The sequence below is a fragment of the Cyphomyrmex costatus genome, unplaced genomic scaffold (genome assembly GCF_001594065.2).
Source record: "Cyphomyrmex costatus isolate MS0001 unplaced genomic scaffold, Ccosl1.0 scaffold164, whole genome shotgun sequence".
In the NCBI taxonomy this organism is placed as follows: domain Eukaryota; kingdom Metazoa; phylum Arthropoda; class Insecta; order Hymenoptera; family Formicidae; genus Cyphomyrmex; species Cyphomyrmex costatus.
In genome coordinates, this window is record NW_017275653.1 from 946818 (window position 1) to 1090996 (window position 144179).

A 144179-nucleotide genomic window follows, 5' to 3' on the forward strand; every position below is an offset into this window, starting at 1 on the left:
ATGAAAAGTAAGTTGAACCACAACATTAAAGTTAATCTGCATTTGTAGAAATGGACATATAAGCAGCGTTCTCGATAAAAAAACGAATATATAAAATACCATAGAATCTGCGGTAACGCGAATGGTACATGGTTGTTCACTCTCTGATCTTGACAGAAAGTAAAGATATTCGCTGGTGTACGTCGGCAACGCGGCAAGGTCACCCCCACTGGCGTAGGTCGCCTCTGTAACTGGGTGCCAGATCAGAACCAACCACCCGCGGATGATTTCGCGTCCTTCGGTGCTTATCAGCGCACCCTGACTCTCGAATGCGACCACGGCGAGCCGGGTATTGTGGAGTGGACCCCCGATGAAAATACCCCTGACACGGTGTATTATCAGGTAATCCGTGTCACAACACGAGAAAAGTATCACAGCGCCCCTAACATCGCAGTGAGAACAAAAATTGTTAATCTGAGTGTGTAGTGATTATTTTATTAGTTCAAATATTTATATGTTTAGCTTAAGAAAATTTTGTAAAAAATTTAAAACATGTTATTTAAATTAACAAATATTTACTTGACAGCCCGTGATCGTTACATTTGGTTGAACAACTAATATTTTGTTGAAACAATTTTTTTTCTCAGTGTGTAAGGATTTGAACCTAATCTCTAAAATTTTTTTAGAGTGAATCTCACTATGAAGAAAATGCAATTTCTTTTAAAAATTGAAAGTTGAGTCATCTTTTTTCAAGACCGCTTCAGTTTTTCACTCTTCAAAATAAAATTTCACTCCAAAGAACTTAGACAGTAAACTTTTCAGCTCTGGTTTTGCATACTAGGCAGTTACTCTACCACTAATTGCGTGAGCCCGATATATTTATCTGATTTTGCACGGTCGAGATACTGCATGTTTTTTGTTTCCAGTGTTTCACGCATCGTTACCTAGGCTGGAAGATCAATGTTCTCGACCGCTGCGACGTCAGCGAGGCGTCACCGGCGGCTAGCGAGAAGCACGAGGTGTACGCGGAACCGGGCCAGAATCATCAGGACCTGGAATACGGCGCTAGTATTTCCGTGCCGAGCAAGGTAACGCCAACGGCGGAGTTCCTTCATCAACAGCATGCCCATCATTCTCATCGCGAATACGGCCACCGTTACCCTCATCATCATTCAACGACTAACAGCAAGTTAAGCGTTTCACATCCTCAGCTACTAACGAACGCCAATAACAATTACGATCGCTTGCAATCATCATCGTCGTCCGAAACCTCATACGAGGTACATCCGAGGGACGCGCATCGCGTTGACGAGGAGATCCTGCCGCAGCAGAAGCAACAGAAGTCGCAGCAACACCGATCGGCCACGATCGTTCATGAATCGCCATCATCTCTTCACGCTGGAACTCATCTCACCGAGCTCGCGCGGGAGATTCAGCATACCGCCACTAACCAGGAATTGTCTAACCTCGTTGCAGATCACCAACGACCATCACTGAGTCATGGGACAAGGTTGCCCTACGTAACAGCGGCCATCAGCAACACCCAACTACCGTTCTCCCGAGCGCCGCATCATTACGCGAGCAATTACCATCACTACGTCCGTCATCAGCTTCCTTCGCCTCCTTCTCGTTATTATCATCAGCTCGAACCACCGAGGACCCAACTGATGATCATCCGCCGACCGATGACATTAACGCGCCATCCGATGTTGCAGACGTTACAGCAGGCCGCCAATATGATAACCACAGGCGCGTTATCGTTGCCATTCCCGTTCTCCTTCGGTTCATCATCCTCGCCGCGGCCGATCCTCATCGAGCGCAAGAAATCCATTTACCGACCACCCATTGCAATAGCAACGCTGAAGACGACGCCGAGGACGATGGCTGACATGGCGTCGCTATCCGAGAAACTCACGGCGAAGATTGACACGAAGCAACGTACGAAATTCGAGGCGAAGGTAGGATCGGATTCGGACTTCACCGAGAATCACTTGGGCCCCCCCTGGAAGCTTTTGAAACCCGCGCGCAACACCGGCTTCGATCCCGATTCCATCGTCATCGAGAGCGGCTTCAAACCGATCATCAGAAATGTCTTCGACAAAGCGCCAGATGTAGCACAGAAGAGGCTCTCGGGAATGTGGCAGGACGGGCCGCTCAGAAAGAACGGGGATTATCGTACGATCGACGAGTTCTCGCCCGTCTTCGTACCGTCGCTACCCGTGACATCGTCCACGATCGACGGCGGCAGGAAGCGGAGGAAAAAGATATCTTCCACGCGTTCTCCACCCCGTTTCGACGATATCGACGATATGGAAATGGCGGCCGATCTCAGACTAGACACCTACTATCTGCCGCCAATCGGGAGGACTAGGTCGGAGGAGTTGCCGTCACCTTCCTCCTCTGGTGTCTTAATCACCTACGACGGTAAGAAGTTGAGGGACCCCACCGGCCTGGCCAGATCCATTTCCGACGCTGAGCATTACACCAAGGGCCGGTTGACCTCGGATATTCTTAGTAGAACACCGCAGTTCGGTAAGTTCCAGGGTGAGCTTCCGCCGCTGATCCCCGGAGAGATGCGTGCAAACGGCTCGAACCCTCTCTCGAGCTATGGGAAGAAGAACCGTCTAGCGGCCGTCGATCTATCGCCGCGTCAACAACTGCCGAAGACGAGCACGAGGCTGAAGCTGGTGGAGAGGTCGAAGAGATCGCCCCTGGACGTCGGTCGCACGATGTCCAGCGTGGACTTTCAGCATGAACATCGAGAACGCGACCGAATTGAAACGGTCAACGGCGGAACACACCTCGGCGATCTCGGATGGGTCGTTCTAATCGCGATTGCACGTCTCGCGATCTGAGAGATCCGGCGACCGACCTCGTGTCCTCCGACGAAGGCACGCCGTATCCTCGACGGGACGTCGGAAGGGATCGAAAGACGTTAATCGTCTTGAGCGCGCCCATGTGGCTCGCGACGACACAGGATCGTTCGGGAATAGTAGACGATATACTCTCCAACTGCGTTAACACCGGGGAAGGCATTACTAACCACTGAGAAAACCGCTGGTTTCCTATACAGTAGTACAATCCACCTGTCAAGCTCGCGTCTCGCATCTCTGGTACTTCGATCCGCCCTCGATCGTGTTCTTTGCGCGGTGATCATTATAGCCGCCGAATACTCATTTACATTCCTTCCATTGATTTGGAACTTTCATTTGCAAGCATTTTTATAATTTAATACTCTTAGCCATTGTTTAAAAGAAGAAATAGTATTTTATACGTTAATCTCTATGCACTCGTTCACTTTCCTGTTCCGATATTAGAGGGCCCGGTTATGTAATTTACATATCAGAATTATAATTATATACAGAGATATTGTATATAATTATTTAAAAAAAAAGATAACATACAAAATATAACGAAAATATATATTAATAAAATATACGATACAGATATACAATACATATAGGTATATACATGCAGAAAATGTAAATTCATTGTAATTAAAAAGATAAACTTGCATTTTCCAGGTTATAGTTTGGATTTTTTACATTTGAATTGCTTTGGACGTTCATGTAATAGTATCTCGTGTTCTCATTGATTGCAAACGCTCTTCTAGGATTTAAAGTTTTAATCTTATCAATTTTAAAGTTTCATAATTTCATGATTTCATAATTTTCAATATCATCAAAATAATACATATATAAATAACTTTAAATTGTTTTTTGAATTTGAAAATTATGAAATCATGGAATTATGAAACCTTAAAATTACTAAGATTAAAATCTTGGATCACGAGGAAAGCGTCTGCAATCAATAAGATTAGAAGATACTAAGTACTGTGTGAATATCCAATGCAATTGAAATGCGTAAAAAATCTAGGTAATAACAAGTTTATCTTTCCTATTGTAATAAATCTACATTTTCTGATATCATGATGTTACGATGCATTACGATAATTGATAATAAAATTGGTAATAAAACAGACGCGTGAAAATCCGATCGAGTTTCCAAAATACCGGCTTAAAACTTGCGCAGGAGGCGTTTGCAGCAACAGGTACTCGTTGAGTTTTGCTGACATATTTTTGTAAATAAGTTAAAATATTTGTTAATAAAGGTAATCTCGACACAGTTGTCTCCAAGTTGTGTGCATTACCCTGCTTCTAAACACAATCCAGAAAATTCGATCTATAGATTCAGAATAATAGCAAACTTCCGATAAACTTTATTACTTGCTTCATTTAAATTAGATTTTAGTACAATTTACAACAAAATTTATGGGTTAATTCTAAGCAGAATCGTAAGACTCGTAACTTAATTGTTTTTGTAAAATTTGTAAGAACTTATGAATAGTATTCTAATTTTATGCTTATGTATCGTAAGACGTACGATTGTTAGTATCTATGACTTCTTGTAAATCTTATGACTAGTAAAAAGTTGTCTGCAAAGATATTATATAAAGGTATAAGTACTTAAAAGTTCTTACAAGTCTTATGAGAATATGTGTTACGATTCTGCTTATAATTTAGATATTAGATTCAGATAAATAACAAAGAATTAAATATTAAAAGAATTTGAATATTGATATATGATACCTTCTTCTAGATAAATTTAACTTAAAGAACGTATAATAAAATGCCGTTTTCGTTAAATACATTTTTTAAATAATTTTTCAGAATTTTTTTGTTATGATATATTTTATCGTAGATTTGATGATACCTTATATAAGATGAGACAGATTCACAAATACGATATTAAGCAATGTTTTATTGTATACAATAAAAAACAAGTCTTACAAAACGATCAACACGCACAACTAGTGTGTACACAATGTTAATATTACAGTATACGAGAAAAACCGATAAAAGCCACTTGCCATGAATAATAATAAAAAAAAAAGGATAATTTGTACGACCTGTAACTATGCTAATTTTCATTTATTATCTATTGCACGTAAATTTACGACAATTTTCGTGTTTTTACGGGACGTAAGGATTTTAATACATTTCATCTATAAGAAGAAACAGTAGAAAATTCTACAAATATAAATATTACTATTCAAAGTTTCATTAATTTGACTGCTGCAAAAATATGAGCATAAAACACACACATACATCCATGTCCGCAAGCATCTGTTGCATGTTTAGCGTTGACGAGCATAAAATGTATATTCCGTAATTTTGCGTAATTATGTAATTGCTACGTCTATACTGGTAATACCTCTTTTCGCGAGAGAATGATTTTAAATTAGCAATCTCTATCGACTAAAGTTTCAAACCAGTTACCATTAGGATATTGCATTATCAGACGACAAAACAATGATGCCACAAGTAATTATAATAATTTCTTCAATTATTATATTAAAGATTTTCTACAATTTCCTGATTCGTTAAAAAAGATTTCATGATCATTTTACCTAACAAGTAGCTATAAAAGAAAAGATATTCTTCAAACAAACAAGATATAAAATAAAAAGCAGCTTTATATTACACTATATAGTATATTTTAAAAAATCCGGTTTAAAGCGTATTTTACAATACTTTTTCAACTGATGGAATAATGACGTGTAAAAAAATCTGATTCTATTTTGAGTCTTAAAAAATATGTAAAAGTAATGAATGCAATTTTTCGTTGTCGACATGACAATCTGGTGTTGTATACAACGTCGGTGACTGATCCAAAACTTTTAAGAGGTATGTATATACGGATGTAATTCGTGTCAAACAACCAAACGGTAAAACACTTTAAACGCGGAGAAATTATTATTCTTAATAACATGATTAGCAACGCATATATATTTACACATGTTTATACATATTACAGGATATGCTATATCATCATTAATTATACAAGTCTAATAATAAGACAGGTTTGAACACTCGGTTAATTATTTTTCTACGCTTTTATAATGTACAGATTTTTATACACCCCCCGTCATAATATCTCGGTGATAATATTTATCCTTATAAATGATCGATAGGTTCTTCTATATATATATATATAGAGCATTGTAGATTGCTACTTCTCTATTGCATATGTGCGACGGTCGATTAATTCCAAGTTTTATCGCGTATACTGTAATTCGATTAGATGCCTTTTTTATCATTAGATATGTTTATACTGCATCTTCAAAAATATCGACAGAAAAGTAGATTCTAATTAATGGACATTACATCTTTGTTTAAATTTTCACTTATAAAAGTACTATAAAGAATATTAAAATATCTTATAATAGATGTGTTATAATATATTAAATATCACTTCCTTTAGAGGAAAAATTGAATATAAGATACATAATATATTATGGAAAAAATTGATCAGGGAAAAACATTCTTTCAAACGTATTCTTACAGAGGTGCAGTATATATAGTTTTAAATTTGATTTAATAATCTTCACATCTCCTTTAAAAAATGCCATAATTTTTGGCGCTCTTTTATCAGACACGTTATATGTCAATTTAATATAATATAATTGTCAAAAAAATCTTTATTTATTATAATCTCTCTCTCTCTCTTAACGCATGTTTCCGACAGGCAGCAATGTCAGACAAGTATTATGCGTAAAAAAGAAATAAGAAAGGATGTTCCGCATTTTCTACTATTTTATTAAATGAAAAATTCTAACGACTTAATAAAGTTACAAAAACTTTAATGTATTGCTAATTCATAAAAATATGATTGAAAAATTTATTACAAATTTAGACATAATGTAAGGCATAATATTTGCAACACAATCAGTCGTTGTATTTTTCATATCAGTGCACACACACACACACACACACACACACACACACACACACACACACACACGCGCGCGCGCGCGCGCGCGCGCGCATATGTATACACACATATATATATATGTATACCCAGTATACATTTTTTAATCACAAATGGCACTTATTTGATTAAAAATTTGTTCTAAAGGAAATAAATAGTTTCCTGATAAATTGTGCGTCAGACGAGTAGACAAGAAAATTTTATATTATTCTTTCCTATAAAAGAAGTGAAAAACAATCAGTATCTCTATAATATATTGTATAACAAATAAAAAAAATTTTTATGTATTTTTTTATCAATTAAAGATAGCTAATATAAATATTCATTATATACATTGAATACCTATATTTTACTTGTCTTTACCATACATTACATTCTTATAAGTACTTCTCGGAATAATTAGTTTTCTGAATAATAAATAAAAATAGTTAATGTTATTAAATAAGGAGAAAATAGATTTTTTGAAAAAATTTTTAACTGATATATACTTTTATGTCCGCTACATTTTCTGAAGACATAAGATGTCCTAAATTGGTAGATAGACGAGTTTCTGTGCAATTTACTAATAAAATTAAAAAAAAAAGCTAGATATTTTTTTATGGAAATACAAAAACATATTTAAAGAATTCACGTGATATCTATAAACAAAGCATATTTAAAGAATTCATGTGATATCTATAAACAAACTAAAATTAAAGTTTATTGATCCAGAGAAATTTTTCTCTACGGGATAATTTTTATTAAATAATCATTTTTTATACATAAAAATGATCTATATTGAGATATTAGCACAAACTCAATTACTCAAATCATGATTTATATTATTATATGTACATTAATGATATAGTTGATGTCTTTGCAAATGAAGCTTTTGATATTTTACGCTTTATATTTGTAGATTAACATATGTCATAATGTAGATAAGCGCGTGCATTCAAGTTTTTAAACAAAATTGTTCAAAACAATGTGTCATAAAACAAATTGTTTACAAGTCGAATAAATTTATAGGATTGGTAAATGTATTCCATCGTGTTTTACGCGAAAAGATAAAATCGTCATAAATAAAGGTAAATACTTTTACCTTTTGTTCGAAAGACTGAAAGAATATATATTATGAAAGAAGTAAACCTGATATAAAATAATAATACCGAAAGATTGATCACATTGCTAACATGAGCATAAGGACATAATTAATAAGTTTTTGTCCATTTTCATCGTCATTATCATGTTTAATTTTAATAAGCGATGAAATTTCATAATTGTTCATTTAATTCAAACGTTCTATCATGTATACGTATGAATGTCACGAATTATACCAATATGTAATTAGAACATAGTGGCCACTTGTCCTTTTTTTTGAATCCTAAATGTAAAATAAATATCGCGAAACTTTATCTTTTCTTACGATAGAAAGTATAATTAAGTAGTAGAAAATGTGGAACCGTATATATATCTATACATGTGTGTATCACTATGTTAATATAATATATTAAATAACATTCATTAAAAAGGTATATATCATATATATATACTATATATATATATATCTATATATATCAAGTAAAAATATAATCGATGTAATTTTATATATATATAATCATATAAATTATATAATATTAACAAAAAGATTTTCACACACATTGCATAGTCAGCGTGATCTTGTACAAAGCGACAAAATATATCTGTCTACCAAGAGACCGATTAATGAAAAATAACAAGATATCTAAAGTAATTATCCATTTAGCTAAACTACCGGCTGGTGCCAGACAATCTTGCCGCTGAGGCAGCCGGATACGAGCAGATAGTGTTTAGGTGAGAATTTTGTGCTAACAACAATATCGGAATGACCAATGTGTGTCGCTAATTCGTGAAGCTGCACGGACTCGTTGGCAGGTGGAACGCAATTAGATAGCTCGGTGCAGTCACTCGAGAATGCTAGTAATCGTACCCCATAACCAAATGGCGAACATATCAATCTACCATCAGCCGAGAAGCACAGTTCCTTGATATAACCGGAACCGACATTGGGTTCCTCGATGTAATGCGTCAACCTAGGCGTATTCTGGTGAATCTTGTGATTCCTCGGTATCGCATACATAGTTTGCAGATTTTGCCGATTCTGCAAATTCTGCACCCGATTACGATCACCGATTATCACGACCGTGTGAGACGATCGAGGAACGCTCACGCCGTTGTTCGATCTAGGGAGCCAGTCTCTCCTTTCAGCACCAGGATAAAATTGTCTCTCTCGCTCCCTGCGAAGTCTGGTTTCTCTGATTGCTACAAGTGCCTCCCATACATCAGTTGAACTCACATGCAGTTCTACATTACCACTGGTGAAATTGTCGATCATATTACGTCGCCGCAAGTCATTGAGCTGAGAGTGTGGTCTGGGAGATCTGTATTCCCGCGCATCCCTTTCAAGAGCAGACACATCATATGGCGAGCTGTCGTTATCATCTACGTTCTGGTCTTCTGATCTATCGTCGTCATGAATCGCATTTACTCTCGAATCGGCGGCGGCGCTTGTACTTGAACTGACCTCAACCATGTCGAAATTCGTTCTCATCGCGTTTCTATCCGGGCGCGGACTTCTCGATTGGGAACGTAAATTTCTGCGCGCTGTTACCTGCCAGCTTGTTCTCGACGATCTAATTGATGACGGCGCGGCGTCCATGGACACGCGGACAGATGAATCAAACGAATTTGATCTTACATCCGATACGTCGTGTACTATCCGGGCTCGATTTCCATTCTCTATCACAAAGGAAGACGTCATACCCGAACGCGACGCTTGCGACTGAGGAAATTCCTCAAATTCCTCTACGTTTAGACTCGTTAGCCGGCCCTCTTCTACCTCATTGACTTGTTCCATATTGCTGGATGCCTGGCGTTCTTGTATATCGTGAATACAAGTCCACTATAGAATAAAACTTATCAGCAGATAGTTGATAATGCAATGCACGATTTAACAAGCAGAAACAAACCTCCGACTTTTCTCCACTGCTGACGTTTCGGGACAAAGCGCACCATCCTTGGGGGTGAACTTGTAAACTGGATATTACCTCAGCGTCGTCGCCTATAGGAAAATCGGTAAGAAACTCTACTCTATTATGAGTACGAGTATGAGCAAAGAGATGCGTGTAAGATGCTGCGATTGGTATGGTAGTTTGAGATAACTGCATTAGTCTATACATATTTGGCTGCAAAAATAAAATAATAAGAACGACTGAAGGTCATCAAGTTAACAAGCATTAAAGCGTAATTGGAGAAATAACAAATACCTTGAATCCTACCAAATCCTGACTTAGCGTACTAAGTTTAAGATTATGTATTACAATGAGATATCCTGAAGTAGTGCATATTAACATTTTGCTAGTATCGGGAGTAAGTCTTGTTCGCATTAGTCCATTTGTATGAAACACACGATTGTACACAAAACTATTTTCCGTAAAGCTGTAAGGTATTACAAAATACATGATTAATTATACAATATGGATGTTACATGAATTAAATTACAGCAATTAAATATCTTACCTATTAATGTCCCAAGTATATATGCTACCATCAAATCCACTGGTCAATAATAAGCTATCACTCGGACTGTACTCTATGTTTTTAACCCAATTTGAGTGTCCCTGAAGAATTCTTATCCTTTGCTTTAAGTTCCTGGCGTCCCATAGAGCAACTGTACTATCGTCCGAACAAGTCGCAAACATACGCTGATCCAAGAACCTAATTGACAACAATGAGTTTATTTATTTATTTTTTTTTTTTAGTTAAACTTCTTACACAGTTTACCTCTTTTCTTTTTTCTTCAACATGAAGAATGAAAAAAAAAAGATGAATCATGTAGGAAGTTTAGTGAATAAGAACACATATAATATTCGTCTCTATTATTAATTTTTTTCTTCCAACTTTAAAGAATATCCAATGAGAATTGTCTAACCTTACGCAATTGACGCAGTCACTGTGAGCATTATCTATCGCATGTATCAATTTCCTACATAATGGGTCAAACATTAAAATACTTTTCTTCTCACATGCTGCCAACAAAAGGGACCTGCAATATTGATCAAACGTAAGACCAAGCGGTTCTAATCTGGAGGTCCTGATAGACATGACTCTGCAGTCACTACTAACCCATCTGGCGAGTATTCTAAATTGAATACACCGCCGTGTCTTGCGGCAGTCAGATTATCTCCGTGGTCCCATGAAGTAATGGGTTGAATAGAGGAGTAGAGAGTCTTGTGAAAGTCATCGCTGTGACCCAGCGGGAACCTCACACCCAGCTCGCGTTGCCTTAACCAAAGACTGTTCGGCGTCTGCTTGATTCTTATCTTCGGCATCTCTCAGCCAGGTGTTGACCTCAGCCGCATTCAATCGAACGTGTCAGCCGGCTTACTCTGGTGACGATCGGTGGATTGCGCGACCGGATGAACGAGGATGCGAATCCGGGACCAAAACGCGCTCCAACCAGAACTCGGACAATTTGTCAGGTCCTTCGACTTTCCGTTTCTTTTTCCCTTCGCGATTAAAGTGGATTAAAGCGTTCAGTCGGCACCTTTTCCACACCTCGTAGCAAACTCGCGGTGTCCCATGAGGAAAATCGAAAACTCCAACAAACGGTTCAAGGTTCAACGGATGACTAGGTTAGGTGCGAAACGCTACGCGCGATGTTACACGTGACTTACCGCGGGTATCGCCGCACGATATTCAAGGGTCGCAACACGATCACAGCGTAACGCGAAAACAGCGGCGGGCGATCCGGTTGCCCACGTCGTGGTGTTTGACAGATAAAGTATTCCGACAGAGTTCAAATCAATTTTAAAAATCTGACATAACACAGACCAGCGCCATCTTTGCTGCTGATCGTTGGCATCGCTGTCTGTCATCATATCGACATCCAACATCGACACATATCGATATCTGTAATCGACATCAGTTGATCGTCATCGCGACGAGTGCGAGTCGCATGATTGAAAACATCAAGAACGTAAATGCATATTCTGGAAAGAGGAAGAGAAAGTGTGTGTGCGATAATGCGAAACGTAATTAAGGAAAAAGGTACATCTCTTCGCACGTGCTTTCTGTTCCTTAAGTATGCCTTTTTCTTTTGTTTTTCACCTAAATTAAAATCTAAAGCTATATATATATTATACATTCCAAACATTCGAAAAGTTTACTCGATATAATAAATATAAAAAACTTATATATATTCTCATGAAATATAAAATACAAAACATTTTTATATGTTTCGCTAAAATACAAGATACAATTGTCTTACAAATATACTGTGTGTTCTTCAACTAAAAGTATTTCACAAACACATGCTCAGCGTATAAAATTATAATACATAACATATATCAAAATAAAAATCACAGAATGTAGAACGTTAAATTCTATTCTGAAATTTAATACAAAATTATGTATAATATGGATATAAATGATATATAAATTGTGTCTAATAACTCTTTTATGTTTAACTCTATATATACTTGCCCAGATAACACAATAATGGTTAAAAATGCATTTAAAACGTACATTGGACGTTTTGGACATATTAAAAACATCCAGATTAAATCCATGGATATTTTAAACACGTTTTAAAAAAACATCACATGTTGGACTTCTTAAAAACGTCCATCTTAAGACGCAATGGATTAAAACTAGACTAAATTAATATATTAAACAAATTTAGACACAATCCAGATTGTACGTTGGAAACAATATATTCCAAACTCTTTTATCACTGCGAGCAGCAAGCTATTGTTGCTCGACTTTTGCCGCTTGCTGCGTGCTGTGTCTGACCTATAAGCTTTAATTCAGTAAATTTTCGCATTTACAAGTCCATGGACCAGATTGAAACCAAAGTCTAGATGTCCAATGGATTTCCTGTGCAGTCTGGGTGCATAATTAACGATCTTATTTAGCGATACAATTTCACATTGTTCTTATTTATAGTTGCGGTATTTAAATGCCCACAATGAGTCTAGTCAGTCATATGATGTAATGATTATGTGCATTTGTAACGTAAATCTAAAACAATATAATTATGTATCATGGCTGTTTCATGCGAAGAATACGGAGTTCCCTATTCTTCGTCTGATATAACATCCACGTCGAACTTTAGGCCAGTCCCGCGTAAATGTTCCTCCGTCCATTTGTCGAATCGTCGAGCGAGATCCTTTGACATGTAATTCGTCCAATCGCCGACTTTACCCTTCCTGATAAATTTGAAATTTGGATCAGTCTTCGTCTCCTCCTTATCTAATAGTAGTTGTACGTTCACTGAAGGATTCGCTGCCATTTTAGAAAATTTCAGATGTTCGCACAATCCGGTAACCTGCTCGTCCGTCACGTTTTTGCCTAAAAATTTCGCTGTCTTCTTAATTGCTGTCATCTGATCCTGCAAAGCACAATGCGTAATTCAACAAGAGAAATCAAATAAAGATTTATTTCGAAAACCAATTGTTTTACCCGTTTCATTTCTTCATACGTGAGAAATAATATGTTAGCTTGATCTCTCGACTTCCAGAAAGGCAGGATATGATCCCAAAACGGAGAAAACGGCACTAAACAAACGTTATTTCTGTCACTCAACTTTTAATTTCAATGTCAATTTTGATATTTTAGCGTCATTTTATCCAGACAGCACAGAATATTTATGATAAATATTTGTAACTATTCATTTTTTTTTTGAAATGTTACATAAATATTTTATATATATTTTATATAAAGTTTTATTTGAAATATTATTAAAATATAGACTAAATATTTTATGTAATATTTATGATAAATATAAATAAATATTTCCAATAAATATTTTTTACTTAAATTATAATATCTTATTAAGATATTTACAAATATTTTGTAATATATATTTTATATATAAATTTTGTATGTTGTCTGGATTTAAAAACAAATTTGAAAGACATACAATAAAATACATTCAAAAGTTTATGCAACAAAAGTTTGTCGAAAACGTACACATAAATTTTTAAAAAGTATTTTTGGAGAGCTTATTAAATTGTGACGATTAACATATCCTGACTCAATAAATTAAACATACCACTATCACGCAGCATTAATTCTGCAAAATCGTCGAAGCTTCCATTCATACCGTGGAATACTTTGCAATAATAATAATAACTGACGCAGACGTCTTTTGGATTTCTCGTGATATAAATTACCTGCAAAAAGATAAATCGATGTAAAAGAAAATAATATAGCTCTTCACATACGCGTTGCATTATCACCTTTGGTTTTTTCTCGTGAAATTGCCGCGGTAATAAGTCCCAAGGTAAATGAGTTTTAATGTATCGTGGTCTTGGCATCTTTGATATATTTTCGACGGAATCACCCAAATCTTTAAACCATTCGTCATACTTCCCGTTAACCATGATAACCGAACCTCTGCCGAAGGAAGACATTTAGAGAGTGATAAAAGATACTAAAGTAGTAATCTATTATTATACTGTCATATATAATATTAAAAAAATATTGTACAATATTCTTAAAATATTATTGTATAATAACTTATTTTAATTTTTTAATAATATTTATATATATCGTTCTAGAAATATTTTGCGCCTATTGGATAACGTCTGCTTATTATCTGGGTAATGCAATTTTTCTTGCAATTTTACAAAATATTGTTTCAACTCGAATCTAATACTTACTCGAGCGTAGGACTTCGCTTTAATATGATTGTGCGGGCTTCTTCGTAATCAAAGTCGTGCCCGATGCACCATGACATTTCTTGTGCCCAGTGACTTCCTGAAAGTCAATCAAGAAGTAATTTAATACTTAATCTATATATCCGCGTTAACGAAGAAATTTGTTTGGTCAGAAGTCACTCTAATTATACGTAAAATCTTTTTCATTTCAGATATAAAAGCCAGCTTATTTTTTTTATTATTACACAACCATGAAATTTATTTAGAATTATTTATTAAATTGTGTTATTAAAATTTTTACCAGTTCGAGGAAACGAGATCATCCAGACGTCGTCCTCGTATACCGGCATGTCACGTATTTTCTGCGCGTAAAAGATAATTTTTGGCGGCAGCAAGCAGCAACTGGGTTGCACCTTTACGAGACTCGGCTTCAATCCAAATACCTCGTCTAATTTTTCCGCCGTCTCGTCATCCATAGTCGAGAACACGATCGACTTTTTAGCCACTGCAAAAAAAGAACCAATTCAGTACAAAAATGAGTGATTTAAAAAGATTTGCTGTGACAATTGAGACGATTCTATATCTGACTGTCACTTTTATTCCTTATTCACAATAAAATATGCAATAATAAGGAAAAGTTAATGTGATCCACTATTAGTTATTCGTGTGTAATTAATGTATTAAATAAATCAGGGTTTAAACGCGTTTGTATCTATATTTAATACACATTAATTACTCACGAATAACTAGTGGTGGTTCACATTGGCTTTTCCTTATTATTCTATATTTTATTGTTAGTTTATCTGTGGAGCTTTTTATTTATATCTTAATTTATTTGTTATTCCTTACTATTTATATCCTTCAGATACCAATATGCGCAAATTTAACGCGAATTCAAATATGGACTTCACACACTCGGATGTTGTTGCACATGCGACTTGCAGAGAAATGAGTGTACCACCCATGATGACCCACTGTCGGCTGGGATACTTTTTACCGGTTCTATTCCTTTTTCCTGTTTACGATGACTTTCGTACTTTCATATTTGCCATGTAAATAAAATGGTCAGTTTTGTTTATATAGCGTGCATTTATGATCGTGAAGTATATATCTCAGGATCGCAAATACTAGTGTAGCACACTGAGAAAAAAAAAATCCAAATTCAAAAGAATATTTTTTTGAAAGTAAGATTTTTTTTTCTCAGTGTGCACATATACATGTTTGTATAGTCTCTTTATCCATGATTACAGAAAAACATTTTTTTAACATATTTTTTTAATATTGTGTGCTGAAGCACGAATTATAGTTTGTATTAAAAAAAATTCAGGATAGAATTTTGTTTATAAGTTTATCTGCATTTCAAAAAGTAATACAAAAAAAATATTGATAAATTAGAAACTTATCCAATTATATACATATCCGCGAAAATACACGATACATAATATAATTTTGCAAATAAAATTTTACATTAATTTAAAGAATTTTTTAGGTATTTAAAGTGGACTTAATGCATATTATTTATTCTTTTTTTAATGTCTTCCTTTTTTCTAATATACCGCAAAGATGATTTCTTATCAAGTAATAACCGACGAAGAATTATTATGGTAGGAAGTGTAGGTAAAGTGTGAATAGTATTGTGCATGTTTAAATTATTTTGCGACGTTATTAACTTTCTCGTCGAGTAAAGATTTCACTTTCGGAGAAAGTCACTCAACTGCATTCTTATCAGGAATCGATTACACATTGAATGCATTCTGTGCTGTGGTCAAAAATGCAAACTTTTAACAACGAAAATAAAACCCTAAACATAACGCGATACAACAGCGATAACGATGGGAATGACAGGTGATAAGCATAACTATTAGAACAGATGAATTTAACATACCGGGAAATACATGGTGAGAGAAATCCGGAATTTTTATGGGTTTCTTTCAATATGCAGGAATATATATATATATATATTCAATACAGATCGAAACACAGAATAGACAATAGCAATAAAATTTCGGCCGATGAATTGGAATTCAATAGCGTATATACCGTATTTATAAAATATTTACAATAATATTTGTAAATATTTTTGTGGTACGTTTATAATATTATGAAATATTTATTTAATGTTATAGTAAATAATATAAAAATGTTTAATGAAATACATTATAATATACTAATCCAAATAAAAGTTAAAAATGTTTATATTTATCATAAATTATTACATATTCTATGCTGTCTGAATCATTACTGTATCTACTAAAAGTCGTAGTGATCGTAGGGCCTTAAGTATAGTAGAAAATTAACCAATCACAATTGAGAAAAATCCTTTATTATGATTAATTGATTATAGTCAATTTTCTATATGACTTAAAATCCTACGATTTTCTATTGTACACCACGCAAATGTCTATTTTATTGCTGTTTTTATCCTTATATTGCTATGCATTGTGTTTAGATCTAAACTCGAGCTGCTTCTTTTGCTTAGCAAAAGAAATAAAGGCCAATCGAGAAGATACGACGATACGAGAGGCTCAAAAAGTCGAGTCAAATGCGCGCGAAAACTACGCTTTGCAGACCACGTGACCTCCCCCCACCCATTTCAATCACGTGGTTTATTGATTGATCTGTGATTTACGAGTGTGCTGAGTGTGCTTTGGAGCACTTTGGAGTTTGGGTCATCGATGCATACGAGTTGAACGCTCCTGTTTACGTACGAGTGACCGTATATGACATGGGTAAGTCTGTTCATCGCAAAGTCCATCCCGGAGGTTGACGCGACCGTCGAATGCAACAATCGCGCGTCTTCGGTTCGTCGCACAACCTTGGAGGTTATATCCCGTCTGTCTACACGCACAGCTGTTCGTGCGTATGACTTTTCTCATTCATTGACGTGTGCATTTACAAATGCTTACATGCTGTGTGTGCTCGCAATTTTGTATCCTTGAATTTTCGTAAAAGTCTCAACGAGCGTACAATCTCGAGAGAAAGAAGGATCGCAGAAATGTACGACCGTTGCTTTTCACGCGCTCGAGAAGCAACCTTGAAAGAATGAGAGTTCGTAAGTGCGTGTCTCCATTCATTTTTACTCACGTAAGATTTTTTTTTTTTCGTGCTTTCTCTCGTTCTCGAATTTTTGGCCGTACCAATTTTCTCAATTTCCCATTAAATTGGTGAAGATTATGTTGCCACACTTTTTGGAATCTTGTCTTTTATCTCTGAATGGATCTAATACGGGATGCTTTCCATTCAGTGACACAAGTCGACAAATGTCATTCTGTCTTTCCTGAGTTCATTCAATGAGTAACAAAGATAGAACGACACTTGTCTTTATTTGTATCATTAAATGGAAAGCATAGCCAGTCCCTTATTTGTATAATAAGTAAGATCAGTGGTCTTTGTAATAGCAGGAACGTGTATTGAAATTACTTAGTTGTTTGAATGCAGACTCAATGTGCTTATGTTGTAATGTGTGGTTGTACGGGAGTGTCTCCATTGTGTTGAATCCATAGGTTTGCTAAGCCCAAAAAATTATGCAAATCAACACATTATTACAAATTGAAATGAACGAGCTGTAAAGTTCTTTGTTGTTTCAACAAGCTTTATGCTATTTTCAGAAAATAATTTATTTGTTTTTCGTAGTTGAAATTTTGATTTTTCTCTTCTCACTAATGTGCCTAACTATATTAATTTTAAGTATAGAAGAAATAACATTGTACAAAGAACAGACTTAATAGTATGTTTATATTAATTGACATATAATTATTCTCCAATGTTACTTCGAAATATGTTTTATTTATAAACTGAAATTCCCTTCAGGTCTGTAAATCAAAAGGAGCGGTGCTGTAGTTTAAACCGCTTTGGGAAGCGGGCAATGTGGCTTCGCAATAATAATTACTGGAACTTTTCCATGGATCAGATATTTCATGATCTTATTCACGAATGTAAATATGTGGCACCAGGAGCGCAACTCACTTACACCTTGAGAAATCGTTTAGAGAAGTATAAAAAAGAAGTGCGGAAGGATATTGTGTCTCGTGAGAAAGAAGGTTGTGCCGCATTGTTTATCGCCTGCAAAAGAGGTCACGTAGAGATTGTCGAGTATCTCATAAAAAAATGTGACGCAGACATCGAACAAAGAGGAAGATACGAAGTACCGGACGACAGGTCTGTTCACTGTGTCACTCCGCTATGGTGTGCCGCAGTATCGGGAAATTTGGAAGTTATAAAATGCCTTATATCCCATGGAGCTGATGTCAATGCAGTCTCTGATTCTGGATCTACTCCTGTTAGATCTGCATGCTTTATGACACATATGGGTAACAAATTATATATTATTCATTTAGAATACAATAGAAAGAAAATAGAATATATAGATAATGTATTAGATATCTTGTAAAAACATGTTTTATGAAGTGGATAGAAGTGTGTTGTTTTTATACATATAAATTATATATTTCTTATCAGACTATTGACAAAAAAAATTGTAAAATTAGAGAATTGTTAAATTAGAGAAGTTTAAAAGAAAAGATAATAATTTTATTCTAATTTTACAACGTATATGTGATTCTTTATCTACTTGTGTCTTTTCAATTAAAATAAAGCAATGCCTGCATAATTTTTCGCGCTCAAAGTATTAAAGGTAGATATTTTACAATAAGAGCAACATATATTTGTGATTAAATTAAAAATTATTTAAAGATCAAGTGGTTGAGTTAAAAATAAAAATAAGAAGAAGGAGCATATACCACACGCTGGTTAAAAGTAGCGAAAATTTCGTATATTTAATACTACTAAATTTACATAATTATAATAAACGTTTCGGTCATTAATGTGACCATCTTCAGTATAAAAAAATTTATAATTTAATTCCCTAATATATTTTAAATGAAACTAAGTGCTAGAGCACAACTTTTCGCATGTTTGTCAATTATTCTATACTATAAGATATTCAACAGTTATAATTTGTCAAAATATAAAAGTCAATTCGCAATAAAATGGTGTCAAAATTAAAAAGTGATTCGCATAACGTAACAGTATACAATATAATTTTCTTCATGTCCTTACAATTCAGATGATGAGTTTGTTAAAACGTGTGGTATATGCTCCTTCTTCTTATTTTTATGATTAAATTAAATTAGAATATATGTATATATATGATTATATGTAGGTCTAGGTCAGGTCTACTTTTAGACTCTTTGCAAGTGCTGCAATCTGTGCTAATTACTCTGTGAAGTTTTTATTAAAAGAATCAAATATATGTATATAATTATAATAACACATACATATAATTAAATGTATGTCTTTGCTTTTTATTAAATACATTTTTTATAATATAACAATAATAAATCTTATAATAAAGTTCTCAATATTTTAAAAAATAATATATTCAAATATAACGTGCAAATGAGAGCTATTATATGATTCTTATTAATGTGTTTTTGATTCAATTTTTAATTATTACCCCTGTACATTATCGACGTTTCGACTGTTTTTTCAGCATCTTCAAGATAATAAATACAAAAATTTAAAAAAATTATTTTATAATATAATCTAATCTTAGTTATAAATATGATTATTTGTATTTAGATAACACAAGTTGTCTGGATTAACAGAACGACTTTAAACATGTAGATAACATGTATTTTTCAGACATTGTCTCTTATTTAGTGGAAAATGGGGCCGATATATTAAAAGCGAATTATAACGGTGGAACGTGTTTGATAAATTCTGTACAAAGTGTGGAATTATGTACTTTTTTGTTGGAACATGGTGCGGATGTAAATGCCACTGACATTCAGAACAAAACCGCCTTGCATTATGCTATACAAGAGCACAGACTTCAAACTACCAAATTGCTCTTGGAACATAATGCAGATCCTTATCTTAGATCTCGTTATAATGATGATGCCCTCCAAATTGCTTGCCTTAAAGGAGCCATTCAGATATTTGACTATTTAGGTGAGATGATTTAATGTAATATTGGAACATCTATTTGTTTTATATTTCTCTCATATTGTTTGATGATATATATATATAACATTTATGTATAATTTAGTGGAAAACATATCGTACTCTGCGGAAAGATTAGCAGACGCAAACGAACTGATGGGATCTACATTTTTTCACGATCACAATGACACACAAATGGCATTGCAATATTGGAGGTCAGCGATGATCCTCAGAATGATTAACTCGGATGACGGAATGCCTTTACCAAAGAGACCTAAATTATTAAAACGCGAAGCTTATAAAAATGCTACGGAGTTTTCGAATTTGGATGAGTTAAACGCTATCTCGCTTGATTTAGATGCAATAAGAATACAAAGTCTGCTAATATGCGAAAGGATATTAGGTCCGCATCACAAGGATACCCTCTTCCGGCTGATGTTTAGAGGTGCATCGTATGCAGATGCCTTAAGGTAGATATTTTTATTTCTTAAACTATTTTATATTATATTTATATTGTATATTTTTTTATCATAAGAGGTTTTCTTTTCTAGATATCAGAATTGTATAGATCTGTGGCGTCGTGCACTAGAAATAAGGGTAGAAAAGGATTCGGTATGTAAAACATGTTAATTTTGTTTATATATGATAGTTATAGATAACGTGATTTTTTTCCATCACTGTATGTAAAAAATTTACACATTTTAACGATATTTTTGTAGATCTTATATGCGGATACCTGCTTTACAGCACAAGCTCTTGTAAGACTTATGGTAGATCTAAATGAGAAAGCGTTAGAAGTCATGGATCGTAATCGAGAAAAGCAGGAACCGCGATTTTGGGATGTAGTAGCGATATTTAAATTACTTTCTAGCCAATTGATCGAAGCTAGAGAGTTACTGGAGGTATACATGATTTGCATATACATATATATAATTTACAGAGAATTTTGTGTATTACATTGTGATATATTATTGCCGTACAATTAATTATACAAATGTGAATGTATTATAGAAGCGTCCTGTATATAAGAGACAAAGAGATAGTTATGAACGCATCCTGAAGTGTGTGACGCATCTTATTTACCTGTTAGTAGAAACGGCGAGTTCTGATGAGGAGAAAACTCTAATGCACGAACTAGTCCGTGGTTTAGTGAAACAAAATCCAAGAACTGTTTATACAGAGGACACACTTCTCCATCTTTGCGTTTCTAATTTAAATACAATTAATTCTAGTTATCTTACTTCTGTTGACGATATGCATGTAAGTATAAATCTTCAGTTATTTATTAATTAATATTCTATAATTAAAAAGTTATTGTTCTCTCGATACTTATTGATGGAAAAATCTTTTATAAATTAGATACATGAAGGAAATACATATATGTACATATATAATAATACAAGTATATGGTATATATTTTCAGACAATCTTCCCACGTTTAGATGTTGTTAAATTACTCTTAGATTGTGGAGCATATGTTGATGCTAGAAATATAATGCGATCAACACCTTTACATGTAGCGAGTAACCCATGTAACTTTCACAATCCTGTAAGTATTTTTCTTTATACATATATTCTTTATATATTGCAGAATTTTATATAAATCAAACTTGACGATTAACAACAAGAATTTATATTTGTAACAGCTGATAAAATTATTGTTGGATTATGGCGCGCATTTGGATACACCAAATAGGGCAGGAGATACACCAGCGCGATTGATATCCTCTAATCCACTAAATAGCATCAACCTCCTTAATTATACTAGCCTTCAATGTCAAGCCGCGCAAGCTGTTTGTAAATATGGAATTCGTAGTACGGAACTACCTATTACGTTACGTTATTTTCTAGAACTTCATAGAGAATATGATACTGATAATAATATTTTCAAATAACTTGAATTTTTATTAAGAACAATCTTGTATTTTGTTATAATTCCAACATATACGACAATATCAAAGGTTTTTATGTAATAGCACTAACGAGATACTATTAAAGACCATCAATCCTGAGCAAATTTTTGTTCGTATCAAATGGGTCCAAAGATAATTCTAGAGTGTTATCATTATCGACTATTGATATAAATTTGCGATTATTAATATAAATTTGGCTAATACATGATAAAAGTCATGACATTTTATTATAAATGCTCCATGAATAATATGCATACTTGAAATATCATTTTTTACATGTTGCTGCAAAATTATATTTTCGCTAAATTATCCTGTTTAATAATAAACATTTGGACGATAAAATAAAAATCACAATTTTAAATAAACAAGTACTATTGAGTTATAAATACATGTATATTAATAAATCATAAAATTAGTAATTAGATTTCGCTCGTTCTTTATAATGCAAAATATAAAAAACGGCGGTCTAAATTGAGCGGTAATAAGATTTGTTTTATATAAAATAAATTTATAGTTTACAATGTTAATATAACAGTAAGCCACATATTGTACACTATAAATTTATTTTATATAAAAAAAATCTTATTACCGCTCAATTTAAACCGTCATTTCTTTTATACATAAAATTAGTATTATATTATCAGTTTTTTATTTTTTATTACAGTTTCTTATTTTTCATTACAGTTTCTTATTAATCATTTACATATTAACAGTGATGCGAACTCTCGTAAGAATGTCGATTTTTAATAGTATCTCGTCGGTGGTAATAATAAACAACAGTATATATTAATTACAATTAGTTAAAGGGATGTCGGAGCTGTGCCTTCATTACTGATAAAGTTAATATTTTTTAACGTTTTTGTTTTTGTCCAATTTTTTCGTAGCAGTTTCACAAAATAATGCCTTTTCCACGATTAAAGTATACATGCTAATGTATCTTGGTGTATTTCGCCTCAATATAGCACACAACACTAAAAGTGAAAATGTATAGACAAATCTGTAATTTTTTATTTTTTTCAGCTTTAGGTACGAAATATACAGCGCCAGATACATTAGCATGTATATTTTAATTGTAAAAAGGAGTTGTTAAGCCTCAAACACAATGCGAGAGAACAGCAATAGTGACAGAAATAATACGATTTTACATTTGGTAATACTTGCACTTAACAAAATCAGACGAATACGTAAAGATGCTCCTGTTTTCAGACATTTTATTACACAATTTTCACATTCACACAAAAACAGGGTATTCAATTTTTTCGAACAAATTATACCACACCATGTCGCTTAGACCGTAAGATTATACTTTCATCTCTATGATATTGTAACATCGATAAGAAGGATCCGAAATGTTCGATATTATTTTTATATTATTTTATATTTCTTATATATTTTATATTTTTATGTTGTATTAACATTGTAAACTAGAAATTTGTTTTATAAAAAAAGTCTTATTACTGCTCGATTTAAACCGTTTTTTCTTTATACTTTGCATTGCAAAAAACGAGCGAAATCTAATTAATATGATTTTAATTTATCAGAAACTGTGTATTCCAATTTCAATGTATCCGATTTCTGATGAGTTGAAATTATTATTATTCCTATCGCTATCGTTGTTTCCTCACATTGTGTCTGGGGTTTTAGAATGCAGCTGAAAAGGAATAAGAAACTTTATCCTACCAGAAATCCGATACATCGGAATACATAGTTTCTAATAGGTTGAAATTTCGTATTCCTTATTCCTAATTTCTTATTTCTTCTATTGTGGCTGTATTCATATACCGTGAAACTGTTACGAAAAAATAAATTGAATAAGAATGAAAACATCAAAAACTAGTCTTATTAATAATACAGGCTGCTCTAGCATCCCTTTAATGCAGATTATAACATTATAGAAAAAAACGTAATGTAATATTGTGAAATGAAATAATGTCAAAATTAGTGTGCCCGATGAATACAAAAATTTGTAACTGGGCTACAAATTGTATATTTATTCAAAATGTTCACGTTAAAAAAAATGTAATCATATATTTATTTAAAATTTTGAGTTTTCAAAAATATTCACAAAAAACTATGATTATTTAACGAGTATTCCTATTTATTCAAAATATTCAAGCAAAATATAAACTGATAAAAAAAACTCCGATAAGCAATTATTATCCCTTAACTATAAACGGAACTTTGATGATTTTAAGTAAAAATAAATAAATTTTATTTATGTTTGTCGTTGTAATATTCAGATTTGATGAGAAAGAAAAACTTAGAAATTTTGAAAAATATTTTTGAAAGCAATATATTTTTTTATTTATAAATATCTAATTGATATGACATATAATTTTACATAAGTCGCAAATGAAGGTTTGAGATAACTTATAATTTTTAATTGAGATAAGATATTACTTTTATCTTCAATTTATTCAGCTATATACCGTGTCATGTCATTAATCTGCCAGCTAGCATCACTAATGGAGGATCACTCTGTCGCTTTCTTCGTTTTTATAGACTTCTATTTTCTCTTGCAAGCTATGTACAAAAAATACAGAGTAGAAATGAATAACAAAAATATTCGTAATCATATTTAAAAAATATTCAATCAAATGGAATGAAAAAGTATTTATTCGTTTCTTGATGAATAAAAAAGAAGTGTATTTGAATAGATATTTACATTCATTTTTATATATTTATTCGAATATTATGTGTATTTATCGGGCACACTAGTCAAAATTTTAATTATATATGAAGAAAGTACTATTTTTAGGAACCTCCTGTTAAGTGTGATCTAAATTGAAAATATCGCGCATGCAGTTCAAGACATCAAAGTGAAAAGACTGAATGTGAAGAAAGAATGCTTGTATAAAAAAACTAATTTTCTCGACGAAATACTTTACAATACGTAAAATATCGTTTTTAATACTTCTGTACAGCGATTCGCGTAATCTAATTAAATATTAAGAATTCGTGCAATCTTAGATAGCCATTCTTAAATATTACAAGGTATTACTTAAGAGAATTCTACATTCAAAATTGTTAGGCATATTATAAAAAAAATACTCTGCGCAGCAGAAAAGATAGACGTTAGCGGCAATATGTTAAATTTTTTTAATTTATTGAAATTTTAATTTAATATATTTTTTATATTTTAAAGAAGGAGTATTATATTAATTTTTTTTTCAAAAATATCGTAAATGGTGTTTTTTATGATATGTATTTGTCTAATGGAAATATAATTCCATTTTGATTTTTGGAATATCATCTATAATAGTTCTACTGTTTAAGTTGTTTTTTAATTGATATAAAAACTGTAGTAGAGTGCCTTTATATTCTACATTTTGTATTATATATTTTATATTTAATGTTACTAAATATTTTTTATAATTCAGATGTTGATATTTGATGAACCTGATGAAGCATCTTGTTAAATATTAAGCATTTTCTTTTTATCTTATATTTTTAATTCAAATTTAGATTTTCTTTTTCTATTTACAAATTGGCTGCGTTAAGCAAAACAACAGTTTTGTAACCGTTTACGAAGCAAAAACTTTTTTTTTTGCTTCGATGTTAAATAACTTAATGAAAAAAAATCGTACAGAGGTCACTAAAAAATCAAATTAAAAGGTAAAGATTCACTCTTTCGAAGAAAGTTATAAATCGCATTTGTGCGCAATTTTTAATTTGCGCCGTAAAATCTCACAAATTTCGTAAAATAATTTGAAATTTGTATCTTCATTTATGTTTGTATAACTTTATAAAATATTAGTAAGATCATTTTTTAAATAGCGACCTGAAAGTAGAGATTTCAAGCTATATTATAAAATGTTTTTTTTAAACATCTTGATGCGATAATTTTTGACGAAGCTATTCTATCTTGAGATTTGTTTTTTTTTGTAAGGTGAAACAGATGATCCTTTAATTTTATTGAGTAGTGTATTATATAGTTAAGACATAAATTATTTAAATTTGATAATTACATTATGTCGCAAATTGTTAGATTATTCCATTCGGAAAACTCATCTTTTCTGTGATAATGACAAGTTCGCCGTCTTTGCTATGCAAGAGTTCCGGCCAGTAAAGTTAACTTCGCATTCGTCATTTCTTTTAATCTAATCTATAAAAATCCTGATGCGATAACTATAATGTTAAAGTAAAACTAGCGCCAAAACTGCGGAGAGTATAACTGAGAATTATACAGTAGAAGAGTTATTTATTTGTCAACATCTGAATTTTAATTAAGGCTTTTACTTACTAATTTATTTTTTCATATATGTAATTTAAGTCTTTCTAAGTTTCGTTTTAAATTTGTTTGTTATTATCTATAATGTAAAGATTTATAAAAATAATATATTGATAATAAATATATATATAAGAGTAATCTTAAAATTAATGCACAATTATAGAAACTGATAGAGCTGATGTTTCAAAATTGACTGCCTGTACTGAAAATCTATAGTACACGTAACGTAAACTTTGGTTTAGTATCCAAATAGTATTTGGAATCAGCCTAAAAAAAAAGATTTTACTCTAGATCACGTGAAAAATTTGTTTTTCGTGTGTTTCAGCGCTTTATTTAGGAGCATAAAGATGACGGATATGTCACAAAAGATATCAATACAAATAAACAGCGAGATTTATCAATATGTTTTGTATAAGAATTTGTAAATTTTACACTATCGAACATAGTGATTATATCATGTGAGGCTATCACAAATGTTTTGTTTAAAAATGAGAGAGAGAGATAAGATATGATTTATTATAATATAATTATATAATATATGAGCGAGAATATAAAATTAATAACATATGCGTTATAAATACACAGTTGAAGTAAACGTCACTTTCTTATATCCCAATACGATTGGTATTAGCAAAACTTTTGTAAAGCGATTTTAAAAAAAGATTTTAATTGTTACAATTGGCACTTTATTTAAGCATATAAATACTTATTAGAAATATACTCACATCGATTTTCTCGTTTGATAATGAATATAACGCATTGCAAATGTAATGTAAGTTGTCTTTTATATGCTCACGATATCCTACTGAACTAATTAATGGTATATGAAATAAAAAAATGATTGCAACAATTTGAGGTTGTTTAACATCCTTTTATATAAATATATTTTTTATCTAGTTTCTTTTTTCATGATATAAATCAATATTTCTTTTAATATTATTTAAATATAATATAAATGTTAATGTTTTATTTTACATAGAGAGAGTGAAATAAAGAGAGCATATAAAATTGATCCTATATATTAAATCCTGTACATCTGCAGAGAATGAAAAATTTATATGAACTATTGAATTAGTTTCTTAATTTTTTAATAAAACCAACGTATACAATGATTTACTTAGTATTTTTGTGATGCATCATCGATATGTACACGTTGAAACAAAAGAATTAGTAATTCATAGAAATAATTTAACACATTCTTACGTAAATTATTTAAATAAATTGCAGAAAAACATTTGGTAATAGAAAAATTTTTTTCTGCTACAATCTTCAACTTTATAAAAATAGACTATGAAATACAGTCACAATTGCAATAAGTAATGATAATTTATGTATGATTGCACCGTTCTTCGTGTAAGAATCGACTACGTGAATCTTCCAGCCCATATTTGGATGCGTGAAGGAGTGATAATAAACCAGATCGGGCCATGATGAGTTTGGACTTATTACTAAAGTACCGCCTTCTCCTGATTCGCAGACTTGCACGAGCGTTCTGTTGAATTTTTTAAATGATGGGAAATTATCATCCAGTCTTCTGTCTCGACCGTTGTGCTTGCTTAAGCAAAGCGGCCCAACCGCGGTCGGTCGCGGTCGGCCTCTTCTAGTCAGTTCAACGCCAGCCAATACCCTGATCTTACTTTGCGCAAGATCACTGAGCGTATCATATCCTCCGTGAGGTTCATCGGTTATTATTAACGGATGATAAAGATCCGCGCTGTGTGGATTATTTCCACCGTGAACACGAAAATTGTACGTCAAGCCTCGTCGTAAATATAACTCTGGTATCAATGCGCCTTCGATATACCAAGCAAGACCTACCGATGATTTACCTGTGATTCCTTGATATCCTCGTTTCCCTCCGGAGGGCCCGATGGTTGCTTTGAAAGTTCTAACACTTCTGTCGAATATTTCTGTTTTTTGCCAAGGTTCTCTTGGGAAGATTTTGCGATTATGCTCTGTGAAATCGATGCACGTATTCTCGGGCTCCTTACGACTCAACTCGAGTATCACATCGCTTCTTGGATATACATCATGGAAACTCGGTTCGTTATTAGTTTTATCGAGCCTGCCCAAGGCCCACACCACGTACGCCGGTTTATCCGTGGGAAAATCTTTGTCTCCGACATCGGATGAAATAAGTGTACGTCGGTAGGTAATAATATTGATGTCATCCTCTCTCACCGCGGTGTAAAGCTGATTGCTGTCTAAACCACCGAGAAGCTCGTCTCTGCAAACTCCTTTGTACTGGCCCAAAACTTTTCCACATGGCGCCTTTGCTGTAATATTGTAATCCGTAGCGTATCCTCGTGTATCGTCCATGTACGCGATAGCCACATCTGCACCTTCCATTTGACTGGAGGTCTCGGAACCGGATAAACCAAACGCCATGTATTCGTCTTTGGCGACTTGACCTGATAATTGAATAGTGATCTGCGGACCGAAGATCTCCCAGGCGATCTGATATCGCTTGTGCAGCTGGACGCAATTCGGAAGAGACTGGGTTTGCTTGAGAACTTTTATCAATGACGGCGGTACATTGAGTCCATTGGGTATAATGACGGAACCGTAATTAGACTTAGTTTTTACGTCGTAAACACTCAGCCAATCTATGTTAAAAACAGTTTTATCGCCTGGTAGCTCCAATATGATATCTTCATTATTATATGACCTAAGAGAATCCAAGCTAGAAAGAGAAATACATTCTTTTACACATACTTCTCGATAACTTTAATTACATTGTGAGATATTTATGATAGGTTACAAATAAATTGATTTATTCGCGTTAATAGCACATTTTATAAGTTTATTTTATTCCTCTTACTATCCATATTCATCGGGTACTTTCTGGCCTTTGCTGGATGGTTGCGGGCCAAGACCGACCCAAAAGTACGTGTCCACACCTTGTCCGTCGTAGGTGAATTGTGGGATGCTGATAGTTTTCGCGTCCAGGATCACAATGGGTTCTGACGAGACATTGTGAGATCTTTTCGACAGTTGTGATATTTTTTGAGGCGTGGGTGGGTCAAACTCTTCCGGAATATAGACATCGCCGAAGGTGTTCTATAATTATAGAATTTTTAATTAAAAATATTTCAAATCATCAGACTCCATCTATGGACTTAACAAATCCTCGTTCTTAAAACTTTATCTTATATATATTATTTTTATTTATTGTATTCTATTAGATATTTAATAATATTGAATAAAATAATAGATACTGTACACGAAATTTTAATACATCGGTCATAAAATTTGTATTACCTGGCTCACTAAATCGTACACTGCGAACCATTTGATGTCCGTTATTTTTTTATTATCCGGCAAGATCAGTGTAAAATCCTTGTTAAAATAGCGGTCCAATATATTTGTTCTGAAAGAACACGCGTATACTCAAGATGCAATTTTGTACGTAATCTTAAAATCTTTTAGTTTTTCTTTTTAAATTAATGGAAAGAAATATAGCTTACTTGCCCCACTCATCAGGGACGATAAATCCTTGCGGACCTGGTCTATTTGATGCGCCTGCCCAAAAAAATGTATCGGCCCCATTACCATCGTAATTGAAAGACGTCAGCAGTAAAGTGTATTGATCCACAGCATAGACATCGCCAGAAACTTGGTGATGATACGAATTTAACTTTCCTAGATATTTTCCCTTGTATTTTTCCTCATGATCTTCTTGTGCATAAGCTGCCAACATTATTTGAAATATTTATTCATTTACCCAGAAAGCACAGAATATTTATAATAAATATTTATTACTATTTAATTTTTGAAATGTTATATAAATATATTTTATACTATTATATATATAAAGCTTTATATTCAAAATATTATTAAAACGTAGACTAAAAATATCTTATGTAATATTTATGATAAATATAAATATTTTTAATAAATTCTTTTTTACTTTGATTAGGTATAATGTCATTAAGTGTATAATATTTTCATAGCATTTACTGTAACATATACAATAAATATTTCATAATAGTTGTAACAAATGTTTATGATCTGTATACAATCTAAGACCACAAAAATTTTATATATATAACATATTTTATATATAATTATATATAATTATACTTATATGAAATTTTTCTCAGGGATAACAAATAAAATATAATTGTTTAATATTGTAATATTACTTTTGGCTTATGTTTTTTCACAAATTTAAATGTTTATAAAAGTTCATAAAAATTGTAAAAAATAATTCTTTGAAAAAGATTTTGAAATAAATTTGTTCCAAATAATTCAATAGCTTTAATTTCAGATTTTTCCGCGCACATAGAACCGTATTCGTCGGAAACATCGATGCCGGGTAAAGCGATATGTCTCCGGATTTCAATTTTTTCCCGAGACTTAGTCGATCTCCTTTTTCACAAATACGTATTTTCTATAATATGCGTCACAATTATACTGCCGGTAATTACCGTAAGAAAAAAACAAGCATCCTAGAAGTGTCACAAGGGCTCTTGTTCCCTTCTTTCTCACGACACCTGCCATCGCTTCATTTTCCTTCCAAGTACTCCAAAGCGTGTCGTTGACTTCTTATCGGGATCCACGAGAATGCCAATAGCGAGAAGCTGATGAAATCAACAGATGATCGGGATACTACGTACAATCGTGGTGATTCATTGATCATAATCGGACGAGTCGGACTAAATCCTTGGATGAGCGATCCGACGTGGTCGTTACCAGTCGTTTACACGTGCGATAACGGAGGGTGCAGAACTGCGTGTATCACGGTGAATTCACTGGACGCCAGGCTGATCCCCGTCGTCTCTCGCGGCGGAAACGAGCGGAAACGCGACTAGAAAGCCAAATCGGCCTTCGTGGGACGCGGTTCCACGCACAACCGCTACGGCTGCACATTCCCCGAGAGAAAGTACAGCTACGCGGGGAACCAATCGACAATGGAAGAACGAATTCGTTCCGTGGTTGCGGTCATTATCGTGTTATTCACCGGAATCCAGTTCGCGAGGACGACAGACTGAGCGAGTCCTTCGATAAAACTGGTTTCTCTTAAACAAAAAACAACAAAATGCAATTGCACACATCTTCGTAAAATCTCTCACGATATTCAAAATACGCGAATCTTTTCTCTGATTTTCTTCGAAACATTCGAAATAGTCGAGAAAGCGGAAAGTTTCTTTTAGCTGCGTTACGTTGCGCTTTTCGCGCTTATTATTGAAATGAAATAAAAATTATGAAGAATTTAGTGAACAACAGTTTCAAAAAATCCAAAAAATAGAAGTATCCCTCGCGGGCATGAAGTTTTAATTCGTAAGCCTCTCCTTTATATAAACGCGTTATTTTAATTCAATATTAAAGAACAATTGAAAATGTATCGAGTAAATATCTGGTTTAAAGAATTCACACATTTCTGGATTAAATCACTCGAATCTGTTTTAATTTTTTTTCTATTGTAAGCACAATAGGCGTTAGATTGAGTCGCGTTAAGCGTAATATATTCTATATGGTCAATAAAGTTTTATATGTATATATTTAAGCCTATTCTACAGTGTACTCTTTTTTTGTTTTTCATTTTTTACTTTTTTTCTCTCTTTACGGCCGTTTTATCGACAATTGTGTGTTTCTTATTCTTTTCGAAGTTCATTAACTTTTATCTCGAGCGATAGAAAAACGGAATAAAAAGTAAAAAGACGAGATGTGAAAAATAACAAAAGGAGAAAGAAAGAGAGAGAGAGAGAGAGAGAGAGAGAGAGAGAGAGAGAGAGAGAGAGAGAGAAAGAAGAAATAGAAAACAAAAAGGGGACATTGTAGAATGAGCTTTAAAAGGTCGAATAAAGCGTTCCTCTTTCCCTTGAAAAAATATATATATATATATTTGAAGAATTTCTTACCACGTTTTATTTCATATGTAATAAAAAAATGCTATACTACAAGATTCAGGTACTACGTATACGTTGAATTATGTTTCTTATTCATTTTAAAGCATTAATTTTTTATGATCGATGGTATGTTTCAATGATATAATTTCGCTAAATGAAAATATTTTGTTATACTATGTGTATATTAAATATATATTACATATTGCTCTGTGTGTGTGTGTGTGTGTGTGTGTGTGTGTGGCACGTGCGCGCATGTATATGTGTGTGTCGGATAAATATGAATTATTACCGCTATGTTTCTATACGGTATAACTTCACTAAATTCAATTTCTGATGCTACAAGATCATAGTGTAAAAAATTTTAACGTAATTCAATTATTGTCGAACATGGCTAAGAATCGTGACTATATTTGTATTTAAATACGAAGTCAAAAGAATTATACTAATATTAATCTAATTTCACATTTATAAGAAATAGAAATTGAAACGGACAGATCATTGTTCTAAAGAATATGTTTTTGTATCTATGATATGTATAATGTGTACAAAACACGTACAGAGAGATTCAATATCCTTTTGTACTATTTAGTCATGTCGTCAAGTTAACGATATACGCGAGTAACGTTTGTGTGTTACGTAAAACAAATCAGATCTTTCATTATTTGTAATACTATGCGATATAATGATAAATAGGTCATAAATCCGAGTCTTATTATGCAATTTTACTAAAAAAAAGAAAACACATTATTGTAATACAAATTTTAACGCAACTACTAGAGATAATACAATTAAAGTATGAAACGTATCTTCTTTTTTTTTTTTCAAAAAATAAAACATTCTAAAACTTTCTCACTTAAGAATAGGTGTTTTTAAAAATTAACATGTAACTTTAAGAACTATCTCTTAGATTTTGTTAAAATTTGCTTATTTTGTTTTCATCTTAATTACTTAAAATCTAAGTTTGTAGTTCATTCTTGTAAATCATTATTATATATATATATATTAACAGTTTTATGATAAAGCTGTTTAAATCTAAAATGCAACTGAAAAAGCATTTGATAATAGAAAAATAAAAAAGTTTACATTTAAAAAATGAATTCGAAAAATTTATAAAATTTTATAAAAATTACACTAGGTATATTTAAAATTACATTATTTATTTGGGCAATTTTACAGATATCTAATTTATTCGTAAGTGCAAAATGCAATATGTATATTTTATTTATTCTTCTAAAAACTTCTAAAATAAACAATAACGAATAGTACAATATAATTTATCAATTATTATTTCTTTTGAAATAAAAATTTGACAATATTTTTTTATAAAATAAAATTCTTGTCAAATTCTTATATAATATGTTATGTATTACAAGTGTATTTTGTTAATATGTAAATTCTAATCCTGCTACAAGAATGATAGTAAAAAATTTTTGATAAAATCTGTGAGATAGCTCTTATGACATGTATCGCTCATATTTACGAAAATGAAACAGCATTCTACAAGTAGGTGCTAATACTACACATTAGATATAACGCTAACACTTTGAGATAAATCTACTTGGCCCCTCAATACTTTTTGTTGTAGTCTCTTGCAAAAGATTTTTGCCATAAGCTTATTCCGACGTGCTTCCTCTTGTCGTTCTTGTTGTCGCCGTTTAAATCGCACTTCATTCAGTCGGAGATATCGTTTACGTGATCTCTCCTTCATCTCCTCATCGGTAATCTTTCGCTGCGTGTAAACTGCAATAAAATATTTACGAAAAATTAAAATGGCTCAAAAATTGAAATGATCAGAGCTATAATTTGTAATTTTTTTTAAGTATAAAAAAATATAAATTATTAGCAACACAAAGTTTTCTGTAAAACAGTTATATGACTAGACAACAATTAGAAAATAAGGATCCTAAATGGTCAAGCTAGATCTTTAGTGCTGAAATAATTCTGTGAATTTGTATACTATACATGTATGTAGTTATAAAATTACTTATTTTCGGTCGTTCTGAATGAACCCAGCGTACTTGGGTGCGATCCATTTCATGCTGTAAATACTTTGAAACATTTGATTGATCAATTCGTAAAATTCTTTCTTCTGACTGATCAACGAAGCTTTTGCAGCATTAAATGGATCACATCCAAGTAGACTGGGTTCGTTCGGAGTGACTCCGAGCAGCTCCCGAAAGACAAAACGAACAATACTATTTATAAGTAATTTTACCTGTTGGCTTTCGTATTGGCGCAGATTTAATAACGTTGGACATACTAGCTATCGCCAATAACTGTATTCGCTTTTCTTTTCTCAATTCACGCAATTGGCATATTTCCGACAAATACTGTCGGCGTGTTTCCGCATTGCCCACAAATTCAGGATTATTCCTAGATAAATAATCCTAAAATAGGTTTAATGTTATTAATAAAAACTGTGTGTAATGTACAGCATTATCTATCCTTTTTCAACTAAATAATTTTAATTCGGAATATTGACATGGTAAATAAAGATTATTTCAAGTAATTAAATTTAATATCCAAATATCTCATTTATTAAAATAAATCAAATTTTTACCTGTAATGTACTCGTTTGATGAAGACCCTTGCTGGCGTTATTTCTTTTCATAATATCGCAAGGGCAGCCATCAGATTTTGCTATATTTGACGGTTGTTTGAAGACTTTTGGCATATCTGAGATTTCATTTTTCGAGGCATTTGCTTTTGTAAACGATAATTCATACGCGACAGCTTTGGGATACGCTTGACGACAACTACATTTTTTAGTATTTTGATACATGGCACCACACATGCGGCAATGTTTGTAATTTCTCTCAGTCTCATTAATACTGGTATCGTCCACGTAATTTGGTTTGGATATGTAACTCTTGCACGCTTTCCCTTTGACAACGTCTTTCGCTTGATTATTACTACAGGAGCAAGCCTCACCACAATTGCATTTTAAGTTACTTTGTACTTTACGTTGTTGATTCACGTCGCTATTCTGCGAACTGTCAGAGTAAATTTGTGCCTGCGGTTGACGCTCTCCTATCTTTAAGTAACAGTCAAAACGGCGCAAGCCATTATTGTCGATTTTATCGTTCGTATAACATTCGCACAGTGTTTCTGTGGTTCCCGAATTATGGCATGTAGCACAATCTTTTGTGCAATTACAAATCTTTCCCGTGTCGCTCTGTTCGCTGTAATTTAGCGCGCGCATTCTATTCTGGCTTTCCGCGTTGTAGTTTTGTCGAGATTTTCCAATGACAATCCTTCTACCCGCGTCATTAGCAGAGACGTCACACTCGCAAGCATTTCCACAGGTTTGTTCTATCTCTGAAATGTTATCGTGAGTACAGGAAGGATTCTTTTGACATACACTGCAAACGGTATTATTAACATCTATAACAGGCTTTTGTTTGAAACACAATGGACATGTCGTAAATGATCGTTTGTAATATTCAGTCCGTTTAGCTTTAACGATGTTCGTACCGCCCTTGTTATCAACTGTGGACGGATAAACGCTATGTGCACAATTACATTTTGATTTTGACGCATTGATTTGATTCTTAGTCTCTTTCTGTTTTGGCTGGACGCTGCTACTTTGCGACGTACGATGATGAACCGACTCTGTTGCGCTGTTATCGCTCACATAATTCGTTTGTGTCTGCTGCGAGACGGCTGGTACGTCTTCTGGATGACCCTTTCGTGATCTGATCAAAGCAGTTTCGGATGAACTCTGTTTACATCGTGCGCACGTCTGTTGTACAATCGAAGTGGAGTGCGTTTGACACGACTGATCTCTGCACTTGGTACCGTTTTGATAATGCGCACATGGCTTTTGAGGATTCGCATTGTATATGTCGGACTCTGCCGTCACCGATGTTGATGATGTTTCTCGAGATAACGTCTGCACGCCGACTGTGAGATGCTTCGTTGCGGATCTCCGCGTTCTGCCGGTAGACACGATCTCCCCGCCGGTCTTAGAATAAGCACTGGTCACGCCTATGGCGGTTTGCGTGCAACTATTGCGTTTCATGATCTTCTGGACCATATTATCGCCAGCGGCTTCACACGCCGCCAAATTGCAGTGAGACGACCATGGTTCGTTAACGGAATCTTCCCGCAAATCAGACACATTCCTGAAAATGAAATTAAACTGCGTTAAATTGTAGAAATTACAGTCACTACATTATAATATTAATATTCGGTTCTTATATTTAAAACTTTTAAGTACAATCTTAAGATATCATAAACCAATTACAAGGTCATATTAGCATCTTAATCCTAGCCATATATACTGAAGTTCCAGCGCAATTTGCTAAATCAAGATTTTTTTCGCGTTTCTAAACTTTTTTTTTCTTTGAATCTATATATCTTAAAACTTCTTGATTCTATCAATTTTTATGTGTTACGGACTTGTTCTTTAATCAATTCTTCATCGAGATTGAAAAAAAATTAATTGAAATATATCCATTTTTACGGAAGTTACGGTAACAAATATGAATGAGGTCTCAGGAACCTGAATCTGTATATCAAGAGTACAAAAAACAAGTGTGTATAGTTAGAGTTAAGATGGTTTTAAAATAAAAAGCAACTGTAAATATCGGCTTAGTTAGTACAATACAATTATTACAATATACTATAAACAAATATGAGTTACCTCTGCATGGCATCCGCGTGTTGTTCCCGCCTAAGTATCGCTGTCTGCTTTGACTTGAGATTAGCCGATTTAGATTTTCTTGGTGAGGATTTTGGTCTTTCCAATCGCCTGGGTTGTTCCAGCAATCTAGCAAATCGAGTGAAATCCAAATTTAAAAATATAGAGTACACAAAAAAGGAGTTTGCTAAAACGGAAAAGTTAGAAAACAGTAGGAGCAATACATACTTTTTTAAATTACAGAGATGGCTAATCTCGTTTGTAATCCAAATAAGTTGGTTCCTTTTCTCCATCTCGGCGTAATTAACGAGCTTGGAATCACCGGATTCGGACATGCTGCACTTCTTCAATTCAAATTGCCTTTCAGACGACGTCGTTGGTAATCTCCAGTCGGTATTATTATCCGTGTTATTGTTGGACTCGACTGGCGTTCTTCTGTTATTCACGACGGCGTCCAGTAAGATCCTGTTGTGATCTGGTGGTATACTGTTCGTCGTGGTCGACTCTCTATGCGGTAATTTGCAGTTCTCCTTGAAACAAAATATATCGTTTACCTTAGCGTTCTTATGATTACGTTGAGGCACAAAGCATTCGGAACTCTCGCTCTTATCGGGATCCGTTGGTGTATTGCTAGTCTGCTGACAGTCATCCGTTCTCAGTCCTAATCGCGCTTTCCTTCCGTCCATTTCCGTTCGATCTGTATGTCGGTCGAACTTGTCGCTGTTACTACTCTCTAACGCGACTTCCTTTATGACGTCGCTGGTAGTCCCCATCGACTTCTGCATGGACACGTCCTTCTTCTGCAGGTTCCACTCATCCGAGGACTCAGTGGTGCTATGCTTGTTCGTCAGGGCCTGAAGCAGTTCGGCCCGGTATACCTTGTTCCTGGCATCGTCCGGATTCCAGGGAACGTTATCCTCCAAATTATGTTCTATCTTGTCATCTGTATACTTCGCAGTTACGAGTCGCTTAATCACATGCTGTATCAGTCTTTTCTTAACCTGCTTGTCGCATTTGTTAGCGTCGACGAGACTCTTCAAGATGTTAACGCTTCTCTCCAGATCTCGAACCAAGCTGTCCGAATCTCCCCAGAGCTTATCGTTGACACTGGAACTGCTGTTTGGCAATGTCGAGTTTGACCTACCGGTGTCCGAGGAAACGCGACTGTCCCTTTCGTTTGGAACGTTCGCGTATGTATGCCCCGGAAAATACTCGAAACTATTGGCTCTCCCGGATACGTTTTCCGTCTCGTCGGGTTGCGGTGTCGCCGAGGTGGATGCATTCTGCGAGATGTCCGAGCTATTTTGACGTTTCTGGCTCTCCTTCGTGTCCGCGCTGACCTCGGCGTCGCCTGTCGAACGTGAAACGTCGCATTTTCTTGGATTTTTAACTTTATATGTACCTTTAGACCTTTTCAAAATAGAATGTATCGCCGTTTGCAGATTAGGCTCCTTCTCCACTGTCGACGGTTTCGCCTCTTCGAGATCCGAAACCTGCACGCCAATGGATTCCTGAGTGCACACATCAGGACTTGTTTGTATCACCTTGTCGCAAGTGGCGGGTTTATTCACTACAGTAGAGATGGAGGACGTGGAATTAAAGATTAGAGGAAATACAGTTTTTCTCTCTTTAGCATGTAGATTTACTTCGCTCTGGCTCCTCTTCAACGAACATTTTGATGATAACGGGGGGGATATTACGTTCATCGAGATGCTCTTCTTCAATGGCGAACTCGATGGACGAATGACTTCCTTGCGTTTATTTACAATCCTTTTCTCCACCGTCGAATGTTTCGCTAATGGAACTTTAAACGCCGACGTGGGCGTGTCGTGTATCTCCAATCTGGTAGGCCTTACTACAGCTTTCAATTGCACTGAGTCACTTGGAACGCATCGCTCTTGCGACTTTATGTCATCTCCCGTTATAATGCCTGGCAAATGACTCTTTACAATAGGTGTTATCTCTATCTCGCTCTCTGATCCCGAAATATTTCCAATTAATGGCGTGGAGTTCGCGTCAGGAACCGTGGACGCTTTTGAACCACTCTGCGTCGTCGCGTTCTTCCCGGATTGCATTCCGGATTCAGTAGTACCCTCTGGGTCTAACCGTAAGGCAGCGGAGCATCCTCGTGCTAGAGCCATACGTTCTATAGTGCTTAACTTTTTATCGTCTTGCTTATTATGAGCGTGTGAATTAAAGTAACCAACGTCTGCGCCGCTGTCCCACTCCAGTGGCTTATAGGATGCTACACTGGAGGTCGGAGATGACTGCTTTCTCTCATTCGCCTCTGGAAACTTCTCCTGACTCTCGTTTCTCTCCTCGTGTATCGTCTCAGGTGTAACACGCTTGAGATCAGGCGATGGTGTCTGGATATCTGTCAATGGTTGAATATACCTGGACGAGGACTGATCCAGAGGATGATCCGTGTTCGAGGACTGCCCGATCAACGGGGGTCTTATCCACTTGCGCCTTTCTTTCGGCGCGCAGGGCTTTAAATTGTACTCCTCTCCGACGCAGCCCTGCCTGCTGGAGGTATCCACTTGGGTGTTCAATTCGTACAAGCTGTAATAATACTTAATAGCCTCCTGTGGAGTATTTGACACAGGTAGCGAGAAATACTGATCCAAATTCGGATCTCGGGAATACTTGCGATAATATTCCATTACCTGCGCGGAGAGGCTCTTCTTGCCGGATAGGTGCGACCTGAACTTGGACGGGTCGACCGGCGGCGGCGGCGGCGAGTGGCACGAGGCCGAGGCGTCGTCGCATCTTTCGCGCGCCGGCGTCAAACGCGCCGACTCGTCCGGATTGTCCAAGTCCCTCAGACGACGGCCCTCGCAGCTGGATTCCGAGTCGTATTCCATACTAACTGCCTATGATACATTCTCTCGCACTCTCGGCCTTTCATCTCCGCGGGTATCGCCCGCGCGTTCAATCGTTCTGTAAACTCTCGCTGCTTGGCGTACGTGGCGAGCGACGGTCGAACGAAAACATTTCTAGCCCGCCGTAATACCCATAAAACGCCTCAGCGTCTATCATCAACAAAAACTTGTAGGTTATGATGCGGATCTGCGCGTCACTTCGTGCTTCGAATATCCACGTTGAGTTAGCAGTTCTCAGCGATTTCGTGACTTTTTCCGCGACGCAATGTTCGCTTGGTACGTCCGCTTTGCTACGCACTGCGTAATCTAAGATCCAAGTGATGACAGTTACAATTATTTACGTTACAACCACTGTTCAAATCAAATTCTTGTTTACATCACTCCTGTCCATCTATACACCGTAATCGGATGAGTTTTTGAACGCAACTCCATATTTCTTTAAATTCCCGCTCGATTACTGGATGGAAGAGAATAGTTTTGCGAACGCATTGTCATCACTTATCGTGTATTTGACGATACAGACGAACAGACTTCTTAACAGGACCGGCAGAATTGTTTACTGCGATGTTTCGAAAACACGAGGTTTCTGGAGATTGAGAGAAACATATGACGGAATGTTGGTCGCAGAGTCAGTCATAAGGACAATTATTTAATTCGTTCTCATCAGATTCTTGGCATTTTTTTTGGAGATCTCTGGTAATCTCAGGCATAAGTCTAAAAATTTCGCAATACTTTAACCGTGCGAAGCTTATTTTGTTTTTACGTCACGAAAACCGCGTGACGGAACGCGGTGCGACGTCGTCGGGTGTGCAAATTCCTATTCCTGTAGGAACTCGGACCCAAGCTTGAGATGCTGCCCATTCGACAGATCCTACGTTTTGGTGCACGTGTAGTACGCACTGGACATGCAGCATGTCATGTTGCAGTTTCATCCAAACCGAGCAATATCGGAGCACTCCGTCACGTGCGGCTCACTCACGAGGACAGTAGCACTCGCACAGAATTGGGCAAATTAGAGGGGAAATTGAGGCTGATGTTTACGTGCAAGAAATGTCAAACGAGAACAAGCAAGCTGATATCAAAGTTGGCGTACAATAAAGGAGTGGTGATAGTGAGATGCGAAGGTTGCAAGAACAATCACCTCATTGCCGATAATTTAGGATGGTTCTCAGAAATAAGTAAAAAAACGAACATCGAAAAAATCATGGAACTGAAGGGGGAAACTGTTCGAAAGATAATGAATGACGTAGATGGCTATTATGAGGCTGTTTCGAAAGAGGAGTTCAAGTCACAGAACAAGAATGATAGTGAGACAGAACCAGATGACGAATGCTCTGATAAAATTAAAATAACTGAGAAATCACAGAGAAGCTGAAACTCCTTTTGAATACTAATCCTTATCTTCCAAACAAAAGTAGAATAATAAGTGTATGCAAGTATAAAATGTTCTGTTATAAATTTATTACAGAATTTGTACGTTTATAATATGTAACATTAATGAATACAGCCACAAAATGTATGTAAGTTTTAAAAATGCTGAAAAAATCATATTAATTTAATTTAGTTTAATACGAAAGTATTGTTGCACTGGTTGGAACATCATTTTAAAACAACAAAATTCATCTGTAGATTCAAATTTACTGATATTTTCTGTTTTGTTTTTTACATTACTGGTATATTCGAAAAACAAAAGAAATAGAAGATGTACACATAAGAATCAATCTTACGCATATATATAGCTTTTTAAATATACTTATCTGTTAAAAATAGTCTAACAATACTTGTTCTAAAAATAATTTTTATCTTACATGTCTGTTCAATATATTTTAGAATTTATTGATTGGCGCAGTTCTTATGAATAATTATTTATTTATATATATATATATATATTAATCGATATTTCAATCAATGGTAGACCATTTGTTTGGCACAAAGGACATATTATTACAAATGGCTTCTTAACAAATTCTTAACATCATTGTGGTATTTTATATACTTTTTTTTAAAAAGACTACAAATAGAAAAAAATATATAAAATTAGGTATTTATTCTTATTTATATCATTATTGTATATGACTTGTAGTCATTAATTTAAGCATAATGAATAATAGTGGTTTCTATCGTATAAATGAACAGCCCATTTGCTTCGTAGATATTTGTAATGTATGATACATACTAGGTATGTATATACTAGGTATACACCATTTCATTTGATAAAAATTTGTACTTTTAACATTTTGGATCTTTTCAAATCCACAATATAATAATTTTGATAGAATTAATACCTATATTATAAGAGAGACAAATGATCGATTCGATCGCCGATAAAAACACTAATATTCATTATACATATACAATATATGTATATAAAATTGAGGCAGCATATAATATTAAATATCTAAAGTTTATCCAATTGTGATGATCTGTTAATTCACTGTTTAAACGAATCAAATTTATAACATGCCTGTATAGAAAATAAACGTGTTTTTGAATTGTTCAGAGATATAATAATAAACATGAATTATCTATATATATAATAATAGAGTAGAGTAAGAACAATAACAGTGATATAGTTGAGAGTAAATAATAGAAATAATAGCAATAAAAAATTATAATTGTAATATATGTAATAATAAATTTCTAAGTACACCAATACATATATTCAATATCAAAAGACGCGTTTGCACATTTATAATGATTTAGTATCATTTTGGCATCAATTAAAACATTTTTGTTTCTATAAGGCACTGTACAGGTATTTTGATAAATCAGTCGAATGTAGTTAAATAAAATACTAATCACTTTGAGCTTTCCTAATCAATAATATAGAATATGTATATTTCATACAAAGGTACGAATGTTTATGGAATTTTTGAACGTTTATACTTTTCTAGATATCTCGTATCTATAAGAGAAATTAAGACTAGTCTCTAAAAATAATGTAAAAAGAATAAAAATATGGGACAAATGTGACAATGCGAAAATAATGAAATTATTTTTATCATTTTGCAACGCGTGCCAATCATTTTATAAAGCAAGAGAAATACTTTTATTCTAACCACACACGGTATAGACTAGCATATTTTTCATATCCTTACAAATATGTAATTACAAAGAGATAAGAATTTTGTGTAGAAACGAATTTTTGTGGCATGGTCGTCGTATTTTGAAAGGATACTCGAATATATGGGTATTTTATACCCTTTTTGGTTTCGATACAATTGCATATTCGCTGTTGTTGAAAACTTTATGCTGTGGACCACCCGCGGTACCCGTGGAAGCTGTGTCGGAAAGATCCGGCTTCTTCCGAATAATTCCATAACCGAGATGGCTGTCGTCGGCTAGCCTGATACCGGACATATCTTCGACGAGCTCGTAATTAGACCACGCCGGATTAACAAGATTAGAACTTTCCCCGTGGGAGATGTTGGAATGTATGCTTTGCGAGGAATTCGTATACTTGTACGCAGACTTCTGACTAAGTTTCGTCGCGGACCCAAAGTGTTCTAATTTGTCGTAATCCGACTCGTCTGTCTTGGCGACACTTTGTATCACCGATGGCGTGATGATTGCGTTATCGCCGCATTTACTTTTGCACGAATTTTGGAATGCATCCTGATTCCGTATCGGCATCATGACTTCATACTGCAAATCGTCGTTATCGTTCTCCTTATCTCTCTCGCCAGGTAGACTTGAGTTTACTCTTTCCGTATGATGTACGCTATCGATACCGTGCGTTTTCCAAGCGTCATTCCTAATTTCCACTATATCGTACGAGTGCTTCTCCTCGTTCTCGCGCATAACACTGTTGATACTCTTGTGAGATAATTCCGGGGAATTACCTTGGCTTATAGTTCTATATTCTCCGCATGTAGGCAAATCTAGGAATTCCGTCGAGTCGAGACATTTTTTCTCGAGCAGATTAGGAAAAACGTATTTTCGTGGTGGTTTGGCAGGCTTGGACTTATTTATCGATCTGCTCGATGAGATTGTAGAATCCATACTCGACGACGAAGTCACGGGCTTCTGAGAACTTTGCGTAGAAAAATCTATATCGATCAAATTGCTAGAATTGTTTGAAGAGGGTGGTAAAGCCGCTCTAGAGCCAGGCTCCATAGATAGAGCTGCCTGGAATTGGGTGTCGTTGCATTCTACGTTTGGATTATTTTCCTCGTCCAGCAATTTCTTCATGGACTTCATTTTGGCATACATACATCGGAAGATCTCCTGTTGGCTACCATGCTCCAGACGGAAGGATCCCTCGCCGGACTCACATTTTCTCCCAGCCTCGAAGATGAACTTTCCATCTCTATATCCGTATCTCCTGATATACCTGTATGGCCATGTGAATAGAACAATGTCACCGTCCATCAACTTCATGTCCACGGCAGCAACAACCAAAGTATAGTTTCTCGTTTCCAGTCCACACCGCTTAGACGCATCCGTTTCTACAACTTTCACGGAAAAAACACCCTCTCCACTAGTGCAATACAGATCGTTATTTTCTTCTATTTGATTCGACACACTGTCCTTGAATGCGACTAATTGGAACGCTGTGATCCAGTGAGTCATCTCAATTTCCGAGTAACAGCCAAAATAGTGTATTCCTGATTTAGTCACTACCTGTGTATGATATGGACACATGAAAAACTATCGTTTTAGAGACAGTTTGCAGGGAAAAATTGGTTTAGACAGAGAAGCGACACAGAAACGAATTCAAGGGCAGAATAAATACGTACGGTAAAGACATGCGACTGATTGCTGGGTGCAATTTTTATACAGGCATCCAACGTGATGATACGTGGAGAGTGGGACTGCATTATCGCTTCTTCCTGATTGTCATAGATCTCGACGCGTTTGATCCCGTAGTTACTCGTTCTGAAAAGCTGACAAAACCTCTTGTGCCAGGTTTTCTGAAACAAATGGATGTGTATGTTCGCTTGAAATCCTGTTATATAAATGTATACGGAATAAACATATTTTATCGACTCTCTGAATTCTCCAGAATAGAATCTTCACTCTAAAGAGTGAAAACTGAGCCGGTTTTGAAAAAGAGTGGCTCAATTTTCAATCTTTAAGAATTAAGGATTGTCCCATCTTTCACTAAATTTCAGCTCACTGTCTTACTAACTCTTACTAATTCTAATTCTCAGTTTAATTTGCTTTTTATTTCTCTCTAGCTTCAAAAATTAGAAAAAGATAGAGTAAATCGAAGCGGGATTAAAGTCAATCTACATTAACAGAATATTAGAGAGAATATTGAAGTTGAGAAGAGCTAACTGAATAATTACTGAGCTAAATAATGCAAGTGCGACAGAATATATTTGTAATAATTTCTTCTATATCTATATTTGTTATCACTTCTTGTTTTGTTACTGTTTTGTGTATTACTTATACTCGGTTTATATTAAAGTTACCTATGATCTCATGGTCTCAGTGAAGCTGCTACAATTGTTATTATTAATGTAAAATGCAATTCGCTGCATATTTTAAATGACCGTTTAAAGGGTGTGTTGGCATGTGGCGTGCGTGTGTACCTGTTGCAGGTCAAGCAGCGGAAGAGAAGCGCGAAAAAAAAAAAGGGAAGAGAGCGGGAGGGGAAAGGAGGGAGGGAAACAGCCGTTCACGGACGGTGCGCCGCGATATCGCGTATCGCGTTAAACGTGGTGCATCCCACGGAGGTTTATCTCTGTCGCGAATATACCAACCTTGAGCTGGCCTAGCATTCCCTGCGGCGGTAGCAGCAGTATCCCCTGCATGAGAGGCTCCTCGGGCTCCATCGCTGGCGATATCGAACATCGGCACGGGTCGGCGCGATGATGCACGATGACGGGTCGCCTCCTCGTGGTCGCGGGCGAAAACCCTTTGTTCCGTCCGCTGGGAAAACACGCTCGCAGCGGGGAAAAAGGGGAGATGAGAGCCGCGCGAGACGAGCGAGCGATCCTTTACTTCGACTTTCACTCCGATCTGCCCGTCTCCGCTCCTCGTCGTCGCTCTCCCCCGGGATACTTCCCCGGGTGTCTCACGCGATCCTCTCGCCTCTTCGTACGCGCGATCTGACAGCTACTGGTACAGTCAGCCCATGGTAACGCAGGACGCTTGACATTTCATGCCAGGCCGGGGAGAGAAAGAGAGAGACAGAGAGAGAGAGAGGAGGAGATGAGATATTATAACACTTCTCGCCAATGTGTGACTACCGCGTATATGTTCTGTGACTACCGCGAACGCGAACGAGAGAATTGGAGAGAATCGTCAGACCAGCCAGTAGATGCAGGACAAGTACTCCGTAAATCCGTATATGCCGATACCGCGCTGTATACGTACGACGCGTATGACGTTTCGCGTATAACGCACAGGGCGACATATGCGCTACGCACCGCGCCGTACGCGTAGCGTACTAGAGCGTGCTTCCCAAACACCCAATTCGTCGCGGGCGGACACGTCTGCGATGGTCTGCTGCGATTGACCGTCGTCCGCACCAACGCGCGGCGGAATAGCACACCGGACTGCACGCGCGCACGCATGATGTCGTTCGAATCGCTGTCCTCAGCGCGGCCGGCGCGGCAGCGTACTCCCGAGCGCAGTATTTACCGTATTTACAACTATAAATATGTAATAAAATTATATAACATATGTTGGAGAAAAAGTCCTTTTTATACACATATAATATAAAGGACCCTTCCGCACGCAATCCACCACGATTATATCATTAACAAAGTTTCAGCTTCAAAGAATCTGAACAATTCGTTTTAATTGCGGCATGATTTTTAACGAAGTTATGAGTAATCAATATCAGAATGTTCCTTTATACTTAACTCGCGAATAGGAACAAAAATCGTAGGAACATTTTTGGAAAACAATTTTGTAGGGAAAGTTGAAAGCTTTCACGATAGGCGCATCGATTAAAAAAATTTTTCTCATAAAATGCACAAAGAATTTAAATAAAAAATATATAGGTTTTTAATTCTTCTGCAATAAAGTTTTTCCATCGTTTTTTCGATTCTATACTTCGGTTCTTTATTCCTGATGCGTAGGCATTTATAATAGAACGCAGACAATGGATGGTTCTTATCACATGCTAACATCGAACGGAGAGAAGTGGTAGACCGCAACGCATTTATAACTTTTCCGTCTCGCCTTTTGCCTTCCGCCTAGAGATATCGAGTAATTACAGATAATATATAATAAAATTGAATAATAAAAAACTCATTTAATCTCTCTTGAATGACTTTTCATTAACATATTCTACTTTTTACGTAGTGCTTTCGCAGCGTTTAAAATTAATTCTGGAAGAGACCAATATGAAATTTTCAAGTCCTTAAACATTTTATTACTATTTTATAAGTATTATTTTATATGTATTATTAATTCTACAGATATTTTTCTTTTATATTGTGAAAGAAATGTTAAATAAGAAATTCTATTTGCTTAAAAAAAGTAATACAAACCGACGAGAAGGTGATTAATATATTATAATGGCACTTTTAATGAAGATTCTTCATCGAAATCTCAAGAAAAATGATCACAAATTTTTCCGTTTGATGTCAAATAATCAGATTTATGCATTTTCACAGTTTTTACCTTGCAAATTTATTTTACGCAAAAACAGTCTTTATCCTTATAGAATAACATTATCTGCAGTTATATTTAAAAAATATGTACATATAGTCAAAAGAGTCAATTTAATATTGTTACGAAATTATCACGAAAATTATCAAGAAAAATAATAATCGAAATCACCTACTGAAAAGGTACATGATATTTCTATCATAAGCTGCAGTACTGCGATGCAATTACTTTTCAGATAATATCACAATACAATATAGTATCTGAAATCTATATTAATTACTACTAAATTAATTACTACAACGTATTGTTAAATAAAACAATGTCTAGTTCGCGAGAAACTCCTTCTATCTTAACACAATCTGAAATAACCATAGAGATGATAATTTTTATCCTGTGGCTATAGTATTTCCGGGTCAAGGAAACATTGAATATTTGACGCATCTTATTTCCCCGTGATGATGATTTTCCAATTCAGTCTAGTTCATGTAGGCCAATGATGCATTTCGTTCCAAGACTTCCAAGCTGTGATGAGATTCGATCGTTCCGCGATAAGTTATTAAAGGAATCGACCTTTTCCTTGATTCGTGATACAAACTACGGAGCCAACGCGTGCTCAGTTTACGATTGCGTTTCGACCAGGCTTGACGAAGTTCCGGTTATATAATGTGATAATAATGAATTGTAAAAGTAATAAACTTATATATTATTAAACAATGTCCTCGCTTATATATCGACCGGTTGGCGCGACAGGCTTCAATACGATCTGTCGATGGATATGATTCCCGTCTTCTTCCTCGCGTGGATCTTAAATTCGGGTGATGCTTTCAATGACTTCCCGTCGCTGATATCCTCTAATGCCTCGATGGGTATGGAAAACTCTCTTCTTCCTTTTTTATATTTTATATCATTTTTTATATCGACACTTTAATATTATATGTTTTAATAAAATATTCTTTGAATCTTGCAGCGGTCGTTATCGACAAGGCTTTCTTCGATAATAAAGCCGAGTATCGCGACATAGTAAAAAATATTTACAATTTTATCACAGCAATTACGAGAGAAGACATTCATATGGCTGATATTGATGTACACGTCTTTCGAGGAACGAAGATACAGAATCTTCGAGGTAAGTAACGAAAATACATTGGATAAATATTTCAATATTATTACAATTATAACGCTGTCTGCTTCAGCTTTGTTATACTGTGTGAGTTATGTGAGTTATACATCTAAAATATTATGAAATATTTATAATATATTTAGCAATATTTAATATATATTTAATAAGAATACGGTACAAACAGTATAGGAATTGTAGGATCATTACACACGAAATTCTTAAACACTATATTTACAAAAACAACTCATGGGCATACCCAGCTCAATACAATTCTTATAATTTTAATAAAAATGAAAATATTATAAAACTATTTTAACTAAAAAATATTCTAACTAAAAAAAAAGTATAGTAAATTTTCTGAGACATGCAAAAATGTAAATTAATTAACACAAAATTGTTAATTTTAACATTTTTGTATATATGTGTGTGTGTGTGTGTGTGTGTGTGTGTGTGTGTGCCTTTGAAGGTCCACTATACATCTTTTAGTAAAAATTAGTATTTTATTTTTTACTGTGCATTTTTTTTATTAAAAAATAATGGAAAAAGAATAATGAAAAAAGAAAGCCGGCTATGCCGAAAAGGAGTTTAAAGGTTAAATGTTTAAATCAGCTTGTCCATAAATCCAAATCAATTAAGTTAAAAAATTTTATTTATATTTAATACACACGAAGATTTTACGGTGCTTTTATCCGTGGCCTCTTGTTATCAAATGTGGAGCCTTCACGATGCAGCTCGTAAAGAGGATCTCATACATTTAGCAATAACAGGTATGTACATAAAAAGAGACTTTTAGGAAAACTGTACATGAAAATTCCTCTTTTATTCATTAAGATAAGAATAAACTTATTAAGCGTTGAATCGCGCAATTGTGTAGTTGGTGACTAACCCGCCAGGTATTTGCAAATATCGTTATCTTGTTCTTCTTAATTTTGTTATCTACCGTCATCCGTCAAATTGCATCGTGTTACGTCAACGTGATACAGTTTGTCTCATTAATTTCGAATGAGACATATACACAGATTGTCTAAAAATAAACTAAACTTTTGCTCTAGAAATGCAGGTACTAGTTGCGCCACTCAGTTATAACGAGCAGAATTCAACATTTTGAACATTTTATTATCGATCGTGCATTTAAATCGGTTCATAACCATTCTTTGCGTAGCGCGTAATCGTTCTTTCGTGAAAAACCGCGATGGAGCAACAAACGCTGTTCTTCAATTTTTGGCTCAAGAAGGCATTGTCGTGATCATCCGCTTTATTCGCCTGATGACTCCCTGTGATTATTTTCTGTTCCCGAAACTTAAAATGCCAATAAAAGAGACTCGTTACAAGGACATTTCCAAGATTGAGGCCACCGTGACCGCAGTACTGAATGAGGTGCCAAAACAAGAACTGAAAAAAGTCTTTTGAAACGCTCATTACTCGTTCTGAACGTTGTATTGCTGCAGAGAGAGCTTGTTTCGAATAAAAAAACGTATTTATAAAAATACTTCTTTTGATTTTTTTCTAGAGCAAAAGTTCGGTTTTTTTTAAACAACCTATGTACATATATATTCGTAGAAATTTTGATGCTGTGCTTCATTACATCGCTAGACTATGTTAAATAGCGAATACAAGTTGTGGTGTATTGTTGATAAAGTCATGAAATATGGTATGTTTTATTTTATTTACTTAAAGATCAGGACTGTCCACGGCTTCCTGATTCGGAGGGTGTGAGTATCCCCTTAATATTGCCAGGCAAAGAATTATCTCAGATCTTCTTCGATATAAGAGCGGTCGACGCTTTGCTCTGGAACAATGTCAACATACTGCACGACGATACTTTCGGTGATGCAATTTAAGCATTAATTGTTTATTTTTCTATCCCATTTTAATCTCCCTTTACATTAATTCTCGGCATCTTCACTAATAAATATACGAAAATAAATTATAAAAATACGTTTTAATTTATGACAACTTATAGATAGGGACACGATCGGCAGAGTCACAAAAGCATTGTCGATCTCATTGCCAAACAAGAAATTTAACCTGGTCTCCAGAGCGTTATTTACTTTTAAGCACGATGATTCTGAACGTAACAGAAGGTACCACATAAAAGACATGCTTCAAAGCTTCCACGTAGAACAATTGGGAAAATGCTTTCTGGTAATCGTCACGATAGACACAGCGGCTGATGTCATGGAAGTTGTAAGATGAATAAAAGCTTTATTTATATTTCGCACTAATTCAAAGTTAGAAATATTATGGTAGTTCATAATTTATTAAGCCCTTGACTAATTTGGCTATAAAATTGATTTTCTAGTATAAATCTTAAAAATGTATCATTGCGCTTTACGTTAAATGCGAGGAATCTTGTTAATTATGAACACACCTCAGACCTCACTTCTATTCTGAGTTTCTCGAGTTTAATTGTAAATTTTACATATTTAGACAAAGTCTTTAAATATGGCCCTACCCGACAGCCAGTGGTTCTATGTCATCACTGATAGTGTAGTACGAAATTCTACAAATATTACCAGCTTCGTCAATTTATTGACCGAAGGCAGCAATGTAGCTTTTATTTATAATGTGACAGACAGCGATACACATTGCAATGTAATGTATTATAATTATTTTTTAATTGTATGTTCAATAACTTTAACTATAATACATGAGATAAACATATATGTAAAAGGACCCTTCTTTCCGACTCACCATTTGTTGCGAATTTTTAGTTGCAATTATATCAATCGATACTGCAAAATTTCAACTTTAAGAATCTGTTTTTTTTTTAAATTGCGGTATGATGATTTTTAACTGCGTTATGATCGAGCAATTAAAATCAGAATGCTCCTTTACTTAACTCGCGAATAATTCAGGAACAAAAAATCATAGGAACATTTTTAAAAAAGGATTTTATAGGAAAAGCTTCAAGCACTTTTACGATAGATAATCGAAAATTTTTGCAAATTATTTTTAGGCATGTGAAAGATTCACAAAATGAAAAGACAATTTTTCATTTTTCGTAACTCGTAATTTTTATTAATATGTAAAAATTATCAAATTCACAGAAATTTAAGAAATACAGTTTTTTTTGCAAAATCCTCTTTTATAATTAAATTTTATTTATTTTTAACGAAGATTATAAAATAAAGGTTCTTTTACGTATATTATATGTGAAAAGACTTTTTTCCCGATCCAATATTTTGAAGAAAAAAAATGAAATTTTTTAGGTCAGTTTAAAATGTCATATCCAAGAGTTGATTATGGCTTTGGGTAACGGTTTAAAAATGTCGTTGATGACTGAAGTAGAATTATACAGTCATATGACCGATGAGGAGTTTGAACTCGTCCGATTAAACAAGCAGGAAAGACGTCAGGAAGTTCTCAAAAGTATTAAAGTTCGGATCTTTGGTTGTATGTTTGATGTCATTCGAATTGATGATGTAGAAGTGATATCTCGGAACTGTTTGACAATCCGCACTGTTATTTTTTACACACACAATCAGATTGATTAAATTTCTAAGAATTAAATTTCTCTGTTCTTTTTTTATTAATCTTGTAGTGTTGTTAGATATAAGATTTAAGAATTTTTTTCTGAAAAATTTGCCTTGTTAATCTTCGCGATCGAGAAATCGCATCTATATCATCCTTTTTAACGGAAGTTCTACACATATTCTATTTTCTACAGATAAAGCTAATCGAGGATACTTTCTCTACGGACGGCGTTTGTAGTAAATGTCTGTTTTGGCGATTCGCTTCGGCCATAACATGGGGAAACTTCTTTGTTCACGGCAAAAACGTCGCGCACTTGATCGAATCGGGAACGTGGATGCCCGTTCTAGGTGCCAATTTTACAGACGTTCTTTTTCCGCACGTAGTGCACGGCTTCCGAGGGATCAGAGTACCGATCGCTACGTATCACGTAAGTAAAGATCTCTTTAATTCTCTGCCCTCAACAAAGGACACCCATACGCTATAGAGCGTCAAATAATAACTGATAATTGAATAATAAATAACGTGCCAATCAACGAGGTAAATCCTTGGTGTTTTTTGTTTAGTTGGTTTGAATTTGGAGAGTCCGTAACAAGATTACATTTAAACCAGTTTAATTCTCTACATAATTATATGTTCGTTGGGACATTAATTCCGTCCTTTTACACAGAATCCGCCGTGGCAAACTATCTCGTTGTCTAACTCTGGCGAAAAGGAATATGGAGGACTCCTTTTTGACGTTGTAAAATATCTGGGGAAAAAACTGAACTTCACTTATACCGTGCTCAGCCCGATGGCCAATCAGACCGTCCAGTTCACTCATAACGAGACTGTAGCCAATGTGGTAAAGCTATGCGTATAACAAAGTTTAAGTTTCATCAAATGCTGATAACATCAACAAAACATTTATTTTTTAAATAATAAAAAAAATCTGAAGTATTATTGTATTATATAAACTACTTACGTAAAACTTCATTTTACGTAGGATCTTCGTTCTAAAGATTATTCAATTGATGCACAGCATTAATTTCATTTTTCAATAATTTCTCGATACTATAAGTGTTTGAAATGTTAGGTGTTAATGTCGACAACGAGAGAAATGCCATCGCAGATAATAGATATGATCCAGGAGAAAAAGGTCCTTCTTGCAGCCTGCGCGTACACCGTGAATGATCGCGGAAAGGAACATATCAATTTTACCTTGCCGATTTTTATGCAGTCGTATAGCTTCCTAACTGCAAAACCGGGCCAACTTTCCAGAGCGTTGTTGTTCACGGAGCCCTTTACTAAAGAGGTAAAATATGTACCTCTGTGTGCCGCAGCAGTTTACGTTTCTAGAAATTGTAGTTTATGTAATTACATTTTATGTATTATGTTATACATATAATAGGATAACATTGTATTTTCACAATGTATTTGTTGCAACGCCTTCAAGCGGGCTAGTTTTGCTTGCAGACATGGGCCTGCCTGGCAGCATCCATTATGATAATGGGCCCGATCTTGTACCTGATTCACAAGTACAGTCCAAGCAGCACGAAGACATCGGGACTCAACTCCTCCTGGCAATGCGTATGGTACGTTTACGGAGCCCTTCTTCAGCAAGGTATAGGCATCCACTTGTTTCTGGAAGTGCTACTTTTATTTCGCTATTATTTTATATGGTGTTTCAGATTAAAACATTTCTTTACAACATTTTTATTCTTACATTTTCTCATTATATTATGAAATATTTTATTTTTTCAAATTACTAGCTTCTTGATGTTTTTGTTGAAGAAAATTCGTTTCATTTATGCTTATTTTTATACAAAAACGAAATCGTACGTTCCTTTCTGGAGGACACATACAAGGGTGTTTACGAATGATTTTAGGAGGAATGTACTTACCCCATTCCGATAGCGCTCGCCTGTTGGTTGGTGTCTGGTGGTTGGTTGTGATGGTCTTGGTAGCAACCTATTCCGGAAGCTTGGTCGCGTTCCTAACATTCCCAAATACGGACACTGCCATGCTGACCATAGATGATCTCATCGCTCATAAAAGTAAATTAACCTGGGGCTTTCCTAATGGCAGCTTTTTAGAGGAGTATCTAAAGAATTCCGATGAAGAAAAGTATCATATTCTTTTGAAGCGAGCTGTAATTCATAATGCGACGCAGCAAGTTGAAATGATTGAGCAAATAAAGGCAGGCAAGCACGTGTTAATTGACTGGAGGAGCACATTGAGGTAATTTCGTAATATACAAACAATCGGTATTTTTTAAAATAAACTTTTGTTTATAAAATAAAACTTTTCTTCAGAAATCTTGTATATAAATCTCTAAATCTTTAGCTTATAAAACGCTATAATTATTTTCTTGAAGAATTTCGTGATAAATGAAGATAGGGTCTTTTAAATATTTCACCCTGTATATATACCGAACGTATAGAATGAATTAGTCCGTCCGATAGGAATGACGATAACGATACATTACCTGAGCAGATTCTTGATGAGAAGTGACCTGTTATTAAATAAGGGATGCGCCTTTTCTTTGAGCACTGATCAATTTATGGACGAGCCCATAGCGATGATTATTGCAAAAGATAGTCCTTACACAAAGATTATCAACGCTGAGTAAGCTAATTAATTTGTCTTATTATACATTAATCTCACAACAGTATTAAAATATTCATACGCTGTTGTAGTAGTTTATCATTATCAATTTTTCTCTAACTTTCTCTAATTTTTTTAATGATATGGAACGCTTTATAATTTTGCATGTTATCTTCTTTGTATTCATTCCAATTTTATATGTACCTACTGCTGAATCAAATACAGTTTCTTAATGATATGTAAATTACACGTCAATTCCATTGGATTTATCATAAAGTTCCATCTTTGCTATCGATTGATCGTCACTTTCTGACTGTCGTAATTCGGTAATAATCCCATCCGCGGGTATCTGCTATTTTGTCAAAGCTAATTATTAACTGAATAAGTGAATAAGCTTTGCTATTCAGGTTACACCGCATGCACGAGTCTGGATTAATGAACAAGTGGATAGCGGAGCAAATACCGGTGAAAGACAAATGTTCGGACAGCTTCTCCAATCAGGCCGTAGAAGAACGCAAAGTAAACGTCACGGATATGCAGGGCATATTTTTTGTGCTTTTCATGGGTAATGTGTCTTTTTTTCTGCGTGCGATACCGCCGTTCGGAGAGTATAACAATAACACCTCGTAGGAGTAAAAGCAATTCCTCGTTGTTATACTTTTTCCAGGTGTGACCGGATCGATATTTCTTCTATGCTGCGAGTTTTGCTGCCATAAACGACAAGTGTCAAAGCGGCGTAAATTGATTCAACCTTTTGTCTCTTGAATCGGACACAGCCGAGGATAGATGATAGATTAAACGCTTCTATACTTCTCGCGAAATAGTTTCACGGCTAGAACATCTGCATGCGCAATTAGACTTTATCGTTGCTTATTATCTAGTGTTAATTGCAGGGACCATTCTCGCTTAAGTATAGAGCGACTCCTCGAGCTACATGTAACGACTGTTTAATTGTAAATTATGTACTTAGACGACACAGATTCTTTGACAGTTACTTATTTTACAGTTAAAGTAAACTTTAGAAAGTTCTTTGCAAATTGATGTAAAGTAGTATACGTTTTTACGCTACAAGTTTTATCCTTGAGACAAAACCAATTATTTAGATGTGATTACGCAGTATAGAACCAACTAAAAAAAATGATTCTTTTATTGTATAAAAAAGAGTATTCTCTATCATTATATTTATTAAAGTAATTACTTAGATGTCGGATAAACATTAGTTTTATGTGTAAATTACTGCTTTAAATAACATTCTGTCTCTCTCTCTCTCTCTCTCTTTGCAATAAAAACAAAAAAATCCTAAAAATAGCAGATGATTCCTTTATTATTACGATTACATTGATCGATCCATCTTTTGTTGTAACCGAACTATTAAAACTGACTAGAATGAATTGCACATCAATTATCGTCAAGTTTGGGTTGAATTGTTCCGATTCAATGTGCTTTTAGAAACGTTCGATGAGTACCGTGGGCAGAGATATATAAGAAAAACGATTTTGCTGAAATATCTAAAAGTTCAGTTTGTCAGATCTAAACATATAGTTGCATTATGAAAATTAATATGTAGGACATTCAAACTGATTGCTAGAATGTCGAAATTTTTTTCAGCATTGCTCATCACGCTTGAGTTTCCTATATAATTATTTTAATGATACGACAAAATTATTTTCAGATTTGTATCTGATGGCTTTTTTAGATACTTCAACAAAATCGTTCTTTCGGTGTGTAGACGAGGATACACAGTATATACGTGACTCTGCGCCAAACTCCCCGGTTTTGATGCCGGTAATAATCCGCTTCGCTAGCGAAATCGGGATGCAGTGGAAGAGGAAACAAAAAAATGAGAAAGAACGCACGCGAAGACATTGTGCTTAGCGTGCGCAGGATAATGATCCGTGTCTCGTACCATTGTTGGCTCGCGCGTCAGATCCTGGATTCTGGATTGCGCATTCAGCAGCCGTCCGCGGCGCGCAGTAAAAGTCACCGCGATATTACGTAATGCCTCATTCGCGGAGATCCTCCTACTTGGATCAGTCGAAAGCAGATCCTCGCCGCGCCTTCACTGTACTCCTTCGTGCGGCCGCCGCCGATCGCCACTACCGTTATCACGCGCGATAATATCCGCATATTTTCGAATATTTGTGGCCGGCACGGATAGACGTGCGATCGTTGCCGATCGACGAAGAGAGGAATTTTCGAGGCTCGTTCGATTAGTGTATTACGAACCATATTACGAACGGAGTCGGTGCACCAACGAGTGACACGCGAAATAGTATAAAAAAAACATACACGAAAGCGCGACATATCTATTTTTAATTAATTATATCACCGATTTTTTATTAGTTAATTTAATTTTGAAATTTAATATATGGTTTTCACTTTATTAATTATAAATGATATTTCAATTAATTAAGTAAAGCGATTAATTTCCCGTAAGTAACGTTTCTTCGAACTTTCTTTAGTTTCAATCAATAATGTTTGAATTTTACATGAGCGATGTTAAAAATGTAGTCAGATAGATGTTCCAATGATTCGACATGTACCTATCAGACACTTACATAAAGGTTATTATTAATCTCAAATACTTTTTAAAATATAATATTATAATTTAACTGTAATCTTTAATTAAATTATAATATTGTAATTAAAAAAAAATCGTTTGAGATTAATAATAATAATAATTGTTATGTAAAAATGTTATTGGGTTATTGGGACGTTTATCTCAATATGATCAAATAATATGAATCCTGAAGAAGTTTATTTACGTCATCACAATATCCTTCGGCCACTGATATACTTACTTCAATGGACTCGTAATATCTTTGTCATTGAATCGTGAATAGAGCACGCACACGCACACATTTCACGTTCCGCAATGGTACTCGAGATCATAATCGTAAGCACAGATGATGCAGCGACATACTTAAGATCCCCTTCTTGTCGAAACGCTGGGAGATAGAAGCCTCTAAAAGAATAGCGACGAAGAGCGGCAGGAAAAGGAATTGACGGCTTGGAGGGAAGCTATGTGCGCAATTTAACGGGGATTACGACCTTAGCCACTTAAGAAGTCGCGGTGGTAATCGGCGGTCTTCGAACGGGCCCCCTCAAGAGCGGGCCTTGAGCGGGCCTCGCGCGCCTCGGACGGGCCCCTTAAGCGGGTCTTAATCGAACCACGGGCCCCGACGAGCTAGGCGGCTAGCGTATCTGATCCGCGCGTTCCGACGTGAGCCAGTCCCGACGTAGAGCGCGGACGACTAAGGCTAATCCTAGCATTAGAACCGGCTGGATTTCGTCGCGGACTCCGTCTCCGGCTCGACGACACGATCGGGAACATCGAGAAGGAAGCAGCGGAAACAATGGGAAAGCCACTGCATCTGATCGTAATATTGCAGCGTACGTAAGGACGTTTCGATTACTTTGCGATTTGAATCAGTAGAGGATTAAGCCGGGAAAGCGATTGTTGTCATCAGCTTGAACATTGAAGCCTCTTTGCGCAACTAAAGCGAAACAAATTAATATGAATAAATCAAAATATTTAATTTAATTTTTTCGATATGAATACAAAAAGAGAAAGTAGAGATAGAGTTGTATCACAGATTTCCAGAAGAGCCATCTCAAGATATGATTGCAGTTCGTGAAGAAACTGACAGTGTTATTCGTGGGAAGACTTCAATTTCAAAGAAACAGATGATATGTACTAACGCGTCAAATCACGCAATGTTATGAATTTTAAAGTTTCCCACTGATGTTATGTTGCAGCAGTATCGTCCGCGTTCGCTTATAGGTACGACCCTTGGTATCGCGCGGACACGCAACGTCCAGTTGACGTGATCACCGATGTCGTCAACGAGCTCGGGGTGAGAATCCTTCAGCAATATTTGACGCGTGGAAACGTCGCGTTCTCGCCAACGGGGGTCGCCTTCGTATTAGCGGCGCTCTATGAAGGATCCGCGGGTAGAGGAGGTCAACAAATCGCCGAGGCCATAGGCCTGCCAGCCAACCGGGATGTTACCAGGATCGGTTTCAGAGATATTCATCGACGATTACGAGTAAGATTCTTGAACTAATAATATATGTATATTCAAGTAGAGAGAAAGCGAAGATGCAAAAAGTGCAAGCAACAAGATCAATATGTACGGTGATCATATTTTCTTAAAGAAAATAAAGAACAAATCTGAAAATTTTAGGGCTTTATTTCTACATGTTTTTAAATCAATTTCTGACTGTCGAGGATCTGTGCATTATAAAATTTAGGACAATAATAGTAGGACAAAATTGAATTTTCAAGAAACAAATAAATGTAAAGGACAGCTATCTGAAATAAAGGACTTTTACAATAAAGGACATACGGTTACTGTACCAATATTTAGGTAACGTCGCGAAGACATCCTGGATATTTTTTTTAGATATTTTTTAGACTCTTTTTGACAAATAATTATTAATCTAATTGTATGATTTGGCATATTTCTGTCGACATTTAAATGTTCATCTCTGAAAAACAAAATTGATAATTAAATACTTAGAAGCTAAATAAATTATTTCCGTGTTCAGATCTATTATGAGAATGTCGATGTTTCGTGAATATTGCAGTTCACTTCATTAGAGCGAGGAGTCCGATATTAAAAAAAATTGATAATTATATAAAAATAAGATTAGAATATATAGTTATAAATGATCAGAGAATTACACACATCAAATTTTTTTACATTGATGTTGATTTCAAGAGCTACCTTAACGCCGACGGCTTCCTAGGCGGTTTGACGCTAAGCAGAGAAAATACCAGACTCCGTCCCGAGTATGAAGACATTCTGAGATTTTACGGCTTCGATCTATCGAGTATTGAGCAAGAAGCGAACGTTACCGTTAGCATGGAAGACTCATCAGGTATAACTGAACTTCCGACATCCACGATCGGCTCAAGCATGCCATCAACAGAGATGGCAAACGCTGAGAATGTGCCGGACATGACGACGACAACATCAACGGGTGCAATCACGACGCTTCCTCCGGCTGGTGCGGAAACAACAGTCGTTCCATCGACCGCAGCGGGAGTTACTCAGCAAACTGTCACGATGGCACCGACGGGTGCAACCGACGTACAATCGACATTGGCTCCGGTCACCAGCACCGGAACAGTTATCCAAAATACGTCACCGACGCAATCGACAAATTCCTTAACGGCGGTTACTTCCGGCGAAAGTGTTCAGTCGACACCATCCGCTGGTGCGGAAACTGTCGCGGGTTCGCCGAATACGATTACTCCGATAGTAAACACGGACAGTCGAATGATTCCGACTACAACTGACGTGGTCACCGTCGCGGATAATCAGGGTCAGCAAACTTCCCCAACAATCACCGCCGGCGATACTGCAACGAGTGCTAGCGTTTCTAACGAGAGCGTTCGGCCATCGACAGGCGCCGGAATGACAACAGCAGCTGTGACTGCAGATGCTGATGTGGCGGTATCGATGAGTACTGATGCTTCAACTTTCACTATGAATACTGAGGTGCCAATGACACTAAATACGTTGAGTTCGGACTCGCCGGCTACAATCGTCATGGATCCAAGTACTGACGCATTGGTAGCCGCGAGTTCAGTCGTCGTCAACATGACGCCCGCTAATACAACTGTTCGCAACGCGACCTTGAGTACAGTTACCATGAATTCGTTAACTACTGTGGTACCAGCGATATTGAATAACGCGAACGTGACTATCTCGAGTCCCGTTACCGAAACGACGGTGGTGAACGGCGTTATTTCGCAATCGAATACCGAGATATCGACGGATACTCCGATCGAGAATACTTCAGGAACTGCGAATAACCTCGCAATGACGACGATAACTAATATAGACGGTGCTGTCGCAGTCAATTCTCTAACGACCGTGGTAGCGCCTGTTTCAGCAACAAACGCAGACAATCCTGCTGAAAATAACTTCGCGGTCGTGAATTCTACGATGAGTTCTACAGATAATCCAACGGCCGCACCTCTTGTGGATGAAAATACAATTTCGAATCGAAAGAAGAAAGATATAATTAATCTGATAGATAGTATAATTAACAGCAATACCGTTAAAGGTGACTCACGGGACAGAGCGCCGAATCTTCGTAAACGCAAAGCGAGAAGCCTACGCGGATACTTCTCCAGCTATCCAGGTACGTTTAGTCAATGAATATCTTTTTCGAATAAATGTTGCTCGTATTACGAATTAAAAGAGCTACGAGTTAAATCTTTCTCTTTAGTGAAAAAATTTTGTCAAAATTAGTTTACGTTTTGGAACACTTTTCAGCGAAATTTTAGCGATTTTTAGCTGAAAACTTTATAATATTTTCAGCAAAATTTCAGATTAATTTCAGCAATTTTTCTGTATGTTAATTAAAAAAATTTACTTTTAGTGCAACTTTAGTAAATTTTTAGCAATTTCGCTGAGATGTTCTAAAACATGGAATAATTCCAGCAAAATATTTTCACATCATTTTAATTAGTTCTGTAGGAAAATTTCAATATTAAATTATTTTTATAGCAATTGCTATAAATTATGTAATTACATTTATACCAAATCATTATAGTATTAAACGTTTTGTTAAGAAAAAAAAATAATATAAAATTACATTGCATCTATATAAGATTAATAAGAAAGAATTCTTTCCACAAATAGAAATTGCTAAATAACTGATGGAATTCGATCTTTTTTTTTTTTTTTACAGACGAAGGTATTTGGATGCAAAATCTAGAAATTTGGAAGTCGTATAATACAGTAAATCCGAGTGAATCCTCCATAGGGGATTCATCAGCGGAGATGTCGTTTTTGGTGAACGGTTGCGATGTTTCCTCGGTATCAGCTTCGAGATATATCGCCGTGTTGCCCTTCGCGTATTTCCCATCATTGCAAGCAGTCGCGCTCGAATTTCCTTTGGACGTAAGTCTGTGTGAAAGTTCAATATGATTTATTAATCCATTTTTTTCAAAACTTGTTGGAATTAATTTATTTATTGATTTATTAATCTTTAATTAAAAATTTTTCTAAATCTTAAAAATCATAGTTGTTGGATCTTATGTTGAATCTTAGAAATTAGACATAAATTTTTCTAAAGTAACTTGGACTACAACCGAGCAATGCAAAGAATCTCTTATTTTCTTAATATTCAAGGATCCACGATACAACATTATACTTTTCATGCCGACTGACAAAACGGACACGCTTCGACTGGCGAGGGATCTTAGCGGAAAGTCATTGAGATTGTTGAGGAAGCGATTACAGCCTACTTGGGTCAGGGCCACTATACCTTCGTTCATGCTGCGTGGTTTCGTCACATTGACGTCATTTTTGCAAAGGGTAAGTGGATAACACGTCCTCTTTGACGTCAATGTCCGATCAATGCCAAATGTAGACATGGAATAGAAAAATATACTCCGGATTTACAGTCAACCGCGCATGAAGGTGTCAAGTAGTTCTCCACAGTTTTTACAGTTTCCCGTTTTTGCAGACTTTTTTATCTCAAGGATTCATTAATATAATAATGAGAAGCTTACATATGTAGAGACCTGAAATAATTACGTAACATCAACTAATATAACTTACGTATCTTTGCTTACTCGTTTTCCGAATTATTTCGAATGATTTTCCTAAGGCATCTTATACAATCTTGAATATGACAAAAAGACATTGTTTCGACGTTTCGTGAGTACGGAAAGTCGAGATTGAGGAAGGACGAATCAGGATTATTATCGACACCTGTGCGTGACTGATGTATATTTGCCTCGATATTTGCGTAATCTCTCCAAGATTTTCCTTTATTTGCCTGTTCCCTTCGTAGCTGGGTATCCTGGATGTGTTCGAGCCAAGAGTAGCCGATTTATCGCCCATGACATCCGATCTCGGTGTATACGCTAGAGACGTGCAACAGAGTATAGGGGTCAATATAAGAAATTATATGAAACCCGACCGGACCCATTCTCGTGAGTCGTCTAATGTCGTTCCACCTCGAAGGGACTATTATCGATATCTACCGCCAGGTTCTTTTTACTCTCTTACGCTTTTCATGCACTGTCGCACTCTCCTTTCAATTACCCCATAACGGTAATCGTTTCCACGCGTGTAATTGCATTCCTTGCTCTTTAATGCGGACATCCTGAATTTAAGAGTCCAATTTATACAACTTTACGCGTTACATGTATAATCATTAGCATCTGCGGTATTCCTTCATTTCTTAAATATATATTTCACCCTTTTTTTCGCTTCTCCTGCCGCTTGTAAATTGCTTCCTTCTATCCTTAAGTGTATAATAACGTAATATAGCGCTGTCAGTACGAGTCAAACGTCCTAGTATCCGTTCGTCGATAAAATGCACGAGTTCATTTTGATTTTTTACTTTTTATATATTTAACATTATCGGATATATATATTTTACACATTACATCTTATTATTATTCATTACTTTGCCACGTTCTCCATTCTCGATACTACATCTTTCACGTGATTGTATTAAGTATTGCCTGACAATTTGATACGAGTAATCAACTTGATTCCCTAGAATTAATCCATCTTAGGTATAGCATTCGAAATTAGTGAGCGTTCCGATACGTCTCGAGCGCTCGGTTAATCAAACGTTATTGGCACTGAATGGCGTTTAGGTGATTTAATTTATCGTGGAAGAGAGAAACAAACAACGAGAGGCGGAATAGCTCCGCCGTGTCGGAGATAATGTTCGAAGAAATAATTACGTTGACGCAATATCCGGTATTAACGAGTGAAATTACGAAGTTTCACGCTCGCGGCTCGAGTATCCTCCAGAAACATAATTTGCGCACATAATTTGCAAACGACGGCGGCGACAATGTTTCCCTCTACGCGTAATAAACACGCGTCTCTAACGACGGCCGGCTATTAAGTGCTACTGCTGCCACTCATTGTCAGTCGTTTCTTCACTTTCTTTTCTCTCTTTTGCGCTTCCGCTTGTTCCGTCGTTGCTTTTTCTCACGTTCCGCTGAATCTTCATTACTTAACGCCGACCGTGCGTCGTTAACGATGACCGTTGCTTCGAAAACACTTATCAAAGATTTTCAAAATTACTCGACAATCTTTTCTTTGTTTAAGATTGAGAAATGATCGGAAACAAATGTCTAGTAATAGCTAAATTACATCTTTACGATAATTGTATGGGTATAAGTCATTATCTCCTCAATGTATCGTTAAATTACAAATTAATTTAGCAGATAATTCAGCTAAACGCTTTTTTTTTTTTAACGCATCCATGAATTCTACGTAATTTACAGGATTTAATCTTGGAAAATTATGACGTGTAGCCGCGAGATGTAAATGGACCGTATCTGCGAAAATACGAGTTTCGAGGACGAATAGCTAAGCAATATTTATTTTCACGCCACTAGGCCTCAAGCAAAACTATCGATTACTGTTGGAAATATTCTCAGTATTGTTGTTCAGTTCACTGAATTTAATTGCTGATATCCTGCTCAGATCCGTAAAGGAAGTCAATAAAAGACCTTGCGCCATCACTTTTTACATTCACCGAGGATTCCTGAATCGCTGTGGTGTTGCAGCGTTTCTATATTATTTTTCGGTTACTTTTGTTGCGCATACATTGATTTTCAAATAAATACAAATTATATGATACAATGATAAAATATTTATAAGATGTGGGATTATTATGATTTATACTTGGAGAGAGTTTCAATTTTCTATAAAACATTATTGAACTGTATCTATTCAGTTTCTTTAACGGAATTCTTTGTTTGACATATAGTTAAAATGATAGTTAAATAAACCTTGTATCAAACTAATAATAATAGTCATGTAATAAAATTAAATTATGTTTTTACTGCACTATAGTTACTTATTTCCGTTGTTTGTGATATTACGTTCTTTTCATATAAAAACTAACTGTCGTAAAAATACGGTGAGAAGTTTTGTCAACTCAGTGAAAGGAAGGACGCATCCGAAGTCAATGAACTGGACATCTGGAAATCTAAAGATTGATCTGCGTCAATCTGCAATGCATCTGCCACTCGTTTAAGAGATAAGAAATTAAAATGCTGTTTAAACTAAAACGGATTCTGAAATGCAAATTACTATTAACAATTTTTATTTGATCTTAGAGTAAAGCATAATAACCTTTTGTCTTCTAAATATTTTATCATTCTATCATATAATTCGCATTTATTTGAAAATCAATATATACACGACAAAAATAAAATTGTTTTCTTATACATAATACATACTATTTTATTTAAATCTAAGAGTGAATTTATGCTTTGACAGAAAAGCAAAAAGCAGAAACGCAGCAGCCGATCAAAACTTGCGCTGGTAGAAAACAGTAGAAAAAGCCGAAATCAGCGATTACCAGTGCGAGTTCTAATTGGTTGCGGCTTTTCTGCTTTCTGCTTTTCTAGACTTGAACTCATCAAAAAACTGTGTTCTGCAAGTGCTTTAAAAAAATCTTGTGATCATAAAAAGGATTGTAACAACGTATATATAGTTTCTCTTCTAATGTACAAAAAATTCAGCCTTATTTCCTTGCAAAAACTCCCTAAACACATTAACTCCAAACCTCTTATATTTTTCCATCGTAATTTAAACGTCTTCCTAATTCCTCTGCACTAAGTAGAATAGCACAAAGTATTATGCTTTGTATTATGCGCGGCTAAACTGCTGCATTTTTGCGCGCACCAAAATTTGCAAAAGAATTTTAAACTATAAATTAAATTGTGTAAATATTTTTTTTGCAAATTTGTCATTGCTAAATAATGTTATCGCTTTGGAAAGTACGTGATTTTTCGTTTCGTCTTTTACAATATGTAATGTGCATATTACAAAAAATATTAAAAATATTTTTAAATATTATTAAATATTATCATTAAAAACATTTTTAATATTTTCTGTGACTAAAATAATTCTTCGTAAAAGTTTGTAAGATAATTATGAATTTTTTTTAGGTAATGGTCTATTCGAAAGAGCCGGACCCGAACCCTTTACAGCTTTGCATCCCTTCCTTTATTTCATCGTCGACACCGAGACTTCAGTGAGTTTAATCGCCGGTCGAGTGGACGATCCGCTTAATTCGAGAATATTATAGGAATATGATTTAGATTACTAAGGTTTAAATAAACACTCGTTTATTTGACGACACTTATAAATAATTCCATAATGTGGACTTCTCCTATTAGCTCGCACACAATTATTATCAAGTACACGCAGTAGTTAATATTGTGCTCTGTACAAATTCCTATTTGTAAATAAAGAAATATTAAAGATAAAAAAGTAGCAGTGAGCATAACTTGAAATGTGTAGGATTGAGCATTTGGAAGATTATTTCAAGCTGTCTCACGCTAAAGAGCGAAGGGCAAACTTTTTATACATCTTGCTATTCAATAAAAGCAGATACTTACATAGTTTGTTTCGAAAACTACGAGAATCGAAACTGCAATTATTATGAAAAAATTCATATTTTTCATTGATTTTCTTTAGCCCTTTTGCCCAAGTTACCGGATCGACAGTATCTGGTTTATCATTAAAACTGATATTACGACAATGGATATGTAATTTACAAATTTACGATTCTTTCGTAATTTTTTCAGTGTGTGTGTGTGTGTGTGTGTGTGTTTTGTGTATCGTATTTTATATTCGGATCAAAGTGGCAAGAATGATAACAATGTGTCTTCGAAATCTATCGGACTACTCATTTGATCTTTTTATTACACAATTGAGACTTCCCTTGTTTATTTAGTCTTAATCTAGCAAATATATTATTTCCTTACGTACTTTTATGTATAAATACAGTTCAGTGTGCTGCTACAATGCACGATATTTCACATACGTCACTAATATATATGTATGTTCGATAACTCCCGGCGATGATCTTGTTTCACTTCTAGTGCCGGATATATTTTTTTCATATACATATAGCAACCAGGATCTTTACTCTGTGAGCGGCAGTGTAAATGCAAATAAATAAATGCAAACGATATAGTAGTCGTATTTTCAATTCGCGTGAAAATTCTAGAGTAATGTCTTTTGATATCGCACGAGACGACACTGCGAATCGCTTATTTGCGCGATAAATTTCGTCCGAGTTCGAGAGTCGCCTTATGTCATCTCCCTGCGTTCGTCGTCGAGTACATCAGGTTACGTTCTTCAAAATCCATGGTACAAACTTCGATATTCGCGTGCAGACGCCCGGTAAGTTAGCCTCCGCGCAACCGATGCCCCAGGATATGATACCAGCGAGGAAGTACCTGCCATCCTTGCCGCGCACCTGGAGAGGTCCTCCGGAATCGCCCTGTACGATGTAAGAACGTAAAAGTCTCTCAGTAAAAATTTAGAACGTGAACAACTAGTAGTTAGGTTTAAGTACTCTTACGCACGTACCTGGCACGAATCCTGCCCACCAGTCTCGTAACCGGCGCAGAGGAAAATATCCGGTATGAACTCGTGTCTACCGGCCCTCAAGAACATTGACTTGCACCTGTCATTGCTCACTATCGGCACGGAGACCTTGAAAGAGAGAATAATAAAAGTCGGAGAAATCCGAACGCGTGTACATCACCAAAGATGGTATTAATCGTCAAAACGCGATAATTACTTCCTGCAACACCGAGGGCAACGTTCCACCCTCGCTCAATCTTCCCCAGCCGGTGACTGTCGCGTTCTCTCCGATCAGGAGGTCGTCCGTGGCCGGTAGGCAGATAGGTGAGATGTGTGCGGCAAACGTCAAGGAACTTTCAAGGCGCACCAGCGCGAGATCGTACTCGTACGTGAAGAAGTTATACTTGGGATGCACCACTTTCTTGGCGACCCCGCGTTCCACGTAGGGCAGTCGCTCCTGTACCGACGAGAAGTCGTACTCGCCGACTCGTATCCGGATTTGCGACGTCAGCAAACTGAAACGGAGAAGACGCATTTGACGGTGCACGTCGCAACTGAAGGACGATGGGAAATAACGTAGCGTACTCACTCGTCGACGCAATGGCCCGCGGTGGCGATCCAATTCTCGTTGAGCACCGCCCCGCCGCAACGGTGAGTACTCGAAAAACCGAAGAAGGAGGTCCTACGTACGGACACCTGCCAGGGCCATCGGCCGAACGACGCGTCCTTGCCGCCGACAATCCTCGTTTCCGGCCGCGGGAATAACGGTGGCACGCCGCACTGCATGTTCTTGCTCTCGTCAGCGGCCGCGACCGTCATCACCGAACCCGTTCCCTTCTCGCTTGCCGTGGCCACTTCGGTGGTCGACAATCCTTGCGTCGTAGTGACGCTCGTGGCACTCGTGCTGCTCGCGCTGGTCGTGCTGCTCATGGTCGTCATCGTTGCCGTCGTGCTCGTCGGACTGATCGTACCGCTGGCGGAGGACGACAACGTGGACGGTGTCGTGCTTTGCATTGTGGTTTTCTTCGTGGGCCGTGGCCTAGTTGAAGTCTCCAAGTGGGACGTCGTTATGTAGTGCGCCGAACCCAAGGGCTTCTGATACTCGGTGTTCTGCCACAGAATGGAAAACATCAGGGGACCAATAGTTAACGTTAACAATGTTATAGATGGGATTCAATTGTTTTTTCTAAAATTTTAACGATGTATTTATTAATACTTTTATAAATAAGTATCAATTGATAATGTAAGAATAAGTATAAATATATTAATATTTCCCATAATCGGGAGAAATCTTATGTTTAATAATAATTTTTACGAATTTTATATAGTTCGTCTTTACGCTTTCGACTTTATGCGTTCATGATTTAAACATGAGAACAAGAGGAAAGAATAATTATGGCAGCGTTAATTAATTAATTCCTATCAAGGAGAGAAAACATCTGTATACCTGTTGCGACTCGGTTGGCTTTAGGCTCGGTCGCGGAGGAAAGTTTTCGGGGCCATTCTGAAGAAGATTGGGACTGTCGGTCCAGTGAGGTTTCAAGGACGGTCTAGGTGGTGTCCAGCTGTTCGACCAGTAATGAGAACTCGTACCTACAGACGGAATTCGTACGATTTCCGGCACAGTAATCGCGGTTATCGGTTTGGATGACGAAGACGATGACGAAGACGATGACGACGACGATGAAAGCGAGGAGAATGATGTTGGCAAGGATGAGGACAACGATGACGGTTTCTGTTTTGTGACAAATGCCGGTTCCGTAGTTACTTGCCAGTGAGAGGTTTGTGGCACGGATCCGGCTGCGCTAGAATGAAAGATAAATTTTAAGTTGGGCTCGCGCGATACACAATACACGTAAATAAACGACTGATATACTAATAATACAAATACATTTACTTTACTCGCGATAATAAAGATATAATGCTACAAATATTTTGTATCATAATACATGTAAAAGAAACTATTGAAGTAGAAACGATAGATTTGCATATGTATATATTGTGATTTGAATCAGACAACTTGAAAACTAGTTGCATACCTGGTGGAAGGCTGTTTGGCATACATCGGCCTGACGGTCGATGTCGTCGACGTCTTCGTGGATAGTACCCAGTTGGGCCTCGAGATAAAATTCGGTCTATGATCTGGCTGACCGCTTACTGGTCGATAAGTGGTCGTTTTGATTGAAAAATACGGTTTAGAGAAGTCCGTCGACGATGGTTTTGACTGTGCTGGCTTGGTCGCCCAGTGCGGCCGTTCAGTGTGCACGAAATTCAAGCCCGGATGCGTCTCTTTCCCCGTTTCCTGGCGGAAAATCGATATTCCATTAAACTCGCTGCTTACATCGTGCCTAAAAGAACTTTTTTAGCTGCGATGTAAATATTTCCTTAACTACATGACTGCATAAAGTCAAAGGAATATTTTTATTAAATTTTTATCACATAAATATTAATCTTAGTATTCCTAATTTGTTAATAAATAGAATGTATAATTTTGACAATAATTAGACAAGACAGTTTTAATTACTTCTATCTTCACATAATTTTATTATGATTTAAATAATTTCTCAAAATAGGTGCCTGACTGATCCAAGGAAAGTGAACTCTCGACGACAAGAGAAGGAATGTTATACAAGAAATCCTTTTAAAGTTATCTCGCTGAATCACGAGTTATAATCATAGAATCATCATGAGAGTTACAATAATAAATTTCTTTCCTTACGCTTTCAATGACGGAATTGACATTCGGTCGATTTATCGTTTCCTGCACACTGAGATCAACATCTTCAGTCTTCCCATCGTCCGGTCTCGACTCAAAGGGCCTTTGATTGCCCGGTTTACCCGGTTTGCCCTGTTTGTTGGGCTTGCTCAAAAGGCCACTTGAATCAACATCATCATCGGCGTGCTCCTTCCCTGGCAAGCGTACTATTAAAGTGTTGTGTGTCTCCAGCTTGTCCTTGAAACCTGGTTGGCTTAGAATGGACGATGGATTGTCACTCGGCGTTCCATCGTCCGGCCTCGTCTTGTGATGATGAGAATGACCCGGGTGATGACCCGGTCTCTTTGTTTCCTGCGGTCTTCCTTCCGCCCACGTGTTCGTAGACGCGGAGGACACCGCGGGGGTTTGCAATATGTCGACGTCGTGCTCGGATGTTGGTTTGGCGTGCGGCCTTTTCTGCAAAGGCCTTCCGACACCGTGCGAATATGCAGGTTTCATCGGTCTAGTCGAGCCTCCGGAGCTGTGAGATCCCGAGAAATGATGGAGATTCGGTTTCGCGGTGGTTGACGCTGTCAAGGAGAATCCCAAGAGGGAAGTTGACGTCAATCTGATGGTCTCGTTCCCGGTTGGCTCCGCCAACAGTAAACCTGGCCTGAGCGTACTCGTCGTACCGTCGTGTTGCTGCTGGTGCTGCTGCTGGTGCTGGTGCTGCTGATGATGATGATGAGGATGATGAAACGTGCCTATCGTGTTCACCGTCGTGTTGTGAACGCAGCAACTGCCGAACATGAAGGTATCCACGCACACACCCACGTGCGTCCCCTCGGACTTGATGCACTCCCACACAAACATGCACGTGCCTTCCTTGCTCTCGGAACCGGGCACTTTACAGGGTTTCGGAGTGATTTTGTAACCTGCGTGAGAGACGGAAAAGAGATCGACTATTTCAGAATTCTCATCTTTTTACGACCGCTGGAGTCTTGAAACCTTGGTCTACGTCGGTATTAAACAACGCGAGCCGACAAAAGACGAATATCTCATTTACTTCCTGCGTGCGTTCTTCGTTAAACGTAACTGACTTTAATCTCACGTCTCCATTACATACGTATCTCACGTCAGAGTCCGAAGTCCGACAGCGCTGTAACGTTAAATGCGCGATGAAAGCACGCTAACGTCGATCATACTGTCTCGGTGAATTTAACAACTTATAATTTCGTGAGAGACCGGTGTTTCTATGCACGCCCTCCGAAAAATCGGGCGATACCTGCCCCGAGTAACGAGATTACATGTATCGAGCTTGACGGGCGTACTAAAGGATGATGTTGCGTGACATCATGTCGCACGATAAAGCACGATAGGTCATATCATGCTCGACAATTAGACTGTCTTATACATGTTATACATGAGGTCTACCTTGCCGTCAAGTTCGGTGAAAGTGTACCACTTGTCGAAGCACGCGTGAGAGATCGTGTAAAAAAAAATGAAACTTAATAACTGGAAGGAGTACGTAGACCTGGGCCGAGTCATTAACCGAGTCATGGTAAGACTCGGGTAACGTAAATTACGACCGCGGCGATGTAGGAGCTTCACGCAGTCGCTTTCACCGCTAGAAACACGATCGTGTCAGCCTGTATCGCGACTGCATTACGTTATAAAGGAGAAGAGTCCACATTAGGAAAGAAGATTTTATTGCACGGGCTGCCTTTGAACGTACTCGAATCGCTATTCGAGAATCGATCGTTTATATCGTTCGACATTCGCCAGTCACACATAAATCTCAGTCAGAAAAGTTATAAATTGTGCGAGTTAAGTTAATATCGTATCGTTATGTAGTATATTATAATTTATCGTCGATTATTCTGCGCTTGAGAAATTGTCGCGTATAAAGCGTGATGTCCGACTTGATTCGAGCAAAGTATTTCCTTATTCCGATATACGAACGTCTATATAGAAACCGCGTCTTTGTTGGCGAAGCTCACAGCTGATTGCACGAGTCAATTATCTGAGAGCAGGAAAAAAAAAATAGATAAAGAAGCTTCTCCCTTCGGTCGGGAATTCGTCGAAACAAAAAGAAAGTAGCACCTTCTTTCGCTTTTCTTTTCTCACGCTCGTGCACGACCGACTGCACCTTGACCGAGTTCTCCTTCCAATTAAGCGTTATACATTTAAGGAGAATCTTCGGGCGGGAGAAGGATACCTCAAAGGGAGGGCGAGTGCGAGATGAAGACAGGGAGAAATGCGAGAAAAGAGGAGGAACGGCAGGTGCATTCGGCCGCTCGAAAGTACGTAAGGAAGAGACGACGCGCGCGAGGGAGACGAGGGGTGGTGGGTGCAGTCCGCGGCACCGATCGAAAAAGACGTACTACGGGGAGTATCATCCGCGCGGCGGATGACCGAAACGGCGGCGGCGCGTTGAAATCACCAAAAGGAATATTACTGACTGTGACCTCGATTCAGCGTACTGAGAGACCTGGCGATGCCCGACCACCAGAGAATCGTGGCCACGTAACCGATCCACCGCATCCTGATCCCTGAAAACAAAAACGATATCGTTATATTCGGTTAGGCCGACCTATCGTCCGGATGGCTACTTATCATCGTCGCGGCACGTGTCAATTTAGAGCAGGCGCTTCTCCCCGAGGACGTGTAAATCTCGGGGAGTCACGCGAGCCGCGCCGCGCCGACGGTGCTGTTAACAGCCGCGCTCTACTACGTCGATCGCAGCAGACAGGCGATATAAATTTTGTAATTCTATATATTAACAGCTTGTCAGCAGCATGCGAGCATCTACGCTCACTCTTTCGTCGCGTCCATTGTCTATTGTCTGCCACGTCTACGCTCCTTTCTAGTTCACTTTCCCGTTGCACGCTTCTCATATTAACCCTTTCAGAGACGTATCTAATCTCACAACCGCGCGCTTTTCTCTCTCTCTCTCTCTCTTTCTCAGTGAAACTTCAAATAAGTAAATCGTTACGAGCGTATCTCAAAGATCACGCAACTAAGTAAGTATCGTAATTTCTTACATATCTTCTAAATGGCCGTAATTCATATAATATAACTACTTCTGAGAGAAGCATTGGGTACTTGCTTTCGATGATGTATCTCTTTGCAAGCGACGAGATGAAAAAAAGAAGATAAGAAGTAACAGGATAAAATATAATTTACATGTTCAATAATTAGTACTAACAAATATTTGATCCAAGATCGGGAAAGATTTAATATTTTTTATGTAATTTATATTTAAATCGACAAATTTGGAGTAAGAATAAAAATATCTTTCTATATTTAGTAAGTTCCATCTTAAATTTCAGATTCAATATAGATCTGATGTAAATAGAAGAATTAAAAATAGATTCAACAAGAGAGCTTTGGATTTATTTTCACCTCATCTTTCAATTTTAATGAAGCGGTACCATTTCCCGTTTGCGGGCATCAAACGGTTTTTGTAATTATACTCGTACACACAATATAAAGAGCTTTCGCTAAGTCGTTTAATTTAAAATTTATGATTTGACGCTACAATTGGATAGAACCTGTGGATCGGCAGATATACTGCCGGCACGTGCATCCTATAAACCATCAGGACGTTCCAAGGATCGCGAAAGAATTTGCGATTTCTAGTCGATCGTTTTGCTGGCAACGATCCAAGATCGACGACGGTATCTCGACGACGCGACAGGTGCATCTGACGCACACTAAAACACATTGACAGGAGCAAAAAAGATACCCTGGACCGACTTGTCACCGAATTCTGGCCCAGCATTCCAGGTCATCGACGCAGCATTCCCTCGCTTTCGAATGCTCGATCGAGGATACCATCGTCTTGGAACTGTCTCGTCATCGTCATTGAAATTATCTTCACCGATGCTACGCGTTTCAAATATTCCTCGCAATTTTTTTTCACAAGTCTATTTAATGGACGTGTAAAAGACTTTTGAAAATTTGAAATATCTATTCCCGTATTTGTTGCAATTATTCCATAGCATACGCTGTCTTTGTCGTTTCTGCATCTTCTTTAGGAGATATTTTTTGAATCGATATTCCTCTCTATATAAAATTCGATTCTCTGTAACCTCCTTGAAATCGGAGTATGACAAATAGGAGTTGCGCCAAGAATACGACTTCATTGGACGCATCGCATCTTGCACAACCTTTACGGATATAAAAATCCCGGATATGGGCGTCTTGGGTAACTTTCTCGATATCTAGAGAAAACTGATGTACAAATTGGATCCATTCCGACAAATGGATATGTCTCTTTTCCTGCTACAGAATTTACATTTGTACTCCGCGTTCTTACATACATATAGATAAAGTATAAAATGTAAAAATTTGCCTCTCTTATTCACAGATAGACTTTCAATAAATATTTAAGTAACTATTCTAAATACAAAGATTGGCAGCTGCAATAATTCAGATGGTCGATTGGCTGCTGCAACCAATTAAAAATACTATGCCCTATTCAGCCAATCTTTTTTTTCAGTGTAGCAACTGAAGTATACGTCAAATTGTTTGGTCATTAATATTGTACATGTTGTTACGGTACACTTTGTTTACTTAAACTCCTTCCTTTATAGATAGTTTTCACGATTTTATAACATCATGACGTTATCTACAAATGATTACTTGCGTTGAAATTTCAGAAACTCAAACGGGTTGGCGTTTATTTAACATAAAGCTTCTCATTTTCTTTTTCTCTCAAGTAGTGTTATATTTAAATAGAGGAACTATGTACACGCGCGTGTTAGAATTAATATCCGGCTTTTCTATGTAAACGGCTGTTGTAAAATCGGGTTGTGCAAAGTCTACTTCTACATGCTTGAGACAGTGTTTGCGCCGGAGGCCGCTCTGGGACAAGGTCAAGAAGCAGAATATAGAACTGTCGCTGGCTGGCCGCGACTTCTCTCGCAGCACCGGTAGCTGCGGTCGCTGCCACTTGAGGCAGAACATGTACCAAGGACGAGCAAGAAGAAGCGCCGGATGACCCAGTGATCGCGGATTTCAAATCGTGTTTATCGATCTTCTCATGACCGCCTGCGAGTTGTGTAGAGGAGCTGCTCTGTCGATAGCGGATTTACCCATTAGCTGCAATAAGCGTTCGCCTGAGAGCTCGCGTGTTAAACGGGCTTCGCAGAAGGAAACGCGAATTAATATTCATAATGATCAAATCTCTCGGATCGCTTGGTATTTTTGCACCTGGATAGTTACGCTCGAATAATGTTGTACGAAGTACGTGTACAACGGTGCCATAAGATTATGCTGCTGGTAAATGAGTCTCTCAATCTGCCGTCGTTAGAGAAACGAATATGAGTATAAACCGGGGGGGGGGGTTTATACCCCCTCCCACGCGTGATTTATATACAGCCGTACCTGCTTTGTTTAATTAAAATATTTGGATACGTGAGACGAGCAGATCCAACACACGCGACCGCTCGATTTTTATATACACGGTCTCGAGTCGTATATTTACTAACGTCGGATTTAAAGGGGAATCAGTCAAGTGCGGGTCCATTAGCATTCACGGTCGTGACTGAATTTCATAATGCCCCAGGATCTCTCCTGCGTTGACTTCCCAGTTCCCAGGCACGTGCCACATCACGCGTGAGATGTGTACATGACTATTTGAAAGAGACACCGTATACCCTATAAGTCTAACGTAACTCTTTATGCTCCTTATATACCTACACAAGCATCAATAAACCGCGAAACAGATGATCTTGATTAAATTTGTTATATATTGCACTTTTAACATTGTTACGGGAGACACTCTACGATCGTCGCAAATTGGTAATAAACAAATTCCAAGGAATACACCAAATCAAGAGAAAGTCAAAATAATTTCACTTAAACGTCATGAAAGTTAAAATAATAATTTTTGTTATAAAATTTTAACTGATTTGCTGACGTTAAGAGTCAGAACGAAGTCATTTTGAGTTTTTGTCGACTTTCGTGTGTTTCTGGTTCATAGCGATTAGTGGTAATAGACCACAATGCAACAAGTGTATCGATCAATAAATGCAAGCTGCTGTTAAATAATAGTTACCAGAGCAACACGATAAATTGTAATGTAATGGCAGTAATATATGACGAACGAGGTCAAAATACAGTAAAAACGATACGAATCCCTATCTCGTGGTAAAAGGCAAGAACGTCTTCATTGTTTATTAGGATTATTTCGCGTATATGCGTTCCTCGAGAAGAGCATTCCGCGGTGATAGTCGCGTTCTCAACGCACGTCACCTACCAAAGAAATATTCCGTAACGACTAGCGGTCATCATAGTTACTCGTCTTCTCTCATTTCTGCTTAATCGTTCTCATCCGACAGCAAATGCATCTGAGATTCTCACGTTCGTAACAAGTTCACGCGACCTATTCACGTTCCGTTTGGCCGCGTGTCTCGCGTTAAAAACAAATGTCTGAAGGAAACTTCATACGCTGGAGGAAGACTGGAGAATTAAAGAGATCGATTTTGTAATACGATTGCGTTCCTCGCGTTGCTCTGCTGCAATTAATTCATCACCTGCATCGACTTGCGTTAATCAAAACTGCAATAATTGCAGAAACTTTCTTGCAATATAATATTAAAAATGCACCATAAAAATTACTTATTTTGTCTGACTTGCATCTGCACAATAATGTTTTTATATTTTATGGCAACTTAAAAAATAATATTAAAGAATGATAACTCAAAATCATTCAATTTTATCTTTTCAGTTACTAATTTAAAATTTTGCACAACTTATATAACAAAGAAATAATTGATTAAAACATACATATATCACAGATAATCATATTAATTTTATGTATACAGAAAAGAAAATAAATGTTTATTTAAATACTGCCAACTAAACATTCACTTACAGTAAATAACTATTTAATTAATAAGAAGAAATAATTGTTAAATCAAATTAACAATTTTTTTTTGACATTATATAAATATATCTTTATATTTAATAGATATTCAATAGACACTTCAAATAAATATTTATTTAAATTTTACGATATTTTTTCTCAGTGTAGAAAAAAAAATATAAACCGTTTTCCCCATTGTGTTACGAAGAATCTTTTATAGATTTTCTCTTGAAACGCAAAGTCTAGTCGCTCCTGATATCGTGGCAGCCTTCTGTGCCAGTGGTGCGATATACACGTATCGCAGTTACTTTATTTTAGCCGTCGCGGGTGAATGATCATCAACGCGACAAAATAAAATCGTGGCAACGAACGGCTAGCACTGATTCAGGAAAATATCTCGCCGGCTTCTCAACGGCGCGTACGCCCTTCCACGTGAATTGAGTTCTCCACACGGTGCTACGATCCTACGTGTAATTTAATTTACGTCTTTCCTGGCGTACGTTCGAGCGGCGATGGCAAGTTTAATGAGCGGGCATAACAGTTCTCGCAGGAAATGGACGATGATTAGGGGAAGTAACAGAAGCGCGCGGTATGCGCTTTGCGGCTTCGCGCCGTAAGAATATTTCGGTCCTTGTTCCGGTGTTGCTATGGAGAAAGGTTTTACAAGTTTCGAGATGATGGGCTGGCACTTCGTTAAGACACAGTTATCTTCATCGATTATCCGCGCTTTGGCGTATAGCAGAGCTGTCGATCGATTCTGTATGTACACGTCGCGATGGTGATCGGCATCGTAACGCATCGAAGTACCCGATGTGTCGAGGAGCGCGTGATGGTGCGCGAATTGGAGCAAATCGGAACGACGAGAAACATACGTGCGCGTCTCTCTTGCTCCACGTGATAAGGCAACAGACACGATCAGCGTGCTGGCTGGCGAATCGATTGCGAGGATCGAACGACCATCAAGGGAATGTTTTGCCTATAAACAACGCACGCGGTACGACGTATGTATATACATACTCGTACATATAGACGAGCAGGTACGACGTTGCTGTACGGTATATTTAATACAAGATAGCGAAGGAATGAGATGTCCTGTCGACGATGCGCCACGTGGGACGTGGGTGGGCCCCGGTCCGACAGGATGCGCTTCCATAATCCAAGGTCTAGGCGTCCCGTTGCACGGAGGAAGCCGAGCGAGAAACGTGGAATGGGGAGCGCCGCCAGTTTGATAAAAGCGTACGAGGAGGAGACGAACGGTCCCGCCGTGCCACGCTTGTATTGCCGGTACCGGTCCAAGTCCTGACGATGCCGGTCAGATTCGATCCAGCTGCGATTCGATCCGACTTTACGCGAAAGAGCAGAATCAGCAGGCTCGATCTTATACGGCAATCGATGTATCGACCGCCCCGGAAGTCAGTACAGAGTTTGGTGCGAGATTAGATTTTGGAGAGAGTTAAAATTAACAATTTTTTTTAGGATTCATTTTGAATATGTCAGAAATGTATTTAAAATGAAAATGTGTTTCTTATTCTTGCACTAGATTTTTAAGTTCCAAAAGTATACAGGTACTTCAGCTACAGAAAACAAATCTAATGCGAACCAAGTATGAGTACTTGAGTCCACTCGGACGATCTCTCATTGAGGACTTTGCTGACGACGATAAGAAGACTCTCGTCGTAAGCGATGCAGAAGGTATTTGTAAACAAGCCCCATTTGGACTAAAAGGAGAAATTCGCTGCGCCGTCGCGACGACCGTAACTCAGTCCGTCGAATGACGGAGGACGCTGAGCAAGTATTCCGGAAGTGTGACAACGGTAATGGATAACTGGAAATCGTGCGCCATCGACACTATACGTACCTAACACGCGGTCTCGGAGATAGCCGAGAATATCGCGGCTACCGTACCGTCCGAAGTCACGTTCGGCATCGTGACGGTATTTGAACGACCACTAGATAGATCATAGCAACTGCACATAGAGATCACAGCAGCCGTTTACGCTTTAACGCCTCTTGATCGCGGATGCCCGTAATACAACTCTGCGCACTTGATATGGACACCGCGAGTTTTGATCAGCTTTGGAGAAACCTGATCACAATCGTCTGATGTTACGGTGAATAAAAGAGCCGCGTTTAATGAATCCTAATTTAATCCGATGTCTATTAGTGGCAGGTGTAACTTTGCGAATGTATTCGCGATATTAGTATGGCACGCTATATATAGTACCGCAAGATTAATTATAATTGTAACGATCGCAGCTATCAAAGTAGCAACACCATCTCGTTTACAAGATATAAATCGATATTCATAGTTAGTTCTTGTTTTAAAGCTGTCTTAAGTAATGTTTTAATATGGTGCTAATATGATTTTGTGATTGATTTATGATATTTTAAGACTTAAGATGATAATTTAAATATACACTGAGAAAAAAAATATTAATTTCAAAAACACGTTTCTTTGCTCGTATTTAACAATGGATTAATAAAACTTTTTTTTAAATTAAGATATTTTCGTTAATGCAAAAAAATAATTCTTTTATAAACATTTCAAAAGAATAATTCTTTTTTTTTTCTTTTCAGTATAAGAATGAAATATGAAGATCGGTCATGTTGTTAGTACCAAATTATTTTTTTCATCTTGTTAGTTTAACAAAAAGCAATTGTACACATTACATAAGCGTATTAATTACTCGATCTAATCTAAAAGTATGTCTGTTAATTGTTGTAATTCGTATCGAGCTATATAAATTTTCTGGACCACCTGGATCGCTCTCGGACCGGGTTGGTCCGCTGGATTTGGAAGTCCACGGAGTCCTGGTAATCACTTCATCCGCGCTCACTTCGGATCAACGTATCCTCGTGACTCATCTCGTACCCCACACAACGACAACCACGAGTTTCCGACGGCATAATCGCACGGGGAAACCACCATCGTGATTCACCGTGATTCACGACGTGGATCAGGGTGGACGAATTCCTTCGGCGTTGCACGAGGACCGGAACTGATTCACCGCGAAAGCTCAGCTCTTCATCCTGGCAGAACCGATCGAGCACTCGAAAGAGATTTCTAGCGTGGTGTGGAGGATGAAACTGTGCGGATTCAAACGATGGTCCGACGTTTCGAATGAGATTCGATCCCTGTGTCAGGACCGGACGGATCGATTAATGGACCTCGAGATGCTCGGTCATCAGCGTTGCGTTCCAACGAATAGTTATCGATCGTTTGACCGCATCGTGTTAGATTAGAAACGCACGATTCAATTGTAAAAAAAAAAAATTCTGCGGTAACACTGAACCCTACAATATCCCGACATGGACAGCCGTCGCTTCATCAGGAAACCATTGTCCGCCGGTCAATTCCGCTTACGTGCATTATTTTGCATCACAGCTGATTTCTCAAAATGACTTTGCGCACTCATTAAATACATCAATAGGTATACATTTTTGATTCTTCGAGTGACGAGAAGGTCGGACGTAGTAGGTCCGTTCAATAAATTCAAGTTTGGGGAAAAATGTAACGCGGGCGTGTGTGACGACAGATCGACGAATATAAGCGAATGTAAAAGGGATAGGAAGTTCGATCGCACGCGCGTGATGCTAGAATAGAATAGCGGTTGTCGAAACCGAACGGTTGAGGTTTACCCGTGACGGACGCCGGGCTTGTACTGAACGGCTTAACCGGTATACACAACCACTGACCGTCATCATCGCAGCCATCACCGGTCTCTCCCTCTCGTTCTTTCTCTCTACTCCTGTTTTTCTTTCCCTCCTCGCTGTTCACCGTCTCTTCTTCCCGCCGCCGTGCCAACCGCCGCGTCTTCGTCCACCGCTAACTATTATCGCCACCGTCACTCGACCTTCTTCCAGCGTGTATATCTCTCACGGCGATATATCGTCTTCGGGGTATTCAAAGTTACGTGGTGAAAATCGACCGCGAACGCGCGTGAAAACGCATGAGGTTTGGACGATAATGGATAGGCTAATGGAAAACCAGATATAGCGGGACTTCCGATATCGCGAGATGCGCCAAGGTCCGGCATCTCGAAGGAGGAAGGGTAGTAAGAGCTTCTATGTTACTTTCAGCTTCCGCTTCGCTACCGTTATGCCATCGCCGAGGGGAAAGGGATTGTTTTCGCTATTATGATAGTTACAGCCCGATATACCATGTACCATAGCTAAGCACAGCATGTCGCGTGACTCGTTCGACTTTTCACGTGGCTATTTTCTTCGACATATTAACGTGTCGCATTTCTCTAACATCCTTCAAGTGGAATCTAACTCCGAAGAGTAAAATCTCACTCTTAAAGATTGATTTCACTCCAAGGATTTTAGAAATGCTATTCGTTTCTCTTGCATTTCGATAATATTGTAAAAAATAAGCATTAACGGCTGTAATAATAAGAAAAACGCCTATATGAGACATATATATGTATGCAGAGAAGCCTCGTTCTGTTCTCAATATATGTATTTTTTCTTGGAATGAAATGAAGAAGAAATTGAGAAATCAAATAAGAGCGATTACAAGCGTGATTGTTAATGAAGATCGTCGACCACAATTCTTTTTTAATACACCCGGCCTCTAAAACTTTTAAAGTGAATCTCACTCCGAAGAGTGAAATCTCATTCTTTGAGATTGAAAATGGAGCCACTCTATTTCGAGACTGGTTCCAGTGTGCGATTCCACTTCAAAGAATTTAGAGAGTATTCATCCATGCATTTTTATATGTTAATTAATCGCAAGCAATTCGAAGAATTTGATAAGACCGCAACTAACTACAAGTTTCGAAAGCGCGCGTAGAATACCGTACGTCAGAGATCACAATAATGTAGGGGAATGTGAGACCGATTTCGGAAACGCGGACACACGAGACATCAGTTTCTCTCCGTCCCATCCGTAGAAACTTAAGCTGCGGCGGGAAACGAGAATGCGGCACGAGACACGACGGACGATCAATGCGGATGAGACAACGATCTAGAAGAGGATGATGATGGAATTGAGAAACCAAGTAAGAGCGATTACACGCGTGACCGTCAATGAAGATTGTATACGATAATTCGTCGTTAATCTGTCGCTGCGAACGAACGTGTGCGGTCACGTACGCCGGTAGCGTTATTCAAACCGAGAGAGAGAGAGAGAGAGAGAGAGAGGGAGCGGGAGAAAGAGAGCAATAAGACTTCCGTAGAATGGGATTCGAAAATTGCCCGGCAATTTTATCAATTGCAACGCAGCATCTCTCTCTCTCACTCTCTCTATGCGTCTAAAGAACTATCTCGACGAAAGTTTGATACCTCGCTGTTTGATAGCTGCTATTATTACGAAGATAACACTCGATCAATTATTTTCGTAAATTATCATGCGGTAAGAATACACTGAGAAAAGAGCTCGATAATAGTTGCCAAATGTGGCTATGTGAAGTTGGTCCTCCCACTATTGAAAATCTAAAAATGACCATTACCATTCGTTTGGTGGTCGTTTGGTGGTGTTTGATAGTCCATTCCGGACGTTTGGTAGTTAAAGATATAATGAGAAATGTCAAAAAAAGAAGAACGCGCGTGAAGTTAGCCCCCCCATATCTAAAACTCGGCTTTGCAGACTGCAAATGGAATAATGGCTGTAAGCATTCGTTTGGTGGTCGCTTACTGACGTTTGGTAGTCCATTCCCGATAATTGGTGATCGAAATTATAGCCGGAAATATTAAAAAAAGGATATAAGCGTGTGAAGTTAGCCCCCCCATTTTTAAAACTCGGCTTTGCAGAATGCAAATACAATAATGGCTGTAAGCATTCGCTTGGTGGTGGTTTACTGACGATATATCCTTTTTTTGATATTTCCGGCTATAATTTCGACTACCAATCGTCGGGAATGGACTACCAAACGTCAGTAAGCGACCACCAAACAAATGCTTACGGTCATTATTGCATTTGTAGTCTGCAAAGCCGAGTTTTAGAAATGGGGGGGCTAACTTCACGCGCGTTCTTCTTTTTTTCACATTTCTCATTATATCTTTGACTACCAAACGTCCGGAATGGACTACCAAACACCACCAAACGACCACCAAACGAATGGTCATGGTCATTTTTAAATTTGCAATAGTGGGGGGGCCAACTTCACATAACCGCCAAATGTGTTGAATAAAATAATTTCAATCAAATGTTCAGTTAATAACCAAAAATAATTTTATTACATTTTTCTAAATATTTAGTAATTATTATCAAACGGTGGAAAGGGGGGGGGGAGGGTACAGTATTATATTTGTTATAATTCTTAGTAAATACTTAGAAAAGTGAAATTATGTGTCGTTACTTTAACTAAACATTTGATCGAAATTATTTGACTCAACACTTGGTAACTATTACCACTTTTTGTTAGTTTAGAATATATAAATTGTAGAAGAGACGTTAATCACGACTGATCAGATATTAACAATGCTCATTGAAATGAATATTGAAATAGATTTAGCAGGTCGAAGCAACTTTGGAGATTCACATCGCTAACGTAACATTACCGAAAACGAGAATCGCGGACGGTATCGGAGTTGAACTTCCGCCAAAAAGGAGAATCGTGAAAACTTTCAGTAGCTGTTAATCTTCGGGCAACGTTCAGTACCCTCGATTACCGCGTCGATTACCGCGTCATGGCGTAGATAGCATACCGACAGAAATTCCTTTAAACTAGTGCGAGATAGGAACTGTCGACTTATCAGAACAATATCGCGTACGTCACATCTGAAGGTCAAGGCTTAGTTTGCTTTTCTAATGCGACAGCATATAATACGAATTTAATACCTCAAAGATAAACTGTCAAACGTTATTGAGAGATAGAATCTTCCTGAGATAAAATTTCTCAATTGTTTTGCAAGCGATAAAATTTCTGCGTCGTGCTCTATCGTTGTCACACGCACGGTGTATCGCGATTCAATTTTACGCGGGCGTAAAACGACCGCGAATCGCGTATTTTAGTTAGGTCCTGTTGACGGTCACCAACGGTGTCTCGCATGGCACAAACGGAAAGTTCAGGTCACCGATGCCCGCTGTGGCATGTGTGAACGTGTTAAACAAGTTTACCTCCCTCGTGCTCCTTTTTGTAACGCGTTTCGTAACGCGCTTTCGTATAAACGCGATACAAAAATACCTTTCTTTTTTCTCTATCCCATCTTTGTACCAATGTGCGATCGTTTAATTTCGCGAATTGTTCTTTTTTCTTTTTTCTTTTTTCTTTTTTTTTTTTTCCAAATAATCGTGGTAAACGGTGAAATTATACGAGGCGTACAAAGTGGCGGGGTATTGGCGAGCAGGGGGTAACGCGCTGACGGTCGGTTAATGAGCCAATTGTAATTGTTCGAATTTTCGATCGACCGATACCCGTTTGTAGGCTGATCCGCTCGTGTAAGCACAGAGGCAACACCAGTCGAGCGTAAGTACAGATTAGCGGTAACTCTCTCGGACGCACGGCGCGCCGTGGCGCGGAGCAATAGCCGTGTCCCATTCAGGTAAAGGCCAGTTTACACGCGGTTTCCTCACTCCTATCTTGCATTAAGCGCAGACGAGCCGGAATAAGCGAGGAAGAGCGAGTGGAACAAGTGGCGGCTGGTACTCACATTTTCTTTCGGGACAGCAAGAAACGTTTTATACCCACGCTGAATCGGTTCCCGGCAGGAATAAACATCTTAACGCGCGTGACCGATTCTGTAAAATTTATACTTCGGTTTGATCAACACGGAAGAAACTCTAGTAAATTATATTCCGAGAAAGAACGCCTGGAATGAATTGTAGTTCAGGAATTGCATTTCGTAACAGAACGGAATTATAAATTCATGCATCGAGTACCGGTTCTGTACTTTGATATATGGTTTTGTTCTCTAAATTCTACAATAAATTTAACACGTGTATTATTCTATATTACAATTATGTAAAGTTCGCTTGGTTTGTGCCTTCCTTTCTTTTGTGCAAAGAGAAATAGACTGTATGATAAGGGAGAGATTTTCTATATAACCGTTTATTTCCAGATTATTTCTTCATCGATAGCCATTCGAGAAAAATATAAAAGCACAAGATATTGGTAAATGATGGCGTTATTGACCGTGGAGTAATTTCCGTAGTGAATCGATCGCAACTCAATGGACCTAAATGACTGTAGCGAACTGCCGCTATGCCCTAGAGAAACGTCTTAGTCTCGATGCCAGTCATCAGTGCCAAAGCATACGTCGCGATTGAGAGAATCGGAGAACGATCTGGAGGAAGGATGCGAGTAAGACGCAGCAATAAGATGATTAATCCCTCTTCTATCGGCTGACACGAACCCAACACTCTAATGACACGGCCAATGTATAATACTTTTAGTTCATTTCCCATCCTCTTGCTCCTGGTTGGAGTACCGTACGGAGGCTCGTGATTAGTGACTGAACCCTTTTCGAATGTATTCAATCATACATATTACATATAACTACAGTAATCACGCGAAGACGACTGCTAAAGGAAACATCATATTCTCTTCGGGGCGCGGAGAACATTCTAATCTTATGGTATTAATACACACAGATCTGTATGTATACCTTTACGAATAAACGTTGGAAAAATTTCGCATTCACGTACGCGATTCCGACGCACACGTTACACAGGTACTTACACGTTCACCTGCGCGATCGAAATGAGAATACTTTTTGCGGTAATTATTAGCAGAGATCAGTAAACTAAATAGAATAATTGCGACGTATCGAAATCTCTTGATTGGCGCAGTGATCTTCCCGGAAATTCCTCACGATACACGCGGTCGTTTTTATATAGTGGTGACTAGAGCGAGAGAGCTGCGGAGAGTGAGTAAGGTAATCGATCGAAATTTCAATGAGCGGGCTAAGGCGGCCTCGTCAACGTAAACCTGTCATTAATGCTGGGCATGGAAGGGGGACCGGTCCATGCATCAATGTGTCCAAGTGTGATTACGGTCCTGGTAGCGAAAGCTGGGCGCTATCGTGAATGGAATCTTATTCTTATTATTATGTGGGCAGGGTGCGGAGCACTCTCTGCAGCGCATTCGATATAGCCTCGTTGCCCTCGCTACTTATACGGTACGAATTTTTCAAGGGTGTGCCGTCTAATCGATTCAAAGTGATATACATATAATGGGAACCGGTCGAAATCGTTTTTTCGTTAATCTTTTACGTGGCCCGGCGAGGTGAATATTTGCGACGTCGTGATTAGCGTGTAATGAGACGTTTGTCATACTGTTTCTCGGAAAGTATCCATCGGTTTTCTTTTCAACGTGGAAACGCGTATCACGATATATGTATACTGAGAGTGCGAGAGATACAAGGGAAAAAAAAAAACAGCTTCGAGTCCAGGCTCCAGTAAATGAAACGTGAATTTGACTTAACACTGCGTAATATCTGCTTAATATTCATTTAATCGACTGACGGCCGTCGTAAAGAAAGTAGGATGGTTAGGCGCGTAAGATGGTACGAACGTTTAGATGGTACGAGAATTTATGTAGCCTGCGGGAGTAGGCGAGGGTCGAGGATGACATACAATTTATAATATAATAGAGGACTCAATTTTTTAACCTCGACCCATGTCTAAACAATGCTATCGCCATCTCGCTATGCTGTTAACATTCAAACGTGTAAACTTTGAGATTTTAAAGTGAACTCAACATTTTTCTATTAGATTGGTAAACTCTTATTTGCTACTCGATACAAAACCTTTATCTGTTGGTATACTTGTGTTTAAAGTTTATTTGTTTATTTCAAGTATTAATTAATTAGTACTAATGTGAACAATTCAATTATATTTCTTCATTCATAATCACTTGGGATAATCTGTAATCTATATTTATATACGATATTGCCAACTCAGTTGACATTTCGAGTGGAACGTTTAAATCTTTAAATCCAGCCCAGTTGGCACTCTCGGAGTCCAAAGGGTTAATATACTGTTAATACCGCGATGCGCGACGCGGACGTGACACGTTGCGTCTTATCCACATCTCTATCGAATTACAGTCGGCGAGAAACTTTAATTATGAAACGGCTGTCACACTATTAGTATATATTCACACATTATATAATACACGTAACACCGAGTGGAACACAAATACATATAATACTAAAGTTGTTCCTGCAAATCCGAAAGCATCGAATTCTTTTCGCACAAAGTGCCGAAAGTCCCCTAATTGTGGATAAATATGTATAATAATAATCTCTGGATAATAATAAAGCAGAATACATACAGAATGAGTCATAAATCTGTTTCGAAATTTCGTGAGCGTGTTTCAGGATAAAAAGAAAAAAATTTTAATATTTCTGTAAATCATTAGATCATAAAAAATGTCGAAACAATGAAGAGAAAGTACATAATGACTTTATTTAGAAGTTAGATATAGTATTTCTTTTTCGCTTACAAGAGATGCTCAAAGCATCCTACCATTTTTCACACATGCTTGAGCAAGAATCTGATATGATACTCGGTTATTATTTCAAATTTATTTACGTTCGATAACGAAGCATTTACGACTTAATGTTCGCAAGGAACATTTGAAATTTCAAAACTCACCCTGTACATATGCAATTGTGAATGTCGATGAACTTGAACGCACTATTCATCGAAATAGTTGTAATGTATATGTTTCTATTTTAATAACAGAAATCTTCCATCTTAAATAAACCATGTATAATATCGATATATTAAACTTGATAGCCTGATAGGAAGTTGATGTAATAACAGGAATTTTCTGTCTTAAATAAAGCGCGCGCGTATAATATCGATATACTGAACTGATAGAAAGATTACATCGACGTGTGTGACAAAGTGAAGAGTGATCGCGTTGGATGCTTTAAGGCTGAAAAGCCGCGTATCGTGTTATTATTGTACAAGTGGCAATTCGAGTTGCGTCACTCCGTGTCGTCGCGTCGTCGCCTTACGCTCGGCAAATAGGCGCGATTCCTTCCGTGTTCGATTTTAATTAATCGCAGCACGTAATCGGAATAATTAATTAGGCGCTTTCCACGCTCAACTGCGAAAGTCGGTATTAGCTCGCAGTTAAACCGCGCGCTGGGTCTGTTAAGTCTCTGGCAGGCAGCTGGATCGGAAACTGTGCCTGCTATGCGCCAGGAATACGAGCGCGGTAAGTCGTTTACCGTTACCGTTAATCGATGTCTCCGAGCATTACGTTTTACTCTTACTAATCCTCAACGAAAGTCCACGAAGAGCCGGCGGTATGCACGGCGATATAAACGCTCGACCGTGTCGGCAATTACGGGTCCGCGTCTTTTACCGTCGAGTCAGTATTTCACGTTTCAAGAACCGCACCGGCCGCCCCAACGTTACGGGGAGATGCAGTTATTGCTCGCGGACGAACAAGGATCTATGTCACATCGAGAAAAGAGACTTCGAGGATTTGGGCGACTATAAATTATACCGGTGGCCCCGAAAGCCGGATAACACGGGTCCGCACTTCGCGCGGCTGTCTTTATAGCGCGACATAAAGAATATATTTCGCTATTGTGGTCCGATAACATTGTAATTTATTCCGTAGAAAGTTCAGTGTAAGTTAAAAATTAAGGTCATGTACTTTTAAACATAGTCTAATTGTCATCGTGTTGCGCGATCGATATTGTCCTCGAAAAATTTTATCGTTAGAAAATGCTCTTGTCTTTGATAATCTGATAATGTGTGTGTTCATAGAAATAAATAGAAGTTATCTATCTAACTCTGACAGAAATTCATTTTATTACATAGAATTATTTACGTAATCGTAAAGTGACGCATGAATACACAGGAATTATCAAACCACATATCAGTACAGTTTCGTGAACATAAATTTATACAAAAATATTATAAATTTTATAAAAATATTGATTTAACTTTTATAATAAAACTTATATAAATTGTACACGAAATAAATGTAAAATGTCCTACAATAAATATATTTTTATAAAAACAAAAATGCAAAATAAAATAGCACTAATATTAGATTAATGTCTATTTCCACCAATGTAAATTAACTTTAATCTTGCCTCAACTAACTTTTTATCTTTTTCTGATTCTTAAAACTGTGAAAGAAGGTGAAGAATAAATTAAACTGAGATTAAAGTTAATTTACATTGGTAAAAACAAGTATAAAAAACATAAATTGATTAATAATTACATCGATCATATCTTCAATTTTTTTAAATGTTCGTAATGCGCGAAATAAATATGTAATCTGGGAATTTTCTATACTTCTCGTTGCTTATTTATTTCACATTTTTACCACATACCAGATACTATTTATATTTAGTAATAAGAAAAAAGTTAATGAAATATAATTTAAGTAACTGTGTGTAGGCACGCATTAATCAACTCTCCTATTTGCAGAAAATTCATTTATACATATAGATATATGAATTTATTACGTAATATTACACATATATAAACGTATGCTATTAAAAATTTTAGAGAGTGAAAGCTCATTCTTATGCCTGCTTCCATCAATGTAATTTAATTTTAATCTCGAATCTATTAACTTTTTATCTTTTCCAGTTCTAAGTAGAATAATGCCTAAATTCTAAGCAGAATCGTGAGGTTCGTAACATATTCTCGTAAGACTTATAAGAACTTTTAAGTGCTTCAATCTTAACATAAGATCTTTACGGACAGCTTTTTACTAGTCATAAAATTTACAAGAAATCATAGATATTTTCTAACAATCGTAAGTCTTACGATACATACGCATAACATTAGAATACTGTAGTTAACAAATTACGAGTCTTACGATTTTATTTAGAATTAATCCATAAATTAACCCATAATTAGATCATTTATATTGGTAGAAATGGACATTACAGATTGAAAATTAGGTCAATATTTTTCAAGACTCAATTTTCTTTAGAGCGAAATTCCACCTCAAAGAGTTTAGATTAATATTTGATATATAAGATTAAGATTTGCTTAATATTTTTTAATAGACTGTCCCAACAGTCTACAAAACTCAATCACAGTCACAATCCGTTTATCGGTTACTGCTTTCAAACGCAAGAAAGTAACCCGTGTGAAGCTGGTTACCGATTAAAAAATCGATTTTTTTCTTCATGCATTCGTGAGCAAACGATGAGCAAACGAATGCATCAAGAAAAAAATCGATTTTTTAATATTGGAGGGCCAGCTTCACACGGGTATCTGACACGAGAGAAAATAGGTCTGTTCGTGTTGCTCGAAGTCCTGAAAATTATTTTCACTTAAAAAGAAATGAATATATGTATATTTTTTAGACATTAGAGAGAGAGAGAGAGAGAGAGAGAGAGAGAGAGAGAGAGAGAGAAAGCGAAGGTACCAGCAAAAGTACAAGCAACGTGAACAGACCTAATTTGCAGTATTTATCTTAACTCTCGCTATACACACTGCAGTTCTAGAAACTCCAGTTTGTCAAATCGAGATTTTTTTGAATCTCTGAACTTTTTTTCTTGAAATCTATGTACCTCGAAGCTCCCTAGTTCTGTCGACTTTTACACACCGTGGACTCGTTCCTTAATCGATTCTCCATTGATAAAAAAAATTAATCAAATATGTTCATTTTTACGAAAGTTACGGTAACAAATATATAGATGAGGTCTCAAGGAGCCGCGAGTGCGTAAATTGACGGTCCAAAAAAACTGTGCATAGTTGAGGAATGTTACGAGAGACTGTGATAACGGATTAGCTGACAAAACAACCGCTTCCGTGTTTCGCGACGTTCGGTGTGTCTACGTCACGCGGTCACCTTGCTACCATTCGCGTGGCGACGCTCAAGCGAGCCGCTCCCGCAACATTTACCTCTCGACACACGATCAGGACAAGTGTTGGGAGGAAACTCGATAATTCTCCGCGGACACTTGGCGATTATAGGAGCGCGCGGCTAATTAACTCCCACGATTAATGTCTCGCGACCATATCGAAGCGACGGCCGTTTATTAAGGTAGATATTCCGCGCGATTTAAATGGAAATCGACACGATAAGTGACGGGAATTACGAATTATCGTTTCATCGCGATGTTTCACAACGCTTACTCTTCGAGGCTTTCGATCATTTTACCGATTTTGTAATCCAATACAATTTACTTAACTGTGTTCGAATTAGAACTTATTATTTTAATTATTATTAATTTGAATTAAAATTTAAATTATGTATACAATATAAATAACGTGCACACCTTTGAAGAATCACGGAAATTGAGGTAATTTAAAGAACGAAAAGTCACGATACATTTTGACTATTTATGTAATACATTTTGTATATTTCTCGCAAAGATTATGCGCTCAAAAAATGTACTACTCGTGAAAATATCTGAATTTTAATTACATATTTTCAAACGATTCAACATGCTCTTAACTTTTAGTACATACGATAATTTTTCGGTCGTTTACTACGAACAATAGTTACTTTTAGACGTATACAAAAATTAAGAAGAGCAGGAAAAAGTATGAAAAGGTATTTGTATTTCTGTCGGTACAAAAGAAAAACGTTTCGAGTTATCTGTACGGTGAAAAAATTTTGCTAAAGTTATTATTCCACACTTTAGAACATTTCAGCGAAGCTGCTGAAAATTTGCTGAGTAAATTTTTTCAGTTAACATACTAAGATCGCTGAAATTAATTTACAATTTTTACGAAATTTCTCTAAAATTTTCCTGAAAATGAATTTTTCAGTTAAAAATCGTTGAACTGACATTTTTCTGAAATACTATTTCGCTGAAAAGTGTTCGTGGAATAGTTTTACCAAATTCGTTTCAGCTTTTTTAGAGCCCAAAAATCCTTTGAACAACGCAGTCAGGCACTCGTGAATCGATTGAACCAGGAAAGCAATAATAATAACGGTGAATTATGGAGAGTTAATTTGACGCGCATGTATTAGCATGAAGTTGTCGACACTAACTTTTAACTTATCGCGTTGGTCATTCTTGAATCGTCGCGGTACGGAACGGATCGACTTCCGAGTTGCGACGTGTTTAATCAGTAAGTATAGCATCTATCAATCTCGCGTCTCGACACGCGTGAATCGCGTGACGAAAAAAAGTGGTACTTGTGCGCCGACGACTTGTTAGATCGCGTGTTTCGCAAGACTCATTTAGATAAAAATCTGTATAGCGAAGCGACGTGGAATCGTCAAAGCATCGGGACGCGTATCACGATCCGTGGACGTTTATTTTCGATCTCGATTCGTTTATTTATTCGCATACGCGTTAAAATAGATCTTAATTGCTCCAAAACAAACGCGATATCGTATGCCGTTTTTGCTAGCACAAGCGGTTACGGCCGTTACGGTCAAAGGTTATGACTCACGTCACGGTAAGTCGAGTGTCGCGTGACTGAACTGAAGTTCACCGCGCGTCTCCTACGAGTTTCGAGATTCGAGATTCGGGCTGTTTTCCAGCTAGGACACGAACATTACACCGTTTCACGGTATAAGATACTTTGAAATCCAATACTTGTATCAATAATACAATAGATTTATGATTTTTATTAAGACTTTTATAAAGCTTTCAGAATTGACGGTTTTTAACGGTTTTATTGCAAAATAAGTATTGTAACAATTTTTGAAAAATTGGCAACATTGACATGGGGCATTTTATGTAAGACACTGTGTCATCTGTGTACATTGTTGGAAAACATCCTCGTTAACAGTCATTTATCGTGCTAATTCACCGGCGTGGCGCGGCAGATCGAGTGAGTTTCATTAGCTTCGCACGATCGTACTTGTTGTTTCGCGTTGATTTATTGTCGCAACCTAATGAAGTGCGCGTCGGATATCGTCTACGTTGGGCATGTCGTGCAAAGTGCCGCGCGATCGTCGTATTGAATCGATTACCGCGTAATTAGTCGGCGTTTTCGCGAGTGAGTAAGTGAGTGTGCTTCTTCTTCTTTAGTTAATGGCACCCGCCTCCAAACAATATAATAGGACGTCGATACGGCCAGAATAAGTGAGTGTGCGTCTGTACTATAAAAGCAGCATCGCGGGAATAAGAGAGGAGGAGGAGGCTTGGGGAGGCATCGGGCGACGGCGGAGCAACCACGTGGTAAAGCACGTTATATATTTATAAGATAAATATTATATCTTTTTTTTTGTGAAATTAATTTATTCCCGATTTTATTTGAAGTCGTTTATTAGAAACTTGAGTGGATTTTTATTCGTAGAATTTTTATACAAAAACCTATACTGGAAGATAGAAATTTTTGTCAGGAAATTCGTGCTCTTATTTTAATTATGTGTAACAATCTGCTTTAAAAAATGCAAATCTTAATTTGTGTGTATATAACATAGACACTTTTTTCTGAAACATTGTGGACGCTTATAATGTGGATTTTATTTTTTACAGATCGACGTTAAAAACTCCGCTGCTGCGCATCACGTTTTGGTGAGTGATATATGTATTATTTTTTTTTCATCTGAAGTAATGGATCTCCGTGAAAGAACGTTATTGACATAAATAGATTCATTGCTCATTAAAATGGATGGGCTACACTAGATTAATGTCAATATGTAATCCTGGAAAATATGTGCTTTTATCGATTTATTGTGTGTAGGTAATAGGAATTATATATTTATAAAATACGTAAAGTAAAATTTATTATTCTATTAATTTATTGGCACATTTGGTGTATCGTTGCAAGATACAATAATATTAGCTCATGAAACATATTTCAAATTCAACTGAAATTTATGAATAAATACACAAGCGCATAAAAAATTGATAATAGAAAGTATTACATTTTTTTGTCAAGCACTTTATGCACCCTGAATATTTTCATGAAATATTAATTGAAAGAATTACGAGAATATAAAATTTTAATAACTTATCTAGACAGTATTTCTTATCAAGTACCTATATATTGTAATTTGTTATTTTTTTTAGTTTGTTGTTTATACATGTAAATTTATCCTCTTCCAGGATTAGATATCCTATAAATTCACAAGGAAAGCAATCAAACATTTTTTAAACATACACGTCATAAACAGAAGTAGCAATAAATACAAAAAATATATTTCATAGTTGTATATTTTATGTGTTCTGATTTATGTAATAAAACAATGTATTAACGACTGTTGACTGTAATCGGTCTTATTTTTGATCTTTTGTAGTCTGTCCATTCGATTTATTTGATAAATTGATTTGAAAGATTCGTAAATTGATTTTAATGATTCGTAAACGGTTCTGGGTGATCCTAGACGTGTTGGATGATCTCAGACAATTCTAGGCGTACAACGACCGTTTTTTTAAGAGACACACGTTTTGTGCGTTGAACTTTCGATTTCTTTCATATCCTACAATAGTTTTGAAAGTAAAAGGAAAATCGCGGACGCAGCCCTATCTAATGCGAGCGTAGCGCGTGACGTTTTACCGCTAATTTGGAGAAAGTACAGACATAATAGTCGTCATTATCGACGCTGAATGGACACTATGCTGACGTATGTGCCTATACGACACGCGGCTGACATCGCTTTACGTTAATCGGTTGCGCGAAATGATAGCCAGCGCTTTAAATAAAAAAAAAAAAATTCGTAGAATTACTTAGATATATTTAAACAATCACTAATTCTCAAGAATATATATGTATAAACGAAATAATATAAAAAGTTGACCAAGTATCCCTTCGTAATTAATTCAAAATAATTAATAAAACTTTATTCAATTTCAAATCAAATAGATACCTAATTTACAATTCGAATGCCAAAGCAACATTGGTAAATTTCCGTCTCTTTTAAACGAAACGTCAAAATGAATACTTTTGACATAGTTTTATATAAAATTACTGGTAAGAGTATTCTTTTATAGAACTAGAACTACTCTTACGAGTAGTTTATATTTAGCCTTTCTTTCAACACGGTGAAGAAACTTCTTACGTATATAAATTAAATATAGAATATATGCATATATATATATATAACCTGCAATTAGTCTAATAAAGGGATGTACCGAGAGACGCGATGTCGGATACGAAGCAATGAAAAGGATACGAGTATATCGATGATGTACACGCTTGTTGACTCCTGTTTCTTAGACGTAACGTTAATATGGAACTTCCTTCAGTCTTACATACGCTCGGTGATTATGAAGGTAGTGAAAGTACCGGGGGGAGATGAGGACGCATGATGTGACGATTCGTTAGTGCGTTAATAACTCGCGAGCATCGTGTAATTGGAATGCATTAATAAACGTGAATTCCAGTGAAAACGCCGGGGAGTGTGGGGAAGCGTGCATCCATTTTTTGTACCCTCCTCGTCGTCCGCCACGGCATACTTTCAATCGCGTGTTTGCGCCGCACGCGCGCGCGAAGTAACGTTAGGACTTCGCTGCGCGCGGAAACATTATGTCTCGCATATTTGGAAATTTTGTCGAGTCGCCAAATGATTTTTTTCATTCGAGAGAAAGCCCCCTCGTATATACTCGGTGAAACCTTTCGACCACGTGCGGAACGACACAACGTCGCAATTTATCCTTATTTTCACGTTTTGTGTGTCATATCACTGTCCGTTTCGTATGGCAGCGTATTATTTAGTGGCACAGAATCCGCGAATCCCTCATTGTGTCACAGCCCCGCGCGCTGTCGTTAATCAAGCGTTCCTAGTCCCGCGAGCTTCAATATACGATTAATCACGATAGAAAAGCGAAAGTTTCCCAATTTAGCGAAACTCTGAGCTAAGAATAAATTGCAATAATTAATATCAGTAAAGTAAATAGAGAAAAATTTTAATAAATAAATTAAAGACTTCTTTAATTAATACAATAATAAAAATAACAAAAATATAAAAAAAAAAAAAAACAATCAAACTGCGTTAAGAGTCTCATTCAAATTATATATTATATAATAATCAGATTCATTAATCAATCACGAATTAATAATTCCTAGCTGAAAATATATCTCCGTGTGTATTTCTTTTCGATGAATTAATGACATTGAAGAAACAATTTCGTGATATAAAAGAGTAATTCATAACCATTTTTTTTTTTTGCAAGAGAAGCGATACAAAATCTGTCTTACGTCTGACAGACACACATATTTCAAGTCGAAGGATTACGTCCTAAGAATGTCGCACACGCGTTTAAAGGGGGTCGTCGTCGAAAAGCATGTTATCTACGATCTGTGATCTATCTCGTGTCATCTACCTAGACCTCACATATTTTCTTGCGCGTTGACGTAGCCGCTCTTCCCACATTTAGATACACGTCGTCGAGTGTATCGAGATCGAGGCCGATGGAAAAGTCGACGGATCTCTCTTAAGAAGGTCGATGGGTGAACGCCATGGACTTGCGGAGTAAAGAAAGAACGAAAGAGAGGAATTAATCGCGCACGTAAGAGTAACGAGAGCCGAGCCCGCGAGCGCCGGTGATATACATCGCGCGTGTGTACCTACATATATTTCGTGTATACAAGACGCGCGTGAATATGCACACCTGTTGGTGCCGTGCACCTGTCGATTGTACACCGGGAGACATCGACAGTTGATATACGATGATCGGGCAAGATTAGATCCCGAGGCGCGCGAGCGCGCGATCCGTCCGTTTTGTCGCGATTTAGAAATCTCTCGTCGCCATTTAGAGCAAGTTGCATCCGTCGTGTCCGTAAAATTGATGGCGGGCGATTATACGGGTGACTATATATACTGGAAAGGGCGTTTCCGACGACCGGTCTCGCATCCTAATAGCGATGAAAGCACTCCGATCGTCCGCGTGTTACGCCACGCGGTTCGGCCACGGATTTCTTCGACTCTGCGCGCCAAACGTCTCTCGTATACGGCCGGTCTCGTCGTCCGACGTCTCCGTCACTCCCGTGAATCTCGCTTTACGAGCGGGCTACTTGCGCAGACAAGCGTAATTTCATTATTCGCGCTCTGCTCATTAGTCGCGGAAATAGTCGGACGAGCGCGATTACATCGGCTCTCTAGATTCGTTCGAATTGCGGGCGCACGGTATACGCTTCTCCGTATAACATTTACAACGGGAAGACAAGAGACCGGACGTCCAGAATTGGTATACCTCACGAATCGTATAGGTGTGGAACGCGTGACGTATATCGTATATAAAAAAAAGGAACGTATACTTTCGAAGCATCGAAGGGAAAAAATACGCACAGCTCTCGTCTAGAAGAGACGTCGGAACAATGGTGGATAACAATAGTGTAGATTTCTTCAAGTACCAAGATCGTTCGCTCTCCATGGGCCGATGGCTGCGGCGGCCGATCCCAATCTCTGATCGCGATCGCCTTGCTACAGGGGATAAAAGTGACCTACTTTAACACCTCGTGTGTGTATCGTCGCGAGTGCGGCCGCGGCAAAACGCCGACGGTTATGATTTCTCGTGGCAATAGGGTGTCTCCCGTGTTATAACCCGAGGAGATTCTGTCTCTTTATTTCGTTTTCTCGCAGCACGATGAATTGTGCGAAATTTTCGTGCACGGTCTATTCGTGCCTCAATACATTTTTTTCTCTTTCCTTGTATAAATTACAGCAATCGGCTTATTATACGTATACAACATGCAATGTTTACAACATTTAGTATCACGAAAATTATACGGCAGTCACTTCATCGCGTTTTCGCTTGTATTAATAATTTATTGAAAATTTCATTTCAATTTAATATTCGCTATCCTATACCACAAAATTAGGAAAGTTCCTCAATTATTAAAAAAATATTGCATGCTTTACGATAAATACCACACTACATGTATTAATTTTTAATACATGTATATATTAATGTGAAATAATTATAGCTTTGTAATGTTAATAATTCTTTGTACAAAATACACGAGACGTGCAATTCTTTTGTCCTCAATTCTTAATTCTATTAATAATAAAATCAAATCGAAAATTATACGTGAGAAACCTTTTCTGCGATTAAACAAGAAATGTATATTTGAGTTTAACGGCAGATAATGATACACTGAGGCTGCTTGCAAGTGAATTTTCGCATCAAAGGCGAGGCAAATATCGAACTACCTAGAAATCGACTTTCGATCGGCACACATTTCTCGTTAACCGTCTATATATTTCGGAGGTTTCAATCAACGGCACGCTAATGATTTCCCGTGTTTCGAATAAAATCTATGCCTCGAAATTAGTAGAAAATTCTAGCGCGGCGCAACAGCGCTTTTTCCAAATGTTCTCGTTATAAACGCTTTCTGAGTTTGACTCTTAATATTATATATATGTAACTAATTGTAAATGATATTTCGAGAAACGCGAGTAACTCCAACGTCAAATTAGGATCCCACGAACAATCATTAAAATAACCAACCAGGTTCTGGCGCTCCGATCTTTTAATTAGCCGCGTCGTACCGTCGAAAGAAGCGTCTATTAAAATTAATGAAATGCGGTGCTATTTCTCGGTGATCGCAGTGGTAAATGTTTCCGGCCACTAAATTTTATTGCACTCGATTTCGGGACAGAGTGGACCACCTCGAAACCGCGTTAACGAGTCGAGTTGCGCGATTGACATACATTTGTACCTTCGCGAGCATTTTACTCACCAATTAAACAGCTCGTTCGTTATCTGTCGAAAAACTAATTATCTACAGTGTATAATTACACGAAAAGAAAGCTGTATACAACGTATTCGTATAAAAAATATGAGACGCTATTACAAAATTGTGAAGATTCGTATAGAAAAAAAAATTAATTGATTTCGAGAGCATTACATCATCGAATTAGCTCTTTTATGAATAGAACTGATTAATTTTGAGAAATACTTTTCTTAGAAATTTTAAGCAATTATGAAGCATAAAAGTAAAACATTTGGCATGAAATATATGAAATTTAATTTTCACAAAAGTTCATTGAAATTGGATAGTTTTAATTAAGAAACAAAAACTCACCTTTTTCTCAATTAAAAACAAAAAATAAATACAGTAAGCTACTATATAATTTTTATACTATAATCGTGTAATTTTTGATACACTAATAGAAAGAGGAAAAACCAGAAAATAATTTTTAATATTTAAAACGACGATATATATATGTATATCGATGTTGTAAATATTAAAAGTTGTGTTTTTCCTCTTATTTCTTATGAATGTATCAAACATGTTGCACACGATTTAATTGACGCTTCTCGGTGAAGCTTCGCGTAATCAGGGATAGGGATTAATGGATCCGAGCGTTTAGTTTCTTTTGTGGAATTAGCACGGTGTATAAAGCATCGACCTTTATGCATCGTTGTGCATCGCTAATGAAGAGCTTTCACGGAAGTTCCCTCCTTCTGTAATGCGCGTTAATTCCAATTTATTTATAATTACAATCGTGAAAAATTATAACCGCTATAAAGGAAAGCTTTATATAGCATCGTTACATATTACACGCGCGCGACGATGCAACTAACAACGTAATGCTAACGTGGATAAATGTCGATGGGTTTCCCCTCTCGTTTTCCATTACACAAGTTGTATACGTAGCCAGCGAGATTCGAGTGTCTGTCATTAATTGGACGTGGGAGAAACGGTACGTAGAGAAAGAAAGGAACAGAGATATAGTCGTGTATTTACTGCGATAATAGTTTAGTATGTCATGAAAATGTCTATTGACTCAACAATGACAATAAATGCTGCATTGTATGTCACGCGTTCATGGTCTTTAGGTCAAGCACACACTATAGACGCGAGTAAGGCCGCGAAATAAGCAAATATCTCGATGTCTCTCATTCAAGTAAACGCCACCATTTGGGCTTATCAAACGCCATTCTTTTTCAGATCGGATTCTGTATGAATCCGATTCTAAAATAGGCCGTTCAATTTTGCGAGCGTAAAAGCGAGGCAACTGTAGAAATGCAATCAAATCGCGATTACATATCGCGGATTAGTTTCATCTCGTGAAAACGATAGCAATAACATTTCGTCATTAGTGAATAACAGCAGCAGGAAGATTTCTCATAATCTGCATTCTTCCATTCCCCACAGTTCGAACGTACATTAACGGGTTTGTTAATCGACATAGCTTTCGCGCTCGCGATTCGAGAAAGCGCATACAAATGGCACATTGTGACGTCCCATTTCGTTTCCGACTTTCCGAGACGATTCTGCGGTCGGTTATATCCCTTGATTTTTGGGTCGGGCGAGGATAGAGGACAAATCTTTTATGGCTCAGGGACCGTGACGGCGAAACGCTCTAACGGATTCGCTGCGAGGAGAGGAGACCCAAATCCATCGCGAACAAAAGCAGCTCTAATTTGTTCCGAACCGGCACGCTTGTAATTCGAAACTAGAGCGAAATAGCGACGCGCAAGTGAATGCTCCTGCGAGCTATATTCGCAATGTGAAACAATTGATCAAGTTTCGTTTCTAACGGCACTGATACATCCGTGACTTTCGAGGAAAGCGAAATCACGATAGTCTGCCTTTGGGATTAAAATCTCGAGAGCTTATAGCACTCTGAAATTTTAAGAGGATCTTATTAGTATAATGTAAAGATTCGTAAGCCGTTACGTCAGATATGCTTCTTCTGTATTCTAATGTAAATAAGTTCCATCGAAAAATATGTGACTCAATTGAATAGAATAAAAATTTGTATGACACGTCATGATACTCACAAGAGGATTTCTATATAGCAACTGTTTTAATTATATTATAATATATTATAGTAATTTATTACAATAAAAAAATATAAAAAATTCATTGTTGAATACTTTATGACGCAAATATTGATAGTAAAAAAAATTAAAATTTATATTTTTTAAATGAAATTTAATTAAGGAAAGAGTTTATAAATTAATATTGTAATAATCATATATTAAAACAAAATATGTATGTATAAAATAATTGAAGCGTTCTTATATTTAACTAATAATATATTGAAATAAGGGCAATGAGCCAATTTTCATTAAAATCTTTCTTAAAATCAATCTAATATAGTTCTTATATTTATTGACTATCAATTGTGATTTTATTTGTATCTCGGTACCGAAAGAAAATGATATAAATCTCGATGATCCTCGATAATTTAATTTCTGAAAAAAAAAAAAAAATTAAAAGAACAATCAACCTTTTCTTTAATAAGTAAGACTTTCTCTGGAGTCTATCTGGTGGTTGGGCTTAGTCGAGGAAATCCATTTCAATCTGAGGGTGAGAAGGTACCTATCGAATCGACGTAAGGTGGAACGCGGTTTAGGAAGCTCGCGACTAATCAGTGAAAGTGGCGCGTTCGATCACGGCAAGTGGTTACGGTTATTTTAAGAAGGAATCAGCTTGACCCAATTCACACGGGGGATTCCGCTACGGAACACTGCGGACTAATCGCCGGTGAGCGTTTGCCAGATTGACTAATGCGAGCCGCGAAAATCCCCCGTGCATTCTCGTACGTTTATTATTCATTACTACTTCCTCTAAGTGGATTACGTTTCTTTCGCCTTCCTTTAAAGTGGCACACTTTACGCCAATTGATAATCATTTTATTATGAACCGCAAATCGGCAAAGAGGACGAAGCCAATTCGCATTCTTCCCTCTATCTCTTCTACTTTCCCTTACTATCGCAGACAAATATCTGAAAGACGTCTTTCAAGAATATTTCAAAGATACGCAAGATCCATTATAACTCTTTACACGTCTCTTTTAGACTTCTATGTTATATAAGATGACGTTTGTGAAAACTTGAAAAGTATACAATCCTGACGATACGTATAACGTCTAAAAAGAGAGACAGGATAAGCCTTAAGTTTGTGAAAAATATCTATACACTTATTGTAGTAACAAATAATTAATTTTTTTTAATATATTCAGAAAAAGTTAATAAGAAAATTATTAAGGAAAATACATATCGATTCAAAATACAAGTATAATCGATCAACAAATAAAATGTACGCATATTTTTACTTAAATCAATCGAACTTTTCAGAACTTAAAAATCATTTTTCAAGCTTTAATTTGGCAATTTGACTCATATAATCCATAAGGAAAGTTTAGTAACGATTTTTGCGCGTAAAGAAAAGAGGCAACTAATTAAGTTTTTGCACCTGGCGAATATAGGGATGTCTATATTCAAAAATGCTCGATCGCATGATATCGAGACTTTCTAATAACATTAACCTCCGGCTATTGATTATATTGTTTTCGATCTAGCGCGCTCGCCTACTTCTGAAAGCGTCGATAATTCTTGTATTAGCAGTCGTGTATCGATCGTTACGATCGATCATCCATTCCGGAGACTAATTTCATCCGCGAGGATGCAAGTGTATTAACGCTTAAAATTGCTTTCGCGCGAGGTGCGGTGAGACTTTCTATCGATACTGCGAAATTAAAACTTTCTAATGTTTTACATGTTTCGTCGGATCATCGGATCGTTGCGTGATTCATTGCACATGATCGTAAGTTATTTTATGATAAAACGTTATATCACAAACGAGCGATTTATTAGTTGCTTCCGAATATATCCTTGATATACGGAATAACGTTCAGTGTAATTTTAATATCTTCTGATGATTAACTGGCTCTGTTTATTTTATCGCTTCATCATTTAAAAATGGAAAAATTATTTATTAGTTACCGCGTTAAATTGGAAAAAAAAAAAAAAACACCGCTACAAGGGTGTGTGAACATATACATGTGTGATAAATCCGCTATAAAATCCGAATGTTGCCATCACATTACCATACAACTCATTCATTTGAATTTTAATCTGCTCTGACATCTGTCAGCTCTGAATCCTCAATGAAGCATCGAACGTCTCAACTCTCTTTCCCTCTCTCTCTATTCGCAACCGGATCTCTGATACCCAATACTTCGATAAAAAATCGACTCACCAATTTCGAAGCTAGTCGTTCCTCACAGTGCACCACCGCAAGATATTCAATCGATCGTCATACCCGGTCCATCTCTCTCGTGGATCGTTCTTACGAATACGAAACCGCATTCACACATTCGGATCTGGTGGTCTGGAAATTGAACCCGTGAGCGCACGCGGTGCACATCGCACGTCTTGATCAGACGCGGACGCGATATTCGATTGCGATCGTTGAACACAGATCGCGAAATAACGAAGAAGGTCCTAAAGGGGAAAAGTCGAGCTGGTGACCGTCTCGTCGTGATGTCCGACGTCGCCCCACACGACGTTCCCCAGGAGGCGACAGCAACGCGACGACCGATCGGGGTGTCTTCATTCGCGGTCGTCGAATCTTTCACGTCTTCGTAATTAGCACTTGACCTCGCGTCATTCTATCCTTTTTCTTCTTTTCCTTTTTTTCTTCTTTTCGAGACGCGACTCGCGGAGAAAATGCGCGACGTGGCCGCGAAGGTCCCCGCGCACTTGGTGTTCCTCGTGCTCGGCGTGCACGCGGTTCGACTACCGGTCGCGCTTTGAGGATCGCCTCATTGCGTCCAGCGTGGACGAGGAAGCCGAGGAAGAGGTAGTAGGGAGACCAGCCTCGTGTGCCTACCGCTACTGCAACAACCACGTGTCGTCTCCCGCCAGGATCCCACGAGATGGATCCCTGGCATGGCCGCGCCGGATGCGATTGGATACGACCGAGAGAATCACGCGGTGCCGTGGGGAAGAAACTATGCGTTTTTCACGCACTTTTCCGTAACGCTAACAAATTTTCCTGACAGCCGTGGCGAGTCTTCTAAAGACACGCACCGTGGCGGTAGAATTTCGATTCGTAACTATAAGTTAAATATGAATTTGATATTCGCGGAAACCGGTTGATCGGTATCTTCGTTCGTAACGGTAATGTCTACCTCGGATTGATCGAAATGATAAATTTAAGCTTCTCAATTGAGGATATTATTTTACTGTGCATCGAGAGAGAGAGAAGAAAGTTCTGCGTTCGGATACGACTGGATTGGATTAAAATCATTGTGCGTGAAGGAGTAGACGATAGGATAATGCTAATCACTCATATAACGACGAGTCTGAACAAACTACTTAGACGAAAAAAAATCTAGTTTTCTAAGATAATACGCCTGAGTCGTTTTACGTAACGAGTGAAAATGAGCTTTCCCTTCATTCTCGACACCATTCGGTCACCATGGTCTGTCATTTTCGCGTGCAATTTGCGTCGCACGTGGAAAATTCACTTATCGGAATGCCTCCATTTCTCTCTTCGAAAACGAGGCTCTACAGGTCGGAAAACGACGGCCTCGACGGTGCCGGTGAAACTCATCCATTAGACATTTTTCTCGATTACTCGTCAGACGGGGATAATTAATGGGAAAAATAGTTAGCGCCGCCATAGCCGAATGTAAGAGTGCGAGATAATATATGGAATGCTGGGAAATTTTATTCTTTTTTTCTCGCGCGTTTTCAGTTCAAGTTGCCGGCGTATATATGAAACGCCTGGATTCCTTTCGCTCGTGTATACGCGAGGCGCGCACTCATCTCGCAATCAATCCAGCCAGAGAAGAGTCAATGTGACGCGCGACGTAAGGAGAGATAATGGATATATTTACGTATATATGCTCTCTTGTAGGTGTATGCGCGTAATTGCCAGACAGCACCACCGTCCCTCTCGCTTTTGGGCGAAGTGGGTCGTCCTCCTCGAAGAGAACAGTCGCAGCGACGGGCCGATGATCAAGAGAGAAAGAGATAAGGAGAGTCCTGAGAGAGGAGGGGGGAAGGGAAGGGGGGAGGGAAAATCATTGCCTTTTCTTTCGTATCTGCACTGACCACTTTACTTCCGCATCAATCGTTTTCCACGAGTCTCGCCTCGAATGATCCTCTTAATTTGGTGAGAAAAACACTGATACGAAAACCGCAAGATACTTTATCGATCAGATTGCGAGATGAAGCCACTGTAGAAACACTATAGGCAACAATCATCATACGAGGCCTTCGTGCGTCCGAATATTCACGCACAAAATTGTATGCGCATAAATTACATCGCGTGCGCGATAAGGAGAGCTTGATAAATCATTTTCATCAAATTAACACAATTTCGTCGTAGCCATGTAATTTTACGGTCGTGTCAATCTTTTTTCACGATCCTCCCGTGGACGGGATACCTGACTTTGTGTTTCTTGGGGACGCGTAATACACTTGCATTATAAATATATTATGCCGCGAATCTTCAGCCATTTAATATATTATGTAGAAAGCAGAGATATAATAAAATGATTAAAAACCGTTAAATATCTTTTTATAATTTTTAATCAAAACAACACTCGTGTTACTTTTCAGTTTCAAATACATCGTAGCCTAGCATTAATGTGGAATTTATCTCTGTGTTGGAAAAAGTTTTATATTAGAAAAAGAAGAAATTTATTTGAGCAACAAATTAGATTCCAATCCGTTGAAAAAATGTCGAGCGTGGCTCGTATGAGCGGTATACTATGGTTCGTATGTCTATGGATTATCCAGAAGCACGAGATAACTGTCCTTTTACGTTTATTGCCGACGAGCTAACGAGAATGTTATTTTTATTTTGTCGTAATAATAAACGTCGTGCAATTAATCAAGCTGACTCATGACAGGATTCAAAACTGCTAACAGGATAACGTGACAATCACATTCCTCACAAGTTGGTCATCTCGACTAAATGAACATAAAGGATATTTTTTTTTTAATTTTGTAATAATGTTTTACAATAAAATCTTCTCAAACCTATAATTCATATCATACAGCTTTAAGATAGAGATAACAAGCTGATTATAATTTTACGTGCAATAACATTTAAAGAGCCAGAAATGTATGCGCAAATATAAACTCTAGATTAAAATGTACGCATGTACGTATTTAAAAAAAGTATATATGAACAAGTACATACGACATATAAAAGAAATTATAATTAAAAATCCGTTAATTACAGGTCTAAAGAAGATTTTAATTATTGATTTGATTATATTTATTGATTAAGTTAAGTATTTATTGCAAGTCAATTCGCTTTCATTAGAAAATAAGATTCAGCTTCATTTTACTCCTCATAATAACGCAAAACGAGGTCGTACATTGGAAAGGAATATTACGGATCAGTGATTTGGATAGTCAGAGGTTTCGGGAACGGAAGGAAAACGGATTTTGACGAGTCCATGACAAACCTAATCGGATTAGTAGAAATAAATATATAACAATTGTGTGAATAAGTAATTTTTGCATATTGTGCAACTGTATGCACGTACATGGATATATAGATATATACATATGTACGTGTATATGTATATCTATTAGTAATAACTATATTAATTGCAACATTTTACATTTATGCAAAAAATTAAATATTATTTCATATTGTTATATATATATATATATGTCACTGCGAATAATATATTTTATTGTAATAATAAAATAGAAAATTAACAATATAAAATAAGAATAAAATGATATCTAACATTTATAAATTTCGAACGCTGAAAGAATAACAAGTTTTCTGGTATCAATAATGATATACATAATCGAATGAGTCAAGAAATTCTGTCAATAATATTTTATACGGTACAACTTGAAAAAAAAAAATGATAGCGTAGAAAGTATAGAAGAGACATAGCTGTATCATTCTCCGCGGAGTTTCTCTCTCTCTTTCTCCCTCATCGGAAAAGAATTAACAATAGAAATGCTCTGGGTGATTAGTAACTCGACTTAGAATAAAGGGTGTTTAATCGCGAGTGAAATTTCTACAAGCTTTTTATTTTCAAATGCCTAGAGGCGTTCACGCGCCGCTAATTAATCGACAATTGTAACCGAGGTAGCATTAACAAACGCGAGGACTTCCTCTCCTCGCTCGCCACCGACAATAATCCCTCTGCCCGTGAAAACGCCTGCGTTAATTAGCGCGCTCGCGTGTACACGCGTGTACGTTTGTGTTAAATACGTCGACTAATTACGCACGAGGCAAGCTGGGATGTATCGTTGAGCTAGATCCCGGCAACTAGCGGGAAAGGCTTCGTGTATATAAAATGCTTTGCGATTCAGACTGGAAATGCATATAAATGTCTGATGAAACTGAGATTTTTCCAGATTGTAAACAGGTTATCGCGCTGCTGCCCCTTTAATTACGCGGCGACACGATTAATTAAGACGGACGGTCGAGATATATAGTATTGTTAACCATCCATAAGCCGTTTCGAGAAGGACTATCATCTGACGAACGATCGTTTGTCCGTGGCACCAGCAAAATCGCGCTACGCTCCGAAAACTTGTTGTAAATTGGTCCGATTGTGCACGATGATATGCATAACGGAACATAAATCGCAAAATCCAATTTGAATTCGAAACCGCAGGCATACGATTAACGCAATACATCCACCGCGAGAGTCCCTCCTCCTGCGGCCAGAAGGATCGCCTCATTTTGGATGCGTCCGTTGCCCCCCGTGAGATGCATGCGCCCCGAATGATTAGCCCCCGTAGTCTGATCTTACCATGTCGATGACTTAGAAGGGCTCCCCACTTCCCCCTCCGCCCTTTCCTCGGCCCGGCTGTTCACTGATAAATACCCAAAATTACTGGTTAGACTGGTATCGGGCTCGTTAATTGCCGCTCGTTATAAGGGCAACGTGCTCGCAGAAGATATAAAAAAAGGATTTTTAACAACGCGGCGGAATCACAACACATCCCGCTAACGATACACACCCTTGCCTACCTACAAGACTTCTACACCCGGGATACTTTCGACACGGCGCGGACGAGTAATAGCGATCGTCGACTCTGCATAATAACACACCGTATGGGACAATCGCGCGGTCCTTTATTTTCTCGTAAAGCCAACGACTATCGCGAAACGGGCCTCCAGTAGTACTGCCATCGTTCTCGACGGCAAATGTTCGACGCGTTAAACTCGCCCTAAATTAACCGCCGGTACCAGAATATCGGTACGCACATCTGCGCGATATTGCTGGCACGACACTTACTGGCAGTTTTATAGACGATTCCGACGAGTAAAAACTACGAATGGTGGCCGAAACCGAGACGTATCGTCAGCTCGAGACAATACTCGCGTTTCTCAGTTTATGAAGGGACATTTTTAAAACGCTCATTGAGCTTAATAATGGTTTCGAGCGCGGTTTTGTTTCGACACGCTGGTTCCTCTCTCATTCCATTTCAACTTCGTTCGTCGCTATAGAAACGGAATGCAATAACTGATCTGAAACATCTGCTGCTATGTATGATACAGAATCGCTGACGGTTACAATAATCTATGTTCCAAAATTCACTGCCGGCGCTGAAAATCCGCAGTTACATATACTGTGCACTTCCAGCACTGGCAGTGAATTTTGGAACACAGCCTAAATAACAAGGTGATGACGTTTTAATAACGTCTTAGTGACGTATGTCTTTAATGTTAATGAAACATTTTAAAACGTTATCTTACTATTTCTGAATATCTATTCCTCTCTCACGTTGACTGTAAGATACAATGTTGATTTTTTATTGCTTCTTATGAAAACATAAACGACTTGAATTTTCCTAAAAATCGTGAGATTAAAACTAAATTTTGTATGTCAAAAAAGCTAATGCGACAATTAGATGAATGGAATCTTCAATTTATTATTTCTACTATAAAGTATCAGGTTTTTGTAGAATTTTATTTGCTGCTTTTTTTGGTATCTATAATATATACACTTTGATGTATATATATTTCTGATTCTCTTTAAATGTTTCTTACATAGTATACAAAATTATAAGTCTGTCTTGAATTCTGACACGAATCGTTTAAAGTGGGCTTAACACGAAACTCGAGGCGAAAAACAAGGGGAACAGAAAAAATTAGCACATCGCTATATATCTTCTCGCACTTTCGTCACAATATAAGAACTGCTAATAACATGTTTGTATGCTACTATAATAACTGAGAAAATCCGACACCACAGGTACAAGAGAAAGAATAACATTACAAGAAGGCTTAAGTTCTGTTGAACACGTTGTGTTCAACAGTCACGTAAAACCAGTTGGATTGATTATATCGGGTCTTCTGGCCCATTCATCGTATTCTCGGGCCAAAGAAGTGGGTCGGTTCGCGGTATCCAGTCTGTAGGGGCAACATACATCTCGTTACAATAACGACTCTGACTTTATTTATAACAGAATAACTGTGCCGCATCGAGCTTTATGCCGCGCGGCGTAATCCTCTTTTCATCGAGTATCAAATTTAGGAGCGCTTCCCACACTTTTGTAGTACCTTCTCGCGCGCGGGGAAAATATTCAGTTACAAACGAGCGGATAAGTGCCTAACCCACAATTTCTAGTGGTCTATATAAACAGCAAAATTGTTGATTTAGAAAATATGGCATCAGGCTACTTAAATAATAGAAATTGTGGGATAGGCACCTTTGGCATTTAGATTGCCATCAACCATAGAGTCGTAAGGCAAATACGGTGTATTTGTTCTCAATTCTTCCTCTCCTTTTATAGATTATAGTACTCGCGCTCGTCTAATCTCGAGAAAGGAAGAGAATTGATTTAATCATATCTAGCGCTAAATTGCATCGACGTGACTGGTCCTTAGCTAACCGAGAATGACACGCCGAAAGTCATCTTCTATGAGAGGCAGCATCAGCTACTGGGTTACGATATGCAGTATCGTATCGACGATGCGCTCCGATGACGACTTCTCCCCGGTACGGTACTTGCGCGGCCAATTCTAAATCGTTGATATATCCCATCCGCATATCGCATCGCCCCGCGCCGCGTCGTTTCGCTCTCGAGGCTCAATTAGAGATGTACGGATATATCATCGTGCGGCCAATTAAAATGTAGGAAACGAGAGAAGCTGCCGTTCTCCGTTCCGTTCTGTAAAGCCGCGGCATTGGGCCGTTCAGTAACTAATGTACGACATTCGGCTCTCCGCTCTTAATTCGCTCTCCCTGTCGATTTCTTTATTTTAAGAAAGCTATACATATATAAGTTTCCTCTCTCTCTCTCTCTCTCTCTCCCTTCCTTTCTCTCTCTTTCTCTCTCTCTCTCTCCTTGTTCGCGAGCCGTTATTTCTCGGATTCCTTGATCCACCGTTAATGCACCGGAATTTTGGGACGCGTTAAAAGAACCGCAGAACACGACAAACTTTAAGGCCATTACCGGCCTCCTGCTCATCCGGTTGAAAATAATTTATGTCCTTGATTATCTCGCGTGCTTTAAAGAGGAAACGCGGTGTTTCTGAAGATTACAATTTTCGTTACAGCTGGCAATTAAATACATACTTAAGTGGTCACAATGAGATTTTAAGGCGTTCAAAAGTTTAAACTTTTCAGCATTATAAGCCGTAAGGACCAGTCATAGTCGATTGTTCTCTCTTAATATTCGATCACGACTGGTCTGCAATTTCTTACACAGCTCAAGATTTAAATCTTACGACTTAAAATCTCACTGTAGACGCCGCTTTACGTATTTGCGGCAGTACAGTTTACAAAACGTCGCCGCGTTTGACGTTTATAAGATCGAAAAGTCTATTCGTTAAGAGAGAAAAATGGGACGCGAGTCGTTTCACCGAAGTCAATTGGCTAGCATTAGCTAAGTGCCGTACACGGCTGACCGGCAATCTCTAAATATTTTATCTAAACAAGAAAAACATGGGTTTGGCAAGTATGATTCTGGGTCAGTCAAATATTTTGAGTATATAGACAGCAGCGGTTCGATCGTCAGCTGCAAGAAGGTCCGAATTCAGAGAGTCTGGTTAGCGATGATCACCGCACTTGACTCTCTTTAATGGTCCTGCATTATAATATCTCCTCGGAATACATGCGTGATGAGGATGCTCGTCAAAGTAAAGTAAGAAGCGAAAGTCACTCGTGCACGCGCGCGCGCGCGCGCGCGCGCGAACGTATTGCGCAAAATCCTCGACAATAAAATCGAGAGTCGGCCGGATATGAATTTTCGTCGTTTTACGCAACGGCATTGAAAGAGCTATTAGAGCTAGCGCCTTGTCGTGATACAAGAAAACGGAAGCTACCGGTTCTATTGTTTCGCCACGGTTCACGCGCGTGAACCTACGATCGTTACGGAACGTCGCGGGCGCGCGTTTATCGTGTTCGCGTAAACAACCGGGTGGTCACTTGCGAAATAAAGGAAAGAATTAAGAGCGCGATGACCGGCTGATGACCGGCCGGAACAGCCGGAAAACAGCCGGTCCGCGGCGCTATCGGATTGTCCACCATCAGTCCCTCTCGCGTGCAGCGATGCAATTTCGGGGATTGTGTAGCGCTAAGTGCTGCTCGTTGTAAAAAATACCTGCCCCGGAGGGATGAGCGGTTAACGATACTCTCGCAAATCGTTCGCCATTTACGCGTGAGAAACGAATGAGGATTTGCGAAACGAGGCTTGGGGATGCCGCCAGGTAGACGCGAGCGAGAGTCGAGGGATCGACTCGCGACGTTAATTCTAATTTCGCTGTAATCTGGAACATAGAACCCCACCCTATTCGTAATGTGATGTACGTCATCCCGATGTGCAGACGTTGAAAAATGCTCGCGAGCTTGATTTAATTATGACCACTGAGACGCGGAGTTTTTTTTTTTCCCATCAATGCGTATAGCCAATAATTGGAATCGTGGACTTTAATGACGGTGGACTTATCCTGATTAATATATTACCCACTTTATATTAGCTCGCCTCACTGCAGCATTCATTTCGAAAATCAGATATTTAGGTTAACGCAGTCATAATTTGATTCTCATGCGCTCGCACATGTTGAGAGAATTGCGCGACGTGTCTGATAGATGTGTTAAATTAATATTAATGATTGAAGAGATACGTCTGTGTATCTCGTGTTTCTTCCCGAAAAGAAACGTACTAACGTTCGCCCGGATACTCCGCGGGATATTCCGCTGATAACAAATTAATCATACCATATTGCCCGTGAGTTTGAATGAGACGAACTGTCGCTGGCGAAACGAAAGCCCGTGTCTATGCCTACGTATGTGATGCGCATGTGAGTTAGCATATAATGACAGCGACAATGGTTGGTGGTGAAAGTTGCACGCACTCAAGACGGCGCGAGCGAAGCATTCGTTGCACGTCTCGTACTTGGTGAGTGCACTGCGCGAGAGAACGAGGGTATTTATTTTCCTTCTACGTTTCAATATTGGCAAACCCCGGAGCTTCGTTCTCCCGCACACGTGTCTACTTTTCGTAGTGCTGACACGCGCGCCGGGAGCAACACACTCTCCTTTCATTTTTTAATTTCATATATACAAGATTAAAAGACTGCGGTATTCATAGTCAGTTCTTTAAATTTAAGGCTGTCTTAAGTCAGTCTTAATAGATGCCATAAGCCAATCAGAGGGCCGTACTAGTATCTTAAGACAGTCTTGAAATACCGATCTTGAAGAACCGACTATGAATACCAACAAATACGGAAATGCATTGCTGGTAAATGTATTATCGAGATTAGTCTTGCTTGGAAATTGAAATTATCAATTTATCGATGACTAAATTATCTATCTTTCTCTTTTATATTTCTTTTTACGGTGCTTTATTGCCATAGTTATTATCATAGTATCAATATATATTGTATATCGATTGTGTGATCTGTTCTGCGCTTGAGGGCACGATGTCCCCAGAGCACTTAATAAGCTTTCTCTCTCTATCTATCTATCTATCTACTTATCTTTCTCGGAAAATCATATTCAGCAACGTGACTGCACGATGTGACAACTCTTCAATTATTGCGGCGAAGACCAAATGCCTTGTTTGGCTTTCTCAATTTAATAGAAACCGCACAATTTCACGCGGATAATAGAAATAAGCCGGCTAGATCTAAAAGTCTGACATAAATTGTTTCTGACACGCGCCGATTTGTCCAACAAACCCCGATACGGTCGCAAATTGATCCCTATTTCGTGATACTCATCGGGAAAATTCGCGCTAACAGTTAATGGAAGCAATCAGATGAATATTGACTATTAGCTGACTATTCGCGGTGAATACGTGGGTAGTATTTAGAGATAGTGACCACAGCATTCGCAGACGACGTAAATAACGATAATTCTAGAGTATCCTTCACTCGAGAGTCAATATGTGTAATGCAATGTCTGAGTATAGATTAATACATCTTGTTACGTGGGTGTTTTTATCGCGTCGCTCTTGTCATGCTAAACGAAATAGTACTATACGAGTATATATGCGCATACGTGCAGTAGGAATAGACGATACAGCCTTGCCATATCGATATACCAAATTGATGCGTATCGCTGGCTGCAATGCTGATACACTTAAATATCAGTTTAAAAATATCGATATATACCTAGCTAATATCGATAAAAAAATCGAAATTTTTTTAAGCGTAATCTATTTACTGCATTTTAATAATGTTATTTCCCGCAGCGTAAAAAGTCATAAAAAATTAAAAATAAAAGTGCAAGCCATTTTTTTTCATAAAATAATTTTTTTTAAGTATAAACGTTTAAAGTTTGATTAATAAGCGCGTTAACGTGTTATTCATGTGCAACCGTCAAGTGTCAAGCAGCGGAAGCAGCAACCAATCAGCGAGGCGACATGAGCAGTGGTGTAAAAAAATATTTTCCTCCACTGACCATATCGCCTCGCTGATTGATTGTCATTTGACGGTTGCATGTGAATGCACCTTTAGTTAAAAAAAGTTATCTCCAGTGTGATATTATATAAGATTATCCTCTATATAAATAGATAGGTATTACGAATACAGAATCACACCCGAAATTAATCAGTAATCACTGATACCAAAAGATGACGGAGAAGGCGCCGCATTGATCTCGCTGGTCCAGCATACTGTCTGCTGAGTGCATTACAATCTTATGACTTACATATCGAAAGTCGATATATATAGGCATATTCCGTATATTGATACTCCAAATATCACTGACAAAATTATCAATATTTTTTTATCGGTTATCATAAAAAGAAGATCAATATATCGAATATCGATGCATGTATCGCTCATCCCTAATGAACAGATCTATTACGTGTCTGCTGATAATAGATTGCGTGCGTTGTGCTATTATAGTACATAGCACGTCACATCTCTATAGCTTCGTCAACGTTAAAAAGACTAAACGCTACGAGAATCATATCAAGATATTGTACTTCGTTAAAAGTGCATGCATATGTGCGAGCGTATATGAACGCTCGTTGGAAGAGATCGGCAGACTGCTGCCTCACGATTCTGACTCCTATCCGCCTGATGTATTCTTCACTATGCGATAAAGATCATCAAGTTCGCCCCGTCCTTTTCGTGCACCTTCCTCTGAGCCGGCTGTTGTCATTTTCACTCGAGGCCGCCGCATCGCGCGCCGCGCGAACAACTTCTTCATAATCATCGTGAGTAGCAGGCGGAGATTATTAGCAGCGGAAACAGGCTAACGAAATGGGACGATGACCATGCGCATTTGAGAGATCCGTGGAAGTAGGACGGGCAAAGGGCACATTAGACGATTTTTCGAAAGAGAATCGAAATGCGGCTGCTGCGAAGGACGGTAAGTAGGTAAGTAGGTGCAAGAAGATGCTACTGTTTTTTTTTCTTCCTTCCGTCAACACGTCGTGTCGTCAAACGTCACCGGAACAGCCGCCTCCGCGATTTCGATTGCGATTTCTTTGGCGAACAATGGTACATATAACGTGTTAATAACGCTTTCCACGATGAATATAAATGTTCGGTTAGCGTTTTATCGTGGTAACAGACTGGACGTTGGGCGTTAGGCCTTAATAGATACAGGTTTCACTCATTAAAGTGAGATTTTCTGTCGTGTATACAGAGTGTTGGGCGAAACTCGATTTACGGCATGCCGTTACGTACACTGTTTGTGCATCTACCAGTTGTGCACGCGGCGAAACGATGAAGCGTGGATATGATTTTAATTGAGAAAAAAAAATAGAAGGGAACTAATTATGTGCATTAACTACGAAGATTGGAAATTACGATAACGTAAACGCGAGCGCACTCGAGATGTAATTATTTCGTAGAACGGTTGTTTACAGTTTATTTACAGTCGATTAGCGCGTAGCAGCCGCGCCCAAAATATTAGTAGAACGCTACTCCACCTGGCATTCTTCGGAAAAGAATATTACGAAACAATGCGAGGCTAAGAGCGTAAAGTTCGTTCGCGATAAATTAATCGGCGCTACTTAAAATCACCGTCGCGTTGCGCGTGTCGCTCGCTAACTTTCTCGTATAGTACTCGCCGTGCATAAGTTGCCTGAGAAAGAATTGCGACGGGAAAGAATAAACCACCGATTTGCTTATGAATGAATCCCGGTAATTAACAGAAACATAAAAGTGGCACGGCTTTCCTCGTCACCCAGGGGGTACCGTGCTTGGACGCGTTCCCATTTTTTTACATGGCGGGAATCCCCAGGAGGCCTACACCATGCCACACGGCATTCTGCAACGTGTGGAAGTCATACAAATGGACCAAAGACCTCAACATCAAACGGGCACCCAAAAGAATTTGATTTTAAACGAAAGCGGCTCATCAATGTCGTCAATATGATATGATTCGTAAAAATAACATTTTTTTCTTATGTCGCCAGTATATCTATAGTATATCTACAGTATATATACAGGGTTGGGTAAATTATAAAATTAACAATAAATTATTATTACTATATTATTAACTATTAAAATTAAAATTAAAGGACTCCTTATATGAAAATAATAATTAAACAAGGTGAAGGACAATAAGAATCAATTCATAAGTAAACAAGAAAGCGATTATAACATTAAAAATATAACATGAATTTAAAAAAGAATACAATAAAAGTACTTAGTCGCTTTTGATAATATTAAAAATTAGAATATCGGTCAATATAATATAAAAAATCGCTCGATGTAATATGTCGTGCCGTGACTCTTATTGTCCTTCACCTCTTGTTTAATTATTATTAACTATATTATCTCTAGTATATATAACTAGCTGTTTGATATACATACTTTGTCTATCATACATAAAGTACTTATATCTAATAGTAATATTATTAAGTCTATATTATGTTTTTTTACATAATTTTAAAATTAGCTAGATAAAAAGATAAGATGACATCAAAATTTAAGCTAGATGAAATTTCATTTAAATCATGATCTATATATTTCAACTAGATCATAATTTATCCAGATCATCTAGAACATGATTTATCCAGATAAGATCAAACATTGTATATTAATAAATATATTATATAAACTATAGTAATAGAAACTCCTGAAAAAAGAAACTTGTTATTGTTATTATTGGTAAAATAATTTGCAACAGTAACTGATTGTTGTTGCATATATAGCTTGATATATTATACGTATTCTGCTGTTTAATTTACATATAATATACATATAATTATATTTAATAGTTAATATATTAAGGTTTTTTAGATGATTTTAAAATTTATAAATGAATAATTTTCCTATTACAAAATCCTGTCATGCAGCATGAAAACAGATTATTTATGCTTGTATTTATGACAAAAAAAGGTCAAATTCTCTCCTTACCTTTTTATATCGTTAATGTATTTAACCGCGGCGCTGATGAACGATATCGGGAGACGCGTATTTTTTTCGTGGAAAGCTTAGCATTGTTCTCATTATATAATAAACTGAATCTTATTATTAATTATTTCATCAAGTCAAAAATCTTTTTTCTCTTAAGTTAGACCTCTGGTCTGTGTTACACCTCTCTTATGTGCGCATAAATTGCCTCAAGCATGTGGATAAAAAATATCTTCGTTGCGTCAAAACTGTCTAACGTAATTGGATAAAATAATTTCGAAATTTTACAAGATGTTATGCACTTAAAAAAAAAATCTCATCTTATAAGATCGTAGCTTTTTAATAGTATAAGCGCTTTAGAAATAAAGTTCGACTTGTACCGCTCCAGAAGAAGAGGATTAGTGATATTTACCGTATTCCTAACAAAAAACGTGATGCCGTGTTGGCGGAAATCGTGCGTGCACGTACTCGGCATCTACCGGAGTAAGCATTTTCGGTAACAGTGTTTCAGTATGTAGAAAAAGACCAAAACGTACGATTTCCGACAAAATTACATTTCGACGTTAATGATCCGTCGAAATGTAATTTTGTCGGAAAGCGTACGTTTTGGTCTTTTTCTACATACTGAAACACTGTTACCGAAAACGCTTACTCCGGTAGATGCCGAGGTACATCACGCATCGATTTTTATGCTGCCGAGATCGTTCATATATATAGCGGAACAAATAGAAAACCTTATATACATTACCAATAAACTCCATAATATCAGTGTATCTCGTTTACGTAGGATACTTATACCGAATAGATGTAATACCCCCTACGATACTATCTGACGTATACATGTTTATATATATAGACCAATTTGAAACGCGGTGGCGATAACGCGATCGAGACTAGTGGTACGCGATGAACTCGAGAAGTGCACACGCCCTACCGGAACGAAGCTTTTATATATCCTGGAAGTTATTGATCCCTTTGCTTCAGTCAGACCAGGTCGGTCATGCCCGGTGCTCGTGCGCAGATTCCACCCGAGGCTGAAGCGCAGAAACGCTACCTGCGGTTGTGACCTATTTAACATTTTAGAGAGGAATTAATTCATCGCAGTATATAATTGAATTTTACAAATAAGCTGTTCTTAAACATTTTGCCTTTGGCTTAATTATCGACGTTGTTTACATGCCAATTTTTCTTACTTGGGGAATTTATTGAAAATCATATATGGTATATATATTGAAGATGATATTGCATATGAAAAATTAATCGAAATATGTTTGTAAAAATTTCAAAAAATATTTTATTAATTATAATTATTTATTATTTTGGATATTTTTGACTCTATGTGATAAATCAACATTGTTATAAAATGATGAGTTAAATTTTCAATATTATATTTTATTATTACGCTTTCATTGTAAATAAAATTATTACAAATAATATATAGAAATCATTCTCGTATATTTTCAAATTTAAATATTTACAGAAAATATCATTTTCTGTAATGCGATCTATATTTTTGTATTTATTTTCATTTTAACATTACTAACTCAAAAATACTTATCTTACAAAAAAATCTTAGACAACAAAATGTAATGACTAAAGAAAATCTGCAGAACATATGAGGAGCCTGTAAAAGATGATTTATAAGATTAGGACGTCTGTTAGACGTCTGTTAAACTTTCACGTTGTTGGGAAGCGAAACCAAGTATAATTGCGGTCATCTAAAATGAATACTCAAGTTATATTGTAGTTGTAAAGTTCGTATCTCAGGTTCTACATAACTGAAACCGTTTTACAACAATTGTCATGTTTCCTCCTTTCCTTTAATAGTAATTAAATCAACCAATGCACCTGTGAATCTACCTTTATTTGATTAACGATTTCTATGAAATCTGTCTTCTCTTTCTCTCTCCCTCCATGCGATGTTTGATACAATGATAGCATTTTATGTTTCTTATCTCTGGCAATCAATATAGGTACGTAGTATTAGGTACTTGAATTAATTCTCGCTGTTGACCGGGAAAAGTCAGTATTTGTGCTGTTTCAACATTGTCGAAAGTGACTGCTATGTATATGAAAGTACTATCAATAAGCTTTAATAATCAGTATACTTATAACATTTGATCGGATGCAATATATAACTCCAGTGTATACATGTATAACTCCAATGTGTCTTTCAAATTTCTTGTGGCTTTAATAGTTATTCTACAATGTGCTCTTTGTTTCCTGTTTCTTCTGAAATTCATCAATTTTTATCTCAAGCTACAGAAAACGAAAAACAAGATAAGAAGCATAACAACAAGATGTAAAAATACTAAAAAACAAGAAGTGGGAAACAAAAATCACATTGTAGAATAGGCTTAAGAGATACAAGAAGAATCATATATATATATATATATATTATATACCTAGTATTTTATTATTCTATGTTTATGAATATGATAATAAAAATTCTATACTGTGATATAAGATTCAGTGAGTAAGCACCGTGTAGAAAGATTTTTATACATATATATTGAATAATTTAATTTATTATCCGTCAGTTAAAACAAAAACCTAAAATTTTAATTATATTATTTAAAATTAGTAACAAAACCGGAATATTACATTTAAAGAATCAATAATTAATGATTACTAATTGTAGGAAATTATCTTTAGTTTACACATAACAATTAGATAGTAAATTATTATGAAAAATAAAATAAAAATAAGGCGGACAAACGAAAATAATGGGTGGACAATCACATGCGCGTTGTGGACAAACGATTCCCGTACATAATTATGAAAAATAATCACTTGGGGGTGCTACAATTTTTTTTGTGTATAACTTTTTTTTAGAGGGTGGACAAACAGTGGACAAACGAATGCAATAATGATTTTATCATAATTCGCATTTAGGGGTGCCGACTTCACAGAGGACCCCTAAATGCGAATTTTAATAAAATCATTATTGCATTCGTTTGTCCACTGTTTGTCCACGTTTGTCCACCCATTATTTTCGTTTGTCCACCTCATTTTTATTATATTTTTCATAATAATGAAAAATAATCACTTGGGGGTGCTACAATTTGTTTTTGTGTATAACATATTTTGGAGGGTGGACAAACGTGGACAAACAGTGGACAAACGAATGCAATAATGATTTTATCAAAATTCGCATTTAGAGGTGCCAACTACACAGAGCTGTTCTGTGAAAGTATATCTTCAAACATTTTTAATTATCGAAAATATATGACTAATTTGAAATTATATACATATTTCAATATACTTTTTATCATTTTTTATAAATATTTGTTTGTTTTTGTATTTTTTTCCTACAAAAATTCATTTGACTTTATATTGTTTTATCCAAAGTGAATGTTATCAAATATTTGATTTCATTTTTTCAAATTACTTTATAATTATATCACAATGTCGATATTACAGAAATTTCTCAATTTGCAAGATAGTTAGCAAAGTGTAGCTAGATGGCAGAATACGCTGTTTCCAGCAGTTAGTAGTCAGCCACAGAGGCTACAGCAGATAGTGGGAAGTGCTGCGCAATTTCGTGCTGTACTATTAGTCCAAGAAAAATATTACGTTTGTTTAACAGTTTAAATATTAATAGATCATTAAATGTCAAAAGGATATCAACGATATTCGATATCTTAAGTACAATATTAGCAAAAACAGACATTTTATAAAAGGTATGTATATGATATTGTGTACTGATGGTGTATTTTACACGAATATGATACTTTCAGTCACTAGATGGCGATATATAGCAGAATGATAATTCAGTGAGCTTTATATTGCAGTATAATACATGTATATAATACTATATTATATAAAACAATACTGACTATATATAAAGAATAAAAATCTTCCTATAGTATAGACTACAGAGTTTATCGCAATAGTTGTACTCCATTATGTACAACGTTTATATTGGCGAAATATTATCAAATAGCTATTTTTATTTTATATATAATCTAAAAACTAATAATAAAATAAAATAAAATTGCCATTTTAATATTTGTTATTTTTCTATATCAAAGTAATAAAATCGTTTTATCTTAAGACATGTTTCACCTTGAATTTTAAATAAGAATCAGATAACTAAAATATCGGGCTAAAATTTATTATATTTGAAGTATACGGATATAGTTACAATAAACGCAATTATTTTGCTATTAAATACAAGTACAATAAAAATTGAATTTAGAAACATTAAATTATATTTAATTATTAGTAAGTGATATGTTATACAATAATCAAGTTACATTTACTCTCTACATAGAATTAATGTGATTGAAGGCAATGTTTATATTTTATTTCTTTCAGAACATTACGTATCTTAATACTAAACATATGAGAACAAAAATAATGTAAAATTATAATGCAACAGATGAGAGATATTGAATATTCTTGATATATATAATATATTGAAAAATGGGGAAATTGAAGAGAATACCGAAACCGTTTATAAAAATTAAGCGTCTTTCGAGAAAAAGAAAAATGATTCTACTAGCTCAAGAAGCTAAGAAATATGTACGCTGGAAATGGGAACAAAACAAAATGCACGCTAAATTGGAGGCTACGATAAACTTTGAGACTTTGAAAATTACAGCAGACCCGCAAGTGGATATAGATTACGTAAGAGGCATGTCAGTAGTGTCAATTTACGATCGTAATTACAGAAGTCCCATACAAGAAAATATTTCTGAAGATTCCGTGCATATTAGACCTGATACGATGCGACAGTTAAATAATTTAAATATTAGCGATGAAAGTGAAGACAGTTATAATGTAAATGCTCAGCAGCAGGACATTGAATCCGATGTTTTACAGAAAACTTCTTTTCTTTATATACGGGACAATAGTGAGCTAAATATATACGATAGAATGAAAAATATTATTATGTCGTAGAATGTACATGAAGTAAGGCTATTTCAAAAATTTGGAGATTAAGTGTTGCCTTACATATTTAATATAAGTAATTTATTTATTTACGAAAATATATAAAATAAATTTAAAAAATATATATATATAAATGCACACACACACACACACACACATATATATATATTAAATGTATTTTTCATATATTTATAATATAGCATACATCTTGTATTTTATAAATTTTAATGCATTATTATACTACTTAAGCACTTATCTTAATTTTGCGAAAATAATATAGTAATTATTTTTTATTTATTGAATATACTTATAGAATATACAATTAAAATGTAATTATTTAAAAATTATTTTATATTAGAAGGTATACTCAGTTAACATTCATATTGTAATAATAAATTAAATTTGTCATTATTTATCAATATGTTTAAATGGAAAATAAGTAACCACAAATTATCTTCTTCATGTCACAAAAAATATTATTAATTTTATTATTCCATTCTCAACGTTAAATTAAATAATATACGGATAAAGAGAGAGGAGTAGATGAGCAACTTCTTTGCAAAGAAGTATGTTGGGTTGCCTAATAATACGGGTTACGAATTAATGAGGTACATAGCCTTGAGCCATGAATATGTGGAGCATGTTCTAATTTAACTGGAATATGAAAAATGCGGATAGAATATTTGATTGACCATAAGCTTATATTTATTTTATATTTACAATTGAAATAGTCTAGAATTTCAATAATTATACTGGATTTATATGTTAATATATTACATTAACATGTTTTTTGATTTTAATATAAAAAATGTTCGGATACTTCAATTTTCTTTCTCTAAAAAATACACAATTTATTTCTTTGATTTTATCAAATTAAAAATATTAGGTCAAAATAATCGCTGCAAATTCTACGTACGTTTTATACGTATAAGAAGCGGATTTTGTGCGCTTGCGAGAGTTTATATAATTATAGAGGCAGTTTTGTAGCGATTTATAATTATTACGTTCTTCGCGTCGTTTATTTAACGTGTTTATATTTTTAAGGAAATTCTTGCATCACGAATTTACGTGTTGGCCACGATCGAGATGCTTCGATGCAACTCGATGCGCCAGAATCGATTATACAGCAAGGTTGTTATCGAGGTTTCACGTTTCGGCTTGAAGCCGTACTGCACTATAGTTATAAAGTACCGGTTTTTGGACGTTTCATACTGAATAGCACCATCATCATATAAATTATAATCTCGTTAGAACGTAACTTGTGTGTGTATTCGGTATTTAACCCTTAATCTGTCAGTTCACGATTACACCTATTTAGAATGTAGTGGACAAGGAGTGTAAAATGAAATTGCAATATTTTTTTCTTACAAATAAGTATATTGAGGGGAAGGTAGTTTTTATTGATTAAAAACAAATCGAATAATGTAGAAATAAATACAATATGAAGAAAAAGTTAACGACTGTGATATAAGTACCTAATTTTATGCGACTAATTACGTTACATGCATCTAACATAATGAAAAGATCTGATTGCATCAACAGTCCGCAACTTGCTCTGCTATTATTTCTTTTTTTTTTTTTTTTTTAATTAACGGAAAAAGAAAGCTTGTTTAACTAAGCTTGGCGTCGAGTCGGCGCAATTGATTCTACGGGCTAATTGCACTCAGCAGATCTCCGCCTCGTATGTAGAGCGGTCCAAAACGACGCGGGGAGAAATAACGCGTTGAACCGGTCGGAAGAGCGGCCGGAGTGGAGGAGCGGAGCGGACGAGATGCAACACAAAAGGCACGTTGGGGCCACGTTGGGTCGGGCTTCGGAATGGAACTGGAAACGAAAGGCCTGTGGAGGTAAAGGCGGGGAGTGCTTGGATGCCAGGCGCATGGTATACGTGTGTCGATGCAAGTGAGGTGACGGTACACGCCGGAGCGGCTGGAGGAGTCGGTCAGTCAGTCACTCAGTCGCAGTCGGCGAGTCGCTGTCGGCTGCGCGGCGCGATCGCGTTAGGCTTCTTTTTCCTTCTTTTCTCTTTATCCTTTTTTTTTTTTTTTAATTATCTTATCCTATTCTGTGCGGTGTTTTGACTTGATAACGAGAGAACTAAACCGGGAGGACTCGTCTTCGTCTTTCACCAGCGGAATTATTTTGCCATCCAAGCGGAATGCGCCATGCCGGGTGATCGCTGAGAAAAAAAGTAAGAATCTTTTGTTTGTTTTATCGATTAAAAAAAATGACATTATTCGAAGGGGTCCTGCAAGACCGTATAAGGAGTTTCGAGCTGGAGTCGAGTCCGGCATTCTTGCAACATCCGCTTTGTATATATGAAGTCGTGTATGTAACAAGATTAGGCCTTAATTCGTGTATGGAATTAATTCGCTTTATTGCGCTATATATACCGGTAATTGTATGTGAGAAACGTAACATTCCGGATCGTGTCCATAAAGTAGATTTGAGGCAAACCTCTCGACGGAAAATTCATTGCTCGTATCACTTCCTTTTCTTTTTTATTTTCCGATGAGTAGACACCGGTGATCGAGAACAAATACGAGATAATCACGTCTGTGACGCATGTAGAAATTATAACTGAATTCCATTGAAATACATGCTCTCTACTGATGATAATTCTTATTCAAAATTGTTGTTTCCGTAAGTACAATGCTAACGTAGGGAAAATATGTGGAAGAAAAATATTCTAATGGATATCAATGAACAAATATTTCTGAAATTAAATATTTTTTTTTTTAAATTCTAAAATACTTTGTATTTTACGTGTTCAGAAGATGTATGTATAATTATAAATATCGGAAATATGATCCGAGTTACTTGTGTACTTGGGACTAAAAAGTCAACATCAGATAAGAGATTTTTAGGAAATACATATAGCTCGAAATAAATCGTTGACAAATGAAAAAATAGCTGTAAAAATAATTAATGTAAGAGTAGTTAAAATTTATTTTTTTACAGGAAAAAAAGAACCTAACGTTTGTGAATGGAAAATTTATCTTTTATGTTGAGATTTATAAAATATTAAATTAGAAATGTAATCCATTATCGCGCGCGCACTCACGAGATTAACTCGATAAGATGTCTAATATCACACTTTGATATTTAACACACGTTTCTCGTCCATGTATATACAGTTACTGCATGTGAAAAACTTTTATTGGAGACTGGTAGACAGTAAATTGTATACATGAATACTTATAATGGTCATCATCTGAATATTCTACGTTAGATTTCGTATAAATATGCAAAGACGCGATGAAAAATGTACCAAAGTCATTTTTGAGCGCGGTCTTTTAATTTTACCGACCATTCTTGGAGCTCGGTGTGTAGTAACGGCTTTTTTATTTCACATTAAGAAATCGAATCCTATATATTGAGATATAGACAAAATTATTTCTTTTATTTTTTTTCTTACACAGAATTCCCGTATGAAATTAATTTATAAGTAAATAACCGACAGAGTATTTTTGATTTGTCGAATTAATCAAGACTCTAATCTTGCGTTTTCTATAATAGTACAATACGCGAACTAACAATCAATTTAAATTTGATTCTCGTTAGCATCTTCATATTTCACTTCGTTCCAATTTTCCGTTGGTTTTCGCAAGCACATTTTTTCAGGACGCACTATTACGCACTGTCCGCTCGTTATGATAAAACAGCCTGGTAACGTCTCGTGATAGAACTCGCAGCTTCTACTTTCGAACAGACCGCGTTGGCGCACGCGATACTTTGTACGCACGTGCGCCTGGATTTACGCACGAATAAATCCTTAAATCGCTCTTGCGTTTAATACCACGTTTTGTACTGCTACCGCGTCATTGTCTCTTACGATACGTCACGTGCGAACGAAGTCCCCCGGAGTTCTTTTTACGAAGGACAAAAAGACCCGTGTATTAACGAGATATCCACGTTATATTTATAATTTTCCTTTCATAACGCTCCCTTCACAGAGTCCGCTTTATCTCTTCCGACATATGTTAAGAATAAAATTCTTTTTTTATTCTTCACCTCAGAGTGACTCAAAACTATGAATAAAAGATCGTGACAACCTAGATTCGTTATGAATCGAAACCTATCCCGCGTACTGTCATTCACGATGACTCTCGTACGCCTTACTCATTCTTCCTCCGAACAACGCCTGAATTCTCTTTAAGCATAGCTTGCACAATGCTGAACCAAGTCATTATTACCTAATAATAATAGCTCTATTCATAACGTCTCAATCCTATCGGTTAGGATTACTTAGCAAGTGCATATCACGAAAATGTGCAATGCGCATGATGTTCCTGAAATCAATTGTTAAAGTTCGGAAAAAAAAATGCCTCATGCAGAGTCGTTGAGAAAAAATTAATAAAATAAAAAAATATAAAATACGATAAAAGGAAAAAATTATACAATCATATATACTCTCTGTATTGCGAAAACTTTTTATCTCTGCAATTTTTCTGCAGCTCAAATATACTCCGAGCAAAATCGACAAACGATTAATCCATTGTATTTGCATAGTATTATATAAAAAGTTATTTTACGCGATAAACGCAGAACGCATAAACTTCAGCTTGACTCATCCTTCAGCGGATTTCTACGTGCGCAATAGACTCGCAAATTCCTCATTCAAGAGATAGTAGTTTGTCGTTTATCAATCTGCGGTTAATCACACTTAATGTTTACATTCTATCAAATTAGTCGTGCCCCCGCAAGAATTTTATGACAGACGCGAAATAACGTTCAACATATTTTATCTGCCACCGGATTTTTCTCGTGCGATAGTCACTCACCAGACTTTACGACAATATCTTTTTTGTTTGTCAACTCGTAATTAATTATCTCTGTTTGCGAAATATTCCCGTTAATGCAGGAACGATTTCGTGTACAGAGCGCGAGTTCAACTTAATTTATCCGCTAGCAAATATTTGGAAGAAAAGTTCTGCGGTATTTTATTAGCTGAAAATTGTACATTATACATTTAAAAAATTAACGATTATACCATTCGATAGGGCAAAGTTTCAGCTTTAAAAATCTGATTATTTAATTGCGGTGCAATAATTTTTAACCGAGTTACAAGCAATTAAAATCGAAATGTTTTTCTTTACTCAATTCGCGAATAACTCAGGAACAAAAAATCGTAGGAACATTTTTCGAAAACAAATTTCCACAAATTATTTTTTTTTTTTTTGGTACATGACAGACTCACAAAGTGAGAAGAAAAATTTCCTTTTTTTTCAGCTTGTAATTTTCTGTATATAAAAATGACCAAATTTAGATTTTGTTCATTTTTGACGGACATATAGTTTCGAGCTAACAAAAAGCGCAGAACTTTTCCTTCGACCCAATACGTGCGTAGGCTACTCGTTGAAACTTTGCACATCGCAATTTGCATTTTATATCACCCATGAATGTATATAAGTTCTTACTCTCTTGCTGCATCGGTACTTTAGCGAGTATAAATTCGGAACGCGCGACGAATAAAAGCGAGCGCGAAACTTGTTCTCTCGTTTCTGAGTTCTCTTCATTGAGAAATGCGAAGAAACGTTCGCAAACACCCGAAGTATCGGCATGCAATTGAGAGCCAGTCGTGTAAACTGCAAGTGAAAGTACACGAATAATTGCGCGCAGTGATTATGCTCGAAACCGTTCGCGTCACTTGGAAGTGCCATTGTGAAATTTTTCTGCGTCTTGATATGGAATATTACGTTACCATCATGCCGCGACCAGCAGAATGCAAAGTCTCACATTACTTGATAGCGCAACGTAAGGAACATTTCCACCAACTCCTACATATATATGTATACACATTCCAACGCCTTGCTGCACCATATATGACTCGTTAGGCTTCAAGAGGCTTTGAGCTCGAGTCGATTAATATATATGTGGTTTCTTTTAATCTTTCTTTATCATATATATCGACATAATCAAAACGGAAACGTGTCCGCAAAACCATGAGTGCGCGGTGGATCTCGCGCGTCAGCGAAAAGTTTCACTTGCTCGATGTAGAAATCATCATTATTATTGAAAGAGACGCTTGATGTACTCGCAGTCTAAAATACGTACTTAGTCCACGGCGTGTTGCGGTAGCACGAACAAGAATATTCCTCAACACATCTCGTTTTACATACGAAACTGACTTCCTGATATGAAAAGAGAGAGAAATACATACACCCGCACAATATCGCAGCAATTAGTATCGTTAAAGAAATTAATAATGTATCCGCCGCTCGCGTTTTCAGACTTTCTATATAATTAGCGCAAAATCTAAGCGGCAGTGAGAGCGGATGATTTATTGCTGAAGATAAGAACGATCGGTCTCTCGCAGAATCTCGTCTTTCGCACTTCGTTGAAGGAATTCGCTCTTCCTGCTTTTACGAGGACGCGTTGAATTTTCTTTCCTTGACTTAACACTCGGGATGCACCGACGAAGAAATGAAAAGTGCAAGCGTCGTGGAGCTCCGCAGACTTCCAGCCGGAAGTAAAAATAAAATGCACATATCCTTCCAACGCGTATGCCTCATTGCTTCTCTTGTCGAGATTTTCTACTCATCATTGGGAAACGCCCCGGAAGCCGCCGCCGTGCGTAGAAAGTTCGATGCGTTTATCGTTGTTTTTATCGCGCATATTTGTGTATCACAATGACGATAGTGAAACCAGAAAATAAATTTGCACGTTGATATTTATATTTCGCTAATATTTATACCTATTTGTGCATTCATATAGAAAACAAAAATTCTAAACTAAAATAAAATATTATGACCGCGTTACGCATCAAGAACTTAAATTAATATACATAAAATATACATAAAATTATTTTTCGCTTTACTTTACTTCGATGCAAAGAAACAGCACTCGATTTTATAGTTCTCATATTTTTCGTTGCACCATTTTTTAATCCATGTGCAATTATAGTATTGAGTATTTTATAGGAAAAAAAAAGAAACTATCAGAAGTAGATAATATCTTTTAAGCTTGGGTAAAATTTTTAATTGAATGTTTTCGCTGAATTGATATAACAGTATCTCTGAATTAGAGATAAATCTATGAATTGTTGTAATCATACACACTTTAATTGGGATATTACAGCTTTAGCAACGAAAGAATTAAATGGAACGTAGAGAGAGAGAGAGAGAGAGGGGCTCTCCGGCTGCATTGTTCTTTATTGCTTGCAACTTGTTGAAGAGAATACGTGGGAGAATTTGCGCATAGAAAAGAACTGTGTGTGCAGTCATGCTTTTTCTTCAACGAACGAAAGTTGGTACGACGAAGTGTTCGTTGGAAGGTCCCGACGCTCGTTTGAAGGTTTCGACCGCGAAGAAGGAAACGCCTGTCTGGCGTAAGAGTTTATTTTCCGCGATAGCGTGCTATTACAGGAATAAGTACGCGCGAGTACACTTGTCGCGCACATAACGCGATAAACCATAACTGTCGATTAAAATGCCGTAGCTCTGAAGTTTCGATCCTTCAAAATGTTATGAGATTCTTTTATTGCAAAATAGTAGCGATATCCTCATAAATTGAATAAATTAAAAAAATTATTTATTATATATAGTTTTTGTATATAAATTTATCTAAAAAATGTTATATATTAATATCTAACAAGTTTTTTTGTCATGATTTAATATAATCTTATATAAATATTCAAGAGAACGAACGTGTATATGTATAATAAAGAAATTTTGAAAAACTTTTTCAAAAATTTGGAATAAATATTAAAATAATAGTACTAGATATTTTTGTCTAGTCCTCTTACACGTATTCTTATTTCGATTTTACTTGTAATGAAAGATCCTTGTAATGCTTTTCTCTTTGTGATGCAATACTCGGCGAGTTTTAATGCGCATGGCAATAGTATTTTGATGTTACAGCTGTGTGATTAGGCGGGACGGATCCATTTCAGATTTCTAGATGATTTCAGCATTTATCAATGTCTCGGATCGATATTCTTCCTATAAGCGAATTATTGGATATCGTGCGCGAACGACTTCATCAAATTAATAGCACTCCATGTTAATTGTCCAAGAAAGATGCCGTAGCCGTTAGCTGTGAAAGCCACGTAATTTAATAATTACGTAGATCGAATCAGTTTTCAGGTGGCGAAATCCTTGCTTGATCGTCGCTCTCTTGCGATGTTTTGCAAGAATATGAAGCATCTTCACGCGATGTATCTATCACCGATCAAACTTTCAATTGAGTGTCTTGCAAGCTTGGCATGTAATGCGTACTTTCCCCATCAAATTGCGATGTCTTTTTAATTTGGAAAATGATTATTTTAGCTCAACGATTCAACGCATTAATTTTTAAAAAGAACGTGATAAATTGTTTTACAAATTACACGCGATGAAAATGTAGATATTCTGATAAGAAAATACGAGTAATTTCTAAGTGAATACCACTTGTAACGTTCTGTTTTTTTAATTAAGGAAAGCCTTTTTAAAGTTAAAATAATGATATAATAATTCGCATCAACAACTTATTACCGAGAAACGATAATTTTTATATTTCTTCCATCGTCAGAAAATATAAATTTTATTTAGATTATTTAAACATTTTATTGCTGCTTAAACAAAATTTTTCGACATCATAAAGTTGTTTCACATTTTTAAGCAGATCATTTGAATGCCAGAAATAAGCTACGACATGAAAGATAAGAACGAAGCACGAAGCGATTCCCGTATGTAGGAAAGCATAGCAGACTCTTCGAGCTTAATTCTAAATTTAGCGTCACGCATGTTTTTATAACATTTTTCAGCTGGACGCTTTTAAGCCACACAGCGCGATGCGTTTGAGATGCGCTCACAATAATCTTCCGGTGTAACACAAGAATAGATAGATAAAACGGGAATGTATTTGTTTACTCTTACCACGTACAATTTTTATTTTATTTAGTCCAAATCTTTAGTGAACGATTCAACTATATTGCCGAATATTTAATAAACTATTAATTATCGCACATAAGACAAAAGATTTTCGTAATCTTAATTAATCATGACTACAAATATGGTATAATGTATGTATATAGCATATATATTTTTTATTTATTACAAGTATGTATACAGAATATATACATATAAATTTACATTGAATTATTTAAGCATCAAAGCTTCGACCGTTGTTACCTTTAATTCCTATTTCTTATTAGTGTGTTCTCACATATACGGTCTAACAAGATTCTTACTGTGTTTAATTAATAAATAATTATATATATAATTGAAATTACTGAGACCTTTTTGCTGCTATTCACAATGTGCGAAAAGTTAGTTTACGGATATTGGGGATTTAGGAATGAAAAAAACACTTTGAATTGTAACGCTCTGTGCTTTTGTTTCGAAACGCTCTCCTTCGCTCCTTCTAGCAGTAAAATGCCAGCTCAAAGGTCATCTGTATCGACGACACCGTTCAGCTTCACGATAGTGAGAGTATTGTCTTGCGCGATTAACCGAGAAGTTGAGCGAACGTTAGTACCGCGGAGCATCGAGTTTTCCGCGGTTAAATAAAGAAGCACTTAGTACATTGACTCTGCCTGATAATGCTACAAGGAAAACCGATTCACATGTCACGCAACAATAGATCACGTGAATAAAATGAGGGAAATCTTATTCCATATGAAATAGAACCAAACCGCTCATGCCAGATGTAAAAGTAGGAAGTAAACACGTATCCTGGATATTTCGTGTGAACAATTCTACACTTTTTTGTTATGATTCCTTTATGAATATGCGGCGCTATTTTTATCGTATCGCCGATCCGATAAGACAACATTATGCAATCATTTTGGTGATAAAGTAAAAAGTACTTGAAATATACTTGATTAATTATTATATTAATTTGTTTATTAATCTAATTGATTAATTTAATGTACGTTAATTAAGACATGCAGCGAAGTACAATCTACTTTTCTTCAAATACAATTGTGATAAAGCACCGCTTGTTGTTTCATATTGCACTTAGGCAGAGTCAACAGAGTATGAGCTTCGAAGAAAAGATTATCGGAATTGAGAAATAACTGGTGTTAGGTGCTGAACTAGAATACTACGATGTTATTTCTCTCTCGAGCATTGATATTTTCCATGCGGAATGATAGCTCATAGACGATTAAACACCCAATAATAGTACTAGCAATAAAATGTAAAGGGAGATTTTTAGACGTGAAGTAAATTATAATAAAAGGACGTAAGAGAAAGAGAGAGAGTGAGGAAGAAAAGTAAAGAACATTGTTCGGGAGAATGTAGAGAACTCTAACGGGATGGCGCGTGTTAAAAATAATTATATTTCGCTTTCTCGGGAAGATACCTCATGTTTGTTGCGATTTAATCTGTATAAAGCAGTTTACGTGGATTTTATCATACATCCAAGCATCCGATTCTAAATTACTTAATAATGATTGGAGAGCCAAGGAGGAGGAGGAAAAAGGAACCCCGCGAGAAGAAAATGCAGAGGGAGATTCGTGGGAAAGCGAGTGAAAGCAGTTTTTCATTATGGCTTCAACATACCCTCGTCAATTGAGTGATGTTGGAGATAACGAGCGAGCGAGTCGCGATGAATAATAAACGATTATTCGCAGCGTTGTTTTCCAAAGCGCCATCATTTCCATCAATAGAGATATTAACCTTAATCTCTAAACTTTAACTTACTTTTTATCTTGTTTTACATTGAAAAAGAGATGTTATTATCTATAGCATTATTTTAATTGAAAATAATTCTGTTAATTCAATAACATCATTAATAAAACAAATAATGATTTTATTAATAACATTTTACTTGTTTCATTAATACTGTTGCATCAATTCGATTATTTTTAATTAAAATAATACCGTTGATGTAACATTTTTTTCAATGTAGTTCTGAGAATTAGATAAAGAACTGAAAAAAGATAAAGAGTACGTATATAAATTGAGAACAATTAATCTACATCGAGAAATAAGTATTAGTCGGAACAAGCGGTAGCGCCAGTTTCCGTAAAAATTACAGTTGTAGAAAAATAAAACGAGAATGCGCCTCCTGCATGCCGGAAAATCCTCATTACGATAATGCTTTCTTCTCGCCTTGGAAATCGCTCGACCGACGAGAGAGTTATACCTCTAGGTGTTTACTTATTCTCTAAAATTATCCCGTCCGTTTTCCGTTGTGAAATTAAGACCATGTTCATTTGTTTATTATTAAACCTGATTTATTCGCGCGCGAGCCACTTTTTCTGCTCCACATAAAGGAATTCGCGGCCGTGGCGAACGAAATTGGGAAATGAGCAAGCTAATAAAATACATGAATGCTCGAAGCACTTCCTCGTTCCGTGTACCCACCGCGTCAGTGTCAATGCCGCGTGCACGAAAGTGGGACCTTGTCGTAGATACCGCGAGAATTGCACCTCCTAGAACTTTCACTTATTACTGGGAGTGCCGAATAGAAGCGGATTAGCCGAGCACCGTGTCTAATTAATGCGAGGGAACCGCCTTAACGATCTCATGTCAAAAACGCAGTCGTGTTACCGAACTAAAATAGGGCCTTTGGAAGATTCGTTCACCTTGCCAGCGATATCCAGACATTAAATCTTCCATGCCTGAAGAAATTTTAACGAACGGTACTTTTACAATTATTTATATAGGCAATTAAATCAATATAAAAATACAGTATCGTGAGATATTTTCAGTAGAGGGTAGGGTTTTATATGTCGGAACGAATATTCCGATGCTCGCGCGACTCGGCTCGGACACAATTCTCTCGTTCTCTCACATTTCTTCAGCAATGCCGAATGCTCCGGCACGTAGCGGAACTTTGCCCCGCACACGTTCTCCGGGCTATGGTCTCCGATTGCGGACTTCTTCCAGAATGTCACGTGTGCCGGCCTGCAGAATGTTTGACGAATGCAAGCGCTCGCGAGTGCGCGTATTCTTATGCGTATTTACTTCCTTATATCCCGACTACGCGGTGCAATTTTATAATTTACTGCCGCATCTACCTGTTGCATCGTCATTCATATCAAATTACGATAATACGATAACGAATAGTCTGCGAAGTTCATGAACAACCTGGTCTCAACATCATCAATTCTGTCTCTTAGAATACGTAACCGTTTATGCAAGTTATTACTTCCACAAGCTCTGGAGATAATACTGCATGTAAAAATAATTATGACTTCTATAAGTTCGTCGTTATGTTCAATGATGTATATTTTCCTTTCTATAGATATAGTATGTGGGTAAAAATTTTCTGATAGGCTCAAATTCAGAGGACAGATTTGCTTATTTTATTTTAAACTTTATACCAATTTTCAAAATTATCGAAATTAATATTTATTTATTAATTTAAATTTTAACTGAAATTTTAGATCAGAAGCGTTATTAAAAAATATTTAAAAAATTATCAAAACTTATTTATATTATTAAATATAAAATAAATATTAATGTTTGTGCATATAATTAGTTCAATTATTAGCATCTTAATTATACTGTCATCAAATAAATTAATTTAATTAAGAAGTCTATTTTAGAAATTTTTGTCAAATATTGAAACATCAAGTAACTATCTAATAGCCCAATTCATCACGTATCTCTTTTGCTTCCACAAGTCTGAATTTAAAGCAGCTAGGAGGCAAATTCTCTACGATGCGCGACATCCTTTCGACGGTTCATTGTCCCCCGTGACCGAAATCAAATCATCGTTCCGATATCGCTTGCGATTTCGCACTGTAGACAGCACGATCGAAACGTTCGTGGTAAATGAACGAGAGAAAGAGGCATTGACCTCTTTGGCAGCTCACGCTCTCACACACGCATAAATATACGAACGCACGTGTTGCGAGCGCGTAGTACGCGGTCTTGCATTGCCACGCCAAATTCCGGGTAGAAAGCTGTGCAGATCATTGTCGAAACCTTTTAGAAAGGCGTAAAAATTATTAGACACAACTCTTATAACTTGCTTCTCCAAAATGCAATAATTTTTTGAGACAGATTCATGTCGGGAAAAAGAGTAGAATTTTATAACTGTATTTTCTATAACACTCGGTGTAACGTTTTAATGACCGTCGAAGCTTCGCGTTGAACAATTACAAATTTTCTGCGAATTAATCAAACCGGTATGCAGCTGAAACAAGACTCAACAGTTTGTGATTCACAACGTTTGTCATCGCGTTACCCATGGCACGATGCAAGTCACTGTGAAAACTGTTTATTACATTATTACAGTGTGACATTGCACGCATCGCGACGTGTTTCCCCTGTGGAAATTTATCGAATTTAGTTCTGCATTTTATCGCAGTAGCGTTTTCTGGAAAAACATCACGGTACTTTCCTGTCGTTCGTGGGTGTGCCATATCGCGGTATAAATACAGTCATGATGTAACTTATATAGGCACATTTCTAATCACGTTGCTGTTGACAGCGAATATCGCGACTATAGCAATAAAACATTATTAGTGTTGTCTTTAGTAATGTTTATGGAGAGTTGGCGAATATCAAGAAGAATTTCTTTGAAATCTAAACGTATACTTTCAATTCGAAAGTACATGGATTGGTGTGCAAACACACTTTGGAAATTCAAATAGAAACGTCTTTCATGCGATATTTCTTAGTGATCTTCAAGTCGTGTTAAGGCTATGGTACACAAAAGAACTTAAACAATAAGACGTGAGTAGTAAGCAAATCAACATTTTGGATTTATTACTGCTCATATTACTGCTTTACGTCTCTTCTCTGATTGACCGATTCGCTTATTGTTTACATCTTACTGTCTTATACGGTTTTTGTGTACCATGGCCTTTACACATGATTAAAATTGAAAACTTTGATTAAAAAAATGTCTGAAAGATACAGTTTATAATTTATCACGTATGTTGCTCTGTTAAATAGTTTGTGATAAATATAATTTGCAATTGAATTATATTCTATACAATTAAATAAAATACTCATTATATTTATTTATGTGTGACGAAAAATTTTTAGAGAGTATTACTTTTAATTATTTATTGCAGTTTGGTGTTTATTATTCGCAATTTTTGTTTTGTAATCAATTCATATTGAAGTATTAAATTCACATATTAGTATGCTTTATTTTAATCGTTACTTAAGAAATTAAGACAAAAGAGAGATCTTATTGTTAGTTTTGTCTTGTAGAGATAAAACTAAAAATTATAATGTTGCATCACAATTTGCAAATTTTTGTGAATAATTCTTTGTGACTGTATCCGTTTCTGAAAAATAATTAGTTATAAATCATATTGTTCTTGCACAGAGTAGGTGCGACTCGCGTAGGAGTAAATGGGGGGAAGATGACAATACGAATACAAAGCGTTCCTGCAGAACGAATATTAACTATCTAAGAGAGTAGGCGTGCACGTAGGAGAGAAACCGAAAGACGAATTTACGAAGCGACGATTTTGTTAATGTCCCAGTCGCAAATAATTCTGCGACTTGAAGTATCGAAGATCAGAAAAAAATCGACGAGACCAAAAATAGCTGCGAAAAGATGTCGCGAATACGATCGGATTCGTTCTTGCTACATGTGGCTCCGATATTCCTGAGCAACATTAACGACGTTCAGCTTCTTACGTGTTAAACGACGGTAACCTTTTCCGCTGAAACTTTCAAGGCGATTCCAAGCGAAGGCGCATATTCTGCTGAATTACTTGTGCATATATGCTCTTTTGCGACATTTTGACCGCAGCTCTGCCTCAGAGCTTATTCATTTTCACGCAACGATCTTAAACGACGTGTATATTCCATATTATGAAATGGCATGTCGAAAAATATCTGAAAAGTTTGCAAAATTTGATGAGATGCAAATAATTGTTGATTGATCTGACGTGAACGAATTAAAAGAAAAACGATTCGATGGGCTCACATCAACTTTTCGTTTTCTTTACACCATGAAAAGCATTATGAAATGATATTTCACGTTTCTAGTGGCTTTTGTATGAATTATAATGATCTAATAACTTTGACATAGATTTACAAAAAAAAAATGCCCATAATTTTATACGCGTAACATCTTTCTTTATAGAAAGAACGGGGTTATTCTTGGAACAGCCGACTTGACCGATCGTTGATTGTGAGATGTGTGTACCAGAACAAGATTTCTTCGGTTCCTTCTAAGGAAGGAAATCTACCTGGCAGTCCTTGTGCTACTTCGCGGTCATATCAGTCGATTCGTCGACAGTAACACGCTGCTCGATCACGCACAATTCATCTATATTAACTACCTTCTGAATAATTTCTGAAGAATCCATTTTATTTAGTATCTCGCTATAATACGCGTATCATATTGTATCTCATTTATATCCAACTTCTTCATTTAGTAACCAAGAAAGTTCATTATTTCTTCAATACGCGCGCGGAATTAACGAACACTCGCTGTAGAGCAACGCGTAGAAATTGTTAAGCCACTTTGGACAGTATGCAACTTTGTAATTTCTATCGCGAAGACTCACCGGACATCAGAGGTTCATCGCTCCCGGAAGCACTATAGTTCTCGCGCGACGCGACAGGTACGTGATGTGCAGGTACATAAGAATTGCAAGTTGAGAAACGAACGTTGTACTAATAAATTCGCGAGTCTGTTCATCTCATGGAGCCAGAAATTACCTTATTAGTTATTCTGTTTTGACGGTAATTAAACTCAGTCGCATGGGGGAAAAGGAGAAAGTCTTCAGTTGCGTGCATCGGTCACTGTAATAAAGCCTTGCATTAATTATGTCATGGATCGCATCGTTTCGCAGAATGAAATTCTAACACAAGAAACTCCGAATTAGAGAAAGCGCGAAGGAGAGAGAGAGGGAGAGAGAGAGAGAGAAGCTGAATCAAAAAAAGATAAAGAGTGACTACATAAAAAATTATTCACCTCAATAGATAAAATTATTTACCTCAATAGATAAAAGTATATACCTTTTGATATCTTATCGTTCCGGTTAGGATTAGAAATAGGTAAATGGATTGACACTTTTCCCCACGTTTAATCGAAAGAGGAAAGGATGACGCGCGCGATGACCCAAAATGCGTATGGAAATCGAAATATTCCGGAATATAAAAATTGATGAGGCAGAATCGCGCGATGAGACAGAAAAAAGAAAGTGCACGCTATTCGATGATCCTAGAAATCGTGATACGATGATATATGCGTCCGATTTCTTCCAAGAAACTAAGAAAACGCAGGCCCATTTGACCGAGACCGGTTGATTAAGGAACTTATGTATGTATCTGTATAAGGTATCAGGGAAAAAAAGAAGTATTGATACATAAACAATATATATTACCTGTAAATTAAACACTATTCGGAAAGGATCATGTACCATATTAATAAATGAACATATATATTTTTCGACGCATTCTTTTTTTTCTTAAAGGCAACATATGGCATTTTTGCGTCATTTGGTATGTCATCAGCACCGTATGTATTTTGCCGTTTCTCTCCGTTATTTTATCGTGAAATAATAACTGATTATATACCTTATATTAGGTTGGAGGAAATGTTCTGCGGTTTTTGTTAGCTCAAGACTATATACACAATATCTTCGTCAAAAATAAACTAAATTTAAATTTAAAAAGAATACTATAATGAAATAAATTAAAAAAGAAACTTTGCTCTGCCGAATGGTAACCGCTAATTTTTAAAATGTACAATATACGATTTTGAGTTAATAAAACTTCGCAGAACTTTTCCTTCACATATATTAAAATACCGGAATTTTAAATTTTATAAAATACACTACGATTTGCCCCGCTATTAATCTCTACAGTTGAACGCAATAATATATACAACAGGTACAAAGAGAAAGGGAGGAAAAGAGCATGGCTAGAAACGGTATCGTGAGTCTGGTTTTTTTCCCCCAACAAACTCCTGTGACGTAGGTTATTTCAAATAAGACTTAAACGATCTCGACGAACTTGTCACGAATGTCGCAGGCTCTTAGCGACGCTTCCGGATGACTATAGGAACGAGGCGATTATGGGGGAAGCTTAAGAGCTGCGAAGCACACTTTGATGTGTCTTTCTTTCTTTCTCCATATACGTGAAATATCGGGGACACTATCCGCTCTGCTCTCTTCTCTCTGCTCGCCTTCTACGAGTAATGGGAAATCTAGCACGCATCACACGAGCGCTAATCCGACATAGTTTCGAGCACCTCGTCTAAGGATCGTTCATTAAAACCGGACATTTTATTCGCGAACTTTGAGACGAAACCCTTCTTGTGTATTGCATTTGCAAAATGTATTAATTTAATTCATTGATTATTTACATTCGTTCGATTATATTTCGATTATATTCGATTAATATTAAGATCAAATACAAATTTCGGTACAGCTTGGTTCTCATACAGCTTCGAATATGCAACCAACCACGTGCAAGACAGAAACTTGTAAAATGAGGATAGGATTAGCGTTATATCTCTTAAGTATATATAGTTAACACATGATTATATGCTAATTGTAGCTGGTATATATAACAAATAAAATACCTGTAAATTAAAAATATACAAGACAAGTTGTTAGGATGACTGATGATTTGAAAGTTTATATCATTTATCTGTAAATGATATAAAGAGATGTCCTCTTTTCTATGCCTGAAGGAAAAGTAAAAAAATCAACTCTGTCACTTTGTCACAAGGTAAGCGATGCCTTGGTGTGAAAGTTGGAAATAATTAATTATATTATCCTATTTTTAAAAAATATAAGATACCTAATCTGAGTGTAGACCATAGAAATATTGTGTCGTTGAGATCCTTCTCTTACTTAAAATAAAGAATAATACGAGTAGGCAAGTTTTAGTTTCGTATTGACGTATCCAATAAAATACCAACATAATAACACACACGTAAAATATTACAGAAATATTATTGATATATTACACATTAATAATCAACATTGAAATATCACAAGTTAATAACGTTTTTATCATGTCTTATTAATGTCATTAAGACGTTATTAAGATACCGCATATAATTATACGTGCACATACATAATTTTATAAGTAATATTTAATTTATCATAACTTTTTCAATTTATTATAATATTTGTTATAATTAGCGTAAACCTTAGCGTTTAGTTAGTCATCATTACAGTCATAAAAAGTTGCAATATAGTTATGAAATTGTTATTATAAGAAGTAACTGTAAAAGTAACGGAAAAGTAATTCTTCCCCATCTCAGTAATATTTTAGCGACATTTCTGCTAGATTTTATTGTAATATTGCAATAGAAAAATGATGTGATATTATGTGCTACGTGGGTAACCATATGACAAAAGTCTGTTATAATAATTCATAGTCATCTATTTAGAAGATAGAATTTTCGAAAAAATAAGATGTAGGTGAGCAACGCGCGGGAAAGTAGAGCCACGTTCGGATCAGGTATCTTTTAAACCAGATATCCTCTCGCTAAAAAAAGACACTGTGCGATTTACGGGCTTTACTTTATCTTATCTTGATATCTCGGCATAAAACGATATTTCGCTTTCGGAGAAGAGCGAAAAGCGTTAAGCAAGCGTTACAAATGTGGAATTAATCGGCATACGATCGCGGTGAAAAGACGCCCGCGCCGCGCCGGGGCGGTTGAGGCGTGGAGCGAAGTGGCGATGAGCGGGATCGCAAGGTTACGCGAGGGAAAGTCCACATCGTACATCACCCACACAATGCCGTTTCGCGCATTCCGATTCTCAAAGTGAAAGACCCGAAGCCCCGACATTAAAAACGTCATACATATGGATAAAGCGTGCGCATATAGGCGCCGTGCGGATGCGTTGATTGCGCACTCACGCGGCCTCATCCAGCCCACAATACGTGTGCAGTGCGCACCGCACTGCGAAAACGCGTGGAAAGCCGGTCTCGGTGCCGCGAGAAACCTGCATGTTCCCCAGAATAACGAAGTCGGAAAGAATGGCAAGAAATTCAGTGGCGGATTTAGGGCATTAGAACGAATAGATGTAAGCGGAGATTTAGAACGAAATAAAAATGTAATAATAACAAAATTTTTATATTAATTCAAAGCAGGATGTAACTTTTTAAATTTGAGTTGAACTGGAATAATTCTCTTCCAACTAATAACGCATGGAAGGATGCATTTTCTGCATTAACGCTCTAGTAATGTATAGAAACGTAACACCATTGGAGCTCTATCTTATGTATCATACATAATACATATACATATAAATTAAGTAATTAATAAGAATATCTAAAAACAAATATTGCTTCTTTGTCATTTTATGTTAAATTTAGTTTGTCATAGAAAAATTAAGCGCTCAGGTCAAGAAAATTTCTTTTAACCTAACAGTGGTGCTATTTTATGATAAAAATATCTTTTTTAAAGAGGTTTTCGCGTTTGATGAAATAAGACAAGACATTAATGAACATGTAATATAAAAGTTATTAGTATCAATAATATCTATAATAGAAAAAAATATCATTGACTTTAACCGTAACCATTTTAAAGATATTTAATTCTAAATTTGCAGAACTTTATATTACAAGTTGAAGGTGTATAACCTTATTCTGTTGTTATTCTTCTTTAAATTGTACGTGTTTAAATCGAATGGTATTGGCTACGATATAAGGAAATATACACATTATTAAGCAGCGTGAAATATATATGTAGAGTTGACTTGACTTCGATTTCGGAATGCCGCGGTAAAGGGTACCTACCTCTCGTGGCCTGATCGAATCTGGAAGCAGAAGGATCGTATACACACGGGCGCAGTCCCCAGTCTATAGCTGTGGAGGAGGTGTGGTTGCGATCGGAGCTGGTCGACCTCGTTTAGGACCGGTAAGAGCATAATACGGATACGCCGCGACGGCGCGGCGTCGCGCCGCTTCGGACAAAAAGGACCGAGCGTAAAATCGATTCAGCGACTGTTTCGTCCGTGTGTACTGCAAACACGTCAAGTACGTTTTCGTTTTACTGCTTTTTGCCGGAGTAATACACCGTACGAAGAAATGAACGCGGATATTTTCTCTCGTTTCGCTCTTCTGAAGCAAGCATTCGTCGTCTCGGAGCATTAATTCGTGCTCCCCTTGTTAAGAAATTCCTCACTTCTTTCTGACGACAGATTTTTTGACAGAGGAATGGAAATGCTATACTATACATGGTGCGGCACCCTTGAAATTCGAAAGCACGATACCAGCTGTTCAGGTTAAGAGCCAACCAGAGATAAACGTAGCGCTCTGGAATTGGTGTTTTAAACAAAGGAGAAACGGGAAATATATGTTTTACTTAACGGAACGCGCAGAATGCTTACTTAAAGCATAAAATCGTACTGCCGTTCTCTTACACAGTTCTATATTTACTTTGCTCTTTTCGTCAAATTTACATATGAGTTACTTTACAATTTGTTGTTCGCAAAGTAAAGTTTTTCGCGCAGCGCTTAAATAATTTTTAGGAAAGCGTTTTAGTTTTTTTTTTGTTTTTTTTTTTCAAAGAAGCCTTGTTACTGTATTGAAAACCAGATTAGTATTTTGAAATGCAAAGTGTCTCGGGAGGGTGTATGTTCAAGAATAGACTGGTTCCGGGTCATAAGCCGGAAACCGGTTTAAGTTCGGCTCGAGTATACGAACTCCATCACCTTCGGCGTTAACAAACGCGCGTTTAAGTACTACGATGGAGTAGAATACGAATCCAAAATAGCAACAGATCCGCGCGATATTTAATTGTTTATTCATACGGCGAGAGAGGAAAACTCACGAGACACCAGATCGAAATGTGACTCTGTTCGTTGCAGACGTCCTGTTCTCCATTTAGCTACGCCAGGAAGTATACAATGCGAGCGACTCTTCTCATTTTTCGCGCGATTATGTGAAACTCGTGCACATTCACGTTGGAAGCCGGACGACCGAAATACTTGAGCACAAATAAAGACTGCATAAGCTGGATGTAAAAAAAAAAAAAAGAGAAAAAAGTGTAGACTAGCGGCATCGAAATTGCCTGCTGCTCAGATGGTATCTAATTCAATAAACGTAGCTATGCTAAAAGTGCGTGACGTGCATTGTCGCCGATGGCATATCAATTGTTGCCATTTAGCTTCTTATATTATAGTTAAGTTTATCATCATCAAAGCTTTTAACATTACTAGGAATAAGAGTTAGGATCAAATATTATATATGGTATAACACATTTTGTGATAATTTAATTAATATGAAGAGTGGTCTAATTTAATACAATCCCACAATATGATAGTTTTAACATAATACATGTATAATCTCACATAAATTAATATTATAAATAATTTAAACAGAAATTTTGGAGTATCATTGTAAACTTCTGACAATCATGATTTTGTAATTATTATATTTTTATCAAACTGGAAAATATTAAACTAATAAAGAAATATAGTATTGCATGATCTAATATCGTTTTACTCGGAATGGTAGCGAACGCCTATAAAACGCTAAGATTACCGTAAATCACAGATTCCAAAGAATGAATTCAACATGACCGTCGTTATATCCATGTGATGCAGACGGCACGCTAATAACGCGAAAAAATGGTCGTTAATCATGCGACAACGGTTCCCAACGCAACGGTTTACTGTTAGACGGAGATTACTTGGTTCGGCATGGCGCATGCAGCTAAGTGAGTGCAGTTTTTGCAATTGCAGCGTATTCACTGAGAAGATTCACAAATCGCATAACGCGAGGTGAAAATTGAATTATGTTTTGTGAATTATGATATTTATCAACTTTTCTCATAATATATAATTAACTTTAATTATTTTAATAAAATTGTTTCAAAAATATTATAATTCTTAAAAGAGTTTTTCAAATATATATACGTCATAGATAATAATTTTACAAATTATATAGATATATGATAAAAATGTAAATTGTAAGATAAAAAGAATAACTTTAATAACACACACTTTATGAGTGGAAAGTGAACATCAAATCGTGATAATTTCACGCTCAATTACGGTCCTGCTTATCTTTAATTTAAATTTACAATAGCTGTTCTAAAAAAAAAAACAACTATTTTTATATTATTGTTATCAATCCTCTGAATCAACTCTATTTTCTTGATAAAAATACAGATCGTTTCTCACAAATGTTTCGTGTAAAAGACTTGAAACGCGATAATCATCCAATTGTGACGATCTTGACTACTTCCGAGCAACGATGGCTCATATGAAATGATGTAATCCGCGCTCTTAATGCGCCTCGAATGGCTAGTAGCAGCTACTTATTACCTCGCTCTTGACCCATTAAGTCTTTTGCCTCTCGAGTGCTCTCGAATGACGTACCTCGCGATCTCAAATGAACGGTCCACCTCCCTCTTCTCTCCTCCAGATAATTCTTCGATCGTGCTCCATCGAAAATTCCCAGACGTCTTACGGTTGTTAGGGGCGAGTTTAATGCCCGCAATCAAGCGGCAGGCTAACAGTAATTATTGCAGTACGACGAAAAGAATGCGAGTCCGCGTGGATCTTTCGCTCCTATGATCACGGAAGTCTTCGTTGTTACTCTCTCCCGTTTCTTTGCGCTGGGGTTTGCAGTGGCTAACATACTCGTGGTTTGTGTTTGTGCGAAGACACACACGTCTAACTGTGCGGATAGTCTTGCCATTTCCCCTGTAATACATATATTGGCATTCGTCGTTTCTGTGGGAAATAACGTGAGACGAACGTCGACAATTATTTATTTACTTCGTGATGCACTTAGCACTTTTCGCGCATGGGATGATTCACAGGGTCTGTCGCTACGTCGAACGCGTTATCACTGCCGTTGTCATTTCCGCACAAAGGTAGACTAAATAAATAATATCACTTACTTATATCGTGCATACAACTTACACACATTCATCGATTGAACACCTGGATTATTCCATTATCGGTTAATTGCTATTCGTGGTAAATGTGTGGCGTACAAATATTAGATATCCAATAAGGAAATCTGAACTTCTCGCGGATCAATATTGATGAATTCTTATATAATAAAAATCCAAGCTTCGTCATATACTTATATTCACTCACACTTTTAATCGATTTCTTTCTTCTCATCTACAACCTTGAGATAAGTCCAAAGCTGTTTCTGTAAACTGTAATTAAATTTCTCTCTACATTTGAAACAGATATAATTAAGGTCTTAAAACAAGAGGTTTTATGCGGCAAGTAACAAAGCCGCGAGAGGAACTTTCTGCCTTCCCAAGAGAGCTCTGTAGGGTTAAAGCCTTCGAGTGTTGCAACATGTAAAATTCATTGGCATTGAACCTCGCCTTGCTCTTCGTCTGCTGTGCCTTGGCGCGCCACGCCACGCGTCATCTCAATGGAATGAGAAGTCTCGACAAGGTCCGCCTCTGTAACCAAAGAAGAAAGGAACTTTGTAGCGACCCAGACGGTTCCGTGTAAAAATATAGAGGGTTTATCCCTTTTCGTAGAAGACGCTGTTATGTAGATACGGGATTAATTTACAGTAATCTCCGAGTAGTAACCACGACA

At 36.7% G+C, this 144179-nt stretch overlaps 10 protein-coding genes across 11 annotated transcripts in view; 5 read left to right on the plus strand and 5 right to left on the minus strand.

The window, feature by feature from the left end:
• The window catches only part of Skeletor (DM13 and DOMON_DOH domain-containing protein skeletor), an 18451-nt gene extending 15234 nt beyond the window's left edge, over positions 1 to 3217 (plus strand). For both annotated transcript variants that reach the window (XM_018537019.1, XM_018537020.1), the window contains 2 exons: positions 157 to 381; positions 906 to 3217. In XM_018537019.1, coding sequence (XP_018392521.1) covers positions 157 to 381; positions 906 to 2834 — 2154 coding nt within the window. In that variant the 3' untranslated portion in view covers positions 2835 to 3217. The remainder of the gene's footprint in view (positions 1 to 156; positions 382 to 905) is intronic.
• Positions 3218 to 8494: 5277 nt separating this feature from the next.
• On the minus strand, positions 8495 to 11099 carry LOC108771738 (DDB1- and CUL4-associated factor 10). Its single transcript, XM_018537101.1, has 6 exons — positions 10894 to 11099; positions 10700 to 10813; positions 10288 to 10485; positions 10035 to 10206; positions 9738 to 9953; positions 8495 to 9670 (listed from the first exon to the last, which is right to left on the minus strand). The coding sequence occupies exons 1-6, from the start codon at positions 11097 to 11099 to the stop codon at positions 8495 to 8497; spliced, it is 2082 nt and encodes a 693-aa protein (XP_018392603.1).
• Positions 11100 to 12844: 1745 nt separating this feature from the next.
• Positions 12845 to 15342, minus strand: St2 (Sulfotransferase 2). Its single transcript, XM_018537094.1, has 7 exons — positions 15279 to 15342; positions 14731 to 14934; positions 14433 to 14529; positions 14010 to 14166; positions 13823 to 13943; positions 13231 to 13325; positions 12845 to 13159 (listed from the first exon to the last, which is right to left on the minus strand). Coding segments are annotated over exons 1-7 (990 nt in total). The 5' UTR covers positions 15280 to 15342.
• A 2969-nt stretch (positions 15343 to 18311) lies between these two features.
• LOC108771708 (protein fem-1 homolog A) lies at positions 18312 to 25101 on the plus strand. The gene is made up of 9 exons (XM_018537064.1): positions 18312 to 18739; positions 20073 to 20381; positions 20479 to 20842; positions 20924 to 20984; positions 21092 to 21274; positions 21384 to 21632; positions 21796 to 21921; positions 22019 to 22169; positions 25044 to 25101. Coding segments are annotated over exons 1-9 (1854 nt in total). The 5' UTR covers positions 18312 to 18330; the 3' UTR covers positions 25046 to 25101.
• Positions 25102 to 27749: 2648 nt separating this feature from the next.
• knk (cytochrome and DOMON domain-containing protein knickkopf) lies at positions 27750 to 39874 on the minus strand. The gene is made up of 9 exons (XM_018537025.1): positions 37239 to 39874; positions 37014 to 37139; positions 34929 to 36492; positions 34584 to 34755; positions 33927 to 34108; positions 29984 to 30171; positions 29778 to 29886; positions 29338 to 29576; positions 27750 to 29199 (listed from the first exon to the last, which is right to left on the minus strand). Exons 1-9 carry the CDS (start codon positions 39872 to 39874, stop codon positions 27792 to 27794), a joined length of 6624 nt encoding a protein of 2207 aa, XP_018392527.1. The 3' UTR covers positions 27750 to 27791.
• A 678-nt stretch (positions 39875 to 40552) lies between these two features.
• LOC108771731 (DNL-type zinc finger protein) lies at positions 40553 to 41302 on the plus strand. The gene has a single exon (XM_018537093.1). It carries the CDS (start codon positions 40743 to 40745, stop codon positions 41265 to 41267), a length of 525 nt encoding a protein of 174 aa, XP_018392595.1. The 5' UTR covers positions 40553 to 40742; the 3' UTR covers positions 41268 to 41302.
• Positions 41303 to 42964: 1662 nt separating this feature from the next.
• Positions 42965 to 45801, minus strand: Dok (docking protein homolog). Its single transcript, XM_018537075.1, has 3 exons — positions 45601 to 45801; positions 44632 to 44805; positions 42965 to 44515 (listed from the first exon to the last, which is right to left on the minus strand). The coding sequence occupies exons 1-3, from the start codon at positions 45670 to 45672 to the stop codon at positions 43088 to 43090; spliced, it is 1674 nt and encodes a 557-aa protein (XP_018392577.1). The 5' UTR covers positions 45673 to 45801; the 3' UTR covers positions 42965 to 43087.
• A 2429-nt stretch (positions 45802 to 48230) lies between these two features.
• Positions 48231 to 55406, plus strand: Ir93a (Ionotropic receptor 93a). Its single transcript, XM_018537054.1, has 15 exons — positions 48231 to 48327; positions 48429 to 48587; positions 49253 to 49348; positions 50259 to 50408; positions 50545 to 50768; positions 51012 to 51176; positions 51794 to 51961; positions 52252 to 52485; positions 52726 to 52899; positions 53275 to 53349; positions 53511 to 53658; positions 53924 to 54275; positions 54531 to 54662; positions 55049 to 55206; positions 55309 to 55406. Exons 1-15 carry the CDS (start codon positions 48231 to 48233, stop codon positions 55404 to 55406), a joined length of 2430 nt encoding a protein of 809 aa, XP_018392556.1.
• A 2591-nt stretch (positions 55407 to 57997) lies between these two features.
• On the plus strand, positions 57998 to 66243 carry LOC108771660 (uncharacterized). Its single transcript, XM_018537000.1, has 7 exons — positions 57998 to 58034; positions 58401 to 58690; positions 59366 to 60797; positions 61350 to 61561; positions 61793 to 61978; positions 62460 to 62601; positions 65596 to 66243. The coding sequence occupies exons 1-7, from the start codon at positions 57998 to 58000 to the stop codon at positions 65733 to 65735; spliced, it is 2439 nt and encodes an 812-aa protein (XP_018392502.1). The 3' UTR covers positions 65736 to 66243.
• A 434-nt stretch (positions 66244 to 66677) lies between these two features.
• LOC108771659 (serine proteinase stubble) lies at positions 66678 to 102378 on the minus strand. The gene is made up of 9 exons (XM_018536999.1): positions 102320 to 102378; positions 72182 to 72271; positions 69744 to 70654; positions 69064 to 69326; positions 68472 to 68829; positions 67614 to 68134; positions 67242 to 67539; positions 67028 to 67153; positions 66678 to 66938 (listed from the first exon to the last, which is right to left on the minus strand). Exons 2-9 carry the CDS (start codon positions 72261 to 72263, stop codon positions 66780 to 66782), a joined length of 2718 nt encoding a protein of 905 aa, XP_018392501.1. The 5' UTR covers positions 72264 to 72271; positions 102320 to 102378; the 3' UTR covers positions 66678 to 66779.
• Between the last annotated feature and the right edge of the window lie 41801 nt (positions 102379 to 144179).

Excerpts from the sequence above, each read along its gene's own strand:
- LOC108771738 (XM_018537101.1), bottom strand. The coding sequence starts at position 11,099 with ATGCCGAAGATAAGAATCAAGCAGACGCCGAACAGTCTTTGGTTAAGG. Across the intron at positions 10,486-10,699 it reads GACTGCGTCAATTGCGTAAG|GTTCTTGGATCAGCGTATGT; the intron begins GTTAGACAATTC and ends GTTGTCAATTAG. Across the intron at positions 9,954-10,034 it reads AGGATTTGGTAGGATTCAAG|CCAAATATGTATAGACTAAT; the intron begins GTATTTGTTATT and ends TTATTTTTGCAG.
- St2 (XM_018537094.1), bottom strand. Across the intron at positions 14,530-14,730 it reads GATCTCGTTTCCTCGAACTG|GAAGTCACTGGGCACAAGAA; the intron begins GTAAAAATTTTA and ends ATTGACTTTCAG. Across the intron at positions 13,160-13,230 it reads CGTATGAAGAAATGAAACGG|GATCAGATGACAGCAATTAA; the intron begins GTAAAACAATTG and ends TGTGCTTTGCAG.
- LOC108771708 (XM_018537064.1), top strand. The coding sequence starts at position 18,331 with ATGGATCAGATATTTCATGATCTTATTCACGAATGTAAATATGTGGCA. Across the intron at positions 21,275-21,383 it reads AAGCTAGAGAGTTACTGGAG|AAGCGTCCTGTATATAAGAG; the intron begins GTATACATGATT and ends AATGTATTATAG. Across the intron at positions 21,922-22,018 it reads CATGTAACTTTCACAATCCT|CTGATAAAATTATTGTTGGA; the intron begins GTAAGTATTTTT and ends TATTTGTAACAG.
- knk (XM_018537025.1), bottom strand. The coding sequence starts at position 39,874 with ATGGAATACGACTCGGAATCCAGCTGCGAGGGCCGTCGTCTGAGGGAC. Across the intron at positions 37,140-37,238 it reads CATCTCTGTAATTTAAAAAA|ATTGCTGGAACAACCCAGGC; the intron begins GTATGTATTGCT and ends TCGATTTGCTAG. Across the intron at positions 29,887-29,983 it reads GTCCCTGATGAGTGGGGCAA|AACAAATATATTGGACCGCT; the intron begins GTAAGCTATATT and ends GTGTTCTTTCAG.
- LOC108771731 (XM_018537093.1), top strand. The coding sequence starts at position 40,743 with ATGCTGCCCATTCGACAGATCCTACGTTTTGGTGCACGTGTAGTACGC.
- Dok (XM_018537075.1), bottom strand. The coding sequence starts at position 45,672 with ATGGAGCCCGAGGAGCCTCTCATGCAGGGGATACTGCTGCTACCGCCG. Across the intron at positions 44,806-45,600 it reads GAATGCTAGGCCAGCTCAAG|AAAACCTGGCACAAGAGGTT; the intron begins GTTGGTATATTC and ends CATTTGTTTCAG. Across the intron at positions 44,516-44,631 it reads ATCAGTCGCATGTCTTTACC|GTAGTGACTAAATCAGGAAT; the intron begins GTACGTATTTAT and ends TATCATACACAG.
- Ir93a (XM_018537054.1), top strand. The coding sequence starts at position 48,231 with ATGGATATGATTCCCGTCTTCTTCCTCGCGTGGATCTTAAATTCGGGT. Across the intron at positions 52,486-52,725 it reads TACCGATCGCTACGTATCAC|AATCCGCCGTGGCAAACTAT; the intron begins GTAAGTAAAGAT and ends CCTTTTACACAG. Across the intron at positions 55,207-55,308 it reads ATTTTTTGTGCTTTTCATGG|GTGTGACCGGATCGATATTT; the intron begins GTAATGTGTCTT and ends TACTTTTTCCAG.
- LOC108771660 (XM_018537000.1), top strand. The coding sequence starts at position 57,998 with ATGGGAAAGCCACTGCATCTGATCGTAATATTGCAGC. Across the intron at positions 61,562-61,792 it reads CGCTCGAATTTCCTTTGGAC|GATCCACGATACAACATTAT; the intron begins GTAAGTCTGTGT and ends TTAATATTCAAG. Across the intron at positions 61,979-62,459 it reads TGACGTCATTTTTGCAAAGG|CTGGGTATCCTGGATGTGTT; the intron begins GTAAGTGGATAA and ends TTCCCTTCGTAG.
- LOC108771659 (XM_018536999.1), bottom strand. The coding sequence starts at position 72,263 with ATGCGGTGGATCGGTTACGTGGCCACGATTCTCTGGTGGTCGGGCATC. Across the intron at positions 70,655-72,181 it reads TACGCTGAATCGAGGTCACA|GTTACAAAATCACTCCGAAA; the intron begins GTCAGTAATATT and ends TCTCTCACGCAG. Across the intron at positions 67,154-67,241 it reads TGCCCTCGGTGTTGCAGGAA|GTCTCCGTGCCGATAGTGAG; the intron begins GTAATTATCGCG and ends CTCTCTTTCAAG.